Raw genomic sequence first — 110,904 nt, 5'->3', positions numbered from 1 at the left:
TTTTAGATCTTATCTTCTTTAGCCACAATATTTAGGATATTTTACACACTTTCCTTTCCAAAAAAAAAAAAAAATTCCATTATAATCCCAAAATTGTTATAGTTATGATTATATTTTAATTTGGTTCAATGAAAGTCCACAAGCACTGCTGGACATTCCGAGAGACGGCATACATTTATGTTTTGACTTTCCTCATAAAACTAATTAATAAAATACACAATTAGAGAAGAAAGAAGAAGAAGAAGAAGAAAGAAGAAGACCTCTTACAAAGTCATGGCTCCTTTAGACTACATTCAGACAGCAGGTCTTAATGCACAATTCGGATTTTTTGGTGAAATCCGATTTTTTTCTGTGCTCGTTCATAATCCACATTAAATGCGACTTCTATCAGTTTTGAGTCTGAACTGAATGTGACCCTGCAGAGACCCACATGCACAAAAGAGGCCCTGATGGAATACGTGACCGTGCAGACACACAATGTGTTTATGGAAGGAAATATGTTTTTCCTCTGCTCCTCCTCCTGGGATGCATAATTGTGACGTTTGTCGCATTTCAATAACATAAAGATCGGATAAATGCGACCTGGCCGTTCAGACTGAAGTTGCATTGCAAAATATCAGATACGTATCAGATTTAGGACGACATATGAAAGTGGTCTGGGTCAGATTTGTGCTGTTCAAACGGTTTTTAACAGATTGGATACAGGTCACATATGGGTGAAAACATCGGATTTGGGTCACATTAAAACGATGTACAAATTAACTATTATTCAAAAATATAGAGCTCAGGATTGACTAAAGAAAATACTTGTTTAAAAGAGTAGGATCAATACTGGTAGTTGAGATAAGGACATGATTTACCTGAATTAAATGAAATATGTGTTCTCTTCTGTTGTATATTTAGCAATGATTAAATTGAAATTTTGCTTGTTTGTTTGTTTTCATGTGGCAATATTTTGTTTATTGTAAATAGGGTTAGGGAAAATAAATCTGCACTTCAGCTTAAACCCTTTTGGTCGCATTATATATGGAACAATGGATTTGTTGTTTTTTGTTTGTTGTTTAATAGTAATTAACGACTGAATAAACTACTACTACTACTACTATTACTACTACTACTACTACTATTACTACTACTACTACTACTACTACTACTACTACTACTACTACTACATTTGCCTGTAGTCTGAATGTAGCCATAGACTTAAATTCTCATTCTGGTCTCATTACATACTCTTTATCTTTTCAAGATATGAAACTAAATATATAAACTTCAAAATAGTGCATCACATACATACAGGACATGAAACCCATCTGTGTCTGGAGGCGTCCACAGGGTTTAATAAGATCCCTGCAAGACAAAAGTACAAAACATAAAAATGAGAAAAACCTCTTTTTCTCACAGAGGACACAAATCCTGACATAGATAACCAATAAAAACAACTTTACCAGTTAAAATGATAATTATACACTATATGAGGGAAAACATAGGAGTGTGTAAATGCAGACAGACAGAGATGAGGCTGAGGCTCTTACTGGATTTTTTCAAGTCCTTTTTTTTTTTTTTTTTTTTTTGCTGTACATCTAGGTCTGTTTTCAAAGAGAGTTTAAACATGAGAATTAATATTCCAGCACAGAGCTCCGTTATATAACATGAAAAATAAAGTGCAAATGTGCCTGCATGAGGGTCTGGAAGCAGCGCAGATGAACTCATGGGTTCACCAAGTCCAGTGTGCGGATCAAAAGAAGACGTTAAAATTGGATTAAAGTGGACCAGGTTCCATCTGCAGCCGCTCAGTGTGTTCATATGCACATGGAAACTGTGGGTTTGATCCGAACCGCCATGGAAATGAAGGAGATCCTGGGTATGTGTTGAATATGCTCCGCTGGTTGAACTTTTAAAGACCTCCAACTATTTTTATGGTGACTTCTGAATTAATATTTCTATACATCTAAGTGATTTATCACCATTTATTATAATATTATTCTCTTAATTTGGCATTTTTCTGTGTAAATCAGGTATTTTCTATATTTAATTCACAGACCATGTAGATATTCATGAAAGCTAAGAGTAAATTCAAAGGTTATTATATAAAATCTGAGAAAACTGAAGAAATAAATGACTTTTTTTAGCAAAATATATAATTAATACAACTACCCTTTTGTGTTACATCCTGTCATAATGTAAATACGTAAATAATATTTAATTCTAATTCTAAATTCATTTAAACATTTGTATAAATACCAAATTTCTTATGCCTCTCTTTATATTTAATTTTTCATTCGTTTTTTGTTTTTCTACCTGTCTTTTTCTCTGCAGTTGTGTGTTGTGTTTTGCTTCTGTTAAAGTGTTAAATTTCCCCACGGTGAGATAAATAAAATCTTATCTTATCTTATCTTATCTTATCTTATCTTATCTTATCTTATCTTATCTTATCTTATCTTATCATTTATTAATGTTCATTTCCTTTTGTATTAGTCATATATTTAATGAATCCCACATATTGATCGACATTTTCCAAACACAATTAAGTTTTAATGCCTTTCAGGTGACTTATCCATTATTTTTATTTTTATCATTGTGCATCTTCACAACATCAAGACTAAATTAACCCTTAAAGACCTACAAATATAACAGCATAAGGTCTCAAACCACAGGCAAATTTAGAGGTTATTACATCAAAACAGAAAAAAACAAAGAAACTGATTTTTTTCAGCAAAATATATAATTAATTAACAAAATTACCCTTCTACACTGATGATACTGTCACTTACATTAGCATGTATTTGTGTCTATTTCCTTTTGTATTAGTCATATATTTCATGAATCCCACATATTGTTTGACATTTTCCAAACACACTTGAATAAATTCAAAGATTATACAAAAACAGAGAAAACTGAAGAAAACGTGGCTTTTTTTTTTTTTTTTTTTAATCAAAATATATCATTAATTGTACATAAGCCAAGTATCTCCATCCACTAATTTTGGGTTTTACTGGTGAATCAACAGTGAGAGAGAACTTAATGTTTCATGCGCTGCTCCTACATTTTGGCCTCAGTTTTGTTCAATAAATAATGACACGGTGGAAAATGTTGTATGTTATTTTATGCTTGAGGTTAGACGTATGCTGTGTTTTAGATGTACTTTCTTTTCTACCTCTGTATCAGATCTGTTGGAGCTTTAGAAGTTGTAAAGGAAGCAGGTACATTAATGAATTCAGCCTGAGTTTGTTCGGTTCTTTGTCTTTGGAAACAGTTTGATAGATGCTGATCGTCACTGACACCTCACTGTATGGCAGCTCGTTTTTCAGGATGAATGGGAGCAGTTTGAGCTTTACTTTGCATTGAAGGGCAGAATAAATGATGAAACAGGTTGAAACCGATGAGGAGGTGTGAGAACTGTCGGTGTGGTTGGAGAAGAAAGCTTTCCATTACAGTTCTGCAGACTTATGGGTGCTTTAAATGTACTTTTCCCCTGGAATAAGTTAGAGATGTTTTATACTGAATTAGCTACTTTTGTGGCAGTTTGCAAATGAATTTTTCTCTATATTTATCCTTTATTAAGCAATTTATCACCATTTATTATAAAATCATCCTTTGTATTTTGTGTTTTTTTTAAGTGAAAAATCATGTATTTTCCAATGTTTGATTCGCTGATATGTGGATGTTTATTGAAGAACAAATTACGTTCAAAGTAAATTGTATCAAAAACAGAGAAAACTGAAGACAAAGTGACTTTATCAGTAAAATCTATTATGAACTGAACCTAAACCAAGTGTATCCATCTACTGTCATTTATCCAACTCCATGGGTTTTACTGGTGACCTATAAAGACCCATTTCTACTTTTGTGGCAGTTTGCAAATATTTAACCTTTATTAAGTGACTTATCACCATTTATTATAAAAAATATCCTGTGTATTTTGTGTTTTCAGTGAAAAATCATGTGTTTTCCTATATTTAATTCACTGATATGTGGATGTTTATTGAAGATCAGAGTAAATTCAAAGCTTATTGTATCAAAAACATAGAAAACTGAAGAAAAAGTGATTTTATCAGTAAAATAGACCATTAATTAAGTGTATCCATCTACTGTCATTTGTCCAACTCCATGGGTTTGACCCATAAAGACCCAGTGCTACTTTTGTGGCAGTTCGCAAACTAATTTTTCCTCTATATTTAACCTTTATTGAGTGATTTATCATTTATTGTATATCAGTCTGTATTACTTTGCTTTTTTCCAATGAAAAACATTTATTTTCCTATGTTTAATTTACTGATCGTGTAGATGTTCATAAAAGCTCAGATTAAAGTTGAAGGTTATTATATCAGAAACAGAGAAAACTGAAGAAAAAGTGACTTTTTCAGTCAAACCTATCATTAACTGAACATAAACCCAGTGTGTCCATCCACTGTCATTGATCCAACTCCATGGGTTTTACTGGTGAATCAGTGTTTCAATGTTTTATTCATTTTGTTGATTTTTTTGTTTACTTTGTTTGTTTTTATCCATTTTATTGATTTTTTTTGTTTGTTTTGTTTATTTTGGTCGTTTTTATTCATTTTATTGCTTATTTTCTCCATATTACTGTCAAAAATACGTCACCATTTCACAGGAATTATTTATCAAGCACAGATACATGGATTCCACAGATAGTGCATATGTTCAGGGTCCTTCTCTGTAAGATGGTCGACGAAGGAGCGTTACAGTGTTTTACAAGTAACATCATATCAGAACAATATACAAATGGTTTGATTTGACCTGATTTCGTTCTCTGACTTTGTCGTTCATTTTGAAACAGTGATCCTGCCCGATCTGGCCTTGATCTGGAACCTGAACTCATGGTCAGTCTGTGAATCCATGGATCCTCTGCTCCAAAAAAATTGTCTGTGAAGTGGGGCTGTATTTTTGACAATAGTCACATTGGTGAATTGGTATTCGTGATGGAGAAAGAACAATCGTAAAGTTGCATTTCATGTTTGTAATTCTTGTCAAAACATATGAATTCATATTCTGATAACATACACACAATACATTTTATGTATGACTGAACTCATTCAAGAGTTTACACGTTTATTTTTTGCACATCTACAGACTAATATGCACAACATGTGTCTAATGCACATGAATATTTGGCAGCTTCCTCACCCCATAGCTGTTGTTTTCCAAAACATTTTTGATCTTAGCTGACATTAGTTCATGCAGTTGTACAGGTCTGTGCTGAACGTCCAACTCAGACCTTCTCTTCATTGTTTCTCAAGCTTTTCCTGATCTTTTCTTTAAACTCAACAGATGCTAAATCACCACCAAACTCTGGGTTTATTCACTTCTTACTCATACCGGTTTCTCTCCCTCTACATTGTTGTTTTCGTGGTCGTCTCCACTTTCTCACCTGTAAAATACGACACAAAAACCTACTTTTATGTTATGTGAGCAGACCAGTGTCCTGGGTTCTGGACTGGTTTATTTTTACTCAAAGTGCTCCAAATGGCTCAGAATTAGGTTGGTGAAGTCAAATGGTGTGTTATCATATTGGTACAGTTATAACAACTAAAGTAACTGATCATAACAGTATTAAGTCTCTGAAATGTAGTACAGGAGAAGTACAAACACCTCAAATTTAGTATTTACTGACATTCTACCACTGTGTTGATGTTAAATAATGACAAAAGAATCAAATCTGACCAAAAATATGGTTTGTTTAATAGGTTTTAACCCTGTCATTGCAGTTTTGACTTACTATTATACATCTCTGAACATAATGTTATGTTCATATTAACCCATAAAGACCCAAATATCAACCAGTGACCAAAATCATTTACTGATATAAAAAGGTAAATCACTGTCGATCCACTAATTCTATCAATACATGTAAATAATTGGCATAAAATACAGTTATTCATCTTTTCATGGTCATCAGATATGACCCAATTGGACGTTCAGAGGCTCTGTAGTTACCATGGAAACACCGTCATCTTCTACAACTTTGATTCACCAGTAAAACCCATGGAGTTGGATCAATGACAGTGGATGGACACACTGGGTTTATGTTCAGTTAATGATATAATTTACTGAAAAAGTCACTTTTTCTTCAGTTTTCTCTGCTTTAGATATAATAACCTTCAACTTTAATCTCAGCTTTTATGAACATCTACACGATCAGTAAATTAAATATAGGAAAATACATGATTTACACTGAACAAATGTAAAACACAGAGGATAATATTATAATAAATGGTGATAAATCACTTTAGAAAGGTGAAATAGAAAGAAAAATGCGTTCGGGAACTGCCACAGAAGTAGCACAGGGTCTTTATGGGTTAAACATTCACAGTTTCAGTTTCAGTTTGTAAATGTAAACCCTGTCATGTGATTTAACTTTTTTATGGTAAAACAAAGAGAAAAATCTGGAGTTGTCATTATTTGTAGGTTATTATACTATTACCTTACTGATGATTAAAGTACATTTTCAGTAAATCTAGTATTGGAAAATAACTAATTTTCACTCAAAAAAATGTAAAATGGAAAGGATAATATTATGATAAATGGAAACAAACCACTTAAGAAAGGTTAAATGTAGAGAAAAATAAATGTGGGAACTGTCAAAAAAGAAGCATTGGGTCTTTATGGGTTAAATAAATACATAAACAAAGCATAAAGTCACCCCTTAACTATATGAATTATCAAATTAAGATCATAAACCATATTAAAGGGTTTAATCTATTCAATTCTGCAGTTGATTTTCTGCATATATGCATTTAATTGGGCTTTTAAACAGTGATTTTTATTTTGGTCTGATGATGATGATGATGATGATGATGATGATGATTATTATTATTATCTTTATTCTATTGTTTTTATTTGGTAGTGGTTTATTGCTCTTATTTTTTTTTGTTTTTAATTGTATGGCTTTTTTTTTAATCTATTCTTGTATTTTATTCTTTTATTTGGGTTTTATTTATTTTTCTGTACAGCACTTTGGTCCACTGCTGTTATTTTAAAGTACTTTAGGATTGGATTGGATTTAATATAATTATAATGATAAACAGTTTGTTATGCATCCGCGTCATTTAAACAACTGAGTAACATATGGTCTGAGTTGTTAACGCCACTAACTCTGTCAGCAGAACACAGATTACCAGATTTAGACACGTCTCGCTGCTGACATCTGCTGGACGTTACAACCAAACACAGATCTGTTCATGCGTTTAATACTGATGATCAGACGATAAAGTATCTGTTTTTGCATCACATGTACTGCACTTGAAGTGTTTAAAACTGAGATTCAGTTGAGTATTTCCAGTATTTTCTGCAGGTTTCTACATTTACATCTACTCTGAGTTTAAGATTGTACTTTTTACTTCACTATATTTGTCTTTTCAATCCAAAATACATACAATTTATGGAGTTTCTGATCAACTTAAGGTGAAATGCTCCATTTATGAGTTGAGTTTCAAATTCTCATCCCCAATAAATCAAATAAACTCTTGTTATTTCTGGAAAATTCAGTAAATTAAACTAGCACCAATCTATAAAGTCATTTAAATGAGTTCAGATGTTAACATGAAGATCAGGTAAATGTAAAATACACATGAATGCAGGTGTAAAGGTAATTAAAAATGTTACATATAATAGTAAAACACTGTCAGGGAACATTTCACTGTGTAATGAAATGTGAATTTTCATGGTTAAAGTACATGTGAACGATAATACTGATGTACTTTTATTGAAAGAAGGTTTAGAATGAAGTTTTTATGTGGAATACTAAGAATGAAGACTAAAGTAGCACTAAAACAATAATTACATTAACTGAAAGAGAAATAAAAATGAGTAGATATTAACAGTGTTTCCATTCAGTTTTAATTAATGGTTGAAAATTAATAACAGTACAATGTCTCTGCATATTCATTCATCAGTTAAATTAGACTGAAACTAAAACTATGCATTCATAATAAAGCAAAGTGACTTAAGTATCATCAAAAAAACAAAGTGAAATCCTGAATATAGTCAATATTTGTAAAACTACCAGGACTCTACTGATGTCAATGGACTCATATCTTACAGAAATTAAAAATCAATCCACAGTCTGGAAGCTCTCTACTGGATTCACCACAGATACATTCCCTGGCCACTTTATTAGGTACACCCTCCTGGCCCTCCTTCACCTTCAGAACTGCCTTCATTTGTCATGTTTCAGATTAACCAAAGTGCTGGAATGTTCTTCGTAGGACAGTCATAACAATACTCAGGTCGGCTGTAGAGCGGGGGGGGGCAAGGTTCCAGATTCAGCCCAATATGATCGCAAGTGGAACAGACCAGTAAAATAATAACATAATAACCTATAAATAATGTCAGCTCCAAAGTTTTAGAGTAACAAAAGTAAGATTACATCATGAAGATGTTTGCATCTACAAATTTTCCTTTAAAAAAAAAAAAAAGAACAATATGAGCAAACTGAAGTTTCTTAAGAAAAATAAGTGCAATTTTTACAGTATTCTGCCTCAGATTCTCATTTACACATGTACGGTCGCAGAAAAAAACATTAGACCACCCCTTGTTTTCTTCAGTTTCTTGTTCATTTTAATGCCAGGTCCAACTAAAGGTACATTTGTTTGGACAAATATAATGATAACAAGAAAAATTGCTCATAAGAGTTTAATTCCTCCTCTTTCATGCTATTTGTACCTCCTTTTAAATAGCATGAAACTATTTTAAAGAAGGTACAATGACACAATTTTTCGGAGGTAAAGGGATGAGGGAGGTGTTGGGTATCACAGGGTGGGATAAAGATGTACAAGTATGTGGTATGTGTATGTATTAGGTGTGTGTGTGTGTGTGTGTGTGTGTGTGTGTGTGTGTGTGTGTGTGTGTGTGTGTGTGTAGGTGTATGTGTATGCGTGTATGTATAGTGTGTGTGTATGCATGTGTATATTGTGTATATGTGTGCATGTATGTGTATGTATAGGGCGTGTGTGTGTGTGTGTGTGTGCGTGCGTGTGTATGTAGGTGTGTGTGTGTGTGCGTGCGTGTGTATGTAGGTGTGTGTGTATATGTGTGTATGTATGTGTATGTATAGTGTGTGTGTGTGTATGTGTATGCATGTGTATATGGTGTATACGTGTGCATATATGTGTAGGTATAGGGTGTGTGTGTGTGTGTGTATGTGTATATGTGTGTATGTGTGTATGTATGTGTATGTATAGTGTGTGTGTGTATGTATGTGCATATGTGTGTATGTATCGGGTGTATGTGCGCACATATATATGTGTGTATGACTATGTATTTACATATATTTCTATTTATTTATTTGCACACCATAAAACAGCAAGAGAAAATTAAAAAACAACAACATTCAAACAAAGCAACATCATTGTGCAGGAGAGGTTAGAAGCCAAAAAAGGCTTATATGAATACCTCCCCAGAAATGAACAATACACAGGAAAAAAAAAAAGAAAAAAGAATAAAAAATATATCTGAAACAATAAACTAAAGTAAAAACAATAAAAATGCAAATCACATTACAAATCATCAAATACAAATCAAATGATATACAGCCTTACATTTTTTCATTAATTAGTGTTACTGTATTATATGTTAATGTAAATCATATTATAATTGTTTATAATAATATAGAGCCGGAAACCAAATTATTTAATAAATATCAGTCATATTATAGTATATAGTATAGATATGCTTAGACTAGGAAGATTATTACTGTTATTAATTATTTAAGGTGAAGGGGTGGGAGTTTAAGTTATACTTCTTCTCACTCCTTTTCAAATATGTATTAAAGGTCTTATGTCTTATGTTCATGTGTTTTGTTTATTACCTCCGCCAAGGAGGTTATGTTTTTGCGGATGTTGGTCTGTCTGTCTGTCTGTCTGTCTGTGTGCAAGATAACTCAAAAACTTATGGACGGATTTGGATGAAAATTTCAGGAAATGTTGATACTGGCACAAGGAACAAATGATTAAATTTTGGTGGTGATCGGGGGGGCACTGATCTGCTTTTCTAGTTTTCCTCTGTTTTGACATTCATATTCAAAATAAATACATCCTGTCTTTTCACAAAAAATGTGGATAATCTGAACAAATATGAACCTGCAATGTCTGAAGAAACGCTTTGTGTATTTGTAGACCCGCTGTGATCTGTACGTTAATATTTAGCTTCATTCAGTGTCACTATCATGTGTGGGTGCAGCTGTGATTATTTCTTTCTGTTACCATATTTTATTTTATCATATTATTTTGCAGTGTTCACATATTTCTGTGTACTTTGCATTAAATCCTCCTGTATACATAGCGTTAATTGAACAGTTTTCTTCATGTCCTGCAGGTACGACAGCACCAGTGAGCCTCCCACTGCAGATCATGGACTCATAAACTCATCATTTTCTTTCTTAAAATAACTAAATTTAGGCTCAAAGAGGTGAACCTATAGTTTACCGTTTCTGCAGATGCTGAAGTGTTTGTGTCACACGTTTGCGCTGTAAGACAAGCTGCATCCACAGACGTACAGTTACTGGAATTTCTCCTCTGTGTTATTGATTTTCGGTGGGTTTTGCTAATGTTTACACTGTGAGCACGAGACATCCAAGCTTTTCCAAATGATGCCGGTCTGCTGTGCTGCATTAGAGGTCAGCAGACAAACAGGATGTGAACGTCTGCACATATGGGCAAAGACACGCTCACTGCTAGGATCGGATCAAACTAGAATCATTTATTTTCTGTATCGTTAAAACAGTAGAACAACCAGACTGGATTACATGACACAGAAGATACTGAAAAAACGACATGTCCTGGTCTACGAGTTTTATAAAGGATCTGCCTCAGAGAGTAAACGTGATAAATGTTATTTTAATAAGATGAACAGAAAAGAAATGACCAAAGTGTTGGTTTGCTGATGTTTTCACTGTATGTGATGAAGTGGTTTTACACATTTATATTGTTCTGGGGCTTATTTTGATGATTATTTTCTCCAGTTTTGATTTTTTTTTTTTTTTTTTTTAAATTAATTTCCTACATTATTCTCTTCATTTTCTTGATTATCTCTTCATTTTGTTAATTTTGTTGTTTATTTTCTTCATAAGTTTCTTAATTTTTTATTATTTTTATTATTTCCTTCATTATTCTCTTCATTTTCTTGATTATCTCTTCATTTTGTTTATTTTATTGTATATTTTTGTCATTATATTCTTGACTATCTTATTCATTTTCTTGATTATTTTATTCACTTTTGTTTGTTTTCTTGATTATCTCTTCATTTTGTTAATTTTGTTGTTTATTTTCTTCATAAGTTTCTTAATTTTTTTTATTATTTTTATTATTTCCTTTATTCTCTTCATTTTCTTGATTATCTCTTCATTTTGTTTATTTTATTGTATATTTTGGTCATATTTTCTTTTTTTCTTGATTTTCTTATTCATTTTCATGATTATTTTATTCACTTTTGTTTGTTTTCTTGATTATCTCTTCATTTTGTTAATTTTGTTGTTTATTTTCTTCATAAGTTTCCTAATTTTTTATTATTTTTATTATTTCCTTCATTATTCTTTTCATTTTCTTGATTATCTCTTCATTTTGTTTATTTTATTGTATATTTTCATCATTATTTTCTTTTTTCTTGATTATCTTATTCATTTTCATGATTATTTTATTCACTTTTGTTTGTTTTCTTGATTATCTCTTCATTTTGTTAATTTTGTTGTTTATTTTCTTCATAAGTTTCTTAATTTTTTATTATTTTTATTATTTCCTTCATTATTCTCTTCATTTTCTTGATTATCTCTTCATTTTGTTTATTTTATTGTATATTTTCGTCATTATTTTCTTTTTTCTTGATTATCTTATTCATTTTCATGATTATTTTATTCACTTTTGTTTGTTTTCTTGATTATCTCTTCATTTTGTTAATTTTGTTGTTTATTTTCTTCATAAGTTTCTTAATTTTTTATTATTTTTATTTCCTTCATTATTCTTCTCATTTTCTTGATTATCTCTTCAATTGGTTTATTTTATTGTGCGTTTTTTTCATTATTTTCTTTTTTAATTATTTTTATTCATTTCCTTCATTATTCTTCTCATTTTCTTGATTATCACATTCATTTTATTGATTATTTTATTCACTTTTGTTCATTTAGTTGATTATTCTCTTCATTTTGTTAATTTTGTTGTTTATTTTCTTCGTAAGTTTCTTCATTTTTTATTATTTTTATTCATTTTGTTCATTATTCTCTTCATTTTTTTGAGTATCTCTTCATTTTGTTTATTTTATTGTATATTTTCTTAATTGATTTTGTTTTTATTATCTATATTAATTTTCTTTATAATTCCCTTCATTTTCTTGATGATCTCTTCATTTTGTTTATTTTATTGTATATTTTCGTCATTATTTTCTTTTTTCTTGATTATCTTATTCATTTTCTTGATTATTTTATTAACTTCTGTTCGTTTTCTTGATTATCTCTTAAGTTTGTGAATTTTGTTGTTTATTTTTCTTCATAGGTTTCTTGATTTTTTTTTTTTTTTTTTTATTTCCTTAATTATCATTTTTATTTTCTTGATTTTCTCTTCATTTTGTTTATTTTATTGTATATTTTCTTCATTATTTTCTTTTTATTATTTTTATTCATTTCCTTCATTATTCTCTTTATTTCCTTGATTTTATTCATTTTGTTGATTTCTCTTTTCATTTGGTTCATTTTGTTGTTTATTTATTTCATTAATGTCTTCATTTTCTTGATTATTTTATTCATTTGGTTGACAATTTTGTTAATTTTGCTTATTATTCTCTTCATAGTATTCATTTTGTTGATTTTTTTTTATTTACATTGTTGATTAGTTTATTCATTTGGTTCATTTTGTTTATTTCTTCTTCACTATTTTCTGAATTTTCGCTCATTTTAGTGATTATTTACCTCATTTTTTATAACATTACCGTGACCTTTGACCTCAGACCTGGCCTTTAGTCTCATTAATAGTCTGGATGGTCACACAGTGACTGTTTCTTCATCCAAAATGGTGTAAATGTTCACAGTCGAACTAACAGTCAAATCACTTCAGTTTTACAACAGGACAGTCACAAACCCTGACTCTGATTCTCATATTCGTCACTTGATGTTATTTCCTCTTCAGTCCATCATGTTCATGTCACTGTTTTCCTTCCATCTGCTGTTTTATTTGTTTTTGTTTTGTTTTTGTTTTTTTTACTTTTCAAGTACTCTGTCACTGAGTTCTTCACATCGAAGCTTTATTTTCTACCTTTAAACCTGCTCAGATCCACCTGCTTCAGTCTGAGTCCAGATCAAATCTTCACCAATAATCAGAATATTTGATGAATTCATTCAGAATTTTAATTTTTCATACTCCTAAAGTGTATGAATCAGAAGGTGAGTCATGGTTCTTCACATGAAAACTGAGGAGGAAACAGAAATCCACCGCATCCTCAGCTGAGTCATTAATGAAGTTACTTGTAATAAATATAAACAGTGATGTGGGGTTTAAAGGCTTAAAGAGACAAGTCATTATGCACTGGGAGAGAATATTTAACTTTTAATTTTTTTGTTGTGAAGCTGAACAATGACGTAAAATTATTGATAATTCACCTGAAATGCATTAAAACTTAAGGCTGTTTGGAAAATGTCAGACAATATGTGGGATTCATTAAATATATGACTAATACAAAGGGAAATGGACCCAAATAAATGCTAACGTAATGTAACGTAAGTGACCGTATCATCAGCGTAAAAGGGTAGTTTTATTACTTAATGATACAGTTTGCTGAAAAAGTCACTTTTTCTTCTTTTTTTTGTCTTTGATAAAATAATCTCTGAATTTACTCCGAGCTTTAATGAACATCTACATTATCAATGAATTAAAAACAGGAAAAAACATAATTTTCCACAAAAAAATAGAAAATGCAGAGGATAATATTGTAATAAATGGTAATAAATCTCTTTGGAAAGGTTAAATGTAGGAAAGAATCATTTGAAAGATGCCACAAAAACAGATCTAGGTCTTTAAGGGTTAATTCAGTCTTGATATTATGAAGATGCACAATGATGCAAAATAAAAAATAATGAATAATTCATCTGAAATGTATTAAAACTTAAGCCTGATTTGAAAAAGTCAAACAATATGTGGGATTCATTAAATATATGACTAATATAAAAGAAAATGGACACAAATAAATGTTTATGTAAGTGACAGTATCATTAGTGTAAAAGGGTACTTTATGAACATCCACTGTATCAGCTGTTATTTTTTCATTAATACGTGGAAAATACGTTTTTGGACAGTTTTTAAAACAATTTTCGAGGCAAAATTTCAGATTGTTCATTAAATACATTTATGGAAATGGACCTACCGAGACACCAATGAAGAATACTGGGACAAGAAGTGAATAAAAAAGACAAGAAGTTAGACCCAAAATAAAATAAGAATCATCAGAGAAAGAGACAAACAAAGAAAACCAATGACAGCAAGACATAAACCAGCATCATAACTGTTATTTAAGGCATTTTTAAAAAGAATTCTGACATTAATTATCAAGGTAAACTCTATTCTCTATGTTATTGATTTAATTCTGACCTGAACCCGTTGGGGTGGAGGTTTAATAAATACAACAGGACCCTGTATTGATCCCAGAGAGGAAGTCCTGTTTCCGATCAGCCCTTCAGGGTCAGTCAGAGGTCAGAGGTCAAGGTGTCCATGTCTGACACAAAAGTCTAAGCTGATGGAAACAGTGACTGACAGAAAGTAACAAAAAGAAGAGAATCCAACAGTCATTAAAATAATACGGATAATAAAAGATGTGTGAAGTATACAGAGTTTACAGAGGTCTGATGGTTTTCAAGAACTGTCCTCTGGGTTGTCTTCTAGTAATAGTAGTAGTAGGAGTAGTAGTAGTAGTAGGAGTAGTAGTAGTAGTTGTAGTAATAGTAGTAGGAGTAGTAGTAGTATTAAACTGAATTTTGCCTTGTTGTCATTGTTGTCAGTTGGTTGTTGGTTGTTGTTGGTTTGTAGTTAGTTGTTGTTGGTGATTGGTTGGTGGTTGTTGTTGGTTAGTTGTTTGTTGTTGTTTGTTTGTTGTTGTTGTTGTTGCTGTTAGTTATTGGTTGGTTGTTGTCATTTGGTTTGTTTGTTGTTGGTTGTTTTTGGTTGTTAGTTGGTTGTTAGTTGTTGGATGTTGTTGTTTGTTGTTGATCATTGTTGTTAAATTGTCTGTTATACTATAAGTTGCCACATAATATCTGAACCAAGATTATTCTTACTTCTGAAAATTAACAAATAATTGAAAATTGGGTGTGAAAACACATTTTTGTTTACAGAAGCAAAATCAAGTAAAAGTCTCTGTTTGTGAAACTAAAATGAACTGAAATCACAGAAACACAAAACTTTCCATTTTTTTTCCATCTTTTTTTTTCCATCTGATGTTTATGTTTGTGAAACTAAACTTAGAAATTCAAGTTCAGTTATAATTCACTTCTGTAATGGTTGTTGTTGTTTCAATGTCCTGCAACATGATATTTATAGAAAACCTCAAGATGGATCATTTTATTGATGTTCTTATAAAGGAGAGCAGGATAAAGTCCAGACAGATGTAGACTTTAATAGAAGAGGAGAAGAACATCATAAAAGACCTGGAGGAGGGAACTCTGGAGCAGTTTGAGAACCAAGGTCCATTCATGACTTCATCTGTTTATGTAAAGTCTGATCTAAACAAAGATATATATTTTCATTATTCTTCTCATGCCAGTCTTAGAATAAATGTCAGTTTCTCCAAAACAAAAACATCCAAAATCACATGAATACAGACTTTCAGGTGTCGAGAGGATATTTATCATCTTTTTATTTTCCAAACCTTTTTCTAAATTTTCCATTTTTCAGTGTAAATCATGTATTTTCCTGTATTTAATTCACTGATCATGTAGATGTTTATTAATGCTCAGAGGAAATTCGAAGTTAATTACAGAAAAACAGAGAAAACTTAAGTAAAAGTAACTTTTTCAACAAAACATATTAATAAAATTACCATTCTATGCTGATGATACTGTCACTTACATTACATTACATTAGCAGTTATTTGTGTCTATTTCCTTTTGTATTAGTCATATATTTAATGAATCCCACATATTGTTTGACATTTTCCAAACACACTTAAGTTTTGATGCATTTCAGGTGAATTATCCATTATTTTTATTTTGCATCATTGTGCATTTTCTCAACATCAAGACTGAATTAACCTTTAAGACTGAATTAACCCTTCAAGACCCAGAGCTGTTCTGTTCCTTTAACAACATCAGGTCTCAAACAACAGATACAACATTAAAACATTAAAACATTTAACATGACGTTTTAAAAAACATTATTATATTCTCTCCAAGTAAGAGCAGATGTCCTCCTCTAGTGTATATCTACCTATAATGTACAATAACCTCCTTTTACCATTTTTCATTTCGGTATCGTCCACCTTTAGCTCTTCTAACCCATCATACTGTTTGTTATTCTTATGATATGGAACTGAATTAGCACCCATTAAACCTTCAAAATGCCTGATTATATCATGATTAAATCCTCTAAATTCTGTCTTTTTTATATTTTCATTGATTCTAATCAGCTAAAACTGTCTCACAAATGTTATTCTGGACATTTGCATCAAAAGAGAAGAGAATGACAGTATTTTAATATGATAATCGACAGTTTTGCCATTATTTTAGAGATATTATTACATTATTAAGTGCATGTCATTATTACATTATTATCAAGTTACTGAGCTGTGATTGAAAATGCAGAACTATATTTAATTTCGCCATGTTTTAAGATCAGTGTATCTTTTGGTAATTGGATTTTCTTTTCAGAAACAAAACAAAAACTAGTGGTTCAAATATTTTCATTTTAAAATAGAAAAATTAAAATTTAACCTGACAGAAATGGAAAAACAGACCTAAAATGGCTGGGTTTTTTTGTTGGTTTTTTTTACTTTTTCAAAAACTGGATGCTGTCATTTTAATTGAAAGAGCGCTAATGCCTCAGTCACAAAGATTCTTATGAACGATGGGTTTGTTGTAGTCTTCCAATTCGTACAAAATCTGGACATCATAGACATGCTCCCTCCACGAATGTCTATGAACTCCAGATTCATACAAACACATGTTTCGTAAGAATCATTGTGACTGAGGCATTAGCACTCTTTCCTTGAAAATTACAACATCCAATCTCAGAAAATAAAAAAAAAAAAAAAAAAACAGGCGTTTTTGGTCCATTTTTCCCATTTCTGTCAGGTAGTAACTTGTTTTTTGTTATTAGAAAGAGAAAACCAAAATCAATTAATTTTTAAAATTTGGTTTATCTGTTTTGACACAGAAAAACGCCTTGATATTAAATTTTAATTCTTCTATTTTAAAACGAAAGTCAATGAACCACTAGTCTTTGTTTTGTTTCTGAAAAGAAAATTCAATTACCAAAAGATACAGGGACCTTAAAACATGGTTAAATTTAGTTCTGCATTTTCAATCACAGTTTAGTAATTTGGTAAAAATGTAGTAATGGCATGCACTTAATAATGTAACAATATCTCTAAAATAATTGCAAAAATGTCAATTATCAGATTTAAATACTGTCGTTCCACTTCTCTTATGATGCAAATATCCAGAAAGTGAAATTCAACTAACCACTAGTTTGTTTTGTTTCTGACAAGAAAATCCAATTACCAGAAAATATACTGACCTTTTAATAATAATTGTTCTTGTTTTAACTGATTCATATCGGAATTGTTGTATTGAATTGTATTTTATTGTTTGTTTTTGCGTTTATCGCCATGTTCTGAATGTAAATCCTATTCGAGTCTATTTTTTTCTGTTTTTACTTGATTGTGTTGTAAATGAGGCCTTCATCTCCTGTATATTCTGGGATAAACAGAGGTTATAATAATAATAAGGGTGTCCAGTGGCGGTCATCTTTGCAGACCAGGACAGTGTGTGCATGTATATATATCATATATTGTGTGTGTGAGCTGGAGGATTGGGTTACACTCTCTCTGGATCCACCTTACTTGCGGGAAGCCGAGCGGCAGCAGGAATAAATAAACGTCCCCGGAGGAAAACCGATCGGCCAACTCGTATGTCCACAGCAGATACATATCCGAGTGTCTGCGTCTTAATGGCCTCACAATACACAACGCACACATCTATACTGTGTGTCCTGGATGTGTTTGGAGGAAGGGAATCAGCAGAAACACGCAGGAAAAACGACATTTAGACAGATTTATGTTCAATTATTCACCATTTTATCTCATATTCTGTATTAAAATGAGATAAAATATGTGAGGTTTTTTGCAGAAGGTGGAAAAAACCTCCTTTTGTTTCAGTTTATGTCTTTATTAACGGAAAGAAAAATACAAAATTCAGGCATCAGATGCTTCCAGATGTTGATGTATGATATATTTATTCTGGTTTTATTCACAAAGGCCTGATTTCAGCCTCTGTCCTCTTTATTTTATGTCTTTTCTAATGGGAATTAATGCCTTAGTATACATAAATACATTTATTTAATAGTATTTTATAAACTCCAGGATGTGTGTTGATCAGGATTTCAGGAAATTTAATCAGAATGAAGACCTATAACAGACTGCTTATCCAAATAATCTATAACATCTGGGTGCTTCTATGAAACTGGGTTTATTTTTTCCATCTTTTTTAGACCCAATAATAAAAGGTAAATATACACATACAGTATTTTCCCCCCGGATGGACCTAGTGATGACCTCACATAAATGCAAAAATAATTATATTCCTGCCCTGAGCCATCCCATAATTAAGAAATTTATAATAAAACATTGGGGCCAAAAATAGGCCCCAAATATGGACATTAAATCTCCCTAGGAGTCAGTGCATTAGATGTGAAAACTTGTGTGTAAAGGGTCTTCTATAGACTATAAATAAAGACACTGTGTTAAATGTTTCGATCTTAGTGGTTTTTCTAATCCGCACATGTGGGTTTTTCATCAGTCTCAGCCTCATTCCAGGTTTGGTGTAGAACCCATTGTGTCCATTGGTGTTACCTACAGAACCTGAACATTTAAACACAAATAAAGCATGAGTGATTTTGCAGCAGCGGTCATTTTTGTGAAACACTCTGCCTTGCATAATTAGTTCGATTCCCAAAATGTACCTGTGAGAGAATGAAAAAATACAAATATATTTAAAAAAAATAGTGGCAAGTAATTTTCGTGTCCTTTTGACCTTGTTACATATGGATTTTTGTATTAAATAAATGTAAAATAATATAAAAATGTGTTTTATCTGAAAACTAGTTTCTCTTTTACCTCAGTAAGTATTTATTTTTCAAATAGACCCAAAGTGCTTCCAAACTTGCTTCATAATATTAGTCTTTATCTGGTTTGAATTTTTAGCCCCATGTCCTGTTTTAGGACCAGTTTCATAAAAGCACCCATATACAGAATAATATCCTCCAAAGACCCATAAAGTTACAGTTTTGGCTTGTTTTTTTTACATTAAATAATTATCTTAATTTGAAACTGTATAATGCAACAGTTTTTCAGATATATCTTTTTATTATTACCTCTGCCAAGGAGGTTATATTTTTGCCAGGGTTGTTTGTCTGTCTGTCTGTCTGTCTGTCTGTCTGTCTGTTTGTCTGTCCGTTAGTGTGCAACATAACTCAAAAAGTTATGGACAGATTTTGATGAAATTTTCAGGGTTTGTTGGAAATAGGATAAGGAAGAAATGATTAAATTTTGGTGGTGATCGGGGGTGGGGGGGCCCACGGGGGGGCCACTGATCAGCCTTGGCGGAGGTCTGCGCTCTCCGAGTGCTTCTAGTTATTTATTATTTTATTTTAATGGTATGTCATTTGCAGTGGACAGCATTTTGGTTTTTTGGTTTTTCTAAGTAAAGCTGTGAAACTCTTGTCCACTACTGGGGCCAAACATGCACTGCTGGGTCTCAACAGGATATGGATGATCAGGGAGTTAAATTCTGACAGGATGATAAGGTTTTTCCATTTCTACTGTGGATGTGAAACGTCAGGCTATGTGTGTTTGTGGATGAACCGGCGGTGGAATGTGTGTTGGATCAGATGCTGTCGGTCTGATGCAGATCAATGGAAACAACAGAGACCGGTGGAGCCAGAGACTCCCAGCTGATTCAATTTACCATCTCTGTACTTCACATGATCATCTACACACAAAACCAGATGAACTCAGAGGGATGGACTGGGACTGGAGGAGGAGGAGGAGGAGGAGGAGGAGGAGCTTGTTTTATATTTTCTTGACATAATTTTCTTCAGTATCATCATTTATTAACCATCAAAGACCAAAACAACCACCATCGACCAAAACCATCTACTGATCTAAACTGTTTAATACCTGTTGATCCATTAATCCTATGAATACATGTAAATAATTGTGTAAAATACAGTTCTTCATCTTTTCATGGTCATCAGATATGACCCATTCGGATGTTCAGAGGCTGCGTAGTTACAATGGAAACACCGTTATCTTCTGCAACATTGATTTACTAGTAAAAACCATGGAGTTTGATAAATGATAGTGGATAAAATTAACAAAAATTAATAAAAACATACAAAATAATAAATCATGTGGAAAAAATAAGCAAAGAATTTACAAAAATAAAGTGAAAATGAATAGAATAAGCAACAACATAAACCAAAACAGTGAAAGTAATGAATAAAATGAACAAAAATGACAGTGGATGGGCACACTGGGTTTATGTTCAGTTAATGGTAGATTTTACTGAAAAAAAGTCAGTTTTTCTTTACTTTTGTGTGTTTTGATATGTATTTACTTTGAGCTTTAATGAATGCCTACATAATCAGTGAATTAAACAGAGAAAAATAGATGACTGACACTGAAAAATGTAAAATACAGATGATATTATAATAGATGGTGATAAATCACTTTGGAAAATTTCAGTGCAAAGAAAGAATAATTTGGAAGTCACCAAAAAAACAATTTGAGGTTTTTAAGGGTTATTTCAGTCTTGATGTTGTGAAGACGCACAATGATGCAAAATAAACATCATTGATAATTTACCTGAAATGCCTTAAAACATAAGCCTGTTTGGAAAATGTCAAACAATATGAGGAATAAATTACATATATGTGTAATACAAAAGGAAATGAACCCAAATAAACACTAATGTAATGTTAATGTAAGTGACAGTATCATCAGCATAAAATGGTAGTTTATGAACATCTACATTATTAGTGAATTAAATATTGGAAACATGACTTTCACTGAAAAATGCAAAATGCAGCAGATAATATTATTATGAATTTTTTTTATATTTTGAAATTCTGAAAAGCAAAGTATATAATATATAGTTTATAACAGTAATAGAACCTTGTCAGTATCTAATTACTGAGTGAGTTCTTTGGTTTTACTGTGGAATGAATCAAAGGTTCAAATATAATTCTATTGTAAATGATTGTGTGTCGTTTTGACCCACCTATGGAAGCTTAGGGTAGGAAAACAAAAAAAAACAACAACTACAATTTCATAAAATAACATTTTGTGTGGGCCCTGCAATGAACTGGTGACACGTCCAGGGTGAACCCTGCCTTCGCCCATAGGTAGCTGGGATAGGCTCCAGCACCCCCCATGACCCTAGTGAGGATAAAGTGGGTTCAGAAAATGAATGAATGAATGAATTAAATGAAATGACATGTTTTGTATATTTTACTTGAGCACCTTACAGAACATAAATCTAAATTTTGTTGCACTGTACAATGGTATCTTGCAATGACTATAAAATGTATTCTATTCTATTCTATTCTATTCTATTCTATTCTATAAAAAACAAGTCACAAATGTAAGTGGCATGATATTAATAACATGTATTTTGAGAAATACCTGGAATATGAAATAATGTTTCATTATAAATATATTACAGGTAAACAACCGTCCTGGGTCATTTTTGACCCACTTATACTTCCAGGGGTTTCCTCTGCTTTAGTTGATTCACAGATGGTCAGACTAACTCATAAACTAACTCAGATCATGTGGCGTTATGTGAAAACATGCTGCCGTCTCAACGCTAACACATGCATTTGGTCGTTCGTCTGCTCTTGGATGCATAAACGGCAATAAAGCTCTAATACAGATCATATAAAAATATGTCTCCATTCATCCACTCATCTATTATTCATGCTCACGTCTGTCTGCCTGTGGGATCGATGCCTCTGTAATGTGGACTGATACGAGGCTCTGCTCGAGTCCGGCTGCAGGTTAATGGACCGACTGGATTTCACCCATGGTCCACATGTCCACATGTCCACACATGTCCACACGTCCACACATGTCCACACATGTCCACATGTCCACACTTGTCCACACATGTCCACCACAGCCTGGAACACTAACACAGGCTCTTCCACGTCCACCTCATCAACACAACTTCAACCATTCACAGCCTTTCAACCAAAACATACATCCCAACCACAGCTGGAAGGTAAAAATAGATGGTTTTCCTCCAACCGAAGCACAAACTGATGTGGTCGTCTCAGATTCAACAGGAAGGAAGAAGAGATGACAACAACAACAACAACAACAATGAAGAAGAAAAGAAACCAGTGGAAAAATGAATGTTCAGTGACTGGAGATTAAACCTAGAGAACACAGAAGAGATCAGCAAGAATTAATGACAGTTTCACTACAACACAAAAAAAAAAAAAAAAAAAAAAAATCAGAATAGTTCTATCTATCTATCTATCTATCTATCTATCTATCTATCTATCTATCTATCTATCTATCTATCTATCTATCTATCTATCTATCTATCTATCTATCTTTAAAGGGTTAAAAATGCCAGTTATTGAGTATTTGGTAGTTTTGTTTATTGCTCAAGTGGATGAAATTTTTAAAAAATGTAAAAATAAATGAATAAATAAATAAAAATAAAAAAGTTACAAACTATATGAAAAAACAGGACATTAGTACAGCACTGTGCCAAGGACTTTTGGTGGTTAAAGGACCTCTGTGGGCGGGACACCAGAGGGTTAATGTGTCACATGACATAGTTGTAAATTTTGTAGGTATTTTTATTTGGTCTTGGTTTGTTTTCTGAAATCTGTGGTCTTTCTTTTCCTTTCATTTACCTTAATGGTTTTATTTGTTTGAAATAAAGTTTATCATCATCATCAGGTGAATGGAATAAAAGGTTTTGGTTTATTAATGCATATTCTCTGGTTTTCCTCCAGTAAATAGGGATGATAACAGTGGTTAATAAACTGGCTGTAGTTTTTGTTTCCTCGTCATCATTTCATTTATGGTGTGTTTTCCAGGTGGAGCTCCATGAAAAGAGTTAAAGTCAGATTAAAGCGATGGGCCGAGTGCCAGAGCATGTGTTCATCCTCCTGCCGGGCGTGTGATAATGTGAAAAGCATTAAATATTCAACTGAGAGGAAGTTGAGTGTCACTACATTATCTGAGACGTCAGCCGTTTATTGATGAGCAGCCTTTATCTATTCAACACACACACACGCACACACACACGCACACACACACACACACACACACACGCACTAAAACCACTGGGACTAATATTATTAGCCTGGTAGATCTGTAGTCTGTTTGTTTCATGAATTATAGATTTTCCAAAATGTCCTCCAGAGCTGGAGGTCTGTCCACAGTCCACATGACTTCACTTGGACACATGGGTCGTCTTCACTGCACTTTCTGGAAGTTTTCACTCACAAACTCGGTCGGTTTTCAATCAATAAATGAAGCTTTTTGCAGCGCTTCCACGTTTCCTCTGCAGGGACGAATGTTAATGAGTAGAAGCTGTTAGTGAAGACCAACTCAGATCCTGTAGTGCAGTGTACAAATACTGCATTACACGGCCTGGTTTAGTAAAAGTACACAATACAGCAAACAAGGGATGGATTACTCACTATCGGACACTGTTCCGACCTCAACACCTTCAGATCCCTTTTAAAAACTCATTTATTTAAGACTACTTTAAATGTTTGTTTTATATTCATATACCTGCCTTCTGCACCTGCTTTTTATCTGTTTTTAATGTGTTTGGTTTCTGTTTTTATCTGCTGTATGTAAAGTCTCTTTGAGTACTGTGAAAAGCACTATACGAATAAAATGTATGATAATAATAATAACTAGAAAAGCACTCAGAGAGCGCAGACCTCCGCCAAGCGCAAAAATTCCCCACATAATCGGTGATACAAATCCTACATTTATTTTTTAAAATAAAATCCGCCTTCTGGATCAGATCCGGATCAGCCTTTGAAATGTGATAGAGGACCCCATTGTCAATTCCTGAGTTAAATGTCATGAGTTTTGGTCAATAATTAAGCGAGATATTGGGAAACGAAAATTTTGGCCCCATTTACCACAATATTAACGAAAATTTCAAAGTGATCCAGAATCCAGGATTTCTTCCGGATCACCCCCAAAAGTTAATCATTTCTTCCTTATCCCATTTCCAACAAACCCGGAAAATTTCATCAAAATCTGTCCATAACTTTTTGAGTTATGTTGCACACTAACGGACAGACAAACAAACAAACAAACAGACAAACAAACCCTGGCAAAAACATAACCTCCTTGGCGGAGGTAATAATAATAATAATAATAATAATAATAATAATAATAATAATAATAATAATTATTATTATTATTATTATTATTATTATTATTATTATTATTGTTATTGTTAATGTTGGCTGTTTTATGCTTTGTTTCTGTCACTTGGGACTGCAGATGAAAGGTAGTTATTTTTATTAATTCTGGCATATTTACATGGGTGCATTTTTTTATACATTAATGTTCATAAATGTGCACAGTCCCTATTAAATAAAACAAACAAACAAACAAACAAACAATAAATAAATAAATAAAAACCAGCACACGGTTGGCCATGAAGGTGGAATAAAATGTAAAATCTAATAAAATCTTTATCAGTGACTCATACGTGGTAACATTTCACTACTTTTATTCTGGAAGCATTTTACTTATAGACCAGTCTTACTGTACGCTGTACCTTGTACTGCTCCTACTCATTTTTTATGTATTATAATTATTCTTTTATCTATTTATTCGTTTATTTTGTATTCTATGCATTGTCTTTTTTATCCTCTGCTGTACAGTGTCCTTGAGTGTGGTGAAAGGCGCTTATGACTAAAATATATTATTATTATTATTATTATTATTATTATTATTATTGACTGTGCAGTTTAATGTCCTTTAGTTTATTATTACCTCCGCCAAGGAGGTTATGTTTTTGCCAGGGTTTGTTTGTTTGTTTGTTTGTTTGTTTGTCTGTTTGTCTGTTTGTTTGTCTGTTTGTCTGTCCGTTAGTGTGCAACATAATTCAAAAAGTTATGGACAGATTTGGATGAAATTTTCAGGGTTTGTTGGAAATGGGATAAGGAAGAAATGATTAAATTTTGGTGGTGATCGGGGGTGGGGGGACCCACGGGGGGGGCCACTGATCAGCCTTGGCGGAGGTCTGCGCTCTCCGAGTGCTTCTAGTATTCACATATGTTCACTTGGATCAGGGTCTGGTTTTACCCACGTTACACTCACTAGCATACCAACGTTAATGCTATCTACCCATAATGCACCAGTCTCTGTACTTACAGTGGTACTCTGTGTTTGTAAAGTGAATATCAGTGCAGTCTGAGTTCACTACTGTGGGATTTAAGACAGTAAGTGTGTGGGAAACCTGAATGGAAGCTGTTGGTTGTGTGTGTCTGACCCACAGACCTCCACTGACCCACATGGTGGTGGCTGTGGTGGGGGCTGTGGTGGGGGCAGTGGTTGTTTCTCTGTTGTAACACAGCGGTTCATCTGGTTGAATTATCAGCAAAATATAGTTCAGTATTTTCAGACTGAAACAGGATTCCAAGTGGCGTCATTAGATGAACATGTGGATCATGTTACCGTTCTCGTTTCTGCAGGATACTGAAATACTGAAGCACATATCTGTACTTTACTCAACTATTTAGTCATGTTTTATGTTAAGTTTTTACTTAAGAATACTGAATTAAAAACTTTTTTTGAATAAAAATTCAGATTATGAAACTCTGTAAAAAAAAAAAAAAGTGAAATACAACTATTAAAAAAAAATTATTGCGAAATACAACTATTCAATATCTGATGGCACCGATTTACTTCCATACACAATATTATAAAACAAAAAATAGGACCAATGGCCCTGTAGCTTACCAGCCAAATATCCAGATGCCATTTATTATCACCCAGTTATGTGTATTTATTTTATTACAGAAATAGCCCATGTTTTGGTCATATTCCAATCAGATCTGTAAAAAATTCAAATTCCAACTTGATATCATTGCTACTAATTTATTGCATCGATCCACTTCCTATCTCTTATAATGGGGAAATTTTTCAAAGTCAAATTTTTTCCCCATAAGAGCTCATGTAAAATTTTGCATAAGTTCCCGGATCCAGAAGAAGATCCTGATCAGGATGTGGCCATTATGTTTTGGTCATCTCCCATCAGGGCTGGACTGTAGAAATTTACACTGGATATCATTTATATTTACTGAGTTATTGCGTCGATCCACTTCCTATCTCTTAGAATGGGGAAATTTTTCAAAGTGGCACCAAATCCAGAATCAGATCCGGATCCAAATAGTTTCACTAACTTTTGTTGACATCATCATAAAGAAGCTGTATACCAAGTTTGAAGTCAATCAGAATTGTAGTTTTGGAGAAGAAGACGATTGAAATTTTTGTAACGGACGACAGTGTAATGCGGCTAGTACAAACACTGAATCCAAATGCAGTAACTCGGACACAAAAATAAGGTTCAATGGATTTATTATTCACACACAGGTGGAAGAATAATAATAATGACAGAATCTTGAGGATAAAGGTGGGAGATATCCTCCTCTGATTCGTCCTCCGGTTCGAGGGCGGCAGCCCGTCTCCCCGAGCGGCGTTTGGGGTATTTTCCCCGACTGGGGAAAAGCAAAGGGAGGTCAGGGACGGAAACAGGTCATGCACAGGCAGGCTATCACTCAGGCAACAGGACATAAGGGCTAGACAAATACTCACGTACCAGAAAGTCAGGGCGAGAAGATCGAAACCAGGAAATCCAAAGAGGCAGACAAAAACCGACAGGGAGCAGGCAGTAGGCAAAAAACCGAGGAATCCAAAAAGGGTCACAACAGGCAGACAAAACGAACAAACGAGGTCAAGACGCTGGTAAGAACTACGAGAGTTACAAACTGGCGACTGACAAGGGGAAAGGACAGGGTTTAAATACACAAAAGGGAGGGAAGACAACTAGACACAGGTGGAGCAAATCAGGGCGGAGACAGGTAATCAGGTAAGAGGTCAGGGAGAACAGAGAACAGGAAGTAAAGACGACAGACAAGACACATGAGGGGAAACTTAACAAAATAAAACAGGAAACGACAAACAAAACATAAAAGACAGACGAGACCAGACTAACGTCTGGCTGCGGGTATGACAGACAGACGCTGCTGACGACAGACGCATGACGACAATAGTTTACGGCCTGTTGGCTGGTAAGCTAAAAAACTATAAACTTAAAATGTCTCAAGAAAAATAAGTGTAATTTTAGCCATGTTCTGCCTCATCTATTATCATTTACACATGTTCATTACAACTTACAGATCAGTGGATCTACAAATATACAAAACATTTCATAATAGACAGAATATTATTACAATTATACTTACTTCTCTTAAGACATTTCAGGTTGTTCATATTTATTCCAGTTATTCACATTTTTTCTTAAAAGATAGTTTGCGATGTAAATATTTACATGTAATTTTACTTTTTTTACACTAAAACCAAGAAAAATGTGTGGTTGTCATTATTTATATTATTATGACAGTATTTTCCTGATCTGACCCACTTTAGATCATATTGGTGTGAACTTTATTAATTTTGACATCAGTGATTAAATAATGTCTTTGGTGTAATTTTTGTATTTCACAAATTCATCCCATGGACCGGACTGGACCCTTTGGTGGGCCGGTTTTGGCCCACGGACCGTATGTGTGACACCCCTGTTTTATTTGTGTATATAATAGAACCTGCAGATCCACCACCTGTAGACTGTCATTGAATCCAGTCCAAACCAGTTTGCAGAAACACAGGTCACATGGTCTGTTTTTGTCACTTCATGCATGTTTTGTGTAAATTCCTTTTTTTTTTTTTGGAGTGTTGTTGTAAAATCTGATTGGTGTCCACTCACAGTAATCTGTTCTGCAGCCGACGGATACAAAGACTTGAAACTCCTCAGACAATGAGCTCTAATGCTTTGCTTTCACATCAGATTCAAGTCAACGGGCAGAAATAGAATTAGACTCAGAAATAATTCATTTTGTGAATGAAAAAGCACTTCCAGTCCACTCTGGGTCCGTTTGAGCTGGGTTTGGAGACGGAGGGGGTCAATGAGGGATTGGGGGGGGAGGAGGAGGGAGGGGGGAGAGGAGGAGCAGCATTTAAAGACACCTCCTCCTCCCCTTCCTCCTCCTCCCTCCTCCACCTCTGCCTCCCTCATCCCTCATCCCTCCTCCTCTGTCCTCCCTCTCCTCCTCCTCCTCTTCCTCCCTCTCACCCCCCCCCCCACCACCACCGTAGAGGAAGCTGCTGCTCCTAGTGCGCTTTGGCTTCATAATTATAAAGGCAGCAGTCCAGTGGTTCATCTGTCAGAGCAGAGGACCATCTGAACATGGACGTGGACGTGCAGATGGATTACTGACATGTTCTAGACGGTAAGAACACCACGTCTGCTCTCACACTTTTAGTTTGTGTTTCTGAAACTCAATGATGAATCTGTAGGAAGATTTACAAACATTTAGGATTATTAATCATCTCATCTGTCACTTTACTGTTTATTGTCTCTTCAACCCCCTGATGTTTATAGAGCTATTCTACTTTTATAGATCTACTCTACTTTTACAGTTCTATTCTGTTTATAGTTCTATTCTATGTTTAGAGTTGTATTGTATATTTATAGTTCTATTCCACTTTTACAGTTCTATTCTATGTTTATAGTTCTGTTCTATGTTTATAATTCTATTCTGTGTTTATACTTATATTCTGTTTATAGTAACATTCTATTTTTTACAGTTATTTTATTTTTACAGTTGTATTCTGTTTATAGTTCTATTCTATGTTTAAAGATCTGTTCTGTTTATAGTTATATTCTATTTTTATGGTTTTGTTCTATTGTTATAGTTCTATTCTATATTTGTAGTTATATTTTAAGTTTATAGTTATTTTTGTTTATAATTCTATTCTATATTTATAGTAATGTTCTGTTCATAGTTCTATTCTATATTTATACTTATATTCTGTTTATAGTTCAATTCTATTTTTTATATTTGTATTCTGTTCACAGTGACAGTTAATCAACTAGAATTAAAACTAGTAATGAAACTTTCAACTGAAATTAAAACACAAACTCAAAATAAAATCTATTATGAGCAGGGAGTTTAAAAAAAAAACAAAAAACAAAAACACAAAGTTAAGGTGATCTAGAAACAGCATCTTTAAACCATAAACGATGTTTAATGAACAGTGGTTTTGTAAATCATCTCTGATATCACACGTTTTTTTTCCATTTTCAAATCAATGTTTTCCTCCTAAAATCTGAAAAACTTTACAAATAAAGACAAACTCAGTTAATTCAACTCAAACTAACACTATGTATGCACTCTCAAACAAAAATAAAACAAACTGAAAAGCCAATGAAAAAGAACATCTAATTGTAATTCCAAAGCAAAAGATACCAACACAAGTCAAGGTTATAATAGTTTTGGATTTTTAATTATAGTTTAGTTTTAATTAGTTTTGACTTTTTTTTCTCTTATTCAGTTAGTTTTAATTAGTTTTTAGAGCAGGTTTGTTAGTTTTTATTAGTTATCGTTTTTTTCTGAATGCTTAGTTTTAGTTTAGTTTAGTTTAGTTTAGTTTAGTTTAGTTTAGTTTTAGTATTAGTTTTAGTTATTTCATATATTTTATCTTCCTCATCATCCTATTCAAAGAAATTAGTGAGGCGCGGATATGGGTTACCCTGGACACTTTATTTGGGGGTTGGGTTAGGGCGGCTCATGGACTGAGCAGAGACCCAATGTACCGTACAATGTATAAATTCCCTATAGCAGGTTGAGGGGGGGTGCAATCCATACACAACGTCACTTACGTGAAACAATGCGAAGATGTGCAAAGCATGAGAGGAGATGCACAAAGCAGCCAGCAGTTAAAGCAGATAGAAACATATATAAACCAGCTAACCAGCAGTTAAAGCAGATAGGAACATATATAAACCAGCTAACCAGCAGTTAAAGCAGATAGAAACATATATAAACCACTTATAAACATATATAACCCAGTTCCTCATCAGTAAACCACACCTTAGCAGATATCTCATCTCTTAATCATCTCCAGTTCCATTATTAGCTAACTTTGCTTCAGTTCAGTTCAGCTAGCTGTAGCTAGTAACATCAAACGTTTTTTAACATTCTAACAGGTTCCATACCTCTGTAATTGGATTAGTTTTCCTCCTCCTCTTTTCTCCTCTTCTAAACTGTGCAGTTCAGGGCTTGGAAGGCCTTTTCATGGTGATAAACGCTCCAGTTTTAACCTGGATGCTAGTCCTGTTTGACTCTGTCCTTTAGCTCTGCTCTGTCTCTGTCACTCACGCGCACACACACGGTACGCCCAAAAAAAAAAAAAAAAAAACCTGACCCATGTATCACTACAGTAAACCCCAGACAGGACTGTGCTGCTTTGTCCCAGCTTTAGTCTGTATGTTCCAGGTAGAGTGGGGACCAGAAGACGACTGGAAACCACCAGTGACCAGACATGACAGACTGTGAAGTGTCGTATGGTGTCACCAGCTCAAACTGCTGGAGCCAAATAAATTAATTTCATATCAATCCGACATTGACAAAGACGAAAACGAAGGGAATTGTATCCATAATGTGTATACGTTTTAGTTAGTTTTGTAAGCTCACAATACAGTTTAAGTTAGTTATCGTTTTTTTCTTTTAATTAGAGTTTTTATTTATTTCAGTTAACGAAAATGTTATTTCAATTTTAGTTTTCATCATTTCGTTCGTTTTCGTTAACGATAATAACCTTGACACAAGTCTAAATGAACGAGTCTTAAAACATGCAAAGAATACACTGATAAGAGCAGGAAATGCAGAAACGGTAAAATAGTCATTAAAATTTCACTAATGAGTGTTCAAACAGATGGTGTTAAAAACATTAAACCACTGAATCATGTAAAATAAATACGGAAACTCATAAAATATGATGATGTGTTTGTCTTTTGGGAGACCTCCTGTTTATGATCATTTATCTGTTCCAAAACATCTCCTGGTTTCTATAAGACAACAACAATAAGTGAGAAAAGAAAACTTACACTTGTGGGTCGTCTCCTCTTCACCTTTACCTTTGAGAGGAAGCTGACAGTTGGATGAAATGCATCTTGGGATATTTTCAGCCAAGTCCACATGAGTCTCCAACCAGTCCATCCTTGGTTTAATGGAACGAGACCAGAACAACATCCGGGAATTCCATCTGATCTTGAACTTTTAAACGGAACACCACTGGGGCCCCGACTGATGACGTTTAAGGAGATCACAAGAACAGAAGAACAGACAATGAATTAGGAAACGCTGAGTATTTTTGAAATAAGAGTCAGTGGTCAGGATGGAGGGAGGACAAACGGGTGGAAAAGTGTCCTAATGAAAGGAGAAAGATAAGCAGGGACGTGGACACCTGGGCTACATTTAGACGGTAATGATCCGAACCGAAAACACAAAAGAGGCGAAGCGTTCTCACTTCTAATTCTGTGTTTAGACGTGAGTTTTGAGGGAAAATCCACATGCAGATGGACACGTAAAAGTGTGAGAAATTTCCTATTTATGGATGTGGTACAGCACACCAGGTAGCATCACCACCACCAAGACCAAGCGCCTGCGTGGAACTGTTCTACTTCATTTCCTGTTCTCTAGTAATAATAATAATAATAATGGATTGGATTTATATAGCGCCTTTCTAGACACCCAAAGCGCTTTACATTATTAATCCATTGTATCTCACATTCACACTCTGGTGGTGGTAATCTACATTTGTAGCCACAGCTGTCCTGGGACAGACTGACAGAAGTTGCCAATGTGCACCTACCGACCACCACCAAACATTCATACACCAGTGTGGGTGGCACTGGAGGCAGGGAGGGTGAAGTGTCTTGCCCAAGGACACAACGGACTGACTAGGACAGAGCGGGATTCGAACCACCAACCCTTCGGTTATTGGACAACCCGCTCTACCACCTGAGCCACAGCCAAATACAATCAAAAAACTAGAAACAGAACATGACGAAGCAATGCGCAAAAACTGACAATTTTGTGGCAGGTCTGTCACACGGAAAAAATCTGACATGTTGTTTTCTGTACTGGCACGTGTCTGTGTAAACCAAGGTTATTATTGTTAGTGAAAACTAACGAAATGACAAAAACTGGAATTGAAAAAAACATTTTCGTTAACTGAAATAAATAAAAAGTATAATTAAAAGAAAAAAAACATAACCAACTGAAATTGTATTGTGTGCTTACAAAACTAACTAAAACGTATAAAAATTATCGATAAAATTCCCTCCGTTTTTGGCTTTGTTAATGTCAGATTGATATGAAATCGACTTATTTCGCTCGAGCAGCTGGTGGCACCATACGACACTTCACGGTCCGTCACTTGTGGTTTCCAGTCGTCTTCTGGGCTCCACTCCACCTGGAAACATGGAGACTAAAGTTGGGAGAAAGTGTCCCAATATTGGAATAATATCAGCAAAGAACTTGGAAAAATATTGGGATACGAACTACCAAAGACATGTTCTGTGTTATATTTGGGTCATTTAACTGGAAAAGACATACCAAGTGGGGATGGATATTTGATTAAAATCTTCTTGGCATCGTCTAAAAAAGCCATCACATGAAAATGGTGCAAAGAGGACCCCCCCCCAAGCCTAAATAATTGGAGAGACATTGTGGAAGAAATTCACAACATGGAGAGACTTACATATATAAGACTACAACAAGCAGCTTGTGAAGATCGATGGAAAAAATTGACAATATACATGACGACAATTGACACTATGTTCTAAATGTTTGTGTTGGAAAATTTCAAAAATTGGAAGAATAAAATATAAGTTTAAAAAAAAAAGCTGGGAGAAAGCAGCAGAGTCCTGTATGAGTTTATTTAAATACGACGACGAGGAAAATAAAAGAGATGAAAAACCTAAACTAAGCATTTAGAAAAAAAAAGAAAACTAATAAAAACTAGCAAACCTGCTCTAAAAACTAATTAAAACGAACTGAATGAGAGAAAAAAAAGTCAAAACTACATAAAACTAAACTATAATGAAAAATCCAAAACTATTATAACCCTGATGTAAACTCTACACAACGACAAAACAGTTTTACATTTTCAACCCTTTAGACGGTGACGCAAAAGTGGAGCGTTTTTTAGATTCCCACTCACTTTTTTGCGTTTTCAACCTCCAAAAACCCTGTTGCGGTCTCAACAAAAGGCACATTTGAGCAAATATTTTTTGTCGTTTTCACTCGAGAGCATTGTGGTGTAAACTGGTCCTTGGACAGAACAGAACCCACTGAGGAGGAAGATCAGCCTTTTATAAACTACCACTGACCAACCACAGCCAGGTGCGTCTTTGAGTACTTAGAAAAGCACTATATAAAACCGATGTATTATTATTATTATTATTATTATTATTATTATTATTATTATTATTATTATTATTATTATTATTATTAGGTGAGAAGGACCCCGACAGCTGAACCCCATAAACACTAACAACCTGTGGACTAGAAGCAACCAGGACACAAAACACCTGGGAGGGATCTGGACCCGGAACAAGATAGAAATGACCTAATAATGGAACAGAAAACCAAACTATTAACCCAGGGGTGTCAAACATGCGGCCCGGGGGCCAAATGCGGCCCACCAAAGGGTCCAGTTCAGCCCCTGGGATGTTTTTGTCAAGTGAAAAAATTCCACAGTCTTGAATTGAATTAAGCAAAAAAAATAAATAATAATTAGCTTGAATTAAGGAAAAAATCTTGAATTAAGCAAAAAAAAAAAAAACTTCAATTAAGTAAAAACATCTTGAATTAAGCCCCCCCCCCCCCCAAAAAAAAATCTTCAATTACGTAAAAAAAAAAAATCTTCAATTAAGCAAAAAAAAATCTTCATTAAGTTAGAAAAAATGTTGAATTAAGCCAAAAAAAATCTTCAATTAAGTAAAAAAATCTTCAATTAAGCCAAAAAAAAAAAATCTAGAACTAACAACTTAAATTTTTTTCCTTTGTTTTAGTGCAACAAAATAACATTAAATTATGAAAATATTTACATTAACAAACTCTCCTGTAACACTAAAATGTGAATAACCTGAACAAATATGAACAACCTGAAATGTCTAAAGAAAATTCAGCACAGTTTTAACAGTTTTTCTGCCTGTTCCTCAGCGTTTAGTGTCTTTGTAGATCTGATCCATAATACACATGGAGAAAGAGAAGTTGAGGAATAATGTTGTTAAAATTGCACTAAATTTTCTTATGTTTTTTAATTTAAATTTCAGTTTTTTCAGGTTTTTTTTTTTTTTTTTTGGGATACTTTATAAAAGTAAGTATTTTCATAATTTAATGGGGGGTTTTTTACACTGAAACAAAGACAAAAATTTGGAGTTGTCATTATTTATAGGTTATTATGTTATTATTTTTCTGGTCCCGCCCACTGCAGATCACATTTAGCTGAATATGGCCCCTGAACTAAAATGAGTTTGACACCCCTATATTAAACCATCTACTGATCTAAACTGGTTAACAACTGTTGATCTGGTCATGGTCATCAGATATGACCCATCTGGACGTTCAGAGGCTACGTTTAGTTACCATGGAAACACCGTCATCTTCTACAACATTGATTCCCCAGTAAAACCCATAGAGCTGGATCAGTGACAGTGGATGGACACACTGGGTTTATGTATATATATTAGATAATACATCAAATTGAACAAAAATTAAATAATAAAAATGTACAAAATAATAAAAAAAAGAACTAAAATGACATTGAAAAAGAATAAATTAAGCAGCAAAATAAACAGAAACAGTCAAAGTAACAAATAAACCGAACAAAACTTAACAATTCAACAAAATTGAAGAAACAATAATAAAATTAGCAACACAGTGAACAGAAACGAATAAAAAATAAATCAAATAAATCAAAAATGACAATGTACACAATTGTTTTTATGTTCAGTTAATGATATATTTTGCTGTAAAAGTTACTTTTCTTCAGTTTTCTCTGTTTTTGATATAATAACCTTTGAATTTACTCTGAGCTTTAATGAACATCTACATGATCAGTGAATTAAATATAAGAAAATACAGGATTTACATTGAAAAAATGGAAAAATGGAGTGGATACTATTGGAATAAATGGTGTTAAATCACTTAAAGGTGAAATATGAAGAATAATTCATTTGGAAGTCACCACAAAAACAGCTCTAGGTCTTTAAGAATTAAATCAGTGTTGATGTGAAGATGCACAATAATGCAAAATAAAAATAATGGACAATTCACCTGAAATACATTAAAACTGGTTGGAATACATTAAAATACATATAAGTTTAAAAAACACATAATAATATATTAAAACCTGCTTGGAAAATGTCAAATATGAGGGATTCATTAAATATATGACAAATACAAAAGGAAATGGACACAAATAAACACTAACGTAATGTAACGTAAGTGACAGTATCATCAGCGTAAAAGGTTAGTTTTATTAATTAATGCTGTATTGTGCTGTTAAAGTAACTTTTTCTTCAGTTTCCTCTGTTTTGATATAATAACCTTTGAATTTACTCTGAGCTTTAATGAACATCTACATGATTAGTGAGTTAAATATAAGAAAATACATGATTTACTGATGTAATGGTGGAATGATAGAAAATGCAGAGGATAATATTATAACAAATGGTGATAAATCACTTAGAAAAGGCTAAATGTGGAGAAAATTAATTTGGAAGTCGACGCAAAAAACCTCTGGATCTCAAAGGGGTTTTACCAGTTTTATGTTCAGTTGTTGAATGTATTTATTAGATTAAACTGATGTTTGTGTTGATGATTTTTCAGCTTTAGTTTCATTTTGAATCATGTGTTTTACAATTTGTGTGAATGTATTGTGTTCCATTATTTTGACTGGTTACAGATGAAGGTTCATATCTGTTTATTTTTAACCGGGTAACGAGATCTGAACCTGGTTATGTTTCTCATGTGACCCGGTGTCTGTCTTTGTTTCCCAGAGGACAAACAGGAAGCATCATGTCGGAGAAGAAACCTCGCGGCTCAGACACTCGACCCAAATGCAGCCTTCGCAGCTGGAGCGCTGACAGCTACGTCTGGAAGGGGAAGAAAAGGTCACGCAGCGTCCGGAACAGTTCCAGTCCCGGTCTGGAGGCCGAGGAGGACCTGGGCGTCCGGTCCACGTCGTGTCCGAGGCGGCGCCGGGACAGGAAGTGCAGCTGCAGCGCTCTGGGCGACGCCCTGACATCCGCCGACCTCGATGTGGTTTGTCGGAAGGCGTTGTCCCGTCGCTCCCTGCGGCAGAAGTTCCAGGATGCCGTGGGGCAGTGTCTTCCTCTTCGCTCTCACCATCACCATCATCATCATCACCTCCATTCGGGCTCGTCGCGGCCGTTCTCCGTTCTGTTCTGGTCCAAACGGAAAATCCACGTGTCGGAGCTCATGCAGGACAAATGCCCCTTCTCACCAAAGTCTGAACTGGCCCGATGCTGGCACCTCATCAAAAGCAACGCCGCCCACCCGAGCGGCGTCAAAGGCCTCAAAGCCTCGTCCTCGTCATCATCGACCTCCCCCCCGCAGACCCCCCTCTCCTGGGACGACATCTGCTGCTCCCCGGGGCCTGGGACCAGTTCTCTGGAGGACTGGGATCCGTCCTGTGGCCTCAGAGGAGCAGACAGCGGCTGCGACTACATCCTGGTTCCAGATCTGCTCCAGATCAACAACAGCCCTTGTTACTGGGGCGTCCTGAACCGGTTCGAGGCGGAGGAGCTGCTGGAGGGCCAACCCGAGGGCACCTTCCTGCTCAGAGACTCCGCCCAGGATGAGTTCCTGTTCTCCGTCAGCTTCCGCCGCTACAGCCGCTCCCTCCACGCCCGCATCGAGCAGAACGGGAAGCGCTTCAGCTTCGACGTACGCGACCCGTGCATGTACCGCGACCCCAGCGTGACGGGGCTGTTGAGGCACTACAGCGACCCCGCCACCTGCCTCTTCTTCGAGCCGCTGTTGTCCCGCCCCCTGCCCAGGACCTTCCCCTTTTCGCTGCAGCACCTGTGCAGAGCAATAATCTGCAGCTGCACCACCTACCGGGGCATCGACAACCTGCCGCTGCCCCCCCAGCTCCGAGAATACCTCCGACAGTACCACATCAAGTGTGACGGAGCATGTGCAGACTGACCCACCAACCAGGACGTGGAAGTACTTCAAGGTGTAATACCACAGACCGCCACTAGAGGAGGGCAACTAAAGGTGTTGAAATTGACTTCAGTCGAACTTGAAGAAACAGAAGACAAATTAAAGCTGCAGGTGGCGATAATCAGGCCCCGAGACCAAGTAGATGTGTAGATGTGTTCAGGTCGGGCTGTGATGAAACACGAGGACAATCAGATTTAAAAAAAAAAACAACTGAGTTACAGTAATTTACTGTTTCAATCTTTGAACTTTTCAGCGCTGTAAAATCTGAGGCAGATTGAATAAAGTACATTCATGTTCAAACTACTTCCTGTTCTGAGGTGAAACCATGGCAACAGCCTCAGTACTGGCATGTGGATGTGTTCAGGCCGGGTCGAGCAGACTATGCACTGTAGCAACTTCAGATTTCATGACGAATGATGGAAATAAAAAATAAAATTACAAAACATTCACAGCATTGCCATGCCAACAGTGTTTGATTTTCCACATTTTAATAAATGTCTGTAAGTGATATTGACAAAAGTTTATAAAAATACAATGCAAGTAAATTATGAACATTAACATTTATTTATTGAGGAGCAGATGAGGTGGGTCATGGGTTCCTTGTTCAGGAAAGGACGCCTCCTGGACACCTAGAGGAGGTCCTGGGGCAGATCCAGGACCCTGTTTAGGCCACTTCAGTGATCCAGGAAATGGATGGATGACAAATATGCAATACTTCAATATTTAAATCTTATTATTTGTGTGTGTGTGTGTGTGTGTGTGTGTGTGTGTGTGTGTGTGTGTAATAGATGAACATGCTCAACATTCCCAATACTTCCACTGCATTTTTTCATTTCCTTTTCTTCTCATGTTTGTAAAGTGGTAAAAGTATAAACTTATATGTTTCCATTACACACAACTCAAATTAATTAGTTTAATTAAAGAACAGAACGAAACATTACAGCTGTATTTCTGTCTTTAAACACTTCCATTACCGTCCTGGATTAGACTGTTTTTCTTCATCCTTATATTTATTTTAAACTTGATATATTCCTGTAAACTGGTTTATGTTTTTACTTTGCTTTATTTCATCTGTTCAACTGTTCCATAATTTGACCTCTGTGATTAAAACACTCATCCTTTTTAACAGTTTAATTCTATCCCTCTTTTCTCTCTGAGAATCATTTCTGTATTTTATTTCAAAGTCATTTTTGTCTTGTTTAACTATTATTTGCACTATTTTAAACTGAAACAAATCTGGAAATTTCAGAGTTCATGTCCTTAAAAAAAGTTTATTTATATGATCTCTATGTCCTGTTTTGTTCTTCAGTCTAAAAGCCTTTTTCCTCATTATATATATTATTTGTATTTTGGTTTTATCTGTGTTTCCCGACAGTTTAATGCAGTGACTCAAATACAGTAAAAATAATGTATTTCGAACAGGGGGGTCAAACTCAGTGTAGTTCAGGTTCCACATTCAGCCCAGCATGATCTGAAGTGGACCAGACCAGTAAAATAATAACAGTTAAAAAAACAAAACAAAATTACACTATGTAAACGTTTACTTCTACAAAGTTTCCTTAAAAATGTGAATAACATGAACAACCTGAAATTTCTTAAGAAAAATATGTGCAATATTCTGCCTCAGTTCATCACTTACTCATGTTCATTATAATTTACAGATCACAGTGGATCTACAAATACACAAAACATTTAATAACAGGCAGAAGATTGGAAAAACTGCACTTACTTTTCTTTGAAACTTCAGACTGTTTCTTTTTTTTTTTTTTCAGGTTGGCCAATTTTTTTGTGAAAGATAGTGAGTAATGTCAACATTTTCGTAATTTTTTTCCTTTTTTTCTTTTAACATTAAAACAAAGATTGGAGTTGTCATTATTTATAGGTTATTATGTTATTATTTTAGGCAAGGTAACGCAGGTTTATTTCTATAGCACATTTCATGTACGAGACAGTTCAAAGTGCTTTACATAAAATATTAAAAGCATTACAGCAGGGAAGCAATAAAAAGTATAAGCATGAGGAAAACAAAACAAAAAATGGACATAAAACAGATAAAAACTTGAAGCTTAAAAGAAACAGTGCAGATCTGAACTGATGAATAAAAACTCTATTCAAATGCAGCTGAGAACAGGTGGGTCTTTAACCCGGATTTAAATAAAATACATTTTACTGGTTTAACCCACTTTAGATCATATTGGTCTGCATGTGGATCCTGGACTAAAATGAGTTTAACATCATTGATTGTTAATGAGTTCAGTGTATAACAGAATCATCCCATGGGCCAGATTTGACCCTGGTTTTTGGCCTGCAGGCTGTATGTTTGACACCTGTGATTAAGAACTAAAGTATTTAAAGGTGTCATATGTAGGACTGTGGCCAAAACTGGTACTGCAATCACATTCAAAATGCTGGAGAGTGTGGTGTCTTCTCCTCCTCCCCCCAGACTAAGGGTTGCCAGATCCAGCATGAGCATCTACTACTAGGGTTTCCACTAATCCTTGCCACCACACCATAAATTTCATACAAAAAAATCCTCACCAGACTTATTCTACATAAATCTAATCTATAATAGAACAGGACAAATGTCCTGCACACTCAAATGAAAGTTTGTGAAGATTCAGGAGATAGAGAAAAGGGAAATGAACCTTAAGTTTCACTTTTACTTCTGCAAAGTACAAGTGGCACAGATGACTATCGTACCACTCCCCCACACCCACCCTGGCCATACCACGGACGCTGGACCCCCCCCCCCCCCCCCCCCCCTTTGGATTACACACCGCTACATGAAGAGGTCACTTCCACAGAAAACACTGAACTACAAGGGCCTACCATGGCAAGTGATAAGTCCTACACCGGTACCCGGTCTCTTCACCAGGGCCAGGAGAAGAGACCGCAGCCCAGCCCTGGGAGAAGACACCAACGGTCAGGGACCAGGTGAAGAGACCGCGGCCCCGGCTCTCAGTGGTTCTTACCGGGTGGTCAGACTAAGGCAGAGCCGGCGTCAGTCTTCAAATTCTTCTCCTCTTTCATCCCGTCTCCATGTTTCAGAATCATCTCCTGTACATATCCTAGTTTTGTTTCTCACTTTGTCACAACATATTTGGGAATAATCAGAGGCCTTTCAGGTTTATTAACGTCAGACATTTATGATCAGAAATGTTCCAGCTGCAGCTCAGTGGAACTGCCAACCTGGATGAACAAAGGCCACTGACTCTGTGATTGGCAGACAGGTGATGGGCGGAGCCTCAGACCAAAACACACAATGCCAACATAAACATCATTTCGTTGCTGACACTGAGCTTTACAAATGCAAGTATTCTGTCTGGACTCCTACTGTCAGTGATATCAGTATGTGAAATGAACATGATTCCTTCATGTCTGGTGACAGTCATTTTATAATTACTTCGGACATAATTCCTACATACTGCACCTTTAATATTTTTCATTCTTGTTGTAGGTGTGGTCTGATGAAACCTTGGCAAACCCACCTGAAGTGCCTTCTCCTTTGTGGCCACATGGTGTCAGTATATCCACAGAGCTCAGATGAACCTGTGCCTCTTCATGTGATGAACCCTGGGTCCATGGCGCCCCCTGCAGGTTCATCTGTGCTCTACACCCTCCTCTCTGACTCAGGACACATCAGTCCATGTCTTCTGCCTCTGACTGGTTTGTTTGGTGCTTTTTTGCGGTGCATCAGCCTCCATCCTCCCCCGCTGTGTCACATTCAGACAGACTAATGGGACGGAAAACGCTGCTTCTGAAGAATCACCTGAGTGTCTGAAAAAGGACACGTCCAAATGCCAAGTGTTCAGCAGAGCAAATAGACTGATAAGGACATGAAAAGGACCAGCAGCGCCACACTCATGTGCATTTTACCTTCTTTTATGTCACTGACTTTGTCTTCAGGCCCACAGAAACAACTCAGCTTTGTTCCACGATTGTTCATGGTTTTCATTTTTATATCTTTTTCACATCAGCTTAGTCTTACTCTTATCATCATATTATCCTTTTTATTCATATGTTTAACATTTCTCTCTCCTAACACCCTTTATTTACATTCATATTTACAAGAAGATCTACCATTTTAAGAAAGAAATAGTATTTTCATCCATTTTCGCATGTAGTGGCAAGTTACATATTGATGGCCAGAACACAAAACCTCCTTTCTGAAAAAATCACTTTTTTCAGGAAACAAAAAAACCGTTTAGTTTTATTATAGTATGGTCTTTGTTAAAAATATCTAGGCATATTCTACTGTTCTCAGACTCTCTTTCTATATTATGTGATAACAATACATACTAGAAATTTATGCCTCCCAAAGTGCAGTCCATTTAATGTGAAAACTCAAAATCTAAAAATTTGCAGATAGGAGTTTGTTTGTTTTTTGGCCATCGATATATTCCATATATGTTTGCATGCATTCCATATGTCATATAAGCTTTTACATCTATTCCATGTATCCTTACATACATTCCACAGGTCATATAACATTGAGTGACTTTGTCTCTAGTTTATGGGATCATGTTCACCTTTCCTGTCTGTTGTGTCAAGTGTTGAAGGCCAGTCTGACACCTGTGTGGAATAAAAAGGATTTCTCACAGAAACCTTATCTCTGCTGGCACCAGCTCGATAAGTTCGAAACAACATAATTCTTTCTTTTCTTTTTATATAAAAGACAAAGACTGAGTGTGATTTGGTGTACTCTCACACAGACAACGTGAGCCTCTGGTTGATCTTGTACCTGTTTGGAGCTCCAATAAAATTATACTTCAAAGACACTGATCGCCTGAGGACCATTTCTTAGTTTGAGGACGAAATAGTAGAGTATTTTTTTTTCCATAACACGCATTATAAGATAAGATAAGATAAGATAAGATATACTTTATTGATCCCCCAAGAAGGAAAATCAACCAACTTCTCCAAATGTCTCTTTTTCCTTTGAAATATTAAGGTTAAGACTATTTAGGCAAAATTCCTTACTCTAAATGCAGAAAACTGTATGGTTTTTGAGGTTTTATGCCATGATTTTTCCAGATTTTTTCCCCTTTAACAAAAAAATACTGTTTTTAAATTTTAAATGATTCACTATAAAACTTGATATTCAAATTTCATTACAACTCACTCTTAACAACAACAACAATAACAGTAATAATAATAATAATAATAATAATAATAATAATAATAATAATAATAATAATAATAATAATAATAATAATACAATTTAGATAAAAACATGAAGAGACAGCTGTGGAGTTCTGCTTTATTTCAATAGGATCAAACTAAACTAAAATATTACATTAACCGTTTTAACCCATAAAGACCCAGTGCAACTTTGGTGTCAGTTCACAAATGAACTTTTCTCTATATCTATCCTTTCTTAAGGGATTTGTCACAATTCTAATAATATTATTCTCTGTATTTTGCGTTTAATCAGTATAAATCAGGTATTTTTCTGTATTTTATTCACTGATCATCTAGATGTTCATAAAAGCTCAGAGTCAGTTCAAAGGTTATTTGATCAAAAACAGAGAAAACTGCAGACAAAGTGACTTCTTCATTAAATCTGTCATTAACTGAACATAAACCCACTGTGTCCATCCACTGTCAATGATCCACCTCCATGGGTTTTACTGGTGAATCCACCAGGCTCATCTCTGCAGACCCTCCTCCTCCTCCTCATGACCTCCAGCCCTCACCATGACCCGGGTCAAAACCATCCAATCAGAGAGTCGGAGTAAAGGACAGGACGTCACCTGGGAAACGCAGCACAAACATCTGGACTAATGGAAGCTGACGAGCAGACGGTGGCAACTAAAGGACAATAAATATATGATACAGGGAGGACGGAAGAATCAGAAAATAAATGGACGAAAGCCCAATTGAAAGTGAATTCATCCTCTGTGTGGAAATGACGTGGACTTTTGGACTTTTTTTTATTGTTTCTTAATGCTTTTATTTTTTTTTTATTTTTTATTTTTTTCTAATTGTGCTTTTAGTCTTCTGTTCTGCACTTTGGTTGTTTTATAGTGTTTTATAAATAAAGTTGGATTGGATCATTGATAGTAAATATCTTCAGTGTAATTTTTGTATTTCATAAATTCATCCCGTGGGCCGGATCGGACTCTTTGACGGCCGGTTTTGGCCCATGGGCCGTATGTTTGACCTCCCCCGACCCCATGTGAAACACAGACAGTAGAGTCCATGCACATCAGCCTCACTCTGGGTTTAGTTGGACTTGTGTGTGTGTAAAGGATTAAAGGAGTGGAGAACAACACACAGGTCGTGGTCACATAGAGATTTAATTCGTTTGATTAAAAAGTCTTTGCACACAGTACAGAAAGTCACAATGAAGATGAAGGATCCAAAGAGCTGGTCATCCTTCACAACAAGGCCACAAAAAAAACAACAGGAGCTGTTTGGTACACTCAGCTTCAATCCAGCCCACGCATACGTCCACTCACACAGGCGGCACAGGACACCGGTGGAACAGGCCCACGTTAGCCCCCCCTCTGGACCATACCGGGGTTAAAGACGCCTGGGCCACATTATATACCCCCCACCCCCCCAGGCCACATTATACCCCATGATACCAGTGGTGTTCAGTCACATGCACAAGAATGACTTCATGTTTCAACATTTCATTAGGGGTTCAGCTTTGTCATGTACATTAAAGGAGAAAACTAATGATTACTTTTATTACTTCAACCAGAAAAGTAGAATAGAATAGAATAGAATAGAATAGAATAGAATAGAATAGAATAGAATAGAATAATTTTTCTCTTTATATTTCATTTTTCTATCTTTTCTTTACACTTGCTTGTTGTTTGTTGTTGCTGTTAACTGTGAAATTTCCGCACGGTGGGATAAATAAAATCTTACCTCATCTTCTTACCCCGCCCCATGAAGAGGAGGCCAGCTGTATTGTTTTTGGTTCAGTTTGTTTGTTTGTTTGTTTGTTCACACTTTAGCAAGAAAACTGTTGGTTGAATTCATACCAAACTGGGTTTATAGATTACCAGTGACTCACAATAGATGTCATTACATTTCGGGAAAAGTAGGTCAAAGTTCAAATTGTTTATGATTTTTTAAAATCTTCCCATTTACTTATAATGGGAGAAATATGTGGGAGGGGCTCCATCACTCCACATCTTATCTTATCTTATCTTATCTTATCTTATCTTATCTTATCTTATCTTATCTTATCTTATCTTATCTTATCTTATCTTATCTTATCAGAATAGAATAGAATAGAATAGAATAGAATAGAATAGAATAGAATAGAGGCCAAACTATACCCTATATGATGCACAGATTTGATGACACTTACAATTTTGTTGCATTTTTTACAATGACAATAAAGATATTCTATTCTATTCTATTCTGTTATCAGTGTTTGAACATTTATATTGTTGTGAGGACGTACTAGTCTTAGAACCTGAAGTTTCAGGATGTTCTGACTTTTATTATAATGAACAGTCAAAATAATTGACCATTATGTTCCAATTGCATTTGTTTTTAATCTGCTTTTATTTTAAGGTGTAAACACTACTGAGAAGTGTGGTAGTAATGTTTAGTCTGTGTGGAAGTCTAATATTTCTACTGATGGAAGTAATAAAAGTAATGGTTTGGAGTTCTCACTTAACTTATCTCCAATAAAATGTTGAAAACTGAAGTCATTCTTGTGTCTGTCACTCAATACTACTGATATCATGGGGGTATAATCTGGAATTGGTCACTTTAACCCTAAACTTTGGTCTGTTACATCGGTTAAAACCTCCTTAAGTCAGTCTGGGGACACGACGATGTGTGGAAACGCAAAGAAAGTGACAAAAAAACCTGTAGTTTCACACTTAGTCGTCTCATCTGCTGCATCACACACACTATATCTGCCTCTGACACGAAAACCTTCAGATCTGAGCTCTGCCGTCAAGCTGTTTTTATCTGATTCATCTATTTTTTTGGTTTTATACGAGAGGCAAACTGGCACAAAGAGGCCGGACCTTTGACAGGACGGCACGATAAGACAAAAATCCACTGGAAAAATGAGAAAAATAGTGGCTTTATATTTGAGTGCAGCTTTTAATCTGCGGTCTGCATCTGGGGCGGATTCTCCACAACCACCATCTGCTGTCAAAGAGTAAAACAAATCTAGTTTTTTTTATTTTTATGATCAGCGCTGAGTTATCTACGTCTTCTACAATATAAGGAAATAAAGAGGAAGGTTTAGTGACTTTCACTAAGAATACATGAAAAAACACAGAGTTGTTGTATTTGTAAGGTTTTAAGACTTTCAAGTTTGACTTTTTATGATATTTTCTGCTGTAAACAATCAGAATATCTATTGTAAAAAACAAGTGGTTGTGAAAAATGAGTTTCAGAGCAGATTTGTATCTGCTACACAGAGGTAGCTCAGTCCTAAAAACACCTACACTTTCATTATTATGTGGGGCTCAGTATTTCCCAAGTTAGTTTTAAGTATCGGGGTTAAAACTTGTTTTTCATCTTTATTTTTGATTTTCATCACGTGCAACAATAAAAAAAAAAAATGCATGTATTTTCAACATTTTTGTCCAGGTGATTAAAGCCATTTCATACAGTCTGTAATTTAATATAATAATACACTGCTGCCCATTAAGTTGGAATTATTCTGTTTTCAGACTCATTTCTCTTTTCATTCCTATTTAATCACTTTGGACCAGGTGTAATTATTACATAATGAGTCCCAGTCACACTTTATCTGTAACAATGAATCACATTAATACAATTATGTCATGAGAACAGGTAAAAATATGTTATTCTAACTTTATGAACAGAGCATGTGTCTGTCAGTTCACCTGCTAATTAGCCACCGAGCGCTAATTACTACCAATGGGACCTTATTTCAGAAAAAAAAAAAAATCAGTCCAGTCAAAGATAAGAGACCAGACTTCTGCCTCATTTACACACATGATGTTTGTCAATTTAAAGAATTTTACAAGTGAATAAAGTCTGAGTTTGTTGAAAAAACCTTGAATTATCAGAAAAAAAATTGTAAATATAAAGAAAACACACCTGGAAGTTATGGAGGCGTCGTCATGGTAACGGTGTCTGTCCACAATCTGGTCAGAGTCTGAAGATGGAACCATTAAACCACACCAGATCCATTAAACCAGACCAGATCCATTAAACCAGACCAGAACCATTAAACCAGACCAGAACCATTAAACCACACCAGATCCATTAAACCAGACCAGAACCATTAAACCAGACCAGATCCATTAAACCAGACCAGACCCATTAAACCAGACCAGATCCATTAAACCAGACCAGAACCATTAAACCACACCAGATCCATTAAACCACACCAGATCCATTAAACCAGACCAGATCCATTAAACCACACCAGATCCATTAAACCAGACAAGATCCATTAAACCACACCAGAACCATTAAACCAGACAAGATCCATTAAACTAGACCAGAACCATTAAACCAGACAAGATCCATTAAACTAGACCAGAACCATTAAACCAGACCGGATCCATTAAACTAGACCAGAACCATTAAACCAGACCAGAACCATTAAACCAGACCGGATCCATTAAACTAGACCAGAACCATTAAACCAGACCAGAACCATTAAACCAGACAAGATCCATTAAACTAGACCAGAACCATTAAACCAGACCGGATCCATTAAACTAGACCAGAACCATTAAACCAGACCGGATCCATTAAACTAGACTGGATCCATTAAACCAGACCAGATCCATTAAACCAGACCGGATCCATTAAACTAGACCAGAACCATTAAACCAGACAAGATCCATTAAACTAGACCAGAACCATTAAACCAGACCGGATCCATTAAACTAGACCAGAACCATTAAACCAGACCAGAACCATTAAACCAGACCGGATCCATTAAACTAGACCAGAACCATTAAACCAGACCAGAACCATTAAACCAGACAAGATCCATTAAACTAGACCAGAACCATTAAACCAGACCGGATCCATTAAACTAGACCAGAACCATTAAACCAGACCGGATCCATTAAACTAGACTGGATCCATTAAACCAGACCAGATCCATTAAACCAGACCGGATCCATTAAACTAGACCAGAACCATTAAACCAGACAAGATCCATTAAACTAGACCAGAACCATTAAACCAGACCAGAACCATTAAACCAGACAAGATCCATTAAACTAGACCAGAACCATTAAACCAGACCGGATCCATTAAACCAGACCGGATCCATTTAACCAGACCAGATCCAATAAACCAGACTGGAACTGTTAAAACAGACCAGAACCATTGAACTAGACCAGATCCGTTTAACCAGACCAGATCCATTAAACTAGACCGGATCCATTAAACCAGACCAGATCCAATAAACCAGACTGGAACTGTTAAAACAGACCAGAACCATTGAACTAGACCAGATCCATTAAACCAGACCAGATCAATTAAACCAGACTGGATCCATTAAACCAGACTGGAACCATTAAACTAGATTGGAACGTTTAAACTGGACTCAAACCTTCAAAGCAGACCAGATCCATTAAACCTGGCTGGAACCATTAAACCAGACGGGATCCATTAAACCAGTCCGGATCCAATGAACCAGACTGGAACTGTTAAACCAGACCAGAACCATTAAATTAGACCAGATCCGTTTAACCAGACCAGAGCCATTAAACTAGACCAGATCCATTAAACCAGACCGGATCCATTAAACCAGACCCGAACCATTAAACTAGACCAGATCCGTTTAACCAGACCAGATCCATTAAACTACACTGGATCCATTAAACCAGACTGGAACCATTAAACCAGACCAGATCCATTAAACCAGACTGGATCCATTAAACCAGATTGGATCCATTAAACCTCTTTAACACTTTAACACTTTAACACCTGTCATTTTGCTGTTGACATGTATCATATGTGATACTGAACTGTTTAACAGTTAACTGAATGTTTGTTTGTTTGTTTTAACAAATTGTGACTTTCTTGCCTCATAAAAGTACGTTTTAAATCTTCAAACATCATATGTGTAAATGGAGACGCAAAAAAAACAGGATCAAAACATGAATAATTGGTTTGCCATTGTCATCAGTGTCACACTTCGTCTAAAGTTGGGACACAGTGGAAGGGGCGGAGCTTAATTCACCTCTCTGTATGGACACTTCTGTTTAAAAACAACACACAAAAAAAAAAAAAGATGGAAACGTAGAAAACCCATGAAGCCCTCCAGACCTCAGTCTAGGACACAGGGACAAAGCCTGTGTTGTTGACGCTGTTTGTTTTGTAAAGTCTCTGAGTTTCTGACCTTTTATCGGCGTCTGAACCCGACATAAATCCAACCCGATCCACCTGAGAAGCACGAAGCAGCTACAAAAACCTGATGTCAGGTCATGTGGAGCTGAGACCAGAAGGACCTGATGGGGTTGGTTTATCAGGGACGGTTCCTGTTCAGTCTGATGTTTGACTAACGCTCACACAGGAAACTCGTGGACAAACGGCTAAAGTCTGTCTGTCCATGTGGAACAAACAGTGTCAACGTCCCCACACAGAGGTGAAGGCTCCAAACTCTGACCAGAAAAACCACCGAGAACAGCAAAGAAAAACAGAAAAACACACACTCATTCACACTCAGACTGAAAACACACACACTGAGGGTGACCGGCCGCTGGACCGGCAGGAGGAGGTAACCCCAGGCAACAGGAGGAGGATGGCCACCACCAGGACCAGGGTCCTCAGCTCCGGATCAGGGTCAGAAACTCGTCTCGGGTTTTGGGATCTTCCCTGAAAACTCCCAACATGGTGCTGGTGACGGTTTTACTGTTCATCTTCTGAACGCCGCGCATCACCATACACATGTGCCTGAAAGCGAAACAAGAGGATTCAGCTGAACTCTGCTTCAGTGAATCTGCTCTGATGGCTTTGAAATGTAAAGACAAACAAACAGACACATGCACAAGAAATGAACCCATAACCTCTTGAGACCCAGCAATGCATTTATGTCCTCTGTAGGGGGCAAATGTTTGACAGTTTTACTGGAAAAAGTGTGGTCCATCGCAAAGGACATTCCATTAAAAAATAAAGAGAAATAAAAATTAGTCTAAAAATGTATCTCAAAAAACTGTTGCATCATGCAGTTTCCAATCAAGACAACTGTTTCATATAAAAAAGGTAAAATTTTCCACTTTCTTGGGTCTCAGGAGGATAAAGGCCCACTGTCATTTCCTTAGTGATATCTACTCTATATTTAATCTTTCTTAACTGATTTATCACCATTTCTTACAACATTATCCCCTGCATTTTGTATCTTATCAGTATAAATCATGTATTTTCCTGAATTTAACCCATAAAGACCCAAACATCCACCAGTCGACCAAAACCATCGACTGATCTAAACTGTCTAATACCTGTTTATCCATTAATCCTATCATAACATGTAAATAATTGGTGTAAAATATAGTTCTTCATCTTTTCATGTTCATCAAATATGACCCATTTGGATGTTCAGAGGTTCTGTAGTTACCGTGGAAACACCGTCATCTTCTACAACATTGGTTCACCAGTAAAACCCATGGAGTTGGATCAATGACAGTGGATGGACACACTGGGTTTATGTTCAGTTAATGAGAGACTGGACTGAAAAAGTCCCCTTTTCTTCAGTTTTCTCTGTTTCTGATATAATAACCCTCAACTTTAATCTGAGCTTTAATGAACATCTACATGATCAGTGAATTAACCCAGAAAGACCCAGTGCCACTTTGAGGCAGTTCACAAATGAATTTTTCTGTAGATTTAACCTTTGTTGAATAATTTATCACCATTTCTTATTATATTATTGTCTGTATCTTGCATTTTTTTCCACTGCAAATCATGTTTTTTCTTTAGTTAATTCACTGATCGTGTAGATGTTCATTAAAGCTCAGACTAAAGTTAAGGGTTATTAAATCAAAAACAGAGAAAACTGAAGAAAAAGTTACTTTTTCAGTAAAACACATCATTAACTGAACATAAACCCAGTGTGTCCATCCACTGTCATTGATCCAACTCCATTGGTTTTACTGGTGAATCAATGTTGTAGAAGATGACGGTGTTTCCACGGTAACTACGGAGCCTCTTAACGTCCAAATGGGTCATATCTGATGACCATGAAAAGCTGAAGAACTGTATTTTACACCAATTATGACATGGATTGATAAGAGTAGTGGATCAACAGGTGTTTAACAGTTTCGTTCAGTAAATGGTTTTGGTTGGTGATAGATGTTTGGGTTTTTATGGGTTAAAGTCGTAAATTTGCAACAACAAAAAAATCATGAGTTTACAAGAAAAAAGTTCAAGAAAAGTCACATATTCTCTTCTATAAAGGGGGTGAATTTACAAGAAAGAAAAACTGAACAAAAGTACTGGTTTAAAAGTTCATCACAGTGTGGACTGACTGTGCACAAATTTGTGAAACAGTGAAAACACACCGGTGTGTATTTATGTCGTGTGCACGTGCAGACTTTACATACGTTGCCTCGATGACCACACCCACACCGGTTGGCTGCAGGGCCTCAGTGATCGCCACGGCGATTTGTTTGGTCAACCTCTCCTGAACTGAGACCAGAACAAACACAACGACACAATTTGGTTTTATTTGTTTTGATGTCTGAGTGCAGCACTTTGGCCAACTGTGCTGTTTTTAAAGGGCTCTGTAGATAAAGTTCAGTCGAATAAAACCGCCACTGGATGAAAACACTGGAAACATGACAGTTCCTCTGTACCTTGTAATCGACGGCTGTAGATTTCCACAATCCTGAGGAGAGAAGAAAAAGAATATTCAACAATAAAACCAACATGTTTCTTATTAGTGATCATTAGTCGACACTGTTTTGAACTAAACCGTTCCAGTCGGATAAAAACAGATTAATCAGCTGACTGGAGTTTAGCGCTGATAGTGGCCGATGATTAATGTCAGATGGATAAGGTTCTGAGGATCCTCCAGGAGATAAATGCACATTCAAGTGGATCTCAGCCAGAACTTGAAGCAAAACTGAAAAAACAGTTCCAGTGTCCCTGTACGCCAGCGTCTGTTCTATGTGAATCAGTCCCCATGTTATAAACCATCAAAATACGGACCACTAGAAGGAAAGGCATATTTAAATTTTTTTTTTTGTAAAAATTTCTGAAAAATGTGAAAAAATTTTGTAGACTTTGTCCCAAGGAAGATACATATAAAATATGAAATGAATCTGATCAGTAGTTTCCTCATAGAAGATGTTTGAAGAAATTGCCAATGAAGACACTGATGACAACGAAGACGACAGAAATGAAGACAACAAACATGACAACGAAGAAGAAGAAGATGATGAAGAAGAAGCCACAGCGTTTTCACAAGAACTCATGGTCTATCGGCTGCTAAGACAAAATACAGGAACACTGACAGCCTCTAAACAGTGAAAACAGGCGTATGTTTGGACACAATCTGTGATCAACCTAAATGTGTGGGACGGTCGGATTGGACAACAGACTGATGCTAGTTTCAAGTCTATTGGCTGATGATACCAGGAAGTAGCTACATCCCATCAACCAAATGGACGAGGACACGCTCCAAAAGAAAGAAAAAAATAATGAACAGAAATAAAAGAAGACAAAAATTCAATAAAGAACAAAACCTCTGTTCACATTAATGCAGATACTTAGAAAAACAATGTTTGTTTCTGTCGTCCACAAATAGTGTTTTAAGTCATAAAATCTTTTACAGTTTCTTTCCAACATGGAAAATCTTTTCCACAGGTTGGACAACACCTATGGACAGTCTTATCCACGGTGTCCACAGGCTGGACAACAGTCTTTTTCACAGTGTCCACAGGTTGAATCTTCATCTGTGGTATTTGGAGTCTTAGTTCAGAGTTCAACTGTAGTTCATTTCAGACATGTAGGATGTATTTCCAGTGTCCTAACACTGAGCAGCTGATCCTTTACTGTCTCCTACTGTGTTTAAATGTGGACTCAGGAGGTCGTTCCGTCCATGAGATGTTTATGATCTGACCTGGCGTCACCTTCGACTCATGCTCTACTCTGATTAAAACTAGTTTGGACAAATCTGACCTTTCACCTCTGAGTAAATGTCAGAGCAGACCATCCCTGAAGATCGGAGACTTTAACTAAGAAACTCCTTATTTGACCTTTTTGTCATTTATACCGTTTTATTTATAGTGTTTGGATTTATTTAGTTTATTTCTGTTCTACACTGAAGCGCCAACGTGGAGTTGGATGTATCTATTATCAGTGTGTTGAAACATCCCATAAAGTGGACAATACTGTTGTCAAACACATTTGGAAGTGTTGACATGTATCTATGATTAAACATGCTGGTGTGCAAATATGTACAGTGTATAAATAAGGGTTAAAACCTTCCATAAGGTCGTCTGCTGGTTTGTGAACTGTAATTCTGAGGCCATGACATGACTGTCTTATTGTTAATGGAAATAAGTAGGTGGAGCTGGAGAAGACAGGGGATGAAAACCCCGCCCACATCCCCTACCAGTATCATAATAAACCCGCCCACATCCACTACAACATCATAATAAACCCCGCCCACATCCACTACAGTATCATAATAAACCCCGCCCACATCCACTACAGTGTCGTAATAAACCCACCCACATCCACTACAATATCATAATAAACCCCACCCACATCCACTATAATATCATAATAAACCCCACCCACATCCACTATAATATCATAATAAACCCCACCCACATCCACTAAAAATATCATAATAAACCCCACCCACATCCACTACAGTATCATAATAAACCCCGCCCACATCCACTATAGTATCATAATAAACCCCACCCACATCCACTATAACATCATAATAAACCCCACCCACATCTGCTAACAGTATCATATCAAACCCCATCCACATCCACTACAGTATCATAATAAACCCCACCCACATCCACTATAATATCATAATAAACCCCACCCACATCCACTAAAAATATCATAATAAACCCCACCCACATCCACTACAGTATCATAATAAACCCCGCCCACATCCACTATAGTATCATAATAAACCCCACCCACATCCACTATAACATCATAATAAACCCCACCCACATCTGCTAACAGTATCATATCAAAACCCCATCCACATCCACTACAGTATCATAATAAACCCCACCCACATCCACTACAAATATCATAATAAACCCCGCCCACATCCACTACCAGTATCATAATATACCCCACCCACATCCACTAACAGTATCATAATAAACCCCACACACATCCACTATAATATCATAATAAACCCCACCCACATCCACTAAAAATATCATAATAAACCCCGCCCACATCCACTACCAGTATCATAATATACCCCGCCCACATCCCCTAACAGTATCATAATAAACCCCACCCACATCCACTACAGTATCATAATAAACCCCACCCACATCCACTATAGTATCATAATAAACCCCGCCACATCCACTACAGTATCATAATATACCCTGCCCACATCCACTAACAGTATCATAATAAACCCCACCCACATCCACTACAGTATCATAATAAACCCCACCCACATCCACTAACAGTATCATAATAAACCCCACCCACATCCACGACCAGTGTCATAATAAACCCCGCCCACATCCACTACCAGTGTCATAATAAACCCCGCCCACATCCACTATAGTATCATAATAAACCCCACCCACATCCACTATAGTATCATAATAAACCCCGCCCACATCCACTATAGTATCATAATAAACCCCACCCACATCCACGACCAGTGTCATAATAAACCCCGCCCACATCCACTATAGTATCATAATAAACCCCACCCACATCCACGACCAGTGTCATAATAAACCCCGCCCACATCCACTACCAGTGTCATAATAAACCCCGCCCACATCCACTAGCAGCGTCATAATAAACCCCGCCCACATCCACTATAGTATCATAGTAAACCCCACCCACATCCGCGACCAGTGTCATAATACACCCCACCCACATCCACTATAGTACCATAATAAACCCCACCCACATCCGCTAACAGTATCATAATAAACCCCACCCACATCCACTATAGTATCATAGTAAACCCCACCCACATCCGCGACCAGTGTCATAATAAACCCCACCCACATCCACTAACAGTATCATAATAAACCCCACCCACATCCACTAACAGTGTCATAATAAACCCCATCAGGTCATTTCAGATCCTTCATAAATGTTTACACATACAGTTGTGTTGATAACAGTATAAATGTACAAACACACTAATAACAGCTACCTGAGCTAATTAGCGGCTAGCACAGACCATAGAATTCAATACATATTAATGCTAACACCAGCTAATGCAGCTAAGTTCCTCTGGGTGTTGGAATGAATCTCCAGTGAACTTCATGACAGAATCCTCTGACGGTCTGATTAATGGAACAAACTTAAACACAAATACATCAGAAAAATAGGATTTATTCAATAAACTAGAGCTCTGAATGTCAGACTCAACAGACAAGCTAATGCTAACCCTAACCCTTATAAAGAACGTTTTGTCCTATTATTAATCTAAACAGGTGAGTCATATTTATATAAATTCACATCCTCTACCATCGTCACAGAGGAAATCATCTACAACAACCATAACTATTTCTTGTATTGGCTGTAAACATGTTTATTTCTTCTGTAAAAGTTCGTCATTTTAATATGGGGGTCTATTTGGCAGCCCGTCCAGATTTGGGTTACCAGAGGTTAAAGGTTAAAAATTAAAGGTCAAGGTCACAGCGACCACACAAAAATCACATTTATGGATATAAATGAATACAAACTCGATTTGTAAAATGATCAAGTTCATTGGCTTCATCAACAGAATGAGTCTAAACTAATTTCCTCTTATGCATTTTATGCATTTTATTACTATTTGCACTTACTGAACTTGATTATATAACATGTAGTTTTTTATTTGTTTGGTTAATTGCAATCTTAACCTCTGAACTTTCCAACTGTTTTTTCTGTGAATCTTGGAATTTTTTTTACCGATTGTGCCCCAGAATTACAACAGTTTAAATGTAATCACCCATAAAAAATACTAAATAAAAGGATTAAGTAAAATGATTGAGTTCTCTGTTTGTGGACAAATTAATTTGTTTTATCAACGATGGAATCCTTTTTTCTCCACTGTCAACAAGAGTGTCCTGCTGTCGCCTATGTCCTTTTGACGGAGAAATTTGTTGTTAATATTCGTTATATTAACTCTTAATCAGCCCTGAGCATTGTAAAGAGGAGTTGATCATATTAATTTTAATTTTAGATAATATTATTGGGGTTTTTTTTTTTTTTGGGGGGGGAGGGTGTTTTTTTTCTTCTTTTTTTGTGTTTAATAGGTTTGTTATAATTTTTTTTTTTTTTCGTATTGTGTCCGTGTGTTGTTGTTGTTGTTTTTTTATGTCTAAGTACATGTTTATGTAAATGTGTAATTTAAAAGAAAAAAAAGAAAAAAAGGCAGCACAAAAGCCTAAAAAAGTAAATAAAATAAAATAAATAAATAAAAAAATTGGGCCATTGGCTAGAATCGCAGCAGCTAGACTTCTAACAGACAAACATTGGTAAATAAAAAAAAACACAGAATAAGAGCAGTGAACGGACAGTTTATGATGTTTGGATAATGGACACATCTAATGGAACATGTAGTTTTCATTTTTTATTGGTATAATTCCCCTTGTTTGTTGTTGTCGTCTTATCTTTCTGCGTTAATGCATGTTTGATCCTGTCGTTCTAACGTCCACCTGCTGAAAACATCATAAAAACCTGCAGAATCTCAGTCGTCTGATGTTTTGTGTCATGGTTTTTCTGTTGGCAGACATAACCAGCTCACATTTTAGAACAAAGTGTTGTTTCTCCACCTGTTGCCATCACTGTGAGTGTACGATGTTAATAAGCTGACGGGTTGATAAGCTGAAGCTATTGGGTCAGCGGGATCAGATTCTACGCTAGTACACACAAACGCGCTTTAATAATCAGCTTAAACACACACATCCATGTCATCCACTCAAACACTTCACACTCCACCTCACCTTATTCTAACCTTAACCCTGAAGCCGCCGCCGCGTCGACCCACGTTCATAATAACTGGATGGATGGAAATAACAGCACGGTGTCCAGATGTTATACGCGTAACTATGGAGACAGCTGAAACAATAATCATTTTCATATCACTCAGTATTGATAAATATCATGTCGAGTTGAATTCCTCATCTAGTTGGTATGTGTTGTCCGATACCATCTGGTATTGTTCTTACCATTGTTGGGATGTGCTGCCTTTTACCATTAGTGGTATTGTAGTTTTTTGTTTTTTTTCTTACCATAGTTGGTATGTAATTATTGCTGTTTTTTACCACTTGTGGTATTGTAGTTTTTTATTTCTACCATTGTTGGTATGTAATTATTATAATGTAGGTTGACTGTTAACAGTTCCCTGTGGTAACACCACCAGGAATATACTTTATTTCTATTTTTCACACACATTTTGGTTATACAATGTAAATACTGTCAAATGAGTTGATTCTAATTTGGTTTAGGCCTATTTTGTTCATTGTTCTGGCTTGAAGTCAAAGGACAGGAGTGAGTATTTAAAATGTTATTATGTTCAGTTATTTGATGATGAGAATGGGGGTGGGATTAAAATAAGTTTTTCTTCTTCCCACTCCTTTTCGAGTATAGATGAATGATTTTGGAATTACGAATTTGCATGTATTCTGTAAATGCTTGAAATAAACAAACAAAATCTAAATCAAATCAAATCAATGTGAAATTTTAAAAAAAGGGGTTTAAAGTCTGATTTTTGATCCTGAATGAAGTCTGTAAAAACCATATGAAATGCATGTACAAAAAAAAAAAAAAAGATGCTAAGGATGAAACCAGACAAAAACAGTGTAAATGACAAAAACAGTTCCAGTGTCCCTGTGTGTCAGCATCATGTTCTGTGTGAATCAATCCTCAGTTGAATGTGTGAGGTTGTCAGGTTGTGTTCTACGTTCCAGTCCTGTGGTCTGGATGCAGATCAATCTAACTATAGAAGTGGGCGGGACTTTCACTGTAGGAGAACTCACCTAATTCAATCAAAGTCCAAATATGACTTCTATCAGTGACCAGTAGGAACTAGACTGATATCTGTAACCATTTACATGTTATAAACCATCAAAATATGGACCATTAGAAGGAAAGGCACATGTTTAATATTTAAAAAATTCATAACAAATCTGAAAAGCAAAATTTTTGAAGACTGTGCACAAATTTTGTAGACTTTGTCCCAAGGAATATACAAATAAAATATGAAATGTATCTGATTAGTAGTTTCAGAGAAGAAGATGTTTGAAGAAATTGCCAACGGAGACACTGACGACAACAAAGACAATAATGGAGATGACGATGACAAACATGACGATGAAGAAGAAGATGATGATGAAGAAGACACAGTGCCTTCACAATAACTCATGGTCTTTCGGCTGCTAAGCTAAAATACTGGAACTTTCACTGGAGGAGAACTCAGCTAATTCAAAGTCCATATATGGCTTCTATCAGTGATCAGTAGGAACTATATTAATATCTCTAACCATTTACATGTTATAAACCATCAAAATATGCACAATTATAAGTAAAGGCAAATTTTTAATATTTTAAGAATTCGTCAAAAATTCAAAAATCAAAATATATCAAATCTGAGGAGAAACTGTGTAGACATTGTCGCAAGGAAGAAACATAACATTTGAAATGAATCAGATCAGTAGTTTCAGAAAAGAATATTGTTGAAATCTAGACACTGGTGACCTTATGTTTGACCCTTCAAGGTCACTCAAGGTCAAAGGTCATGGACCCAAATGAAAGTCCATATTTGACTTCTATCAGCACTCAATAGTAACTATATTGATATCTGTGACCATTTACATGTTATAAACCATCAAAATATGAACCAATATATGGAAAGGCACATTTTTTTCAAAACTCCTCAAAAAATACAAACCTAAATTTCTTAAAACTGAGACCAAACACTGTAGACATTGTCCCAAGGAAGATACATATAAAATTTGAAATGAATCTGATCAGTAGTTTCATTGTAGAAGACATTTGAAGAAATTGCTAATGAAGACAATGATGACGACCAAGACGACGTAGCAAACAACAAAAGCTGAAAATCAGTCAACACAACAAAACAAAAACAACAAAATAAACCAAAGAAGATCCAATATATGCTCCATAGATCTGGACTAAAACATTACAAAGATCCATCTGATGCTAAATTTGTTGTTCTTGGTTGATTTTTACTACAGTGTTTAGCAATTTTGGGAAAAAATATATCAATGTGGACGTGGCCAAATATCAGCAGAAACAGTTGACGAACATATGATCATAAACTGAAGTTACTGTTAAAGCGGCCATACACTGTGCGATTATTTCGATCGTTGCATGTAGCTCCATCTCAAACTGTGCGAATCAATCGTAAAGTCAGGCTAACGATTCACGTTTTCTCACTGTACGGACCGATGCTCGTATGCGACCTGACTGCTCACACTGTAGGACCATACACCAGAGGATGCACCACACGTTCCAGTGTTGTATCCGGAAATACGTTAAAATACCAAGGAATCCGTAAAAGTGCATAAACGATTGTGTATTGGTGTGAGTCAAGAAATGGTAGTGTTAAACAAAAACCAACGAGCTGCTTTGGCAATATGTGCCATTATCTGTGAGGAATCAAAAAAGAAGAAAAGACAATGATGCGTTTGGTGCAGGTGTCCTGTCGAGCCACCCTACCTGTCGAGTTGAGCTACCTAGCGCTACTGAGCATGCACGTGCCCCTAAGTGTTTGCACAGTTTAAATGCCCATCAATTTGTGCTACCCCAGGCAGAAGTGAGTCATATTTTGTAAGTATATTTCTTTTATAGTTCCTTTTTAGCAGTTAGCATGGAAGCAATTATGTGCACAAAAGATAGACGTAGAATATGGACGTTAGATGATAATAGCGTAAGGAAGTTCTCATTGTATGATATAGCGTTAAGTACATGGGTCAAGTGGGTGTTAATGGCGTTTAGATTGTTGTTTAAGTTAGTTCAACAGATGCCAATAATGGTAGCCTACCATTTAACTGACTAAATCTATGTTAACAGTTCCTGTAAGCAATTACATGTGCACGAAGGATAGACGTAGAATACTGAAGTGAGATGATAATAACGCAAATAATGGTGTTTCTATAGTAGGAGCTTTATTTAATAGAAGTTATAAGCCTGTCGAAATGAGCTTCCTCTACCCATATTCAGATGAATAAGTAAATAATGGTGTTTTTCTACAGTCGAAGCATTATTTCATTTTTAAATAGGCGTGTCAAAACGTAAGGTAGCATGTTTTGACGGGGTAGCGTCAATCGATAGACGTCGCTGTCGATATAAGCTACTGGTAGCTTACTTTGACGGAGCAGCTCAACTCGACAGAACACAGGGATTGGTTGGCCAGACGTGGACAGTATGGGCTGTCAATCCTACAGCAAACGAAACTAGAGGTAAACTGCAACAGCTAAACTGCACTAGGCCAATAGCCAGCTACTGTAGCTTGTACGCTACTGTACGCTTCTGTGTTCGCGCATGCACAGTGTGAGAATTTGAGGAACATGGGCTCGTGGCACTGCTTTGACAGTGCGATACCCTCACAAGGAACGAGCAGGATTTCAAACAGCTCCGTTTTCCTTGCGAACACACGATTGCTGATCGTGAGGTGGTCGTGAGGTGTTAATGGCTTCTCCTTACCCCATGTACACTGGACGAAGCACCACACACAATCAGAGGCACATCTGGCCCCATCCCAGAAAGAGTCGCACAAGTGAGAAATCGTCTCTAAAATCACACAGTGTATGGCGGCCTCAAGACGTTCACTTCATATGTTACGGAACAACTTCAGTCCTGTGTAGGTAAAAAGTCTGGTTGAGAATAAAACCTGAAAACCCACAGACAGGTTTCCTCACCTGGCCAACTTGCTGAGACCCAGAACTCTCTTGTTGGGGAGGTAACCGATGTGAACCTGAAAACAAAGACAAAACCAACACCAACATCAGTGTAATGAAAGGTTTATTGACTGTTTATCTTTCATTACATATAGAAGATAAAAGGGTTTATTAACGTTCTGCATGAGAGTTTAATATGAAGATCAAATATACACAAGCAGTGATGATACTTGAGTTACTGAAGGATATAAAGACTTATCACCAGGACCAGGTGGAGAACAGCAGAGTCTGGACTTTAATACTGGACATTTGGATTCAGAGTAAACACCTGATGACCCAGTGGTGGAGAGACTTCACATACATGTAGTTCAACTAGATTTTACTGTAACTTCCTGGTAGTTCAACTACATTATATTTTGTGCCGCATCAAGTAGTTCAAGTACTTTTAGGATCCTTTTTTTTTGTCGTTTAACTCATAAAGACCCAAACGTCCACCGGCGACCAAAACCATCTACTGATCTAAACGGTTTAATACCTGTTGAGTCACTAATCTATCAATACATGTAAATAATTGGTGTAAAATACAATTCTTCATCTTTTCATGGTCATCAGATATGACCCATTTGGATGTTCAGAGGCTCCATAGTTACCGTGGAAACACTGTCTTCTTCTACAACATTGATTCACCAGTAAAACCCATGGAGTTGGATCAGTGACAGTGGATGGACGCACTTATTTTATGCTCAGTTAATGATATATTTTGCATAAAAACTGATCTTTTTGTTCAGATTTCTTTGTTTTGGATATGATAATCCTCAACTTTAATTTGAGCTTTAATAAACATCAACATAATCAGTACATTGAATATAGGAAAAGACCTGATTTTTGCTTAAAAATGCAAAATACAGAGGATCACATTAGAGTAAAAGGTGATAAATTAGTTAAGAAAGGTTAAAAATAGAGAAAAAAATATTTGAGAACTGACACAAAAATAACACGGGGTCTTTATGGGTTAACTATTCAATATACAAACTACAATTCTGAGCAACAATATAAAATTAAGGGGTTTTTTAAGATGTATTTTTTGTAATATAAACTGTATTTTACCACTGAACACAGACAGTCTCTTATTATTTCATCCTGAATGTCTTTGAAGGGATGATCATGGTCATGACATCACAGCCAACGCTGCCTCTGATTGGCTGGCCCTGGCACCACTCAAATGCTTCGCAGATGTACGATCATCACTAACGATGTGTGGTCGTCACCACCATGGACAACCCTCCCACCAGCCCCACCCCCGATAGCGATGTGCCACCCCAACCATGTTCATATTTGGTTTCATATTCACCACATGTACATTCTCAATTTAACACTGAAAATAAAAGTAGCTGCTAAAGTACCTTTTCTAGCTGTAGTTTTACAAACTCCATTTCTCCAGAGGTAGAACTGTAGTTCGTTTGAACTTCTGCCATGATGAACTACTGTAAAGTAACTTCCCCAACACTGTTACTACCACATGGGGCGCTGGTAAGGGGGGGTAAACATGACAAATTCATGGGGCCCAGTAGTTGAGGGGGGCCCATAGAGCAGTGGAGGGGGTCCTGTGGACATAGAAGATGTGGGAATTTTGTGTAAGATCTGCTGCATTAGAGAGGTGTACAAGTCAGGAGGTGAACGTTGAAAGTGACGTTTATGGACCACACCTCCACATACCCCCACCCCCCCCCCAGTCCGACAGATTAAGAAGATAGACAGTTTCCAAGATTAGGCTTTCGTGGGGCCCATTAGGAGTAGGGGCACCCCTGATCACCACACACTTAGGGAAATCTTCAGAGAAAAATCTAAGAAATCTTGACAAACACTATTAACCCTCCGGTATCATAGGCGTAGTAATGTCAATATGTTTTTCATTCAGCTTTTTTTTTTTTTTTTTTTTTTACTTTTTTGTATTTCATCAATTTGAACCATAAACTAAGATACCAAATACTCAGTAATTGTCATATTTTTTTTAACCCTTTCAATGCCATGTTTATAATGTAAAACAAAGCTTTTTTTTTTTGTTGCAAAAAGCACAAAAACTTTTTTTGTTTTTTCAATATACTACATAAAATTTGGATTACTTGTTTTTTGTTTTGTTTTTTTCATTTTGCAGCCTGGCATATATCAATGATTAACATCAGTGTTGGTTAATCCTGCTACCACCAAAGATATTTGTCCTTGAATCTGTCTTGAATCACTGTTTTAATGCCTGTGAGAAGCATTTAGTTCTGTCTTTAACTGTGGAATTTGGTTGTTTTACAGTGCAGATTTAATACTGTCAGTACGGACTTTAATACTGACTGTAAATCTTCTGTTCTTGGAATTGGCTGTATCTCCCTGAACTGCTACTTTATCAATATATCAGGCACCTGTGACCTTTATAACAGCTCTTCAGGACTTGTTTTTCTAACCACAGACCTAGACATGAACGTTTTGTTCTCAGTCAGTTCCTCATTTCTGCTTATTGTCAGATACTTTGTCCCTTAGAAAACCACAAAGTAGGAAAATCAACATCACAGGCTAACTCTGAGGTCTTACATCCTGTCTGTGTTTATTTGATTTTAGCAGATATCATTTATTCTGCTCAGCGACAGCATCATATGTCATATCAACCAATCACATGTAAACTTAGTGCAGACTACTATAAGTTAGTACAGGGGTCAGCAACCCTGGTCCTCCAGAGCCACTATCCTGCATGTTTTAGATGTTTCCCTCTTCCAGAACACCTGACCATCGTTATCAGGCTTCTGCAGAGCTTGATGATCAGCTGATCATTTGAATCAGGTGTGTTGGAAGAGGGATACAGCTAAAACATGCAGGATAGTGGGTCTCGAGGATCAGGGTTGCTGACCCCTGAGTTAGACCTATTTTCTGTATGGGTCAGAACTGACTCCTGACAGAGGTTGAAACTTCGTCTGTCAGTTTCTCAATTGTTCACAATAAAAGGATCGCCTGATTGAAGCAAATCCATTCTCTACCTTCCATCACACAGAGTATAAATTTTTTCAAATAATTCAAATAGAACTAAGATACTAATGTGTTTGGAGTTCCTCATGGCTACATCCTCAGACCTCTCCTATTTCTGATTTATATAAATATAAGCTTGTTCCTACTTCCACCAAAAAAGCAACAAGATTTTTGCCCTTGAATCTATTGTGAATAACTATTTTTAAGGCTTATAAGTGTTTAGTTATTTCCTTAACACTGGAATTTAGTTGCTTTTACAGTGCAGATTTAACATGACATTAATTTAATAATTCAAATAGAACTAAGATACTATTTGGAGTTCCTCAAGGCTACATTCTTGGACCTCTCCTGTTTCTGATTTACCTAAATGTATGCTTTGGTGGAAACAGGAGCAAGACTTTACCCTTGAATCTGTCTTGAATAACTGTTTTTAATGCTTGAAATTAGCATTTAGTTTTTTTCCATGACACCTGAATTTGGTGTTTTTTACAGTGCAGATTTAACATTATATTAATTTAATAATTCAAATAGAGGTAAGTTATTATTTGGAGTTCCTCAAGGCTACATCCTCGGACCTCTCCTGTTTCTGATTTGTATAAATATAAGCTTGTTCCTCTTTCCACCAAAGAACAAAAAACAAGAGTTTTGCCTTTGAATCTATCAAGATTAACTATTTTAAAGGCTTATAATAAGTGTGTGATTTTTTTTCCTTAACACTGGAATTTGGCTGCTTTTACAGTGCAGATTTAACATAAATTAATACACATAAATTTAATAATTCAAATAGAGCTAAGATACTATTTGGAGTTCCTCAAGGCTACATTCTCGGACCTCTCCTGTTTCTGATTTACATGAATGTAAGCTTGTTCCTGCTTCCACCAAAGAATAAGACTCAAGATGGAAATTTAGCATATGGCTATAATCGCTCAGATTTACATGTAATGTTCATTATTACGAACTGTCCATTTTAAAAATCAATCAATCAATCAAACACGAAATATGATTTTTTGCTTTAAATATGTCTTGAATAACTGTTTTTAATGCTTGTAATTAGCATTTAGTTCTTTCTTTAACACTGAAATTTGATTGTTTTTACAGTGCATTTTTAACATTAGAATCACAGTGAACAGAAGAACAAAAATGTGAATAAGGGTGAAGCCAAAGAAGAGGAGGACGAGGAGTGTGGAGCTGCAGAGTCAGTACTGTGGATGTCCGCCGGCTCTAATTCTCTTAAACACACACACCACTCCACTCAAATGTCAAACGCAATTTGTGACAAGACGAGAGAAAGGGCAGCAGCGAGAAGCGTGCAAAGATCTCTTCTCCTCCTGTTTCTCGTTTGTTTTTTTCTCTGCTCGGCTGCAGCAGTCCGATAAATCGACATCAAACAGACCGAGTGTGACGGCTGATTTTTTTCACTTATCTGCTCATGTAAGTCCTATTTACTGGAACGTGATGTGAGTGACAGGAAGACATGATAAAAATAAACACAAAGGAGAATGGGGATGAAGAAGAAGAAGACAAAGGAGGAGAAGAGGAAGAAGGAGAAGATGAGGAAGAAGACGACAAAAGAGTAGAAGAAGAAGAAGATGAGGAAGAGGAAGAAGGAGAGGAAGAAAGAAGGAGAAGACAAAGGAGGAGAAGAGGAAGATGGAGAGGAAGGAGAAGAAGATAAAGGAGGAGAAGAGGAAGAAGGAGAAGATGAGGAAGAAGAAGACAAAGGAGGAGAAGAAGATGAGGAAGAAGGAGAAGAAGAAGAAGGAGAAGACAAAGGTGAAGAAGGAGAGGAGGGAGAAGAAGATGAAGAAGGAGAAGAAGACAAAGGAGAAGAAGAGGAAGAAGAAGAAGAAGGAGAAGAGGAAGACGAAGGAGGAGAAAAAGTAGAGGAAGGAGAAGAAGAAGACAATGAAGAGGAAGAAGAAGACAAAGGAGAAGAAGAGGAAGACGAAGGAGAAGGAGAAGAGGAAGAAGAAGGAGAGGAAGACAAAGGACAAGAAGAAGTAGAGGAATGAGAAGAAGAAGACAATGAAGAGGAAGAAGATGAAGAAGAAGATAAAGAAGATGAAGAAGGAGAAGAAGACAAAGGAGAAGAAGAAGAAGTAGAAGAGGAAGAAGGAGAGGAAGACAAAGGAGAAGAAGGAGGAGAGGAAGGAGAAGAAGACAATGAAGAAGAAGAAGGAGGAGGAGAAGGAGAAGAAGACAAAGGAGAAGAAGAGGAAGAAGAAGAAAATAATAATAAGAAGAAACAGGAGAAGAAGACAAAAGAGAAGAAGAGGAAGAAGAAGAAAAATAATAATAATAAGAAACAGGAGAAGAAGACAAAGGAGAAGGAGAAGAAGAGGAGGAAGAAGAAGAAGCCTGTGGGGTTTGATTCTTAGTTGATCTGCCGTTAACACTAATGTCCAGTTTAACCTGTTGCAGATCAACCAGGGTCTGATGTTTTGGGCAGAAGGAAGTGGAAAGGTGATGGATTTAGTAAAACAGTAATATTTATTAGTTGGTTTGTTTGTGTTTATCTGACCATCTGGATCCATGGAACAAACAGCTGATCCGTTCTATCCGTTAGACGTTCTCGTCAACAGAATTTATCTCTAAACTGTTTCCACTTCCTCTTAATGTACACTTGCTGCTGTTTGAAAAAAGGAAAAAAATCACCTCAAATCAGTATTTTTGTGAAATCTGTGAATTTTTCCATTTTTGTAAATATTTTCTGATGCAAAATGTCAAAATGCAGAAAAAAATCTCAACGTCACAGATTGATTTCACTGAAACAGGATGTTTTATCAAAGCAGAATTTCCTAGTTCCTCATATCTTGTGCAAACAGGAAATGATGTTGACACAATCAGGACACGAGAAAATAACATGTACACCTGATAAAAGCCTTTCAGATGAACCGTTATCCAGTTAATAAATAATATCAGTCATCATTATATCAGTGGTTTCTAATCATCCTTTAGAAATCCACCTGACTTTGATATTTACTTAAGGTATTTAATATAATAAATATGGACAAATAATAATGATTTTAAACTGGCATTCATACATATTAATAATAATAATAATAATAATAATAATACTAATAATAATGATAATTCATCATCATCACAATAACTACATTTTATTATAAAGCACTTTTCATTTTTAGCTAAAACCACAAGCTGCTCCAAGCAGGGTCAATAAATACGATTAAAAGGGGAAGTTAAGAAACAGAAAGCAAGATAAACAGATAAAAACTGTTAAAACAGGTTAAATCATGCAACAGACCAGTGAAGATTATGGGAATCATATTAATATTATTCTTGATTTAATGGGCATTAAGATGCAAATGTTAGATTACTCTAAGAAAAAACTGAATAAAGTTGCTTGTGTTTGTTTGCTGTTAAACTGTGAAATTTCCCCAAGGTGGGATAAATAAAGTCTTATCTTATCTTATCTTATCTTATCTATCTTATCTTATCTTATCTTATCTTATCTTATCTTATCTTATCTTATCTTACCTTACCTTACCTTACCTTACCTTACCTTACCTTACCTTACCTTACCTTACCTTATCTTACCTTACCTTACCTTACCTTACCTTACCTTACCTTACCTTACCTTACCTATATTATAAAAGGGAAGTGGACTCTGTTTGTGTCGGGTATCACCGTATCGTACAGAACTGACTGCTGCAGTTTGTCATATTTATGTATTTTTGGTCAATGAACAGACTAGTGAAAATGACAAGTTGATAGGACCGATATTTTGGGAGATATTAGTAATTTTGGAATACAATAACCTCACAACCACCCACAATCACAGAATCATAGAATTGAAGTGGGTTACTTAGCAACAGATAAACAATAGTGGCTTTTCCATTGGACATCTCCGCAAAACTTTACCAATATTTACTAAATGTTGAAAAAACAGAAGTGCGTAATGTCGGTTTTTCCATCAAATCACAAATACAATGATTTGTTTATTTATTATCGTGAGATGACACGAGAAGTCATTCCATAAACATGGTGACAAATGTAAATATGGTGTTGATTTACAGATATATTCAGTATTATTATATATTACCCCTCTATCTCGTACTAAATTAAAAAATGAATCAGTTTCCTGGCGTGTCCACACATACCGCACCATGGTTCTTTTAAAACTCTGTCAAGATCCGTTTTTTTTTTTTTTTTAATTCACATGGCTTTAGTTGAGGAAAAAGGCCTTTCCAGTGCAGTTTTGCATGATATATCATTTGTGCTACGCTCAAAAATCCACCTCTTGCCAGCACAAAAACTTTTAGTCAAAAAAAGAGAGTTTTGAATGAAAGTAAAAACTTTACAGCTGATAAATAAATAAATAAATACAAAAATAAATAAATACAAAAATAATAATTAAAAAAATACATGAAAAAATAATACAAAAATGAAAAAAATAAAAAAACTTTACAGCTGGCCAAAGTACTGTACAGAAATCATAAAACAAGGGAATAAATCAGTAAAAACTGTGTTAATAGAAGATACAAAGAGCTGAAAACAACAAAATACAACCATCATAAAGCAAAGACAAATTCAAATCTGGTAAAAACAACAGAGGAAATGTCAAAAAATTATTTTATGCACAAGTTATATTTGCGCAATTTGAGGGTCAATGGAAAAGTGACTAATAAGGCCACATTGCCATGGTGACAAATTTCCTGTGTAGAAACAGACTTGCCAGCTGAGAGGTTATTCAACTGAAAACAACCCTGGAATTTACCAAGAAAGAAAAGAAAGTAAAAGAATGAACTGGATCAGAGGATCTAGAACCCATGGTTCCCCACGGGTCAACACACCGGGTATTATTAGGGACCGAGCCCACAGGGAGGGGCCCTCTCCCTCACTCCCACAGTGAGGGAGAGGGCCTTTACCCTTAAAGGCCCTGTTGTATTTCATTCATTTTTTATCATTATACCGAGATGCAATAAACTGGAATTTGACCCCCTTAACATGCTCAAAAACTCACCAAATTTGGCACGAATGTGATGTCCAGTGAAAAATTTGATAAAATGTAAAAATTATCCCCTTAGGTGCCTAAATGAGCTCTCTAGCGCCCCCTAGATACACAAAAACGGGCCTAGCAGCCAGTAGGAATGTCATAGGAATGTGAAACAAAACGCCAAAATTTTTGTCTCATTGAGCCCGACAAATCATACACTGACACCCATGAGCTATCTCCAACAGGAAGTTCAGAATTTGCCTTTCAAAATAAAATTTCTAAAACTAACTTGTATGACATCGTTTGTCATATTGTCTTCTAAATAGCACCAAAAGATAGAGTGAACCCTTCTCAAAAAAGTGATCTCGCACTTTTTTTTATAACTGTCTTAGTTTTTTTATAAGCCCTGAAAGTTGCTAAGTCTGAAACTGAAAATTCAGTTTGGACTTTTCCCCCACATATTATATATTGAAATGTTCACAAAACACAGCAGAAGTCTCCTGTGAAAAATTTTTTTGAGATACAATGTACGGTTTTGGATTGACAGCAATTTATGTGAGAAGTGGTGTCTGAGTGAACTGCACTATTAACTGTATTTATTTGACTCACATGTCTCATCTATAGGAGTCATGTGACATAAACGTGCGCATGCACACACATGCTGACAGATGATTGGCTGAAATCCTTTAGAGTGGAGAGGCTTTCATTTTGTGTTATAAAATCTAGAAACAACTCATTATAACTGACATTTCTGGGGTTTCAGTAACAAATTATACATCAAAATGTAGGAAAATCTCTTTTCTTTCAAAGACTGTTCTCATTTTAATCTTAAAGTGTTTAGTTTTTCATCTATGGGCCTCCAAACACAACAACTGGTGATTTTTCTCTCATGCACTGCCATGTTAAATGTGTCTCACTCACACGTTTGACTAACTCCACCTTCGTACACTCACTGCTGATTCAGTTCTGACTTTGTTTCAACACATTATAGATTGACACGTTTCCATAACTATCCACAGTCTGACATGCAAGAACTTTTCAGATTGGAGGTACGGTGATGGACTGACATCAGTTTGTCTGACAGGTGGTTTTTAGTTCATGTCTCCTCTACAGGACGTTAGTGGTGAGCAGGTGCACCTGCCATGTTTATGCTCCCCTAGCAACCATGTAGAGTCCATAGCAACTGTGTGCGTGTGTGTGTGTGTGTGTGCGTGTGCGTGCATGTGTGTGTGTGTGAGAGAGAGAGAGAGAGAGAGAGAGAGAGAGAGAGAGAGAGAGAGAGAGAGAGAGAGAGAGAGAGAGAGAGAGAGAGAGACTACTACTACTGCTACTACTATTACTGATCCAACCTGAATAATATAAAAAACTGACTATAACTGATTCTCACACACACACACACACACACACACACGCACACTGTATAATCCACAGCAACCATGTGTGTGACACTACTACTACTGCTATTTATACTACGACTACATCTACTACTACTGCTCTTACTACTAATACTACTACTACATCTATTACTACTGCTATTACTACTAATACTACTACATCTACTACTACTGGTACTACTACTACTACTACTACTACATCTATTACTACTGCTATTACTACTAATACTACTACATCTACTACTACTGGTACTACTACTACTACTACTACTACATCTATTACTACAGGTATTACTGCTATACTACTACTGCTACTGCTCCTTATGACCTAACCTGCATAATTAAAAAAAAAAAAAAACTGATTAAAACTGATTCCTCTCTCTCTCTCTCTCTCTCTGTCTCACACACACAGAGAGAGGAGAGAGAGAGAGAGAGGATGAGAGAGAGGAGGAGAGAGAGAGAGAGTAGCATTTTTCAAAAATAAAAAGCCTTGTTATAAAAAACAAAACATAAACAGCCAAAAAAAAACAAGACTGGTGGAGGGAGGTGTGACCGATAACAGGTGGCAACATGGGAGGGGGAACCCAGCCAGAGTGCAAAGTCCCGCCCAATGCTGCTTGCAGCTTTAATTATCATTATCATCTGCCTGTCTTTAAATCATGCCCAAAAACACACTGTTTCTCGTTGGGTTTTAATCAGTGAGTGAGATGTTTTTAGATTTCCTCTGTTTTTTTTTTTTTTACCAGACTTTAATTTGTTTTTGTTTTTATGATGTTGTATTTTGTTGTTCCTAGCCCACTTTGCACCCTGTGTTATTATCACTGTTTTACTTATTTATTCCCTTGTTTTATGATTTGTGTACGGCACTTTGGCCAACTGTAAAGTTCTTAAAATGCTTCATAAATAAAGTTGGTATGGTATTATTAAGCCTTCGGTATCCCACCCAAAGAGGCCTTTCCTAATCACAGAAAGTGTGTAATCTGCACAGTACAGTAGTAATGTCAAATTTATTGTCATATAAATAAATAAATAAATACATTTTACATTTGCAGTGAATGCCACAGTTTCTTCACTATATTTCTGTTTCATTAGTGCAGGGGTGTCAAACATGTTGTGTGTTCTGGAGCTGCTGTAATTGATCACACTTTGGTTAAAGGGGAAAAAAAAAGAAAATCCAGGTTCCAAACTCATTTATTGTCCTGGAACGGCACCAATTGCATGTAAGTGAATAAGGGCTGATGGAGGAGGGGTGGTGGTGGGGTGTGTGTGTGTGTGTGTGTGTGTGTGTACGTGTGTGTGTGGGGGGTCGGGCTGTAAACACCACCTGATAAACACACACACACTGACAGAGGAGGTCTGTGTGATTCAGTGCTGTCATCAGATGTGTTTGTGACGCTGCAGAAGGATCAGCTGCCAACCCCTATTGTCTTAAATGATGTGCACCTGCAGGACCAGATCCACAGATAGGAGGTGGACGGAGGCAGGAAGCAGATGGAGGCAGAGGCAGACAGAAGCAGAGGCCGATGGAGGCAGGAGGCAGATGGAGGCAGGAGGCAGACGGAGGCAGGAGGCAGGCGGAGGCCGGAAGCAGATGGAGGCAGGAGGCAGACAGAAGCAGAGGCCGATGGAGGCAGGAGGCAGATGGAGGCAGGAGACAGACGGAGGCAGGAGGCAGGCGGAGGCCGGAAGCAGATGGAGGCAGGAGGCAGACGGAGGCAGAGGCAGACAGAGGCAGGAGGCAGACGGAGGCAGACGGAGGCAGATGGAGGCAGAAGGAGGCAGACGGAGGCAGACGGAGGCAGACGGAGGCAGGAAGCAGACGGAGGCAGGAGGCAGACAGAGGCAGGAGGCAGGCGGAGGCAGGAGGCAGACGGAGGCAGGCGGAGGCAGGAGGCAGGCGGAGGCAGGAAGCAGACGGAGGCAGGAGGCAGACGGAGGCAGGAGGCAGGCGGAGGTAGAAGGAGGCAGGAGGCAGGCGGAGGTAGAAGGAGGCAGGAGGCAGACGGAGGCAGGAGGCAGACGGAGGCAGGAAGCAGACGGAGGCAGGAAGCAGACGGAGGCAGACGGAGGCAGGAAGCAGACGGAGGCAGACGGAGGCAGACGGAGGCAGGAAGCAGACGGAGGCAGAGGGAGGCAGACAGAGGCAGAAGGAGGCAGACGGAGGCAGGAGGCAGACGGAAGCAGGCGGAGGCAGGAGGCAGACGGAGGTAGAAGGAGGCAGGAGGCAGAAGGAGGCACGAGGCAGACGGAGGCACGAGGCAGACGGAGGCAGAAGGAGGCACGAGGCAGACAGAGGCAGACAGAGGCAGAGGCAGACGGAGGCAGGAGGCAGACGGAGGCAGGAGGCAGACGGAAGATGGAGGCAGACGGAGGCAGAGGCAGATGGAGGCAGACGAAGGCAGGAGGCAGACGGAAGATGGAGGCAGACGGAGGCAGAGGCAGATGGAGGCAGACGAAGGCAGGAGGCCAGGGTTTAGCTCACAATCACAACATCAGTGACAAAATGAGGAGACAAATGGACAAGAGTTTGGGGTTTGAGGCAGATACATTCGCAGCTTTTACATCTAAACCTTCAACAAATCCAAGAGCAGTCTTACACCTGACTGAGACATTCAGGCCAGATCCATGAACGAAACAGAAATATAGTGTAAAAAGGTGGAATTCAATGCAATGTGTCCAACAAATGTGCCCATGTCATTTGCATGGATGTAAATTAGGTAATTGAAATTAGACCCTAAATCAACCCCTGTCTAAGATTATAATAGTTTTGGATTTTTCATTATTGTTTAATTTTATTTAATTTTGACTTCTTTTTTTTTTCTCCAGTTCAGTTTGTTTTAATTAGTTTTTAGAGCAGGTTTGCTGATTTTATTTTGCTAATTCAAGCCAATCTGCCAAGGAACAAGTGAAAATTATTTTGGTAAGATTTCTTGACATCAGATTTTCCAGATCTATTGTCTATAAATCAGTTCTTATATCTCACTGAAAAGTTACTCCTCAGGTGATTCTGTCTTATTTTAAGTGTGATGAGATATTTGGACTAGAAATGAGAAAAATACACTTGGTAAGATTTAGATTTTTGCAGTGTACTGCTTGATTTATGTCCAAAAAACTGATTTTCAACTAAAGCGCCCCCATGTGGATGACTTATAATACTCATAGAGAAGCTGAAATCCACAGGGTTCTTCCACTAGGGGTCCACTATGATGGTTAAGGAGAAGAAACCAAACCCAATCTGTCCTAGTTATCGCCTTCACATGAAGGAGATCCAGCGGTGGCGGTCGGGGTAAAACCATTATATCCCTGAAACTCGATTTCAGAAATATAATAAGTAATATATATGGAATGCTTAACATTAAAGTAGATTAATGAAGTATTATGTAAAATAAAAAATAAAGACTAAAAAAAACACTTGTTTGATCGGATTCAGTTTCATTTGCGCAGAACTTCTTCAGTGTGGATGTTGGTATAAACATGTGTTTTCACTGTGAAACTGCTGTGGGGGTTTGTTGCCGTTCTCACCCTGCCGAAGATGGGCACCAGATGATGTTCACACATGGAGAACATGTCGATGTCTTTGACGATCACCATCTCATCGTGGTCTTCGTCGAAGATGGCGTCGTTCAGTACGTCTGAGGAAGGAAACACAAACATCCCACGTCACCTGAACATCTCATTTAAAAGAAATGTCTGTGATTAACAGGGCTTGTAAATTAATGAATATTAGTTATTCATCTCAAAAGTCATTAAGTTAATTAACTGAGCCATGTTCATAAAGGTAGTTGCTAAATCCTCCATTTTGATTGGTCAATGACACAGTTCTCTTATTTCTACAGAACACACTGATGGCACCTTTGCACAGTTCCAACCACCTAAGTCTTTTATTTTAGTGGGAACAAATAAAACACATTATTATAACATTTTATGTCAATAAGCAATGTGAGTGTGACAGACAGGTCTGAAGTCACTTAACTCTGTGTCGACTATAGAGGTTTTCCAAACGGTGGATAAAAACATTCCCATAACACAGAAGGGTTCAGTGTGTTTTAGTGTTTTTAGAACAGAAAATAAACTCTACTGTTCATAAACACAAGTGGACGTCATTACACTATTATTCCAACAGGTGAATTTATTTTTGTACCAGGCTGTAAACATGTTTGTTTCTTCTATAAGCCTGGATGTTTTACTATGACGGGGCCTATGAGGACTGTTTCATTTTTAGAGTCACCCTCAAGTGGACATTCAAGGAACTGCAGGTTTTTGTCACTTTGAGTTTGTATTTTGCATTGTCAGTCACTTCAGTACAGAACCACATGTGACTTATTCCGACAAATTTGTCTCATAAGAACTAGAGTAAAAATAGGACCAAGGCTCCAACTGCAAATTTAAAGACGTTAACTGACATTGGATCATCTTAGGTCAAAGGTCGTGTCATCAGTCCTGTCCTGATACTAGTGTATTTCGTCACACTGCACATGTTGTTAATTTTGAATGTAGACTTTGGACTTTAGAAAAACTTCTTGAAGAACTGACTTTTTCGTGTTTCTTTTCCTCTTGTGCTTATACATGTTTTTAGCTGGATAGTCAAAATCTACAGTCTGGGTTTGACCTTTTAAAGTCACTCAAGGTTAAAGGTCATGGCACCAAATGAAAGCCCATATGTGACTTCCTATCTGTTGCCAATAGTATTTACATCAATATGTTCAACTGTTTTCAAGTTATAGCACTTTGAAATGTGTCCCATTATAAACCAATGGGGATTTTGAAAGTCAAAATTCATAAAAAATCTAAAAATCAATATTTCCCAACTCTTTGAACAAACTTGGTAGACCTTACCCAAAAAGGTTCCACAACAATATCAAGTCATTCTGATGGTTTCAGAAAAAGATTCTTGAAAAATTGTTTACGGGACGGACGCCAACTGATCCCAAAAGTTCATCAGACCCATTAGACCCATCGAACCCATAGACCCATCGGACTATTGAACCAATCGGACCCATTAGACCCATCGGACTATTGAACCCATCGGACCTATTGAACCATCGGACCCATTAGACCCATCGGACTATTGAACCCATCGGACCATTAGACCCATTGGACTATTGACCCATTGGACCCATTGGACCCATTAGACCCATCAGACTATTGAAACCATGAGACCCATTAGACCCATCGGGACTATTGAACCCATCGGACCCATTAGACTATTGAACCCATTGGACCCATCGGACCCATTAGACTCTTGAAACCCATTGGGACCCATTAGACCCATCGGACTATTGAAACCATGAGACCCATTGGACTATTGGACCCATTGGGCCCATCGGACCCATCGAACCGTGGACTAAAACCCAGAAGACACTGGTGCAGATCCACAAACAGACCAGTGCAAATAAGACAAAATATAACCATTAATGCACAAAGTGTCTGTAAAGGGTGGAGTGGACTATAAACTGTGTCCATGCAAATATCATTATCATAGATGTGATCTGGGGAGTTTTTATATCCATATCTGGTGCAAAATAGACCACTTTCTGTGTACAAACAGTTTAGCTGACAAACCCCTTTAGTATTTATTTGAGCTGGTCCAAACACCGTCTGCAGAAGGCTGAAGTGAAACTCCACTCACCTCAGACTCACTGCCTCAGTGTTTCTCTCTGTTTCTACAAATCTTGGACTTTGTGAAGTGTGACTCATACTAAATTAATGTTTACTGATGTACAAAACCTTCCATCAGATATTGGAGGATATTTACAACTTAAATATAGGAGCCACTGATGATCTGACTGTTTCATTACACATTTTATTACCTTATCATCTGACACTATCAGAGTACAACAGTTGCACAAATACAGCTTTAATGACTTTCCTGGTGATCTGCAGTTTATGACATTAGAACGCAACAGGTTTCACATCTGAATGACATGAATCACTGAATAAATGGAGCTGATTTTAATGTTTCAGTTAATTGTTTTATGCAAGAAGAGGTTGAATTATTAAAATTATCAAGCCAGTTTATGTCGATTAGTCATGGCATCATCGTTAACGTATGGTCACCACTTGAACCAAAACAATAGAAAGTTTAAAAAAGGCAGGAAACATTGTCATACATATTAGTTCTGCATCTATGCTAACTCCAACACAAAACAAAGTCAAATTTCACTCAGGTTTGCACCAGTAGAATGTTAGCATTTACTTTTCTGGCCCATTGTGAGGAGGAAAAATACCTGGAAATATTCACATTTAACCCATAAGGACCCAGTTTGACTTTTATGGTAGTTCCCAAATGATTTTTTTCTCTCTATTTAACCTTTCCTAAATGATTTATCACCATTCATTACAATATTATCCTGTGTATTTTGCATTTTTTCTGGTGAAAATCATCTTTGTTCCTGTGTTTAATTCACTGATCCTGTAGATGTTCATAAAAGCTCAGAGTAAATTCAAAGGTTTTTGTATCAAAACTGAAAACCCACCCACATTAAAGATACACATACATACTCCACCTTTACAGCCAAATTAAAAACATGGTTTGCAGACAACTACACTTGTCCACACTAACATATGTCTGTGTGTTATTTAAGTCATGATCATAGATGCTTTCAGTCCATATATGATGTCTGTTTACATCCCTGTCTGTGATTCTGTGCTGATGTTCTATGTGATTATATTGTTTGTGCTGCTTTTGTATGTTTGGATTATATGTGCCGATGTTTCACTGTTCTTTTTTATCTTTTATCTTTTTATCTTTATTGATTCATCTTGTCTCTTAACTCTCTGTTTTTAATTTATGTGCTGTAATATATTGTTTTTTAGTGTTCCTATTGTCATCAGGCCAGGGACTACAGCAGGATACTAGCCATGTTGGCAAACTGCCCCTTTTTACTGTTATTGATACAGTTCATTAACTGGGATTGTCCACGATACAATAAACTATTAATAATAAATAATAATAATAATAATAATAATAATAATAATAAAATGAAGAAAAAGTAACTTTTTCAGTAAAATATATCATTAACTGAACATAAACCAAGCATCTCCATCCACTGTCATTGTTCTCACCTCCTTACTGGTGAATGTCCAGACGGGTCATATCTGATGTCCAGCTACATTTTACTCCAATTATTTGCATGTATTGATAGAATTAGTGGATCAACAGTTTAGTAGATGCTTTTGGTTGAAGGTGGATGTTTGGGTCTTCATGGGTTAAAAAGATGGAATTTAAGGATGCAGATGCTTTTTCATTGAATCAAACTGATCACTGATGCTCAAAATAATGTTGGTTAATGTAGTGGTATTTTAATTGGTAATCTATGAATTAATTGTCACAGTTCCATCATACACAGGCTTTAACTGTCCTTTATACCAGTTAAATCCTTATATTATTGGCTATTTGTCCATAACTGAACCACTCAGCAGATGTTTAAATGATGAACTCATGTTATTTATGTAATTTGTTGTGTATTTTTTTGCAAGCGGCTGATGGAAACCCAGCTGACCTCCTACAGTGGTGCTGGTGTTGATGCCGTTGCCTTCCTCTTTATCGCGTCCTCCTTCTTTCTCCTCTCCATCTAATTACAGCTCTGCTTCCATACTCTGCTTCCTGCTGTTGCTTTATTGTATTTTTCGGTTGCCGGGCGTTCAATAAACTACTTTATCTGTTTGTGACGCTGCAGACACCTCTCGCTCTCACTGTGGCACTTTTTAATTTCCTGACGTCCTATCTGTTTGAGGAGACGGGGGGGTCACATCCTACAGACCTGTTGCTTCAGTTTCTGCTGATTATTGGACGTCTGTGTGTAAATACGACTGTGGGTTTGAGCAGATAAACATATTCATAGTGTTTTCGGTGCCATGTTGCTGCAGCAGCGTCATTATTCTTCACCTGACAGAATCAAACATTGGGGGTTTGTCTTCAGATGACACTTGAGCTTATTTGCTCCATTTACTGCGATAAACAGTCGACTGATTGTTTCGATAGTTGCTGTTTGGAACCGCAGTGAAACTGGACAATCTCAGCTGGAAACATCTACTGTTAGTTCATGTCATATGTATATATAGTTTAGGTTTTCCTACATTCTCTAAGGCAGAGGTGTCAAAGTCATTTTAATTCAGGTTCCACATTCAGCCCATAATGATCTGAAGGGGGGTCGGACCAGTTCAGTAATACGAAGTAGCTACTGACACAGAACTGTGGCACGAAGTATCAGTTTGTCTGTTGGGGTGGAGGGCACTAATGGTGCTGCTAGGTAAATCTGACAGTGATATAAATCAGCCACTGGGACAATGTTCAGAGTGCAGGATTCAGACCACAGGACTCAAAACACTGAACTGACACAGAACTGACACTGAACTGACACAGGACTGAGAAGTCACACGGCACACTGCTGCATCTAACATAGCTCCGCCCAACCTTCTCCAGCCTCCAGAGGTAAGAAACACCATAAAACAACCTATAGAGTATTCAGAACAATAACTCCTATTCTATACTGTATACTATCACTAATTAGTGGTTTCTTCCGTCAGTTGCCACAGTACTGTGGTAGAAAAATGAATAAAAAAATGAACTGAAGTATACTCCATATATAACCACAGTACTGTGGAAACGAGGAGAATGAGTTCATGGAACAGTATCTGTGATTGGCTCTAGTACAAATGCTAACATTTGATTGGTCTGTGGAAATAGACAAACCCATATTTCTTGCCACAGTACTGTGGCAGTAGCCTTTGCATCAATAACATATAAATGATGAAAATAAAATTTTTTCTGCTTTATTTTAATGCAAAAAAAAAAAAAAAACATTATAGGAAGATGATGCATGTACTGTGATGTGATATTTACATCACTTTATGACAAATAACTAAAAGATCAGAGAGATATGAGCTAAATCTGATGATTGTTTCAGGGGAATGATATCAAATATTTGTAAAAAGAATCGTGAAACATCTGAAAAACTTAGAAAGTCCTTCTGCACTGTCACTTTTAGAATCTGACCTTAAAAAAAAAAGGGTAATATAATTTCACCCTCTAAAAACAATGGACTAAAGTCAAAAAATGTAAGTCAATTTTCAGCAAAAATAGCACTATACTATACATTAAGTTAAGTTTTTTTTTTTTTTTTTGAGAAACTTGAAAATGACTTAGGCCCATTATTATCTGTAACATAACTGTTAGCAACATCTGAAACCAGTCTGAAACCAGTTTCAACCAGTCCTGAAACCTGTCTAAACCAGTCTAAAACCATTCTGAAACTGTCTAAACCAGTGTGTACCCAGTCTGAAACCAGTCTAAACCAGTCTGAAACCAATCTAAACCAGTCTGAAACCAGTCTAAACCAGTCTGAAACCAATCCAAACCAGTCTGAAACCAGTCTGAAACCAGTCTAAACCAGTCTGAAACCAGTCTAAACCAGTCTGAAACCCGTCTAAACCAGTCTGAAACCCGTCTAAACCAGTCTGAAACCAGTCTAAACCAGTCTGAACCAGTCTGAAACCAATCTAAACCAGTCCTAAACCAGTCAGAAACCATCTAACCAGTCTGAAACCAGTCTGAAACTAGGACTAAACCAGTCTGAAACCAGTTCGGGAAACCAGTCTAAACCGTCTAAAACTAGACTAAACCAGTCTGAAACCAGTCAAAACCAGTCTAAACCAGTGTTACTGGTGTTTCTTCTGAGTGGTTCCAGTATTTATTTTGCTTCACTGGATACACAACCACCTCAGACAGAATTAACATGAGTAACTTATTAAAAAAGCTCAACCATCTTTGTTCACTGACAAATGTTTGCTAAGTGGGCTAGCATTATTTAGCATCATGCTTTAGCATTTGATTAACTCTATCAGAGCAGTAGACAAAACAGAGTGGAGACACTTTCATGGACTCCCGTTGTAAAAAATGGCGGACGAAATATGGACCTACTTCCGGGTTATGGAGGCGGGGCCAACACTTCCAAACACTGAGTACGGCGGCGTCGGAACACATTCATTTCTATTTCTGCTGATCTACCAACTCCAACGCTAAGTTAATAAGAAATCGTCATCTTTTAAATTATTTCCTGGATTAGCGACATTTATGTTGTATATTCGTTTTTCTTGTATGTGTTAGCATTTGTACGCATTTATATCTTATCCAACCGTTATGTTTGATTTTCAGCTGTAGCCCGATAGTTAGCTAGCTTGACTTGTCCAGCTGTTGAGAATCAACCACTATAACCACAAATGATGGAGTTTTTAAGGTAAGGTAACGTTAGTCCAAGGCTGAATCCCATTTCACCCCTTGCCCCCCCCCCCCTTGGGTTTGTGCGGACATGTGAAGGGGTAGGGGTGTCCTGAATCTCAATTAGTCGGAGGGGAAGGGCTAAGGTGGAGGGTTGTATAGCCCTCGAAATGGAGATATTTCAGGACCACACTACAAGCGGAGGGGTAGGAGAAATTTCTCATAATTGTGTTCAAATCATCGGTCAGATGGAGATAAACACTGCAAAAAAGTGCAGCAGTGATGAAAGAAACACACAAATTTATGGATTTTCTTCGTAAGCAGCTTCGCCTAATCATTTGATTGACTGTTGTTTTTTTTTTAAATATCTTTTTATTTCACAAAAGAAAATCATCCAGATACAGTATACACATAGTGATACCGAGTCTTGCTTTTTGCAATTCTGCTTTGTGCACTCTTCTCACTGAACGACTATTTAATGCCATTTCAATGTGTTATAGATTGCATTTCTGTGGTTTATAGTTGATAGACGCAAAAAGATGACCAAAGCCCATGGAACAGAGACGGTTACAGCTGCTGACGGCATGGAGAATACTTTTGGAAAGAAAGTTTTGCATCTGTTTATAGCGGCATCGATGACTGATGATGATGTAACAGGTCTGGAAGGGTGGGGCCGTTTCATAGGGGAATATTTCAACCACTACCTCTTACAACTCTGTTTAAAGGGGGAGGGGTCAATGGCCGCTGCACGTCTTTCAGAGAGGGGAAGCTCATTGTCGGCTTACATAAAAAAAAAAAAAAGGTCAATTTATTTAAACATAAATTCGGCCCTCCATTCCTTTTTAAGAAAATGGTCAGTGACCTTATCATACCAAGTAAACAAGAAAACGGTGAAATTATGTTAAATTGAAACAAGGAAGTACAATGAGTGTGTTTTATTTACAGAGCAAGAAATGAACAAGTAATTTCGTAGTGGTTTCTCTCTTGATTTCACAGCAGAATGTGCAACGGTATCACAGTTTTTCCCAATTGCTAAAACACAAAAGCCAGTTCTCTAAACCAAATGACCAGTCCTCTAAACACATTTAATAAAAGTAGGTCCCATTTGCCAAAACCATAAACACATTTCACATGAAGACACAATTCACAAAACACATCCTCCTTTTTTCATAATCTAAACACATTTTGGTCTTGCTAAAACACAAGTTGCAAAAAAAAAACTCTGCTCAAATTCCTCAAATTAAAGCTCATGTGATGCAAAATACTTGCCACAGTCATCAAAATTTGAACACAATGAACACACCTGGCTTCATTCATTAAACACCAACGACTCAAAATTGAAGACACTTGTTGCAAATGATGTGATTCACCTATAAAAGCCAGTTCAGAGTGAAGAGTTTACTGAAGGTTCAAACAAACACAGTGGACAGAGGCAGAGGCAGAGGAAGAGGAGGTGCTAACGACATGATGCCGCATAATATATGTGTGTGTGGGATAAACACTGTAAATAACCAAGAAAAGTACTCGGAGAGCGCAGACCTCCTCCAAGGCCGTCAGTGGGGCCCCCCCCGTGGACCCCCCACCCCCGATCACCGCCAAAATTTAATCATCTCTTCCTTGTGTCAGTATCAACATTTCCTGAAAATTTCATGAAAATCCATCCATAACTCTTTGAGTTATCTTGCTAACAAACAAACAAACAAACACGCACGCACACGAAGCAAAGCAATCACAATTTTTACCTCCACCAGGAGGTAAAAATATCACACCCTGAACATTGTTTTCAATGAGTATTGTTGTGTGTACTGGATCCTCTGTATGTTTGCATAGAGTTTGGATCCAGTAACAGTAGTGTACATACTGTATTTTCTGTAGATTCACATACTGTTCATATGAAACACACATCTATGAAGGCCCAGTACTGTACATGATATATTCTGAGAACAGATGCTGTAAGGTTTCTAAAAATATGCTTTGGCAATTGTAGAAAAAAAGAACATTCTCACACACTGAACACTGTGTTTTCAGTTGTTTTTTTGTAGTGTGTAATGATGTGTATAGTGTTTAAATTTTTGCAGGCTTTGAGCAGCTGTTTTGGAGTGAAAGTTTGAATTTTGAAGAGAGAAGGTGTAGTTTTGTTTATGTAGCTTTAGAAAAGTGTGCGGTGTTTAGAGGTTTTGGAAAAATGGAGGAAAATTTGTGAAATGTGTTTTAGCAGTTGAGAAAAACTGTAAACTGAACTGTCAGTGAAGGAGTAGATTTCAAACTAGCTGTCAATCAAACTGGATTCAGCCTTTCGACTGATCCTCCAATCAGCACGTGGAAGCCCGGCGTCCAGCCCGGCCGAGCTCCGCCCACAGCTCCACTCACCCCCAGAGACGCCCAGCGTCCGGGGGCGGGACAACATCGTGGCATTTATCCAATTACCGTCCAGTTTTGAGGCAATGAAAAAAACTGTTCCACTCAGTCCCATTGAAGTGCATGGACGCTGAGCGTCTACGGCAGGGGTGGCCAACCCTGATCCTGGAGAGCCACAATCCAGCATGTTTTAGATGTATCCCTCTTCCAACACACCTGAGTCAAATGATAAGCCTATCATCAAGCTCTGCAGAAGCCTGATAATGACCATCAGATGTGCAGGAAGAGGGAAACATCTAAAACATGCTGGATTGTGGCTCTCCAGGACCAGGGTTGGCCACCCCTGGTCTACGGACAAATGCACTGAGCAGAGATCAAATGAGAAAACAGCGCAACGGAATGTATGAGAAGTGAACAACATCGACTCCGTTGATTTGTGATAAGCTGATTCTGAACGAACTCATCTGTGAGATGAACGTGTTCTAACACATTTGCAGTCAATAAAATGTCAACACAACTGAACATATTTAACCATTTAATTTGAGTACTTTTAGGGGAAGCTGAGCTTCCATTGCAGTCTATGAGACATACACCTCTGATAGGGGTAAGGGGAGGGGCCAAGGGTGATTGGGATTGGGCCCAAATGTGGTTCTCAGTGGGTTTTATTTTAGTTGTTTGCTGAACCTGGTGTGTTTGGTTCAGTTTGTCAGCTGAGCTCATGTGATCATCAGTGTCATTTACTGCAGGTACAAATATGGGTCCACTTTGACAGTTACTGTAATTTATTATGTTTTATAATGGCATGTGATGACTGTAAGTAGTTTATTTGTCCTGAACTCTTCTAATTGTTAAACAATTTTTGTCATTTCTCACATATTTTGCTTATTTTATTCTCATTTTATAAGTATTTGTTCACTTTCATGCCTCATTTCAAGGTTATTTGGTTCATTTTCCCCCCTTTTTTCACGGATTTGCTTATTTTATCTACTTTTACAAACCATTACCAATAGCTATTAAACATTTTCAATCCGTAGGTAGCTTTGGGTCGCCGTAGTTAATCTTGATCTTCCATTCTTTTATTTTCCAGCCTCCTGTTGATTCCATTCTCCTTCATTCCTGTGGGCTTCTTTTCTACTCTTTCCGTTCCCCATAAATTGTGCTTGTCGTGTAAATGTGCTCACAGTATGAAGCACTTTGTAAACGATGGGATAAAACTCATGATATTTACAAAGTTATTAATTTATCATTATTACTACATGGGCAACAGTGAAACATGGACAACAAATCCATAATACAGTAGAATTGTCCTTTAAAGCAGATTTAAGTGCACTTGAACTCCCGTCTGTGTGTTTGCCCACATTCTCATTACAGCCTATTACACCACACACATCAGCCCCCAGAGAAAGCAGCATGAGTTGAACCTTAACCAAATAAAGGGCAGCTGCCGAGGACGCTCTGGGTGACAGAGGTGTCACATAATGACTGTTACTCATCGGCAGCTCGTCCATTGAAAAGCACATCCTCCTCTGGTGGAAGCAGGCGACAGGCCACATGTTGACGTGTTATGAATGAAGCAGCTCAGGCTTAAATGAATCAGTAAACAGAGCTTTTTGTTCAGAACCAGGATGTGCCGCCGTCGTATAAAGGAGAGGGTCATTATTTTATGTCTATAACAGAGTATTACGGCCACTGTTTGGTAACACACAGCGATTACTTGAATTATAATTATTTGGATAATGTGAGTGATGTAATGTGTGTGATATTCATCAAATTATACATTTCTGTTCACATCTGGAACACACCTGAAAACTAAGGGTAAAATGAACCAAAAAACCTTGAAATACAGCACGAAAATGAGTAAATATTTGAAAAATGAGAATAAAATGAGCAAAATACTTGAAAAATGGGGGAACATTAACCCAAAAACCTGGAAATATGGCATAAAAGTGAACAAATACTTGTATAATGAAAATAAAATAAGTAAAATACTTGAAAAATAAGGAAAATTTTAACCAAAAAAACTTGAAATACAGCACGAAAATTAACAAAATACTTGAAAAATTGAGAAAAATGAACTGAAAAACCTTGAAATATGGTATAAAAGTGAACAAATACTTGTAAAATGACAACAAAATAAGCAAAATACTTGAAAAATAGAGAAATAGAGTTCCTCCTTTTACATGCTAACATTTATAATTTTTTTGTTTATTTATTGAATGAAGCAGCTCAGGCTTAAATGAATCAGTAAACAGAGCTTTTTGTTCAGAACCAGGATGTGCCACCGTCGTATAAAGGAAAGGGTCATTATTTTATGTCTATAACGCAGTATTACGGCCACTGTTTGATAACACACGGCGATTACACAAATTATAATCATTAGGACAATGTGATGATATTCATCAAATTATACATTTCTGTTCACATTTGGAACACACCTGAAAAACAAGGGGAAAATAAAACCAAAAAAACCTCAAATACAGCACGAAAATGAGTAAATATTTGAAAAATGAGATAAAATGAGTGAAATACTTGAAAAATTGGGGGAAATGAACCAAAAAAAACATCAAAATACAGCATGAAAGTGAGCAAATACTTGTAAAATGACAATAACTGAGCAAAATACTTGAAAAATAAGGAACATTTCAACCAAAAAACTTGAAATACAGCACGAAAGTGAGTAAATACTTAAAAATGAGAATCAAATAAGCAAAATACTTGGAAAAATAGGGAAAAAAGGAGCCAAAAACTTGGAAATATGGCATGAAAGTGAACAAATACTTGTAAAATGAGAATAAAATAAGCAAAGTACTTGAAAAATAAGGAAAATTTTAAACCAAAAAAACATTAAAATACTGCATCAAAATGAAAAAATACATATAAAATGACAATAAAATGAGCAAAATACTTGAAAAATAAGGAAAATTCAACCAAAAAAACCTTGAAATACAGCACAAAAATGAGTAAATATTTTAAAAACTGGGAAAAATAAACCAAAAAAACTGGAAATATGGCATAAAAGTTAACAAATACTTGTAAAATGACAATAAAATGACCAAAATACTTGAAAACTCAGAATAAAATGGGAAAGAAATAAAATAAAAATGAGGAGAGTTCATTGTTTTGATTTGCTTCTTTATCCTATTGTATTTTCTTTTGTATTTACACATATTATAATTAGAATTATCATGATAATGTGATTCTGTTCATCAAATTACACATTTTTGGTCACATTCTTACATGCATTTTTTATTTTTATTCTACTTCTATTCTTATTTTACCTTTTGTAAAAAAAAAAAAAAAAAAAAAAAAAAAAAAATTATATTCAATTTTCTTATTTTACTTTTCCTAATTTATCTTCACTTTATTCTTATTTTCTGGTTTATTGTTTTTGTTTTGATTTTTTTGGTCATACTGTTGCACTGACTGGAAAATGCAGTGGCCCAGAGGTGCAGCAGCCCAAAAAATTATCCACTATAAGAAAAAAAAGAGAACAGCCCAAAAAAATTATCCACTATAAGAAAAAAAAAAAGAACAGCCCCAAAAAAAATCCACTATAAGAAAAAAAAAAAAACAGCCCAAAAAAAAAATCCACTATAAGAAAAAAAAAAGAGAACAGCCCAAAAAAAAACTGTCCACTATAAGAAAGAAAAAACATCATCCACCGTTTCAATTAAGGGGGCGCTGTTTACCTGAAAGGCCTCTTGCTTTAAAATTAAGGCCATCAGAAAAAATAAAAGCATAGGCTGAAAATTTTTAAGGCCTTCAGCTAATTTATTTAAATTTTATTTATTTGTGGCTAATAAATAAATGACTAATGACTAATGACTAATGTGGCTATGCTAATGAAGTAACCCACCGGGAGTGGAGGTCGGTGCGCTAAAAATACAGTTATTTTAAAAATATATAGTCAATCTTTTTTGGGCTGTTCTCTTTTTTTTCTTATAGTGAATCTTTTTTTTTTTTTTTTTTTTACAGTGATAACTTTTTGGGCTTTTGCACCTCTGGGCCACCGTAGGAAAAGCACTGAACACACAATGAAAATAAAGGCTATTCTATTCTATTCTATTCTATTCTATTCTATTCTATTCTATTCTATTCTATTCTATTTTAGTCTTCTCTATTTTATTCTATTCTAGTTCATTCTATTTTATTCTATTCTATTTTTATTGTACTCTATTCTATTCTATTCTATTCTATTCTATTTTAGTCTTCTCTATTTTATTCTATTCTAGTTCATTCTATTTTATTCTATTCTATTTTATTGTACTCTATTCTATTCTATTCTATTTTTATTCTATTTTTGTTGTACTCTGTTCATTCTATTCTATTTTATTCTATTCTATTTTATTCTATTCTAGTTTATTCCATTTTTATTCTATTCTAGTCTATTCTAGTTCATTCTATTTTATTTTAATTCTATTCTATTTTTATTGTACTCTATTCTATTTTATTTATTCTATTTTAGTCTAACTCTATTCTATTTTATTCTATTCTATTCTAGTTTATTCTTTCTATTCTAGTTTATTCTATTCTATTTATATTGTACTACTATTCTATTCTAGTTTATTCTATTTTTATTCTAGTCTATTCTATTCTATTCTATTTTCTAGTCTTATTCGATTCTATTCTATTCTATTCTATTCTATTCTATTCTATTCCCTTTTGTCTATTCCTGTTTTCCTAGTTGTTGTTTTGACTATTTTCCGTGTCATATTTCTTATACATTCACTCTTGTTGCTGCTACTGGAACTTTAATTTTCTGATGGATCAATAAAGTTTAATCTAATCTAATAATCTAATGTAATCTAATCTAATGTAATCTAATCTAATCTAATCTAATGTAATCTAATCTAATGTAATCTAATCTAATCTAATCGTGTTAAATGGGTTAATTGTTTCCATGCAGTTTCCTTCAGAGTGGACAGTAGAAAACATTCAGGTCTTGAGTTCATCCAGTTTAGTTGGATTGGAACAGGCCCGTGTCTTAGAACAAAGGTTTAATGTGTGTGAACACGCTGGTTCTGTTCCAGCTGCTCACATGCTTGTGGTTCTGAGTCATGTGAAGGAAAAAAAAAAAAAAAAAAAAGAGGATTTTGGGCTCATGTTGACAAAGCTGAAGCGTGACCTGGCGCCGTAAACATGCGTCCACTCGGCTCCGTGTGCAACGACTTCAACCTGAATCTACATGTTTCCAATAAGTTAAAGGGGAGGCTCCGGCAGCAGCCAATCAGCACGCAGCATGAGCACCGCCACCGCCCCCACGGTCAGCTGCACCACAACACCTCACAAAACCAGGAGGAAGAGGAGCTGGAGGTGCAAATCAGCTTGGAAGGACCTGGCCACACGCCCCCCCTATGACATCACTCACATGACGAAGTCCAGGTTCAGAAGCGTCCATAAATCATTTTATTTGGAAAATTTCATATACATAAAAATAAATATACCAAAACACACACCCAAATTTAAAATCTTCCTAATGGAATTTTGAAAAATATATTAATCTTTAGAATTATCTTGAACAAAAAAAAGCTCTAACACCCTGACAATTTATAAACAGTTCTTTAAAATAGATGGAACTCTCTGTTGCATTTATTTATTTATTTTTGTTAGATTTATTATTTTCAGTTATTTATTTATTTTTATACTATTACTTGTCTATTCTACTTTGTGTCTTTAGATCTATGCATTATTTTCTTAAACTTATTTGTTCAAATGCTTTTTCCTTTTTGACATCTTGTTGTTTGTTTGTTCAAAATGCATGTCTTGTATACCCAAATATTTTCAATAAAGTTGACAAAAAAAAGAGAAGCGTCCAATAAAAGTGTCCTTTATAAGACGAGTATCAGCTGATTATGTGGATGTGTGGATGCGGAACCGAACCGCAACCTGAACAATTGAACCACTTTAACCTTAAAACAAAACTAAACTGTGTCATTTTCTTCATCATCATCATCTTTTGTTGCGTCTTCTTACATCATTTACTTTATTTTTGTCCAGTTTTGTCTTGAAATATGTTCATTTTATGTTGTTTTTGTGTTGTTATATATTTTACAAAAAATACCATAATGTTTCATCTTTTTTTTTCCTTGTTTTGTCTTAAAACATCTTATTTCATGTTTCATCTTATGAAACTGTTTCATAACAGTTACATCATTTATCTAATTTTATCTTATGTCTTTCATGTTTTTTATGTTGTTTTATCTTATATATTGTTTTCCTTAACATTATTTTGAGCTTTTTGTCATCTTATATGTTGTTTTTGTGTTGTTACATATTTTACAAAAATTACCAAAATGTTATGTCTTTTATTTTCTTTTTTTTTCCTTGTTTTGTCTTTAAACATCTTATTTCATGTTTCATCTTTTCCAACCCTTTTGTAACAGTTACATCATTTACTTTCATGGGTTTTTTTGTTGTTGTTTTTATCTTTTACATCATAACATTATTTTGATCTTTTTGTTGTGTTTTGTCTTAAAGCTTGACTTTCTTTACTCTTATTTATCTCGCTTGTCGTGTTCGTTTTCTTACATCTTTAACAATCGTTTTGTAACAGTTACATCATTTACCTCATTTTTTTCTTATGTCTCATGTTTTTTGTGTTTTATCTTTTATATTGTTTCACATAACATTCATCTTTTTGTTGTGTTCTGTCTTAAAACTTAACGTTCTTAACTTTACTCTTATTTTTTCTCTCGTGTTCCTCTTGTTACATCTTTCACAACCGTTTCATAACAGTTACATCATTTATCTAATTTTACCTTATGTCTTTCATGTTTTTTATGTTGTTTCATCTTATATGTTGCTTCCCTTAACATTATTTCTAGCTTTTTGTCATTTTTTTGTCGTGAAATATGATATTAATCTTATATGTTGTTTTGTGTTGTTACATATTTTACTGTTTGATAACAGTATTTAATCTTTTCTGTCACTTCATATTTCATCTTTTATGCTGTGCTACAGCATTTACTTTCATGTTTTGTGTCGTTTATCTTTTGCGTCGTAACATTATTTGTATCTTTTTGTTGTGTTTTGTCATAAAGCTTAACTTTCTTAACTTTACTCTTATTTCTTTCTCTTGTGTTCGTTTTATTACATCTTTTCCAACTGTTTTGTAACAGTTACATCATTTACTTTGATGTTTTTTATGTTGTTTTATCTTTTACATCTTAATACTTAACATTATTTTTTTATATTTTTGTTGTGTTTTGTCTTAAAGCTTAACTTTAGTCTTATTTTTTCTCTTTTTATCTTGTTACATTTTTACAGTTTTGTAACAGTTCCGTCTTTTTTCCGTACAGATTTAACATTTTTTTAATCTATTTTATTTTATTTTATGTTATTTTGATTTTCTTTTCTTTAACAACATTTATCTAATTTAATCTTTTATGCCATTTTCATTGCATTACATCTGTCTCTAAAGGTTTGAAACAGTCATGTGTTGTGCATCATTTTTATTTTCGTTGCTTGTTCTGTTATTTTTGTCCCATTTTATCTTTTAAATAACTTCTGTTTTCATCTTGTTACATCTTTTACATCATAATGTTCTTTTGTTTGGTTGTCTTGTTTCCTACATTGTTTTTGTCTTAAAGATAATTCATTTTTCCTTCAAAAGCATTTAAATGAAAGCAGCAGAAAAAGTACAGAAAGTAATAAAAGAACAAGGGTGATGAAGTATTTAAGTATTTGTACTTGATTACTTCTTAATGTTTTGTGTCCTACTTTCTATTATCTGACATATAAGTCTGGATTTGTCAGAATAGAATAGCATAGAATAGAATAGCATAGAATAGAATAGCATAGAATAGACTAGAATAGAATAGAATAGAATAGAATAGCATCGAGTGGAATCAAAATAAAATAGAATAGAACAGAATAGAATAGAACAGATAGAATAGAACTGCATAGGATAGGATAGAACACACAGAATAGACTACATTAGAACGAACCAAATGAATAGCACAGAATAGAAGACACAGAGTAGAAACACAGAATAGACTAACAACAGAACAGAACCGAATAGTATAGAACAGGTCCAAATAGAACAACCACAGAATAGAATAGAATAGAATAGAATACAACAGAGTAGAACAACACAGAATACACTACAACAGAATAGAACCAAATAGTATAGAAAAGAACCGAACAGAACAACACAGAATAGAGCAGAATAGACTAGAAAATAACTTTATTGTCAGTGTTACAGGAACAATGACAATTTATACTGAAAATATATAGATATAAAAGTACTGACAATATACAAAAATAACAAAGAAACACTGAATTATACAAAAGGAAAAATCTATACCACAGATAGAAGAAATATATACGACATAAAAAGGATATATGAGGGAAGAATATATAGGTGTGTGTGTGTGTGGTGTGTGTGTGTGTGTGTTGTAGCTCAAAAATTTGAATATCATGAAAAAGTTCCATATTTTTCATCACTCATTTCAGAAAGGTAAACCCATATATTATATGACTCATTAGACATAGAGTGAAATATTTCAAGCCTTATTTCTTGAAATGTTGGTGTTTATGGCTTACAGATAATGAAAACCCAAAATTCTGTGTCTCAGAAAATTAGAATATTGCATGAAATCAATTAAAAAAGGATATTTTCAACAGAAATGTCAGGCTTGTGAAAAGTCTGTTCATTTGTCTGAACTCCAGACCTTGGTTGGTTCTTCTCTGACATGAGTTCCTGCTTCAGTGGGGCAGTGTCATGGAGGTGCTCAGCCTGTGGTTCTGCTCAGGTGACTGGAGCCCAGGTTGGTTTGATAGTGTCCTTCAGCTCATCTGCACTGTTGGGTCTGCTGTCTGTCATCTGCCTCTGGACAATCCTCCACAGATTCTCTGTGGGTTCAGGTCAGCTCATTTTTCTGCTCCATCAGTCCCAGTAACACCAGGTCACTGAACCAGCTTTTGGTTCCTTTGGCAGTGTGGGCAGGAGCCAAGTCCTGCTGGAAAATGAAATCAGCATCTGCATAAGCTCCTCAGCAGAACGAAGCATGAAGTGTTCTAAATGTCCTGGTAGATGGGGGTGTGGACTGTGGACTTCAGAAAACACAGTGACCAACACCAGTAGATGACATGGCACAACAAACCAGCACTGACTGTGGGAAACTTCACACTGGACTTCAAGCTGCGTTAACTCTGTTCCTCTCCACTGTTCCTTCAGACTCTGGGACCTTGATTTCCAAATGACATGCAAAATGGACTTTCAATCTGAAAAGACGACTGTGGACTTTCCACAGTCAGTGGTGGTTTGTTGTGCCATGTCATCTGCTGGTGCTGGTCCACTGTGTTTTCTGAAGTCCACAGTTCAGCTGATGAGCTGAAGGACACTATCAAACCAACCTGGGCTTCCAGTCCACCTGAGCAGAACCACAGGCTGAGCCCTCCATGACATGCCCCACTGATGCAGGAACTCATGTCAGAAGAACCAACCAAGTCTGGAGTTCAGACAAATGAACAGACTTTTCACAGGCCTGACATTTCTGTTGAAAATATCCTTTTTTAATTGATTTCATGCAATATTCTAATTTTCTGAGACACAGAATTTTGGGTTTTCATTATCTGTAAGCCATAAACATCAACATTTCAAGAAATAAGGCTTGAAATATTTCACTCTATGTCTAATGAGTCATATATATATGGGTTTACCTTTCTGAAATGAGTGATGAAAAATATGGAACTTTTTCATGATATTCTAATTTTTGAGCTGTACATACACACACACACACACACACACATATATACACACACACAGTATATGAGGGAATAAAGGATATATACAACATAAAGTATATATATGATGCATAAAGGATATATATGTTTGTTCTATGTAATGGTGTGATTTTTAGTAGATTTCAATCACAGGAAACTTCCTAAAAGGTTTAGTTAAATTCTAATTAACTCCTTAACCCCCCACCAACACATTTTTCTCTGACTTTGCTGCATTCCTCACTTTACATCACCCCCCCCCCCCCCCCCCCCCCCCACTCAGATGCCAACTACCTCCAGATGCTGCTCTTCTCTTCTGTTGTGTTCCGTTCTCTTCTGTTCTGTTGTGTAGTGTTGTGTAGTGTAGTGTTGTGTTTTTGTGGAGGGGGGAGGGCGGGTCCAGACCCCAACGCTCCAATCAGTGTCGGCGTGGAGAAGTCGGCCCATGTGGACCCGACGCCTTGTGACTCAGCATTTTTAGACGACGAACAGCCGGTTTGTCCAGATCTGAGATGATGGTGATGATGTGCAGCTCTGATAACGGCCTGTACGGACGCGAACGACGTCACAGACCTGACTGTACTGTGAATAATTCACACTGATTAGGAAGGTTATTAATTATTTATGTCATCAATAAGGAAGTCAAGATCAATGCATTTTAGTCAATGGGGGTCGGGCCAATAAACCACAGGATTATTCAATAATTCACTCCAGTACTGCAGTACTTTTCAAATATCTGTACTTTATCTGAATATTTTCAACATATTCATTACTTTTGACTCAAATATCTGTACTTTATCTGAATATTTTCAACATTTTCATTACTTTTAACTCAAATATCTGTACTTTATCTGAATATTTTCAACATATTCATTACTTTTGACTCAAATATCTGTACTTTATCTGAATATTTTCAACATTTTCATTACTTTTAACTCAAATATCTGTACTTTATCTGAATATTTTCGACATATTCATTACTTTTAACTCAAATATCTTTACTTATCTGAATATTTTCAACATATTCATTAATTTTAACTCAAATATCTGTACTTTATCTGAATATTTTCGACATATTCATTACTTTTAACTCAAATATCTGTACTTTATCTGAATATTTTCGACATATTCATTAATTTTAACTCAAATATCTGTACTTTATCTGAATATTTTCGACATATTCATTACTTTTAACTCAAATATCTGTACTTTATCTGAATATTTTCGACATATTCATTACTTTTAACTCAAATATCTGTACTTTATCTGAATATTTTCGACATATTCATTACTTTTAACTCAAATATCTGTACTTTATCTGAATATTTTCGACATATTGATTACTTTTAACTCAAATATCTGTACTTTATCTGAATATTTTCAACATATTCATTACTTTTAACTCAAATATCTGTACTTTATCTGAATATTTTCAACATATTCATTACTTTTAACTCAAATATCTGTACTTTATCTGAATATTTTCAACATATTCATTACATTTAACTGAAATATCTGTACTTTACTGGAATATATTTATTACTTTTAGCTCAAACATCTGTACTGTATTTAAATATTTTCAACATATTCATTACTTTTAAAACTAATATCTGTAGTTTACCTGTATATTTTCAACATATTCATTTACTCTTAACTCAAAAATCTGTACTTTACTTGAATATTCTCAACATATTCACTACTTTTAACTCAAATATCTGTACTTCATCTGAATATTTTCAATATATTCATTACTTTTAACACTAATATCTGTACTTTACTTGAATATTTTGAACATATTGACTACATCTAACTCAAATATCTGTACTTTCTACTTCCTACATTTGCATATTAGGCTCCTTACTGCAGTTTTAAGAGAAATTTCACCTACATCAATGGAATAAGATTAGATATTTATCAGCAGCTCAATTAAACTGCAATTAAACACAGTAAAAGTGCATCAAAACCAGAGTAAAACTAGAATAATAAACAGCAATAAAGACAAAAACACTGTTAAGACAAATAAGAAGCAGATGATGGAGTTTTTGTCTTATTGAATTCATTGAATGCATCATTGTTTCATCAGTTTAGGCTGAAATCAGTGCAGATGTCATGAGGATGCACAAGGAAAGAATCAAAATAAGGGATAATTCACATAAAATATAATGCATTACAAAGAAAGTAATGAGTAAATGTAAGGATGAGAAAGTACAGTCGTATGTGTTCAAATGTCCAGATAAATAAGTGAATAAATACTCAGATACTGATGCTTATCATGCAGGTAGACAATGAAGACGACATACTGCAGAGGTGGAAGCTGTTCTTTCCTGTCGTTGCTTTTATGTTCCTCCACTGGTTCAGTTTATTTACGCTGAACCCAGTAAACGGCCTTGTGTTTGAACTGTGTTTTATAAATAAATTCTAATAATAAACTGTTCTCAGGTATTGACAGATTTCCCTGAATGTGGGATCAGATGCGCTCTGTCCGTCTGGGGTGATGAACTCGGTTACAACGGAACAAGTCAAAGATGGAATTGAACACATTTTTGATTCATTCTCTAACAAACGTTTGAACTTAGATGATAAAGCTGTAAAATCATACAAACGTCCACTTAACTGAGCACATTCCACTGATGTTTTCTGACAAATACAGTTGATTTAATGCTTTTTGTGTTTATTTTGTGCTCAGTCTGAGGTGGAATTCACTTGATCACTGTGTTGAATTTCAGCAGCAGGTGAAGAAAAGTACATGTGAGACGACGCATGAACCTGTGGTTTAGAAAAACCCAACATGGACAGTTTTATCTGCAGTTCTATGTGGAAACAATAACAGGTACGTCAGAGGTTTAATCTGAATGTCTCCATCTTTTGCAGTGTTTCCTGGGATGTGGTCTTTGTTCTTCAGACATTAACTATTTCAGATGTTTTATCCTTATTTATATGGACAAAAGTATGTGGACATGTTGAATTCAGTGTCTTTTCTACAAAACAATAATGATAAATGTCATAATATACTTTTATTTTTGGGATAAATATTATTCCATTGGTTAGTTTGGTTTAAATTGTTGTATTTGTTTCCAAAATGCCTCAGAGATGGTGTAGACTGAATTTCTCTCAACACTGATTTCCTTTTTTTTTTTTTAATCCATGACTGTGATTTTAAATGTTCTTCCTCTAAATTCCTATAATATTTTTCCTGCTCTGACTGTAAATAAAAATTTTCTGCCACATCTAACCATCTACTTTCTTCACATCTCACTGAGGAAGACAAATCTCCCATTAAACTTTAAGGAAATATTGATGTTTTTATCTCAAATCAGCATGAACATGATGTGTCCCAATATTTATGTCCATATAGTTTATAAACATCAAAGAAACATCTGAATTCAACGTGTCCACATACTTTTGTCCATATAGTGAATGTCAGATGTTAATCTAAATGTCTCCATCTTTTGAAGTGGTTTGTTGGGATGTGGTCGTCCTTCTTCAGACATGAACTAGTTCAGATGTTTTTCTTTATTCTTTATATGGACAAAAGTATGTGGACACGTTGAATTCAGTGTCTTTTCTACAGAACAATAATGATAAATGTCATAATATGTGTAATATTTGGGAGACATATCATTGCATTGGTTAGTTTGGTTAATGTTTATTTTTGTTTCCAAATGTCTCAGAGATGGTTTTACTTAATTTCTCTCAATATTTATTTCTTTTTTTTTTTTCAGTTTAATGAAAATTGATGTTTTATCTCAAATCAGCATGAACATGATGTGTCCCAATATTTATGTCCACATAAACATCAAAGAAACACTTGAATTCAACGTGTCCACATACTTGTGTCCATATAGTGTATGTCAGAGGTTTTCTCTTTTTATCTCAGTGTTGGTGTTTTACTTCTTCAGACATAAACTACTTCAGATGTTTTATCTTTATTTACATGGACAAAAGTATGTGGACATGTTGAATTCAGTGTCTTTTCTACAAAACAATAATGATAAATGTCATAATATAGTTTTATATTTGGGAGACATATCATTGCATTGGTTAGTTTGGTTTAAAGTGTTATCTTTGTTTCTAAAATGCCTCAGAGATGATTTTTACTTCATTTCTCTCAACACTGATTTCCTTCTTTTTTTTTTTTTTTTTTTTTTTTTTTTTATCCATGACAATGATTTTAAATCTTCTTCCTCTAAATTTGTTAAATATTTTTCCTGTTCTGACTGTAAATGATAATTTTCTGCCACATCTAACCATCGACTTTCTTCACATCTCATTGAGGAAGAAATATCTCCCATTAAACTTTAAGGAAAAATTGCTGTTTTCACCTCAAATCAGCATGAACATGATGTGTCCCAATATTTATGTCCATATAAACATCAAAGAAACACTTGAATTCAACGTGTCCACATACTTGTGTCCATATAGTGTATGTCAGAGGTTTTCTCTTTTGTATCTCAGTGCTGGTGTTTGACTTCTTCAGACATAAACTACTTCACATGTTTTTATTTATATTCTTTTCTTTCTTTTTTTTTTTTGTTGCTGTTCAGTTGTATTTGCTCTGTTTTGGTCCAAATCTTCTTGGTTTTCCATCTGCTCTAGGAGGAAACTTCACCATCTCGGCTCTTTCAGTAAACATAATCCACATTATTACCCCGGTCCCGCTGAACCCGGTCCCGGTCCCGGTGCCCCGGGTGCGCACCGGGGCCGTGCGCACTGAGGACCGGACACCTGTTGCGCGGCTCAAATCCAGCCTCTGAGCGGCTTTGTGGATTTACACTCACCGATAATTTTCTCCTGGTATCCCTTGGTGAAGAACTGCATGGCGGTGGCGGCCCTCCAGGGGGTCTTCAGGAGCCCCTGGCGCTGCGGGTCCTCCCCCAGCCCCCGCAGGATGGTGGTGTAGGCTGCGGCCAGGGACGGCAGGCTCATCTCGTTGTCCTCCACGCTGCGGGTCCGCTCCTCCTTCCAGCTCTCCATCACGGAGGCGGAGGCGGAGGGGGCCGGTCGGTCCGCGGCCGGAGCCCCGGTGCGCTTCACCGGCCCGGCAAAGTGTCCGTTAAAGGCGGAAGACGCGTCCCCGGAGCCGGACTCCTTCTTGTCGGCTTTGGGGAACTGGGCTGCGGGGGGTTTGGAGTGTTCCATGCCTGTCACTTCAGCGAAGGTCCGGTCCGGTTCTGTTCCGGTTCTCGGGTCTGGGTGGGAGTCAGGACTCTTCCCGCAGCCTCAGCATCCTCAGGCTTTATACCGACGGGATAATCCAAGAGGCCATCCTATTGGCTGAGCGGCCCCGAGGGGCGGGGCCAGGGTGGCTGATTCATTTATCTATTCATGTATTTATCAGAGACAAAGCAGGGAAACACAGAGAACATACAGAACTGAGAGAACATATAGAACATACAGAACTGAGAGAACATATAGAACATACAGAACTGAGAGAACATAAAGAACACAGAGAACATACAGAACTGAGAGAACATAAAGAACATATAGAACTGAGAGAACATAAAGAACATATAGAACTGAGAGAACATAAAGAACACAGAACATAAAGAACACAGAGAACATAAAGAACACAGAGAACATACAGAACAGAGAGAACATAAAGAACACAGAGAACATACAGAACTGAGAGAACATAAAGAACATACAGAACAGAGAGAACATAAAGAACACAGAGAACATACAGAACTGAGAGAACATATAGAACACAGAGAACATAAAGAACATATAGAACAAATGGAACATACAGAACATAAAGAACATATAGAACGGAGAACATATAGAACATACAGAACAGAGAGAACATATAGAACATACAGAACTGAGAGAACATATAGAACATACAGAACTGAGAGAACATAAAGAACACAGAGAACATACAGAACTGAGAGAACATATAGAACATACAGAACTGAGAGAACATATAGAACATACAGAACTGAGAGAACATAAAGAACATACAGAACTGAGAGAACATAAAGAACATATAGAACTGAGAGAACATAAAAGAACATATAGAACTGAGAGAACATAAACACAGAGAACATACACAACATACAGAACAGAGAGAACAAATAGAACATACAGAACATATAGAACATAAAGCACAGAGAAAACATATGGAACAGAGAGAACATATAGAACATACAGAACTGAGAGAACATAAAGAACAGAGAACATACACAACATACAGAACAGAGAGAACAAATAGAACATACAGAACATATAGAACATAAAGAACAGAGAGAAGATATAGAACAGAGAGAACATAAAGAACATACAGAACATATAGAACTGAGAGAACGTACAGAACAGAGAGAACATATAGAACATACAGAACATATAGAACTGAGAGAACAAAAAGAACAGAGAGAACATATAGAACATATAGATAGAAGATACAGAACATACAGAACATAGAATAGAGAGAACACATAGAACAGAGAACACATAGAAAAGAGAGAATATACAGAACATATAGAACAGAGAACATATAGAAAAGAGAATATATAGAACAGAGAGAATATACAGAACATATAAAACAGAGAACATATAGAACATATAGAATAGAGAGAACACATAGAATATATAGAACAGAGAATATTTAGAACAGAGAGCATATACAGAACATATAGTATAGAGAGAACACATAGAACAGAGAACATATAGAACAGAGAGAATATACAGAACATATAGAACAGAGAACATATAGAACAGAGAACATATAGAACAGAGAATATACAGAACATATAGAACAGAGAACATATAGAACAGAGAATATACAGAACATATAGAACAGAGAATATATAGAACAGAGAGAATATACAGAACATATAGAACAGAGAACAGAGAGAATATACAGAACACATAGAACAAAGGACATATAGAACAGAGAATATATAGAACAGAGAGAATATACAGAACATATAGAACAGAGAACACATAGAACAGAGAGAATATACAGAACATATAGAACAGAGAACATATAGAACATATAGAATAGAGAGAACACATAGAACATATAGAACAGAGAACATATAGAACAGAGAATATATAGAACAGAGAGCATATACAGAACATATAGAATAGAGAGAACACATAGAACAGAGAACATATAGAACAGAGAGAATATACAGAACATATAGAACAGAGAACATATAGAACAGAGAATATACAGAACATATAGAACATATAGAACAGAGAATATATAGAACATAGAGAATATACAGAACATATAGAACAGAGAACACATAGAACAGAGAGAATATACAGAACATATAGAACAGAGAACATATAGAACAGAGAATATACAGAACATATAGAACATATAGAACAGAGAATATATAGAACATAGAGAATATACAGAACATATAGAACAGAGAACAGAGAGAACACATACAACATATAGAACAGAGAATATATAGAACAGAGAGAACATACAGAACAGAGAGAACATACAGAACATATAGAACAGAGAGAACATATAGAACAGAGAACATATATGGTCAAATACTAAATATCACATAAAGTATTTTGAATTTCCTGAAAAATCTGAAAAAATTGCATCACCAATTATTTCAGGAAGGTGACTGTTTTTATCTGGCTCAATTTGAAGTTCTTCTTATTCAGTTCTTCCATTTACTACTGGGGTACTGTGGTTCTATAGAACCTTATATTCACCTGTACATACTTGTGTGTGTGGATTGTGTATTTTGTGTGAAGTTGTTGGATACGTCGAATTTCCTCCATGGGATGAATAAAGTCCCTTCTATTCTATTCTCCAAGGCTGGACCATGAAGAAGACCAGTGAGGACACCCAGAACCCCAGGACCACTATGGAGACCAGTGGGGACACCCAGGACCTCCAGGACCACTATGACGGAGACCAGTGAGGACACCCAGACCTCCTGGACCACTATGACGGAAACCAGTGAGGACACCCAGACCTCCTGGACCACTACGAAGGAGACCAGTGAGGACACCCAGACCTCCTGGACCACTATGAAGGAGACCAGTGAGGACACCCAGATCTCCAGGACCACTACGAAGGAGACCAGTGAGGACACCCAGACCTCCTGGACCACTATGGAGACCAGTGAGGACACCCAGACCTCCAGGACCACTACGAAGGAGACCAGTGAGGACACCCAGACCTCCAGGACCACCATGAAGGAGACCAGTGAGACACCCAGGACCACTATGGAGACCAGTGAGGACACCCAGACCTCCTGGACCACTACGAAGGAGACCAGTGAGGACACCCAGGACCACTATGGAGACCAGTGAGGACACCCAGACCTCCAGGACCACTATGGAGACCAGTGAGGACACCCAGACCTCCAGGACCACTATGAAGGAGACCAGTGAGGACACCCAGACCTCCAGGACCACCATGAAGGAGACCAGTGAGACACCCAGGACCGCTATGGAGACCAGTGAGGACACCCAGACCTCCTGGACCACTATGAAGGAGACCAGTGAGGACACCCAGACCTCCTGGACCACTATGAAGGAGACCAGTGAGGACACCCAGACCTCCTGGACCACCATGAAGGAGACCAGTGAGAACACCCAGATCTCCAGGACCACCATGAAGGAGCTCAGATGTAGACACTGGTCCAGGTTCTTCAGCAGTCAAAACTATAAGAGGAAGAACTGGTGAATAAATGTGGACCAGAGATCATCACCCACAGGTATGAGGAGACTGAGGTGGACTGGAAGAGGGTTCTCAGGTCTGATGGAACCAGAACAGGCGCCATGTTAGACCGTGAACGCACCATCTCCACTGTGAAGCCTGGTGGAGGTAGAAGCTTAAATGAAAGAGGAAAAATAGTTCCAGTGTCCCTGTACGTCAGCGTCTGTTCTATGTGTTCTAATCCCAGCTGAATGTGTGAGGTGGTCAGGTTCTGTTCTATGTTCCAGTCCTGTGGTCTGGATGCACATCAGTCTATCAATAGAAGTGGGCGGGACTTTCACTGGAGGAGAACTCAACTCATCCAATCAAAGTCCATGTATGACTTCTATCAGTGATCAGTAGGAAGTAGACTGATATCTGGAACCATTTACACGTTATAAACCATCAACATATGGACCAGTAGAAGAAAAAGCACATTTATAATATTTAAAAAATTAAAAACTGAAAAAACTTTGTAGACATTGTCCCAAAGAAGATACATAGACAATTCCAGGGTTCCTACAGGTTGAATTGGAGACTATTAAGACTATATATGACCATGCTGTGGAAATAAAGGCATTTTAATACTTACAGACAGTGCCTTGGAGTTTTCTTTCTGTTCGTCACTTACTTTATTATCCCTTTTTCCAAAGAGCACCTTAAACAAACTCTTTTTGGGTCCTAGAAGCATTCCTTCCCATGATTTTTGTAACATTTTAAGACTATTTAGAACTGTGTTTTTCAACCTTGGGGTCGGGACCCCACGTGAGGTCACCTGGAATTCTAATGGAGTCACCTGAAATTTCTAGTAATTGATAAAAAACAAACAAACAAACAAAAAAACTAATAAAAAATATATGGTGAGTTGACAGAGACAATCCCAATCCATAGCAGACAAACTGTGAGTCTGAAACTGAAGCACTGTGGTTCTGTTTATCTGTCAAATGTTCATTGTGGTCAGTTTCAGATGCTGCAGCTCTTTCATAATTCATAGTTTGAGTTCTTGTTTGTTCAGTATTAATTGTCAGCCTTGTAAATCCAAGCTGGACTGACTGTACATATCCTGACCAAGGAAAATCAAATTCTCCCTTTGTGCAGTAATCTACACCTGGCTTTTCTGCCTCCGTCCAGAATAATATACATTATATAGACTAAATGTCCTCTAAAATTAACCTGTATTTGAAATATAGTGTAGCAAACTATTACATAATCAAAAACAAATTAATTTTAGCAAAAAAAAAGTCTGTTTTGAATGTCTGGGGTCGCCAGAAATTTGTGATGTTAAAATGGGGTCACAAGCCAAAAAAAGTTGGAAACTACTGATTTAGAACAAAATGTAATGCACGTTTCACAGCCTATTTTATGGCCATACTGGAGAAAATTCACGGCTACTAGAATTGAGGAAAATATATTAATTTATTCCAACACCTTAAATCCGCAGTTATTGATAACTGGTTCCTAATTTCAGTATAAACTGTCGGTGGAACTGAGTCGACTAATGTTACTTTCTTTGCAGTTTGGACATTTTAACAGACATTTAAACACAATCCAGCGAACAAGTTTATGGAAACAGAACTTAACATAATTTAATACCTTTTAAAGACTTTTAAGGTATTAAATGCAGATTTGTAAATTCAAGACTCTTAAGACGTTTTTAAGAACCGGCAGGAACCCTGAACTAGAAATGAATCCAACCAGTAGTTCTGTAGAAGATGTTTGAAGTTTTGCTCATGAAGACGTCACTGGACACAGCATCTTCACATCAGCTCATGTCCTATTGGCCGGTGGGATAAAAAAAAGCAGATTTCTCTGGATCAGTTTATAATGAAACCACCTGTGAGAGCAGAGATGAAAGTGAGGAAAGAAAGAACACATGAAGCTTACACTGTCAGGAGCTGACAGTGAGGGTATATCCCCCCAACCCCCCCTCCCAATCCTCTACCACATAGAAGCCTATCCACAATAAATGTTAGATAATCAATATGAAGTCTATTTGAGCTACATGGACCTGATAGTGGCAGAGTAACGGTCAGAGAACCATGAACCTCCACCTAGCAAGGTTATTATCGTTAACGAAAACTAATGAAATGACAAAAACTAGAACTGTAAAAACTATAGTTGAAAGAAAAAAACCATAACTGAAACTGTATTGTGTGCTTGCAAAGCTAAAATAAACACAAATTATGGATAAAATTCCCTTCGTTTTCTTCTGTCAACGTTGGATTGATATGAATTCGATTTATTTCCCTCAAGCAATTTTAGTTGGTGGTACCATATGATATTTAACGGTCCATCACTTGTCGTTTAGAGTCAGCTTTTCGTCCCCACTCTACTTGGAAACATGGAGACTAAAGCTGGGAGAAAACAGCAGAGTCCTGTCTGGGATTTATTTAAATACGACGGCAAAGAAGAGAAATGAAAAAACTAAAACTAAGCATTTAGAAAATAACAAAAACTAATAAAAACTAGGAAACCTGCTCTAAAAACTAAAACTAACTGAATTAGAGAAAAAAAAAGTCAAAACTTAACTATAATGAAAAATCCCAAACTATTCTAACCTTGCCACCTAGTGAATGAAAATGACCCCATATGAGCTTTGGATGGCAGACAGAACATGGACATTTAGAAGAACATCAATTGGAACCAAATTTGATCTCAATCAGCCTATTATTGATCGATTTATGTCCAAAAAACTGATTTTCCACTAAAGCGCCCCCACGTGGATGACTTCTAATACTGATAAAGAAGCTGAAATCCATAGGGTTCTTCCACTAGTGCAGGGGAGGCCAACCCTGGTCCTGGAGGACCACTATCCTGCGAGTTTTAGAGGTTTTCCTCTTCCAGTCCACCTGACGGTCGTTATCTGCAGAGCTCGATGATAGGCTTATCATTTGTATCAGGTGTGTAGGAAGAGGAGCACATCTAAAACAGGCAGGATTGTGGCTTTTCAGGACCAGGGGTGGCCTCCCCTGCTACAAGGGGTTCCCTATGTTGGTTATCAAGGAGAAGAAATCCAACCAATTCTGTCCGAATTATCACCAAAACACCGAGGAGATCTGATGTTCAGGGTAAAACCATTATATCCCAAAACTCCATTTCAGGGATATAATTAAGGAAAGACAGAAAACGACAGAAATTCAACTACCTGATGTTTTACTGAAGCAGATTCTCCTTCAGAGTAAACGTCCTCCTCATTTTTCTGATTTAAAAACCCTTAAAGGATTTTTTTGGGTAGTTTTCTTGGGTCTGGAACAACTCAATTATATTTGAATTCATTTCAACGGGAAAATTGATTCACAAAACAAGTAAATCGCAAAACGAGCAGTCATGGAACAAATTAATCTGGTACTTCGGAGGTTCCACTCCATTTCACCTGAACTGAAGTACCTTCTGCTCCTGTTGATACGTGTTCTGTCGTGTTTATTTCACAGGTGACCTCATGTAAACCTTCGAAACTGAAGCTGAGCCTTAGGAGCAACCCCAATTCCCCCCTTGGCCCCTCCCCCCTCCCTTTTAAAACAGAGTTGTAAGGGGTAGGGGCTGAAATGGTCCAACCCTTCCAGACCTGTTCCGTCATCGATGCCGCTACTCAGATTTTAAAACTTTGTTTGCGACAGTATTCTCCATGCCGTCAGCAGCTGTAAACGTTTCTGTTCCATGGGCTTTGAGCATCTTTTTGCGTCTATCAAATATAAACCACAGAAATGTGATCTATAACACAATGAAACGGCATTAAACAGACGAGCAAATGATTAAGTGGTTCATGAAGAAAATACGTACACTTGTGTTTCTTTCGTCACTGCTGCACTTTCCGCTGTTTACCTCCATTTTGCTGGTGATTGGAACAGAATTATGGGACATTTCTCCTACCCCTCCGTTTGTAGTGTGGTCCTGAAAAATCTCCATTTCCACGGTCAAACAGCCCTCCCCCTTAGCCCTTCACCACTGACTCTTCGAGAATCGCGACAGCCCTACCCCTTCCTCCTCCTTTTCACTCGTGTAAATTTTGAGGCTTAAGACGTTGCAGTTTCAAGTTACCGTTTTGTTCTCATTCTCTTGATTATCATTTATTTGTATTTCTGTTTTTAAATTGTCATTTGCGTGATTGAAATAAAGATGTCAATCAGTCAATCAACGTGCAAAATGGAGGGGTGGGATAAGGGGGAGGGGCCAAGGTGTGAAATGGGATTGGGTGTTGATGTTTCAACGTTCAAAAACCTAAAAATTCACCGTCGACCAAAACCATCTACTGATCTAAACTGTTTAAGAGCTGCTGATCCGCTAATCCTATCAATACATGGAAATAACTGAACATCCAAATGGGTCAAAACTGTATTTTACACCAATTATTTCCACGTATTGACAGAATTAACCAATCAGCAGGTCTTAAACAGTTTAAATCAGTAGATGGTTTTGGTTGGTGGGTGTTTAAGGACTTTTAGGGTTAAATAAGAAGAAAATTTAAGTGAATTAGATTAAACACAACAGGTGAGTTCTAATAAATAAAGTCAAATCCAATAAAGAAGATGAAAACATTTACATTTATTCAGAACTTACAAATACAGCGTGTGTTTTATTAAGAAACGTTAAAAAAAAAAAAACAGACAAAATTAAAAGACGTCTTATATTTTCAGTGAAATCTGAACTCAAACTCCACTAACTGTGGCTTTAGTTTTTGTTAAATGCAAATGCCGACAGTTTGGAAGATGCGTCCACAGATTTCTTCTTCTTGGCGTTGTTTTGGTCCGTCTCCGCCACGTCATTCTCAGCTCCGTCCCCTCCTTCCCGTTTCCTCTTCTTCAGGTCGCCGGCGTCTCCGCCCGGGCCTTTCGCTCGCTCCGTCCACGACTGAATCGAACAGAAAAAGGACGTGACACACACACACACGTTAATGAGTGCAGCGGCGAACAGAGCGGACACCTACGGGACGATGACTAAACGCCCACATGGACGATCGCACAGCGCTCTGAAATTGCATCCTGTCATGTGTAATCACTATTGACAGGCAGCAGCTCCACCAGAGACAAAAGGAAACGAAATGGAACCGCGATGAATCATCAGGACACACACACACACACACACACACAAACATATACACACACAAACACACACACACACAGCTGCAGGTCATTCATTTATCCTTCATCTAAAGCTCAGACCATGAATCCACTGGTTCCTCTGAGAGTCTGAGGTTTATCTGTTAAAGACGGTGGAGCCTCAGATTTATAGAAAACATTATATATGTGTATATTCTACATAACTGACACTGGACTCACTTTTGTGTGTGTGTGTGCTGTTTTTTACTCTTATATCGTCTTTTACTTCATCATAATCTTAATTTAAACTGCGATATATTGAGGACACAACCTCATTTACAATATAGCCGAGACAGAAGAACACGACATTTGGACCATCGGTATGAGAAAAAAGTAAAAGTGACAAAGACGAATTAAAAACAGAGAACTCTACCTAAAATCAGGAGCAGCTGGAGGTGAAATAAGATGGAGTTATGGATTTAAAATAGAAACTATTTGAAATGTACGCCATATAAGAAGTACCAAAAAGAAAAAGTGAAAGATGAACTAAAACCACACTTGACTGTTTTTAACTTATATTTTTATTCTTGAATGTATAATCGATGTGTCATTTTTACTCTGAGCACCGAACAGAAAACAGAATTTTGTTGCATTGTACATATTAATGTATTGCATGTACAAATATATTGTATGTAATATTGTATGTATATTATACACTTCAAACAAAAAGTTAAGGATATTTTTTTTTGTTGTCATTTTTTTGATCGTTTTTGCCATTTGTAAATAAAACTGTCTGGTCATTAAACAATGTGTTTCAGTTCAGTTCACACACAAAAAAGTAAAAAGCGCTGTGCAAGAATCCCAACAGAAACAAAACAGCCCAAAAATAAAAAATATCCTTAACTTTTTGTTTGTAGTGTATACATTACATATGCCAATTGCTAAAATCGCACTTATTTTTCTTAAGGAATTTCAGTTTTTCAGGTTATTCACATCTTTTTTGTGAAAGGATAGTTTGTAAAAGTAAATATTTTCATAATTTAATGTTTTTTTTTTACATTAAAACAAAGACAAAAGTTCGGAGTTGTCATTATTTATAGGTTAGTATGTTATTATTTTACTTTGACAGCCCTGATCTTATATATTATCTTATATTGTATGTATTATGTATTACATACTACATATTTGCACGTGCAATACATTAATTTCTACAGCGTAAGAAAATTTGGTTTTACATCCTGTAAACCTAAATAAATATATACATATTATATAATACATCATATTGTAGATTATTATATGTATATAATATTTAAATTTATATCTAAATTAAATATATATAATTTATACATGGAAAAAATATAAAATAAGAAAAATAGATAATAAAAAATGAGACCAAAGAGTCTAAGGACATCAGTTTATTTCTAATTAACATTTATTTAAGAGAATTTCTTTTTCTTTTGTTCTATTTAGTTGTTGATGCTAAGTGATGTTGTTGATCATTCACTTATTGTCTTGTTTTTTCCTCTCTTTCTAATTATTTTATTTTATTTTATTTTCATCTTCTTGGTTCATTCACTCTGGTGTTTCACACTGTAAAACCTAAATAAATATGTGAGACCCGTAAATATGAGCTGATGTGGTTTAACTCTTATGTCTGTGTCCGTCATTCCGTTTATTCTGTTTTTCGTGTCTTTTTCGTTTCTTTTGGGTTCAGGACCGGCTCTAAACCCTCCTCCTCGGCCGCTGATATAAAAGTCATTACTCCTGTTATGGGCAGATCAATGCCGGGCTCTCCATGGACTCCCAGGCAACCGGCCCTCGGTGGGCTTCTGATCCACTTCAGGGGGTCTTTGTTCCCGTGGAGAGTCATTGAGGTCTGTGTTGATGGGATTCATGTATGCAGGGTCAGGAGCCTGACGGTGTGTTCACCCACAGAAACAAAGACAGGATCCACAAACACAAAAACACTACGGACCGGGTTTAGTCAAAGATCTGACCTGGAAAAGGTGCATGAGTTAAAGGGAAATGTCAATAAATGAGCTGGAAACCGATTTAATGAGCATAAAGACACTGTATCGTCCCCTGACCGAATATAAGAACCTACATAAAAAAGACACATGAATGGAAACGGTGATGAAACACTGAACTCTTATTCCGTCCTCTGACATTTTTCTCTTATTTTTTGTTTTATTTGTTGATCATTTTGTCTGTGTTGCAGCTTTTGGCTCAAAATTTAGAAAGAACTTTTCTTCTTAGTCATATTCTTGTATGTATTGCAATCAAATGTATGTACTGCATGTGCAAATATATTTTAACAGGGTTTCTGCAGGTATCAGTCAATCTAATTTAATGCTTTTTAATGCCACTTTAAACAAATGTAATGCCCATGTCCAACTGCAGATACCGTTTATAGTTTTATGTCAGTTTACTGTTGACAGGCTTTAACCAGAGTCTGAATAGTTCCTCTTCCGGTCACTTCTGCTGAAACTTGCATTTTCCTATTTTTCCCACATTTGCTCATATTCCCTCCACTCTTTCGTCACAGTATGAACATGCTCACAGCATTTTGCATTCCAAGCATCCGATGTTGTGACTTTGTTCACAAGACGTTAATAGTCAATTAAAGGGTTCGGCCTGTCAGTCATCACACTATACCTCTGATCAAAATTATTAAATGTTTATATGATCAAAATACATCATGAATAACAATGCTTTTTTCCATCAAGTGTCTTTAATTTTATAATGCCTCTGGACATCGAATTTAATGCTTTTTAATGTCATTAAGGTCTTAATTTTCACTAAATCTATTTAATGACTTTTGATGCTTTTTAATAAACTGCAGAAACCCTGTGTAAATATGTCTATAATACTGAAATTTAAATCTAAATTTACAAATATTAAATCGTAGTTTTCTTTCTTTTACTCTTTTATCTTGCTGAGAAGGACGGCCTAAGGACATGGGATACCCGGGACATTGATCCATTTCTTTCATTGACTGTTTATTAAGTTATTACTTGACTGTTTGTTCATTTTCATTGTGCTTTTTTTTTTCATCAGTTCAACAATTTCTGTAAAGCCCTGTGTGGCTACTTTGTTGTGATATTGGGCTCTATAAATAAAACTGAATTGAATTTTACTCTCAAAGCTATGGAAGAGGATTAGGGCCACTGGAAAAAAAACAAGGGCCAATATATATTTTTTATTATTCTGAGAAAAAAGTCAGAATTCTGACTTTAATCTCAGAATTCTGACTTTTTTCTCATAATAATAATTTAAAAAATATATTGGACCTTATTTATTTTTTTCCAGTGGCCCTAATCCTCTTGTCCTAATCCTCGTGTATATTTTCCATTTTCTGTCTTCCCTGCACTTTATTTTTGTATTTGCTGCTCTTATCTGTGAAATTTCCCCATGGTGGGATCAATAAAGTCTTATCTTATTTCTATATACTATCCAGTGTCTTTTACTCTTACATGTGTTTTAAACTCCCATGATGCATTTTGCTCCCTCTGGGACACAAAAAACTGCTATAAAATCATCATACATCAATATTTTTTTGCTTTTTTCCCCATAAATCTCTTAAACCACTTCAGCCCTGCTCAAAACTACTAAACAATCAACAGCTTTGAGGATGTTAACCCTTTAAATGCCATTTTAACTATTTGAATTCTTAATGATTTATTACCAAAAGACACAAAATGTTGAATATTTTCCATTTAATAAATAGTCAGGGGATGAAACATTGGTGGTGATTAGAGCCTTGGATATGTTAAAGATTAGCAACAAAACTGATTTGATTGCGTTAGTATTTTTCTGTTGTGTCAGATACTCTCTCTGGTTACCCTATGGACTTCCATTAAAAACACATTTTTTTCTAAGTTTTTTGTAATAAATCATTCAGAATTTAAAAAAAAAAAAAAAATCCAGCTGGCATTTAAAGGGTTAAACTCCTGGAAATTGTTGAATGTTTGATAGTTTTGAGCAGGACTGAAGTTGTTTAAGAGATTTATGAAAGAAAAAGCAAAAAAATAAATATGAATGTATGATGATTTTATAAGTTTTTTTTTAATGTACTGTAAAAACATTTTTGCCACGATTGTAACCAGAGGATAGTAAATTAAAGGAGGGCATGAGGGTGAAAACAAACAGATAAAGAGTCTGAATCAACATAATATGATCCAGAGCAGACGTTCAGACTGGTTTAACGACCTCTGACATCTATCAGCTGGATGGTTGGATGTTTACATATGAGCGACTGTTAACCCTGACCACGACTAAGGCTCCGTTCACACTGCAGGTAAATGTGGCTCAAATCTGATGGTTTTGTCCACATGTGACCTGGATCTGATCTGTTAAAGGCAGTTTGAACTAGGGATGTCCTGATCCGATCTAAACATCTGTATCGGCTGTCGAGATGGCATTTTTTTTTAGAAGATCGGATTTAGTCACTAAATTGGGCCGATCTGGACCTGGTTCTGGGGTGGTGGTGGTGGTGTGTGTGTGGGGGTGTGTAAACAAACCTCCTGCTCCCTTCAAATTAAAGTTTCTGAAGGTAGGAAAAAGAAAAATTAGACACAACAGCAGGAGGCTTATAATAATAATAATAATAATAATAATAATGATAATAATAATAATAATAATAATAATAATGATAATAATAATAATAATAATAATAATAATAATAATTACAGCTGAAACTATAAATCGACTCAAAGTGATAAAAAAAAAAAATCATTCAACCACAATTCTCCTGAATCAAAGCTTTGTTTCCTTCATTTCTCTGCTGTTAAACATTGGTTCCACTGTTGTGTTTCACACGGACGCTTACTGTGACGCACAAAGAAGCTTCAATTCAGGAAAACTGCAATAGCATATTTCCCTTCAATTAATTTGAGTCGATTAATCGAATTGTGAATTTTTGCATTTGCTTCAAGCA

General features: G+C 36.2%; 3 protein-coding genes and 1 long non-coding RNA gene across 5 annotated transcripts in view; 2 read left to right on the top strand and 2 right to left on the bottom strand.

Moving 5' to 3' along the window:
- The first annotated feature begins 28,648 nt into the window (after positions 1-28,648).
- LOC115437823 (suppressor of cytokine signaling 4-like) lies at positions 28,649-37,634 on the top strand. The gene is made up of 2 exons (XM_030161176.1): positions 28,649-28,772; positions 36,398-37,634. The coding sequence occupies exon 2, from the start codon at positions 36,417-36,419 to the stop codon at positions 37,569-37,571; it is 1,155 nt and encodes a 384-aa protein (XP_030017036.1). The 5' UTR covers positions 28,649-28,772; positions 36,398-36,416; the 3' UTR covers positions 37,572-37,634.
- A 10,923-nt stretch (positions 37,635-48,557) lies between these two features.
- On the bottom strand, positions 48,558-97,567 carry LOC115437833 (GTP cyclohydrolase 1-like). Its single transcript, XM_030161188.1, has 6 exons — positions 97,040-97,567; positions 73,484-73,593; positions 60,623-60,678; positions 51,362-51,393; positions 51,110-51,194; positions 48,558-49,463 (listed from the first exon to the last, which is right to left on the bottom strand). Exons 1-6 carry the CDS (start codon positions 97,398-97,400, stop codon positions 49,337-49,339), a joined length of 771 nt encoding a protein of 256 aa, XP_030017048.1. The 5' UTR covers positions 97,401-97,567; the 3' UTR covers positions 48,558-49,336.
- A 7,942-nt stretch (positions 97,568-105,509) lies between these two features.
- Positions 105,510-110,904, bottom strand: part of LOC115437770 (WD repeat and HMG-box DNA-binding protein 1-like) — a 39,137-nt gene continuing 33,742 nt past the window's right edge. For both annotated transcript variants that reach the window (XM_030161109.1, XM_030161118.1), the window contains exon 26: positions 105,510-105,780. In XM_030161109.1, the coding sequence (XP_030016969.1) occupies positions 105,601-105,780 (180 nt within the window). In that variant the 3' untranslated portion in view covers positions 105,510-105,600. The remainder of the gene's footprint in view (positions 105,781-110,904) is intronic.
- LOC115437849 (uncharacterized) overlaps positions 108,705-110,904 on the top strand; it is a 15,057-nt gene continuing 12,857 nt past the window's right edge. The window contains exon 1 of the long non-coding RNA XR_003937989.1: positions 108,705-108,819. This is a non-coding gene — a long non-coding RNA (uncharacterized LOC115437849). The remainder of the gene's footprint in view (positions 108,820-110,904) is intronic.

Source organism: Sphaeramia orbicularis, chromosome 3 (assembly GCF_902148855.1).
Source record: "Sphaeramia orbicularis chromosome 3, fSphaOr1.1, whole genome shotgun sequence".
NCBI lineage: Eukaryota > Metazoa > Chordata > Actinopteri > Kurtiformes > Apogonidae > Sphaeramia > Sphaeramia orbicularis.
The sequence above is the reverse complement of the archived record's forward strand: the minus strand, read 5'-3'. Positions and strand labels throughout refer to the sequence as shown.

Coding starts and splice junctions, on each gene's coding strand:
- LOC115437823 (XM_030161176.1), top strand. CDS start 36,417: ATGTCGGAGAAGAAACCTCGCGGCTCAGACACTCGACCCAAATGCAGC.
- LOC115437833 (XM_030161188.1), bottom strand. CDS start 97,400: ATGGAACACTCCAAACCCCCCGCAGCCCAGTTCCCCAAAGCCGACAAG. Junction 60,679..73,483: donor TGGTGCCCATCTTCGGCAGG/GTGAGAACGGCA, acceptor CTTTGTTTTCAG/GTTCACATCGGTTACCTCCC. Junction 51,195..51,361: donor CTACAGCCGTCGATTACAAG/GTACAGAGGAAC, acceptor TTCTGGTCTCAG/TTCAGGAGAGGTTGACCAAA.